This window comes from Notolepis coatsorum (assembly GCF_963971535.1).
Source record: "Notolepis coatsorum genome assembly, chromosome: 6".
Taxonomy (NCBI): domain Eukaryota; kingdom Metazoa; phylum Chordata; class Actinopteri; order Aulopiformes; family Paralepididae; genus Notolepis; species Notolepis coatsorum.
In genome coordinates, this window is record NC_140170.1 from 71,563,379 (window position 1) to 71,707,557 (window position 144,179).

General features: G+C 44.0%; 2 protein-coding genes across 2 annotated transcripts; both read right to left on the reverse strand.

Moving 5' to 3' along the window:
- Nucleotides 1–5,641: 5,641 nt before the first annotated feature.
- LOC311229547 (uncharacterized protein) lies at nt 5,642–6,490 on the reverse strand (the record flags this gene model as incomplete). The annotated part of the gene is made up of 1 exon (XM_084315622.1): nt 5,642–6,490. The coding sequence occupies one exon, from the start codon at nt 6,488–6,490 to the stop codon at nt 5,642–5,644; it is 849 nt and encodes a 282-aa protein (XP_084171748.1).
- Nucleotides 6,491–26,594: 20,104 nt separating this feature from the next.
- ell2 (elongation factor for RNA polymerase II 2) lies at nt 26,595–119,425 on the reverse strand. The gene is made up of 12 exons (XM_084315623.1): nt 119,248–119,425; nt 83,981–84,028; nt 79,252–79,373; nt 72,761–72,918; nt 60,545–60,804; nt 53,429–53,553; nt 47,156–47,228; nt 44,161–45,355; nt 41,619–41,685; nt 39,123–39,294; nt 34,103–34,147; nt 26,595–27,130 (listed from the first exon to the last, which is right to left on the reverse strand). Exons 1-12 carry the CDS (start codon nt 119,419–119,421, stop codon nt 27,014–27,016), a joined length of 2,556 nt encoding a protein of 851 aa, XP_084171749.1. The 5' UTR covers nt 119,422–119,425; the 3' UTR covers nt 26,595–27,013.
- Nucleotides 119,426–144,179: the final 24,754 nt, after the last annotated feature.

Consider the following 144,179-nt stretch of genomic DNA (forward strand, 5'->3'; position numbering starts at 1 on the left):
CGCTGGATTTCTTGCTGCCTTCTGGACTTGGGAGGAGTTGTTGGTGTCATGTCCTTCTTTCCTGTCTCTTTTGTTCCGAACCTTTCTGCTCCATAGAAGTAGATCAGATCGCCCATTTTATCCAGTTTCTTTTCCACTGTTCCTTTGATTCCGTCCAGGATTTTGATCAGGTCTGCATCGATTGTCGCCCACTCTTTCTTGCTGCTGGACTTTGGCCACTTCACATGAGGTCTGTGGCCTTGCATGTTCTTCTCCAAAGAAGGTTGCAAGTGACTTGGTTCCAAGTTCTCTGATGTGCTTGAATTACTTTCAGCCACTGGGGTACTGATGCTCGGTGGACTGTGGGTTAAATCCTGCCGCTGAGCTTCACTCGCCTGACTTGACCTCTCTCTCAGAAGATAATGGTCAATGCGAGGTCCCGGCCTCACTTTCTTCAAGCACTTCATCCGGCCTTGATGTATTCGTAGGCCTCTGATGGATGTTATCTTGGACCAGCCACAGCTACATACTCTGTGCTCCTGTCCTTCAGTTGATGTGCCGATTATCTGGTTCGTCGTCATTTTCATTCCAGGGTCAGTTACCGGGTGGTCAGCCGATGAGTCATCTTCCGCCCCCGCTCTCGCAGACTCTAGGGGTGTTTTTCTCTTTAAACTTTTCGTAGCAATGAGGGGTGGCTTTTGTGCACTTAATTAAGTGACGGAGCCTGCCATCATGGATAGCTAGTCCATGACAGCCCCGTTGGAGTCTTTCCTTCCTGTCAGCTGTCTTTCCAAGCAGTCACATGGTCTTTCCCTTGTTGTCAGCTGCACTTTCACAGCAGTCACTGGATTTCTCCAGCTTATCAGTTGAGCTTATAGGACTAGATATTACAATCCCTTAGATAATCAGCACTTTTTTTGAATGGGGTAGTGGTAAAAGCTTCACTGGGGTCTTCAGGTGGGCACCCTCCTTCATTGGTGTTTCGTTGACAGGCCCACGACACCTCCGAAGGGCTCAACGGCAACACCTGGCGTCCCAGGTGTGCCCCCCTCTGCTTTTACCCCTCGCTGATCATTTTGCAGCCCAGTTGGGGTCCTTTCTCTTAATCCATAGCCATCTGCTGCTTCGTTCGGCAGCCTCTGACAGTGTTTTGACAGCTTGTCGGAATGCCTGTCCTCGCACTCCCATCCCCTTAAGAAGCTTGGTTGTGGACATGGCAACAAATCCTCTAGAACCAACCTCCACCGGAAGCACCTGGGCACGCCAGCCGCGTTGTTCTGCCTCGGCTGCTATGTCGGAGTACTTCAGTCGTTTACGTTCATATGCTTCAACAACTGCAGCCTCCCATGGTACAGTTAGTTCCACAATGAATACAGACTTCTGGGAGGTTGACCACAAGACCAGGTCCGGCCTGAGGTTAGTTGTAATTATCTCAGGCGGAAAGATTAGTTTCTGGTCCAAGTCCACCTGCATTCTCCAGTCCCGGGCAGTGTCCAGGAGGGTTGCCTCCACTCTTGCAGATGGCTTTGCTGGGAGCTGTCCTGCTCTTACAAAAGAAGTGGTGTTTGAGTGTCTAGGCATTGGGGGAGGGAGGGCATTGTTGGTAGTTCTCCTTCCTTCCAGGGTGATTGCCAGTTGTCTTAGGACCTGGTTGTGTCTCCAGGTGTAGCGCCCTTGGGACAAACTGGTTTTGCAGCCGGTGAGGATGTGCCTCAGTGTTGCGGGGGTTTGGCAAAGCGCAGATAATACTACCTCGTATGTACCAGTCAGATGTCCTGAGACAAATGCATGATGGTCCTGTGGGGGGTCACTTTGGAGTGGATCGGACTCTCACCCGTCTGCAGACAAGATACTACTGGTATCGTATGAGAGAAGATGTCACGCTGTGGTGCCGCACATGCGCTAGCTGTGCTGCCAGAGCCAGGCCCTCTAAGACACCCCAGGCCCCCATGGGCACTGTCCGCGTTGGAGCACCTATGGAGCGAGTGGCTCTGGATATAATGGGCCCCCTCAACGAGACTGATCGTCATAGTCGCTATGTGTTAGTAGTTCAAGACTACTTCAGCAAATGGGTGGAAGCCTATCCCCTACCAGATGAGCAGGCTGTAACTGTCGCTGAAGTATTCACCTCTGAATGGGAATGTCGTTTTGGAGCACCTCAGACTTTGCACAGTGACAAGGGCACCAATTTTGAATCACAAGTGTTTCAGAAAATGTGTGAACTACTTGGAATAGAGAAGACGCGCACCACTTCTTTCAGGCCACAGTCTGATGGGCAGGTTGAACGTTTCAATGCCACTCTGCAAAATATCTTAGCCACAACAGCTGAACGCTGCCACTGGGATTGGGATATCATGATTCCCTATGCTGTAATGGCCTATAGGGCAACAAAGCACAGCTCCACTGGGTTTACCCCCAACATGATGTTGTTTGGGCGGGAAGTGACTGAGCCAATTGACCTGGTGGCTGGTCTGCCACCCGGCCATGAAAGTGCCCAGACTCCTCCACAGTATGTCACTCAGCTCCGTGAAAGGCTGGAGCTTGCTCACCAGATCGCCAGAGATGCCCTAGGTCAGTCTGTGGAACGGGCCAAAAAGCAATATGACAAGAACGTTTGCCGCACTCTGTACCACACAGGTGATGCTGTCTGGCACCTAGTAAAAGGCACCAAGAGAGTAAGAGATAAGGTGAGGAAATTCTTGCCATCATACGAGGGGCCATACTTTGTCCTAGGCCAACTGGACGACTTGGTGTACCGCATCAAAAAGGGGCCTAAGGCAAAAGTCAAAGTAGTGCACCATGACAAACTCAAACCATACCACTCCCGTACCCTGTTGGATAATGTCTGGGTCATCGAACAAGCACAAGTCTGGAACCCTGCTGAGGTTCTACCACCCATTCCAGATACCAGCCTCATCGACTCTGATCTGTTCCTGGCTAATCTGTTTCCGGATACGGCGGCGGGGAGTGATAGTGGACAGGAAGCAGAGTCATCTACAGACATTCCCTTGAGCCCTGTTGCTTTCCCCTCTTCGCCACACACAGCCCAAGTCTCCTCGAGTACAGAGGAGGTTCATGCTAGTGGGGGTAGTGCAGTGCAACGTACTCAAAAAGCAACGGTTATGGACTCCACTCAGTGCCAAACATCCAGGGGCAGGTCTAGCAGGACCAGGAGACCTCCAGATAAATATGGAGAGTGGGTGACTTACTAAAAAAAAAAAGGTTATATTACTCCTGTTTAAAGAAAAAAATAGTTGAAAGGAGTTTGTTGTTTGAAAGACTTTGTATTGTTTTGGTTAAAGAAAAACACTTGAGGCACTGTGGCATCATGAGTAAGTTTACTTTGGTGGTGATCTTGTTTACGGTGAGAAAAGTGAGACCATACAATTATTTTGGGGTGAACAGGTGAAGCAGGTGTTTTACTCAGTTAGAAGCTAGAGAGGATACTGGGAGGTTGCCTTTAATATTGAGTTAGAGCTGTGGTTATATTGGGGCTGTATTCGTTGCGTTGTAGGTGTGTTTCATGCTTCTTTTTCAGAGTGTGTTGGAACCTCAGAAGCACTGAAAGGAGGTGGACTGTTTAAATTCCTAACACTGCACTACCTTCCACAATTTCACCCTGTTCTCAAGGGAAACAACTATCTTAAGGATTATAATGGACTGTTTCCTATGGACTGTTTCTTATGGACTGTTACTCCGTCAAGGGGAGATGTTCTTGGGCATTGTGACCCTAAAGGACTCCAGAGACTCAAGGGGTGTTCAAAAAGAAAAAAAGTCTATGTAATCTGTTTAGGATATTTTGTGTGTAGTCATAGGGGTGCTGGAATGTTATTATATTTAATTGTTAATTGCCATCCAGAGTGGGGGTAGTGTTATAAGATTATGGTCTGTTCCTTTAAGAGGGAGGCACCCACGCATACAGGTCAGCTACGCAAGGCGCGAATAATGTGATGAGACAGTGTGTACACAGGAAGAACAACAGAAGCAGGTAGCTTGTTGTGAGATATGTAACGTTAGTCAACAGCATGATATGAAGAATATAATGGAAATAAATGCACAGTCCTGAAGATAACGGTTTCCAGTGGTTTATTGTCACCACCACACATCAAGAGGGAATTACCCCGGAGTCCGGACAGTACGTTAATAATTACGTGACTGTACATGACCACTTCGGCCCTAGAGTGAAGATAACACTCTCCTGTACTCTTACTAAGGTTCGAGTTAACACAGAAAAAGGTAACAATGGAGATCATGGCCTTTATTCACCCCTACACCCAGGGCAAAGGGTATGTATGTCATGTGGTTAAAGAATTACACTTTAAAAAACAGAGCCTAAATGATGATGTTGCCCTACTACAATACATTTTAATTGGACGCTAATTGTGAATGTGAAGCAAAATGGCACTTTGTTTTTGACGTCACATGGGGTGTTATTGTGTCAAATTAAATATCCTCACTGAAAATCAAGTAAAACATTTTTCTATGTTTATAGTGGGGCGACAAACTTGTCTGAGGACAATTTTATGTCTGGCCCTGCGTGCCCCCTTGAGGAAGATGACGATGGGGAAGAGGAGGATGCAGCAGCTGTCCCGGCCACCCCTGCAAAGGTTCGGACACCAGCCCCTCTGACTGGCTGGGGCAAGAGGAAGAAGGCCGGGGAGAATTTGGACAACGCCCTGATGAGCTTCATCACAGCTCCATCGACGCCTGCAGCTCCCCCAACACAGAAGACGGCGATGGAGCTCTTTCTCCTCAGCCAAGTGCCTGTGATGGATGCTCTAACCCCTCCATTGCAGGCAAAGGCACAAAGGGCCATAATCAAAGTTCTGGAGGAACTTCGTGCTCTCCAGGAGCAGGGCAATGTAGCTTCAGCTGGCCCATCAGCCATGAGGCCAACACCACAGCAGTGGGAGCACGGGCAGAGGTACCTTACACCTTTTAATTACTGGGAGCAAAATAGATACATTGCACCTAACCCCTCCATGTACTGTCATGATCCCGCCACCGATCTAGAGGTTTAATGTCTCAGCCAGTCTCTCTCTCCTCTGGTCCTCTGCCCTCCTCTGTTCAGTCACCCATGTTGGCCCAGGTCTTCACCCATGTTGGCCCATGCAAAATATACAATGTTTTTTAAAGTGTAATTATTTAACCACATACTATGCCCTGGGTATAGGGGAGAAGAAAGGCCATGATCTCTTTTTTTGCTCTTCTTTTTCTAACATACGTTGTTCTCAGATTACATTGCATTCATCAACTGCAAACTATAATGTTATGATGATTGGTTAAATGTATGTTAAATGTCTTGTTCTTTTTAAATAAATGTGTTCCAAAGTCTGAAAATCATTTACTATGTGAAAATGTTCATTTCTAGTTTATATACAAACATTTATTTATTTGTATTACTTTTCAAGATTACTAGATCCTGAATATCAGTGCTTTAATCCAACCAATCAAAAAAAAACGAATACAAGGAAGACAATGGACCACAATGCAGTGACATTTTGTGTAATTACTTAAAGGACAAACATAAATACTCCCACTAGGGTAACAACAAAGAAACATTCATTCAAAGGCAGCTTGATCATAAAAAAAAAAAAACTATACAAAATACACACTAATATACAAAACTATAGTAAATGGTCACTTCCTGGCGATGGTCGGCCTACACCATTCTTTCTTGCCATGCCACACTACCCTCTGGTGAGCAGAAATACTCCTGGTACTTCTCTCGCACAGTGTAGGCTTCCCGGGAGCACCTATTTCCACCGATGTTCCTGACTGAGACCATGTTGTCCTCACCGGCTCTTCTCTCATCCAGCCAAACCTGGCTTTCACTGGGCCTCTGCAAGTAGTTGTGCAGGATACAGAGGGTCAACACCAGGGTGCTCACCTTACCGGGAAGCAGATGTATCCTGCTGTAGAGAACCCTCCAGCGGGAGGCAAGAATGCCGAAGGCATTTTCAACTACATTCCTTGCCCTTGAGAGACGGTAGTTGAAAATCCGCTTCTCGTGGGTGAGGTTTTTCCCGGGGTAAGGCCTCATGAGGTAGGTCTTCAGTGGGAATGCTGCATCTCCCACCATCGTAAACGGCACCTTGTCGAGGTGTGCAGCATTTGGGAGTATGTCATCCTCTGGCACGTGGAGGGATTTTTCCTCCATCCCCCTTCCAAGTGCTGAGGTGGCATAAACTCCTCCATCGCTGACCCTTCCAAACTCTCCCACGTGGACAACTCGGAAGCGATAGTCGGCATCTACAAGAGCAAGCAAGACGAGGGAGAAGGTCTTCTTGTAGTTGAAATACAGACTCCCAGACTTCGGGGGTGCCTGCATGACGATGTGTTTGCCGTCTATCGCGCCGAGGCAGTTGGGGAAGTTCCACCTCTGCCCAAACCTTAGAGCAATGGCTCTCCAATCCTCCCCAGTCGGAGGAGGCATCTGGCTCCCCATTAGCCGCCTGTTGATGGCCTCACAGGTGTCCTCCACACAGGCTGCCACAGTCGACTGTCCCATGCGGTAGCAAAATGCCAGACTCACAAAGGAGTCACCTGTTCCAAGGAACCTGTAAAATAAAATGTGTCAGCAGGGAATGTGTTCTTTTTCATATATGATGTGATTCTTGTGTTCTTTTTTTATATATGATGTGATTCTGTTCCTTTTTATATTTTGTGCACAATAAAATATGTGTTTGTTGAACCCCACTATCGCCCAATGAGCCTCTGTATCTGGTACATGTAGTATGACTCACCTCAATGTCTTCTTTTGGATATCGGGTCCAACCACACTCAGGAGAAGATCCATCTGCTCCGCAGACATCCGGAAGTATTTCCGGTGCCGCTCCTCGTCCAATTGTAACTCTGCCACCAAATTGTGGAAATCACCCTGTTGCTGCCTTCTCAGGTTTAAAAAGTGCACCCAGACTCGCCTCCTACGACGTCTCCGACGCAAATATAAAAGAAGGGCTGCAGCCTTCTTTTTATCACCTAAAATTGCATCTGTGGAAAACAAACAATATCATTATTTAACTCAATTTAAGCGAACATTTTAAGTTATAACAATATTTGAATGTTAGTGAATTTAAATGCCCATACCCCAATTAGCAGTTGTGTGTACTGTATTTATTCTGCAATCTTAAATAAATAAATCAAACCTTAGCTAATTTCCCCCCATGATGTGATTGATTGAAAACGTTATTAACAGATTGCAGAATGGGTACAATACAGTACGGCTAAATACTTTTTACTTGTTACCCAAAATCACTGATAGACTGCTTCATCAAGTCCTACAATGCGGATGTTATTTCGCCTGTGGTAGCGTTGGGTTTCGAGTAGCCTCTCCATCGCTTCATCTTTAACCTCTTGTATTTTCCTCCGGCATGCTTCTTCCACCCTTTCTATCTCTTTTGTCACCTCTGTCATGCCAATGCAGATGGTGTTCTCGTTCACTTTGACTGCCTGTGTAATATCTGTCACCGTATTCTCCACTGTCGTGATTCGCTCGGACTGTACAGCGACCGCTTTCTTAACTTCTTCTAATTTAGCATCGATGTGTTCGAGTTTAGCATCGACGTGTGCTTTGAATTCATCTTTGAGTTCCTCGATGTGTAATCTGAAAGCGACCATCTGTTCTTTCATCAGGTTAGTCAATGAGTTGAAATCGGGTGGTGTGATTGTACTGCTTGTGTCAGTTGGTGGTATAGGTGCAGTGACGATGCCGATGGATTTGTCTGCTATTATCTTCTCAAAATCAACTGCTATATCTCTCACGGAGCTTGTTCCTGTCGCTCCTGTTATGTTGACAACTATTGTCTCCCTGTCGGGGACAATAGTCGATGGTCTCGGTGTATTCTCCTCTTTATTCTCCTCGTCGGGGCTTGTCGCCAACGGATCTTTATCCGCGTCGCCTTGAACGTTTCTTCTTGATCGTGTTTCAATCTGCGCCGCTGAAGTTGCCGTTTCTTGTTTCTTTCCCGTCCTTTCCTTATCCTTAACCATGTTGTCTTTTGATATAGTTAGTAGAAGGTCTTATCAATACTTATACAACGGCATGCAAATTTCTCGATTCTGATCACCCTGTTGCTGCCTTCTCAGGTTTAAAAAGTGCACCCAGACTCGCCTCCTACGACGTCTCCGACGCAAATATAAAAGAAGGGCTGCAGCCTTCTTTTTATCACCTAAAATTGCATCTGTGGAAAACAAACAATATCATTATTTAACTCAATTTAAGCGAACATTTTAAGTTATAACAATATTTGAATGTTAGTGAATTTAAATGCCCATACCTAGCTAGTTAAATATCACAACTTCATTGTACATGAGAATAATATAGTCCCCTTCGGATGTATATATATTTTATTATCTCTTTTTCTTACAAAGTACTGTATATCTGTATGTCATAAATGTCATAAACTGCATCCTTAGTACTTGTGTGTATTTAGCCGTACTGTATTGTACCCATTCTGCAATCTGTTAATAACGTTTTCAATCAATCACATCATGGGGGGAAATTAGCTAAGGTTTGATTTATTTATTTAAGATTGCAGAATAAATACAGTACACACAACTGCTAATTGGGGTTGCATAACAGAGAGATAGAAAGTCTTGTTTACATCAGGTCCCATTTTCAATTCATCATGACATACAGATATACAGTACTGTTACATCCAGACATTTACTGTAGTTAGAGTATGGATAAATAGCTAACGTTAAATTAGGCTATCGATATACTAACGTTTAGGTAACGTTAGCTAGCTAGCAAGCTATGATGAACAACCAGTACAGCTAATGTAACTGGTCTAAAGGCCACCCTCTGTGTCGTCGTCGTGTAGTGGAAGTGAAGACTCAGTTGTGGCAATTCAGTGTTTTATTTCCCCTGTTGAAACATCCCACAGGTACATGTCAACACTTGGCCAGCAGATGGCGTCAATAACTTGCATAATGCCCTGTCAGCATTCCAGATAGTCTCTTTGAATGATACATTGAAATATCACAATAATAATAAAATACACAATGAAATAATACAAATTAAATAATAAGACATCTCCAATTACCTGTTGAAACATCCCACAGGTACATGTCAACACTTGGCCAGCAGATGGCGTCAATAACTTGCATAATGCTACAGTGGGGGAGAAATGTCACGCTGTGAGAAACGAGGCCTAACACACATTGCTCAGACCATAACCACAAACTCAGTCAGCATGTGTCGTACAATAGTTCGCCAACACAGCTAAACCACATTACAAAAAGTGCAAAATTTTCCACATTAACACAGTTACCACTATATACAACTCCGGTTCATTGCCCGGCAACTTATTTACAATAGTGCGTTCTTTTAGACCTGATATATTTACAGACACTGAAAGCACGTCTTACCCCTGTCAGCATTCCAGATAGTCTGGCGCGAGAGGGGAAGTGCAAGGGGAAAAACGTCACTTCGGCAGGAAGTGACGACGGCTTCAAAATAAAAGACTATTAGAGTAAAAATAATAATAAACAATTAAAATAAAACGTTAGGGAGGGATCTTTGTGGAATACAACATTAGTATATTTTATATACCTGCTACACTAACACGAACGTGTTTACCTACTCTACTTTCGTTAACGTTAGCTGACGTTATGAAAGCTATGATCTGTAATGTCAACTGGATAACGTTAGCTATTTATTCATCTATGCTAATATTGTCAGCTTATTTACTCACCCATTTTACGTGTGTTTCTCCCGATGATTCAATACAGTGTTGAGAGTAGAATTTGCCACCTCTAGAGTTCTAAACAACAATATCCGACGAGAGATGTTTGAGAAGCCGTGACCACTTCCGGTAAAACGATCGCCTCTGGTGTGGGGGGCCAAGTGATTGTCGTTGAGCGACAGACAATTCCATCGCCAGGCGACGTCGGTCGCCCGCCGTGTGCAGACCACTTTAGAGTTGCAAGCCTTCGTTGTCATGGTGCATTATATTCTAGAAGGTTGTAGAATACACTAGTACTAATAGACTGTTGTTGTGTTCCAGAATGTTCTAAGTGACCCAGGGCAGTCGAGCGATAAACCCAGAATATTCCAGATTGTTCTTATTGCCAATGATATGTTCTTGTCTCCCCGGAGACCAGAGGTCTAAAATTATAATGTATTACGAATCGTATTATACACAATACGCATTGGTGTAGACGGCCTGCATATCATCTGCTACTTTTGATGAACACAATAAAAGTCATTCTAATACTGATATACACAGAGAAAGAGGGAGATGAATCGGCTTATCTGTTTTCAGACAGTGTTTCGTTCTGCCTTGGGGGATCTGCTCCATATCGAATCCAATATTCCTCAGCCTCTTTAGGTGTGTGTAATCCAATCCTACAGCCGTCCCTGCCCACGATCGATAACAGCGCCGGGTATGTTAGCCTTGGTCTGAGCCCAGACTTGAACAATTTTTGCATCACCTCCTTGTATGGTAGACGTCGAGCGATGGCGTCTTTGCTTAGATCTTCGTAGATAAATATTGAATGATCACCATGTTTCAGCTTCCCACGTTGGATGCGAGCAATTTTGATGATGTCATCTCTTATTGATGTCTTCCGCAGAGTAACAATGATGACTCTTGGCCCGTTGTTTCTTTGCTCCCGACAACCGATTCTGTAAGCTTGGTCCACTTTCGGCACTGTGTTTGGAAAGTTGTTACCCAAAATCACTGATAGCACTGTTGGAAAGTTGTCGTCTGCGCAATTGACTGCTTCATCAAGTCCTACAATGCGGATGTTATTTCGCCTGTGGTAGCGTTGGGTTTCGAGTAGCCTCTCCATCGCTTCATCTTTAACCTCTTGTATTTTCCTCCGGCATGCTTCTTCCACCCTTTCTATCTCTTTTATCACCTCTGTCATGCCAATGCAGATGGTGTTCTCGTTCACTTTGACTGCCCGTGTAATATCTGTCACCGTATTCTCCACTGTCGTGATTCGCTCGGACTGTACAGCGACCGCTTTCTTAACTTCTTCTAATTTAGCATCGATGTGTTCGAGTTTAGCATCGACGTGTGCTTTGAATTCATCTTTGAGTTCCTCGATGTGTAATCTGAAAGCGACCATCTGTTCTTTCATCAGGTTAGTCAATGAGTTGAAATCGGGTGGTGTGATTGTACTGCTTGTGTCAGTTGGTGGTATAGGTGTAGTGACGATGCCGATGGATTTGTCTGCTATTATCTTCTCAAAATCAACTGCTATATCTCTCACGGAGCTTGTTCCTGTCGCTCCTGTTATGTTGACAACTATTGTCTCCCTGTCGGGGACAATAGTCGATGGTCTCGGTGTATTCTCCTCTTTATTCTCCTCGTCGGGGCTTGTCGCCAACGGATCTTTATCCGCGTCGCCTTGAACGTTTCTTCTTGATCGTGTTTCAATCTGCGCCGCTGAAGTTGCCGTTTCTTGTTTCTTTCCCGTCCTTTCCTTATCCTTAACCATGTTGTCTTTTGATATAGTTAGTAGAAGGTCTTATCAATACTTATACAACGGCATGCAAATTTCTCGATTCTGATTGGCCATTTACACGTCTTTATTGGCAACAATCCACGGTCCTGGGCTCAGGACCCGCCCACAACCGAATCACATATCACTCCCCGGCTCACTCCGGGAGAAAACAAGATCGCGGACAACAAATGGATATGTTGATAGCACCATAACGACTAAATATGAAGCGATTCTGTCAAGGGGAATGTGTTAGTCCTTTAAACAATGTTGGATGATGTAATTGATGGGTCTTGAGTCAATCTAGAACAAAAGAAAAATCGCGGATTGATTGATTGATTTAAATTTCTACTTCCTTCCCACTGACTGCAGCGTTCACTCTCACACTGTCCGACGCTGGCGTACCCACAAACACACACACACACACACACACACACACACACATACACATAAACACACACACACACACACACATACACACACACACACACACACACACACACACACTGTGACACACACACACACACACACACGCACACACACACACACACACACACTCCTGTCTGCAACAGCGGGGGAGTCAGACTGAGAGAGAAGCAGCGCTGTTTTAAGTGAGCATGGTCTATTGAATTGATTGATTGGTTGATTGCTAATTTTATTACTGTACCCCTGGTTTCCAACTGGTTAAGTTTAGGCTAAAAGAAATAAATAAAAAAATAGGGCGAAGAAAATGTTTTTTTCCTATAGGGCAAAGAAAACGTTTTAATTTGTTTTACCTACTTTATATAGAAGCATCTAAGAATGAAGTTCTATGGAAAGTAGGTCTGCATTCCCTTAACAATTGTGTGTATTGAGCCGTACTGTATTGTACCCATTCTGCATCTGGTAATAAAATTTTCAATCAATCATTCCAATAATACACAGTTGGATGTGTTAGTTGGTTGGATGCACTTCAAGCTGCTTCCACATGAGGCAACTTCTCTCAATCATTCCAATAATACACAGTTGGATGTGTTAGTTTGGTTGGATGCACTTCAAGCTGCTTCCACATGGAGGCAACTTGTCTTTTTTGTAGTTGTGGGAACTACTTTTTCTGGCGGATGGTTTTTTCAATAAATCTTCGATTAATGTGTGTTTATTGTATAGAAATAAGGTTGGATGAATCTGGCAGTTGTATAAAAGCTTTACACCACTTGCAGTCGTGATTTGTGACCAATAAACCATGCCTAGGGGGGTCTAACGACCCTCGGCTGCGCCTCGGGCCTAACGACCACCCCTAGGCATGGTTTATTGGTCACAAACCACTCCTGCGCGTGATGTAATGCTTAAATACGATGTGGTCTAATCTCTTTTGGTATTGTCCAAATAAGGTTTTTAAACAAAATTAACGTTGACGGGAGCGGAGCTATTGCCAAATGCGTGCGCTACATGTTGCAGCTAAACCGGAAGTCTCATGGTTTTATTATAGCCCATTGTTTTTATCAAGTCGCTTCTTTTACTTGTAAAGTATTTATAAAACAGAGCATTCTGAAGATTATACCTTTTAAGAGGTTCTCAAAGGTATCCATCCCCTTATTTGTAATAATCTGACTAAATCTAATACTAACTCTCTACCCTTTTTACTATTATGTACCCTACTACTATGCTACTATACTTATACTACTACATACCATGCTAATATTTCTATACTACTATGCTACTAAGGGATGTCCCGATCACATTTTTTTGCTCCCGATCCGATCCGGATCATGTGATTTTGAGTATCTACCGATACCGATCTTTCCCGATCCGATCAACAAAAAAAAACTTTTAAATACATTTTTTTTATTATTATTATTTTTTTTTTAAATCCCAATTTCTCACATTACATTCACCCTGAATGTTGACGTTATCCAGGTGAAAAGTTAACTTCATTCAAGCGAGGCATTGCAATCCTTGACATAAATCATTTGATGTATAATTAAATCAAAGGAAATGCGTTTGGGTCTGAGAGTGTGGCTGGTCTGCCGTTCTGCAGACCAGTTTTGGCAAAATTCTTCTGCTCTGTGTGACAATAAATAAATGAATGGTGATATGCAATTTAAAACCAAAACGAAGGCCTCAGTATGCGTTTAAGACGTGAACATGGTCATGTTTGTTGAATAAAAAAAAAAAAGTAAAAAAAAAAAGAAAAGAAAAAAAATTCCAGGTTATTATTATTTTTTTTTTTTTGCCGATCCCGATCTTCGGAAAATCACGTGATCGGCCCCGATCCCAATCACGTGATCGGATCGGGACATCATGCTATTATGTCTATACTACTATACTTATACTACTACCTATCATGCTAATATGTCTGTACTTCTATGCTACTATACTTATACTACTACCTATCATAATAACATTATGTCTACTCTATACTACTATGCACTCAGAGTGTAACACTCAAATTCAACACTATTTGACGAACAACGCCACTGACCCTTCGCTGCCAGAGAGGTACCCCTCCTGGCAATCTGGAAGTCGCTTTGGATAAAAGCAACAGCTTAAATCCTTTGTCAGCCCCTATTTTAAATTATCTATCGACTATCGTACGTCACTTAAAATCCCTATCGTTTGCAATTTCTCTCAAGTACACCAAATGCTTTTGAATATGTTTTGTTTGTGTCATTTCTTACCAAGGGTGTTTATCTTACCAGCAGTTATATTTGATTTGATTTGATTTGATTTGATTTGATATTTTTTATTTTCGTGTCTTACATACAGATGTATGCCCAGCCCATATGGGCTTACAAGACACATAACAATAAGTATATAATAATATACTTTACCAATTACTTAACAAATGACATAGACCAAGATGGCCATAAAAAAATACAAGAAAATACAATAAAACGTAATATAACACAAGCTGTACTCAATGTAAATAAACAGAAAAACAAGGTGAATTCAAATACAATTATATAGGATACAGTGTGTTTTGTCTCAGGTGCCATGCCTTCTCCAAAAATCCTGCAAAATATATTAGTTATTTTGGTAAATATAAGGGTGTTCAACGGTTTCTCCATTTGTAGGAATTCCATTTTCCTCCATGTTGCTGTAGAGTTATTGTTCGTCCAACCAATATTTATTTTTATATTTCATTTAACTCAAATGTTTTCTTCACACCTAGTTTTAGTTTTTAGTTTAGTTTTAGTTAACTATAAACACACACACGCACAGCACACACGCACAGCACACACGGAGAAAAGGGGTATTTAACAGGGGAAATTCCTCCGGATCTACAGTAGCAGCTGTCATTGATTATGCAGCAGCAGCCCCCATGATGCCAGGTCAGTTCAGCTGAAGTTAACAGCTCTTATCTGTGTCCAAATCACTTTAGCCCAGATTTGATTATATATTAAACTCTGGCCAGAGGATGGTCACCCTGAGGATAGTCACCCTCGCAGCTGATGGAAATGTCATGTCATAGCAAGGAAGCTTGGTTTAACATACGATCGTGCTAATGTTTTTTTTTTACCTGAGCAGGAACTGACTGAGCTAACTGCTGGAGAACTGGAAGAACTGTTAGAACTGATAGACCTGTAACTACTGAACCCTGTTAGAACTGATAGACCTGTAACTACTGAACCCTGTTAGAACTGATAGACCTGTAACTACTGAACCCTGTTAGAACTGATAGACCTGTAACTACTGAACCCTGTTAGAACTGATAGACCTGTAACTACTGAACCCTGTTAGAACTGATAGACCATTAACTACTGAACCCTGTTAGAACTGATAGACCTGTAACTACTGAACCCTGTTAGAACTGATAGACCTTTAACTACTGAACCCTGTTAGAACTGATAGACCTGTAACTACTGAACCCTGTTAGAACTGATAGACCTGTAACTACTGAACCCTGTTAGAACTGATAGACCTGTAACTACTGAACCCTGTTAGAACTGATAGACCTTTAACTACTGAACCCTGTTAGAACTGATAGACCTGTAACTACTGAACCCTGTTAGAACTGATAGACCTGGGCGGTCAGGTGGCGTAGCGGAGATTGCGTTCGTCACCAACCCCCGGAGACGCTGGATTCGCCTGTTCGAATCCAGCTCACAGCTCCGGCGTTGTCACCAGCTTGGCTGGCCGTTCACACTAATACAATTGGCAGTATTAGAGGGTGGGAGAAGCTGGCGGGGTGGGTCCGGGTTGTTGTAAACAGCGACTCCTACAGTTCGGTCGGGGCGCCTGCTAAGCGTGGATAGGATCTAAGGGGGGTAGTGTGATCCTTCCACACGTTACACGCTCTCAGTGAGAGTCCGCGCTGCCAGGTGAAAAGAAGCGGTTGATTGGCTAGACGTGTGTCGGAGGAAACACGTGGTAGCCTCCACTCTCCCAGACCGACTGTGGGGGGTAAGTGCGCAGCGACCAGGAAGGGGATTGGGAATTGGCATAACGACTAACATTGGGATGGGAGAAAATTGGAGGAAAAAGGAGGGGGAAAAAGATTAAAAAAAAAAATAATAATAATAACTGATAGACCTAGGAGGCTAAGTGGTGTAGTGGGCAAGGCGCTCGCCACCAACGCTGGAGACGCTGGGTTCGAGCCCAGCTCTCGGCGTTGCTACCAGCTTGGCTGGTCGCTCATACTAACACAATTGGCAGTGTTAGGGGTGGGAAAGCTGGTGGGTGGGTCCTGGGCGTTGTGGACAGCGACCCCTACAGTTCGGTCGGGGCGCCTGCTCAGCAAGGGAAGGATCTGGAGGGAGGTAGTGTGACCTTCCACACGTTACACTCTCCCAGTGAGAGTCTGCGCTGCCAGGCTGGCTGCCGGCTGGCTGCCGGCTGGCTGCACATGTGTCGGAGGAAAGCATGTGACAGTCTCCGGCCTCCCGGACCAACAGTAGAGGGGGGGTGCACAACAACCAGGAAGGGGGTTGGGAATTGGCATAACGACTAACAGTGGGATGGGAGAAAAATCGGAATAAGGAGGGGGGAAAAAGATTAAAAAAAATATATATATAACTGATAGACCTGTAACTACTGAACCCTGTTAGAACTGATAGACCTGTAACTACTGAACCCTGCGCCATGTTAGAACTGATAATAATAATAATAATAATAATAATAATAATAATAATAATAATAATAATAATAATAATAATAAATCTATTTTATATATCGCTTTTCCAGGTGCTCAAAGTCAAAACTATGGCAAAACAAAAACAGAACAAAAATAATACATGACAAAATAAAATAAAACCGACAGAATTTGAGGTCAAAAGCAAGATTGAAAAGGTGGGTTTTGAGGGCTAATTTAAAAGATGTCAGGGTGTTTGCATCACGGATATGGCTGGGGAGGGCATTCCAGAGGGAGGGGGCAGCAGCAGCTAGACCTGCACATAATTCATTCACATATTCACATATTCAATCAATTCAAATTTGTATACGAACAGTTTAATCTATTGATTTATACCAGGGTATCTCAGAGTATTGTACATCATACAGAGTAGACGTAGGTTAGCTATATATATTTGTACATGGGGTTGACTTGTAGGATAGAATCAGGGTGGGCTGTACATATGCAAATAGTGATATTATCAATAGAGTAACATATGTCTCACCTATCATAGTGATATTATCAATAGAGTAACATATGTCTCAAATGTTCAGCAGATCTTTTTCATTATCTATTATTCTTTATAGATAGATAGATAGATAGATAGATAGATAGATAGATAGATAGATAGATAGATAGATAGATAGATAGATAGATAGATAGATAGATAGATAGATAGATAGATAGATAGATAGATAGATAGATAGATAGATAGATAGATAGATAGATAGATAGATAGAGTTGACAGGGAGACTCAGGGGAGAAGGATTAAACTCTTGGCCAGCAGGGGGTACTTGTGGTTCCAGAGTTGGTCAATTATATTTATATTTATATATAATATAATATAAAGAATAAATGAATGTATAAAAAACAGAAAGGGAAAATGGCGCAGTGAGTAACTAGACTCCAGTTCCTTATAAAGACACCTGGGTCTCTGCTCCAACCAGCCCCACCGCTGCTCTTTATGACAGAAGCTGCAGGGGACCTGGAGGCCTATAAGCTCCTCCAGCTGTTCAAACACTCACCACCTCCACGTACACACTGTGGACGCAGCGCGCCTGGGAGCAGCCAGGGGGCGTATTTCTGTGGAAGTGAAATGTGGCGGTGAATAGGTGAGGCTACAGGACATGGAGGACATACAGGACACAGAGGATATATAAGGACATGGAGGACATATAGGACATGGAGGACATATAGGACATGGATGACATATAAGGACACGGAGGACATACAGGACATATAGGACATGGAGCCTGGAGGACATATAAGGACATGGAGGACAGTGGGTTCTTTCATCATTGGCACGGCAGCGATGCGGTCAGGAATGAGGCTTAAATGAAAGCATCACTGGTCTCCTGGAATTAGAACATTTAGTTTTCCTATTTCTAATAATGTCCTTGTCGAAACACGATTAATAGCAGTGCAAAGCTTTATGAGGGCTTGCTAACTGCAGACAAAGTAACAGAGCTTGCTAACATTACATTCACATTAACAATACCATCCATCAACGGTTGCTAAGAAACTCTTTCTGAAGGAGTGGAAGTCCTCCTCAGCACCTTCTTTCCAGCTGTGGATGGCGGACATGACCTCTGTTATACGGATGGAGAGACTTAGGTTCCTGAGAACCGATTCACGTAAAAAGTGTTCAACTATCTGGGACCCGTTCTTAGCCTATCTCGATGAGGTGAGAGGTGGCAGCTGATTCGCCTGTCTGATCTCTGACGCCAAACACAATATTTCTCAACCAACCGTGTTGTAATACCGAATGTTCGTTTTTTTTTCTTTTTTTGGAATGTATTTTTACTTTCACTGTATGGGTGTGTTTGTTTGTCACGTTTGTACAATGTTCTGAAAAATGTAAAAAAAAAATATATATATATATATATACATATACTATGATATTACGATATGAATATAATATGTTGCATCTTTGAGTTGACGTTTTCATACCCGGCAATCTGGTGGCTCGCTATAACGATAAACACCACCAGCTTGATGTATTGTGGGTTTTATACTTGACCTTTGACCAAACACCACAGTTCAGAGTGTTCTTATGGTAAGTATGGATAAGCTGGGAAACACTCTTACACACTGAATCTTCTACTGCCTTTTAGGGCTGCACGATTCTTGCTAAAATGTGAATCACGATTTTTCTCTCTAAGAATTGAGATCACGATTCTCTCACACGATTCTTATTTTTTCAATAAAAACATTTATTGCACTATTTTTTTATAATCTTTTTTCCTCCTTCTTTTTCTCCCCTCCCAATGTTAGTCGTTATGCTAATTCCCAATGCCCTTCCTGGTCGTTGCGCACTCTACCCCCTACCGTCGGTCCGGGAGGGCGGAGACTATCTATCACATGCTTCCTCCGACACGTGTACCCAGCCCACCGCTTCTTTTCACCTGGCAGCGCGTAACGGGAGAGTGTAACGTGTGGAAAGTCACACTACCTCTCCTAGATCCTTCCCTTGCTGTGCAGGCGCCCCGACCGAACTGTAGGAGTCACTGTTTACAACGACCAGGACCCACACTCGCCGGGTTTCCCACCCGCTAACACTGTGTTAGTATGGACGGTCGGCCAACCAGGAAGCACCACAGCTGGATTCGATCCCACAGTCTCTGTGGTGGTAGACAGACGCTTAGTCCGCTGCGCTACCCGGCCGCCTATTTGGTCTCTGTCCTTCTACTGCCTCTGGTCTCTCTGTCCTTCTACTGCCTCTGGTCTCTCTGTCCTTCTACTGCCTCTGGTCTCTCTGTCCTTCTCCTGCCTCTGGTCTCTCCGTCCTTCTACTGCCTCTGGTCTCTCTGTCCTTCTACTGCCTCTGGTCTCTCTGTCCTTCTCCTGCCTCTGGTCTCTCTGTCCTTCTACTGCCTCTGGTCTCTCTGTCCTTCTCCTGCCTCTGGTCTCTCCGTCCTTCTACTGCCTCTGGTCTCTCTGTCCTTCTACTGCCTCTGGTCTCTCTGTCCTTCTCCTGCCTCTGGTCTCTCTGTCCTTCTACTGCCTCTGGTCTCTCTGTCCTTCTACTGCCTCTGGTCTCTCTGTCCTTCTCCTGCCTCTGGTCTCTCCGTCCTTCTACTGCCTCTGGTCTCTCTGTGGGGTTAAGGGCTAAGACATGTGTATTTTGCATCACCAAGGTTAATCCTGTAGTACATTCATTGTATTTGACAAATTAAGTATTTCAGTTTTTGATTCCAAATACAAAGACATTGAGGTGCTGTGAAGGCGTTATGGCCAACTACCTCTTATAATACCATATAGCAGGTACCTCTTATAATTCCATATAGCAGGTACCTCTTATACTTTACAGTACCAGGTACCTTTTACAATATATTATACCAGGTACCTCTTATACTCTATAATGGCAGGTACCTCTTATAATACCAGGTACATATTATAATACATTATACCAGGTAGTGCTTACATCTTTACAATACCAGGTACCTTTTACAATATCTTATACGAGGTACCTCGTATAGTACCTTATGTGTGACAGTGACGAGAAAAGATCAAGTATTATGTTCTGGCCCAGGCAGGGTCCAGAAGGAGCAGAACCTGGCCATTGACGATACTTCATCCTTTGGTTTGCTTACTACTTGTCCTCATCCAACCATTCCTTCTGTGGTCCATGAACGTCAGTGTCTGATGACAACAGTTGGCATAGACGCGGCCAGGCGGCCACAGGGAACTAAAACAGGGTAACTCCACAAACATGCTAGCGGTGGTGAGGTTAAGTCTACTAGGAAGGACCCCTTATTTAACCCTCTGTAGTGTGGTAATGAAAGGGTTAACCTTATGCAAGTGTGGTAGTGAAAGGTTAACCCTTTGTAGTGTGATAGCGAAAGGGTTTACCTTCTGTTGTGTGGTAGTGAAGTAAGTGAACGGGTTAACCTTCTGTAGTGTGGTAGTGAAAGTTTGACCTTCTGTAGTGTGGTAGTGAAAGGGTTAACCTTCTGTAGTGTGGTAGTGAAAGGTTAACCTTCTGTAGTGTGGTAGTGAAAGGTTAACCTTCTGTAGTGTGGTAGTGAAAGGTTAACCTTCGTGGTAGTGAAAGGTTAACCTTCTGTAGCGTGGTAGTGAAAGGGTTAACCTTCTGTAGTGTGGTAGTGAAAGGTTAACCTTATGTAGTATGGTAGTGCAAGGGTTAACCTTCTGCAGTGTAAAAGTGAAAGGTTAACCTTCTGTAGTGTGGTAGTGAAAGGGTTAACCGCCTGTAGTGTGGTAGTGAAAGTTAACCCTTTGTAGTGTGGTAGTGAAGGGGTTAACCTTCTGTAGTGTGGTAGTGAAAGGGTTAACCTTATGCAGTATAGTAGTGAAAGGGTCAACCTTCTGTAGTGTGGTAGTGAAAGGGTTAACCTTCTGTAGTGTGGTAGTTAAAGGGTTAACCTTCTGTAATGTGGTAGTGAAGGGTTAACCTTCTGTAGTGCGGTAGTGAAAGGGTTAACCTTCTGCAGTGTGGTAGTGAACAGGTTAACCTTCTGTAGTATGGTAGTGAACGGGTTAACCTTATGTTAAGTGTGGTAGTGAAAGGTTAACCCTTTGTAGTGCGATAGCGAAAGGGTTAACCTTCTGTTGTGTGGTAGTGAAGTAAGTGAACGGGTTAACCTCCTGTAGTGTGGTAGTGAAAGGTTAACCTTTAGTGTGGTAGTGAAAGGGTTAACCTTCTGTAGCGTGGTAGTGAAAGGGTTAACCTTCTGTAGTGTGGTAGTGAAAGGTTAACCTTTTGTAGTGTGGTAGTGAAAGGTTAACCCTTTGTAGTGAGATAGTGAAAGGGTTAACCTTCTGTAGTGTGGTAGTGAAAGGTTAACCCGTTGTAGTGAGAGTGAAAGGTTAACCCTTTGTAGTGCGACAGTGAAAGGGTCAACCTTCTGCAGTGTAGTAGTGAAAGGGTCAACCTTCTGTAGTGTGGTAGTGAAAGGGTTAACCTTATGCAAGTGTGGTAGTGAAAGGTTAACCCTTTGTAGTGCGATAGCGAAAGGGTTTACCTTCTGTTGTGTGGTAGTGAAGTAAGTGAACGGGTTAACCTTCTGTAGTGTGGTAGTGAAAGGTTAACCCTTTGCAGTGCGATAGTGAAAGGTTAACCCTTTGTAGTGCGATAGTGAAAGGGTCAACCTTCTGCAGTGTAGTAGTGAATGGGTCAACCTTCTGTAGTGTGGTAGTGAAAGGGTAAACCTTATGTACTGTGGTAGTGAAAGGGTTAACCTTATGCAGTGTGGTAGTGAAAGGGTTAACCATTTGGGCACCCAGGTAAATAAAGCCTAGGGTAACTGCCCTCTAACAAACCTTGCTGCACACATTAATGCCTGCAGTAGAACAAAAGTAGCAGTATGTTACCATTTTCATTATAGGTAAAATGGCTACATCATCCAAATATATATTTGAGGAACAGATTTGTTACTGTACTTGCACATGCACAGCGACAATAAAGACTCAAGCAGAGTAGTGTTAACAGTCATGTCTGGAACGCATCCATTAAAAACAAAAATAAGCCAACAAATGTCCATGTAGAACCAGGCTGACTTTTATTGAAGTGATTTCTGCATCATCATCATCATCATCATCATCATCAGGTGAGCAGGCTCAGAATTCATTCACAACTCATTCAGTTCTCAGTGGTCTCATCAAAACACACCCAGGGCATCATTACACCCTTTTCTCATTAAGACTCTTTTTCAAATCCCTCAAAACCTCCCCATCCCTCCTCCTGAGATAAACGGCTCATCCCCCTCTCCTGCTTCCTCGTCCGCCCCTGTGCTGGGGCTCTGCGACCAATCAACGTGTAGCCTTGCCATGTTGTTAAGACCCCTCTCCCTTCAAGTAAATCTCCAGTGACGTGTCTGTTGGCCAACACTGCAGAGTTCAGCGCTAGCCAGCCAGCCAGCCCGCGGGGGTCGTGGCGAGGACAGCCATAGAACACTGCACTTCCGCGTTACATGGAGCTCGTGAGGGCGAGGGGGAAGAGAAGGCGCAGGGGGGGGATACAATGAATTAATGTGGATTAGAGCCTTGACGTAAGTGGTGGTAGACGTAAGTAGCTACGGCTACCACCACTTACGTCAAGGCTCTAATCAACATTAATTCATTGTATCCCCACGCACTCACTCCCCCCGCCCGCTCCCATGAGCTCAAAATACCGGAAGTGCTGCAGTGGTCTATACCCTGAGCTGCCGTATGAGGACGATTAACGACTAGCATGTGCTTCATGCATCCCCAGGCGCCGGCAGGGAGAGAGGGGCTTAACGCCGCCTTTTTGCTACATTAGTCTTTGAAAAAAAAGAAAAACAAAAAAAAAAAAGGGCTTTGGGCAGAGGAGGAAAGCATGGAGATGGAGACTGAACCCTGGGAGCTGGCGTGAGAGGCCCTGGTCTCCTGCAGAGATCCCACTCTTTGTCAGCCCTTTGTGACACACACATTCTGGGAAATGACTGTTTCATGGTTAAAGCAGGAAAAAAAATTATTAAAAATAAACACAAGTGACTTTGCGTGTCGATGATTGAGCAAAATCAACAGTTTGGCTGTAATTCTACCGTCCTGGGAGCAGAACGTGTACTGTTGTTAAGACCCCTCCTTCATCCACTGTAGTGGTCACAAGTCCAAATTAACTCGGCTGAAGAGTCAAGGAATAGGTCCTCCAATCATAATAGCAGGGCTTCTCACCGGCTTAAAACAGGGATTTGAGATAAAGAAGAGAACCCTTTTTTCCCCCTGCAGCTGATCCAGTTCTGACCGCCTCCCACCATAAGAACCGGTCCACTGCAGAGACTGGTTCTTTGACAGGAAACATCACAACTGTTATCAACTGGATCTCATTCCTGTCTAGATTAGCGATAAGGACATTCTTTCTTCAGACATACTGAGAAGTTTGCTTTTCCAAGTGAAACAAGGCTGGAGTTGAGCGTGAGAGCAACATGTCCTGAGCCCAGTGGACCACTGCTGCATCTCCTGTCCTCTTCATTAAAACCCAAGAGAAAATAGCTCATTATTATTATTATTTTTTTTTCTTCCAGGGATCACATTTTCCAGTATCCAGGTCTGGTGTCTCACAAGATAGACTAAAACCAGAAATGTTACTTTTGGCAAACATTTTTAACACAGGTTTGTAAACATAATGTTTCCCTTGACAAAATAAAGGACTAGTTTTTTTTCCTCCCTCTCCATAGAACCCATCCATCCAAAACCATAATGGGCATTAATGCTGAATAAAAGAAAAGAAAAAGAAATATAATTCTCCCCACTGCTCTGCCACTCTGACAGATGACAAACTGAGAATCAAAGAACACATTTATCATGGAATACAGATTCTGTCCTGCTGACAAATGCCTGTTTTTCTCTTTTCCCCTTACTTTATTTTATTCATGTTTTTACTGTCATAACAGAAAACAGCCAGATTTGCCACAAGAGGCTGACGTCCTTTTCAGAGATGAGCTACTCTTGGGGGGGAAAAAAAGAAAAAGAAAGACCAACCCCCTGCCAGGCGACGAGGACCCTGTGGTTCAGGCAGGTCGGCCTCCAGCTCTTCAAACAAAACACTATAGCAGCTTTTTTTTACTTTTTAATTTTCTCACTTTTTTTTCCTAATTTTTTTTTTCTATCCACCGGTCACTCATGTCACAATCATGCAAACACACACACACACACACACCACTCAGACAGACACCCCGCCCACCCACCCACCCCATCAAACAAGACAACTATTCTCTTTGTGTCTCGTAAAGCACACGGTCTCCTTCTCACTCGCTCTCGTACGCACGCACGCACGTACACACACACACACACACACACGCACACACACAGCCTGTTGTCGTAGTTCCTGTGTGTAGTTTTCGGGGGACCCTAGGGGTCAGAGTGTAAACTAACACCTTAAGGCACCCATTAATGCACCGTGGACATTAAACACTGATGGTGCTGAGAATACTGCCCCCTATGGGCAGGCGACTGCCCCCTCTGTAGTTGCCACGCCCTGGCCTTACCACCGCGCGACCGTTCCAACTCTATTTTACAATCCATGCGCGCCGTGTCTCAACCAGCCGAGGGGCTTCCTGCCGGTCTGCATTCCTTCCTTCTAATGAGGACCTGGGGCGGGCAGCCGCTAGGAGCACTGTCATCAGTACAGTAACATGTTAGCACAGTGTCATCAGTACAGTAACATGTTAGCACCGTGTCATCAGTACAATAACATGTTAGCACTGTGTCATCAGTACTGTAGCGTGTTAGCACCGTGTCATCAGTACAGTAACATGTTAGCACCGTGTCATCAGTACAGTAGCGTGTTAGCACTGTGTCATCAGTACTGTAACATGTTAGGAGCACCATGTCATCGGTACAGTAACATGTTAGCACTGTGTCATCAGTACAGTAACATGTTAGCACTGTGTCATCAGTACAGTAACATGTTAGCACTGTGTCATCAGTACAGTAACATGTTAGCACTGTGTCATCGGTACAGTAACATGTTAGCACTGTGTCATCAGTACTGTAACATGTTAGCACTGTGTCATCAGTACAGTAACATGTTAGCACAGTGTCATCAGTACAGTAACATGTTAGCAGCACTGTGTCATCAGTACAGTAACATGTTAGCACCGTGTGATCAGTACAGTAACATGTTAGCACCGTGTCATCAGTACAGTAACATGTTAGCACAGTGTCATCAGTACAGTAACATGTTAGCAGCACAGTGTCATCAGTACAGTAACATGTTAGCAGCACCGTGTGATCAGTACAGTAACATGTTAGCAGCACCGTGTGATCAGTACAGTAACATGTTAGCAGCACCGTGTGATCAGTACAGTAACATGTTAGCAGCACCGTGTGATCAGTACAGTAACATGTTAGCAGCACCGTGTGATCAGTACAGTAACATGTTAGCAGCACCGTGTGATCAGTACAGTAACATGTTAGCAGCACCGTGTGATCAGTACAGTAGCATGTTAGCACTGTGTCATCAGTACAGTAACATGTTAGCAGCACAGTGTCATCAGTACAGTAACATGTTAGCACAGTGTGATCAGTACAGTAACATGTTAGCACCGTGTCATCAGTACAGTAACATGTTAGCAGCACCGTGTGATCAGTACAGTAACATGTTAGCAGCACCGTGTGATCAGTACAGTAACATGTTAGCAGCACCGTGTGATCAGTACAGTAACATGTTAGCAGCACCGTGTGATCAGTACAGTAACATGTTAGCAGCACCGTGTCATCAGTACTGTAACATGTTAGCAGCACTGTGTGATCAGTACAGTAGCATGTTAGCACTGTGTCATCAGTACAGTAACATGTTAGCACCGTGTCATCAGTACAGTAACATGTTAGCACCGTGTCATCAGTACAGTAGCATGTTAGCAGCACCGTGTGATCAGTACAGTAGCATGTTAGCAGCACCGTGTGATCAGTACAGTAGCATGTTAGCAGCACTGTGTGATCAGTACAGTAACATGTTAGCAGCACCGTGTGATCAGTACAGTAGCATGTTAGCAGCACCGTGTGATCAGTACAGTAGCATGTTAGCAGCACTGTGTCATCAGTACAGTAGCATGTTAGCAGCACCGTGTCATCAGTACAGTAACATGTTAGCAGCACCGTGTGATCAGTACAGTAACATGTTAGCAGCACCGTGTGATCAGTACAGTAGCGTGGTGAGCAGGGGGGGGGAGGGGAGTCGACGAGGCAGGACGCCATCTCGGGCCGATTGAGACGAGAAATGGATCGCGTGCAAAATGGCTTCCAACACATAAGGCCCACGGTATCTTTTAGTATTTTTTTGCATTGTTTGACAAAAGATAAAACTTTCTTTTAAACAATAAATCATCTGTGGACTCCTCTCTCTTTTCCAGTCCCAAAATAAATAGATGTCCCTCTTATTTTCTCTTAAATACATGTTAATATTTCCTCTGCTGTTCAAAAATACCTTTACATTTTTTTGTTCTTTTTCTGTTTTTTTGTGTCTTGAGATAAAGTCCTTCAAAGGCTAGAAGGGTTACGTATCCCTGTACCCTCCCTGTATCCCTGTACCCACCCCCCCTCCATATTCCTGTACCCCCCCTCCGCCCTTATCCCTGTACCCCTCCCCCTGTACATGCACGTGGCTCCTTCCGCTGGTCTGGTGGAGGACAATCCCAGAGGAGCTTTGGGTCAAACCAATAAGAAAAAAAAAGGAGGGGAGGGGGGGGGGCAGTTAAAGGTTAAAGTGAAAATAAGATTTCTTTCCTTTTCACAATTGCAGGCAACGCAGCCTGTGGAATCAAAAGGTAGGTAGGAAAGAAGGAAGCAAGGAAGGAAAGTAAGCAGTCAAGAAGGAAACAGGAAGGAAGGGAAATGGGGAGGGAAACGTAACGGAGGGACGTGGTCGCGGAGGCAGTGACAGAGGGGTGGGGTGGGGGTGTGAATAAATAAGAGCCAGTTGGATCCCCCCTCCCCCCTCTCTCTCTCTCTCTCTCTGAACACTGATGGTGGAGGTGTAGTGGGCGGCAGGTAGGTGGCGCTGTGCTCTCAGCTCCAGCCCTGGGCCCTGCGCTGGTCAAAGTCAGCTATGAGCCGCTTGATGTGGGCCAGCTTGTTGTGCAGGTACTCGCAGCGCTGCTTCTCCTCCTGAAAGTGTGGGCTGTTCTGTGGACAGAGGGGCAGAGGACACCACTTTAACACTATGGTCGCCAAAAACACCTTACCACGTCATTCCTCGCCATGCTCATTCTGCCAAAGACGCCGTACCACGTCTTTGATATCAATATTTTAAAAATCTGTGATCGCAATCATATTTCTCCCCCGGAGACTTGAGATCTACTGTTGATCCCCTCTCAACTCTCCAACGGTTCAAGAGCGCCATCTGGTGGCCGATCGCCCAGACAGGAAACAGGAAATGGAAGCTGGTGCTCATTCCAATTCGGTCCGATCACTCGCTAATAGTCCCAGGACTCGAGCTAGACGCAATGGATAGCAATCCGTTACCAATAACTCGATAAACAACATGATTTGGACGTATATACTATTATACAACCTGGAGATGGATCGCATATTTCTACATCCCATAATAGGAATATTTCTGCTCCACGCTCATCGCCCAACGGCCCGAGGAGACTGGGGTAAGATTCAGCGTTATTTTTTAACGTGTTCGATATAAACTGCTCTGATGATTATATCACCCACACTAGATGAATCATCTAACGTTGGCCACGGAATTATAAACGACCCCCCCCCCATCCGGTCGACATCAGATGATAAGTAGTAACTTCTAGAAGCACGTCCATTTGAAATTTTTATCTCGCGCCGATTGCTAACAAACTGTATTTGATCATCAATATAATGCATTTGGGGCTATAAATCACGTTCTGGAGAAAGCTGCAGAAAACGATAAAAACATACTTATACTTTAGACCGTATTTTAGTATGAATATGTGAATGAAAAAGTCCTTAGAGGGACAGAGGACACCACTTTAAAGGGGAGATTAAGCATAGCGATATAAACATAGTCATAGCATCAAATTAGTATTTAGATAAACCACAGAAAAAAAAATCAGTTATAAAAATAAGGCGTTTCTAAGAAAAAACGATTTGTTATGTCCATTTATGTAGCATTTATGAACATGTGCGCCGCCATTTTGTTGCTGACGTCGCGGTGTTGGTTTGGTGTATACACTGCTGGTTAGCTGCCTATAGTAAACATGGATTGTCGGGTCAGTCAGTAAATAAAATGTTGCCTACCAAACAACGGGACCGATGTGGTTCTTTTTGTATTGCTCCTGGCTGTTCAAACTAATTTTACCGTGTGAAAGAGAGGAAAGTTGGTTCATTTCCACAAACTACCAGTGAAAAAAAGTGTTGTTGGCACGTTGGCTGGCTGCACTGAGGCGGCGCGATCAGCCTGTTGGACAGGGAATGAAGATCTGCAGCGAACACTTCATTGCCTCGGCAGGGAACAAACTTAACTTTTTGACTTACCAGCCATTTGGCTGGTAGATTTTAAAAACTACCAGCCGGGCAGATTTTTTACCAGCCAAAAATTATAAATAGCTTTTTAGTATATCGCCATGCGTTATTATTACTATAATGCTCTCATATGCTATTTTCAATTAATATCATAAACAACATAAGGAATATTAGCATAATTTTGAGTGGACTGAAGGAATGAGACAGCATTAAGTTTTAAATGCAAATAATTTATTGAAACATAGAAGTGGGGTCGGGACACACACACACTGTGTTTCAACTCACCACCCCCGCATCATATTGTAGTCTGTCTTCAAACTTCCACTCCTCTCGAAACTTTTTTATATTTGAATATCAACATTATCTGTCCATCCTCAGTAATCCTCAGTTTACGATAATATACTCCTGTCCTGAGTCCTGACTAGTGACTTAGTCGTCTTTCCAAACGCACGCACACACACACAGGGAAGGGGAGAGTGCCCCCCCCCCCCCCCCCCCCCCCCATTTCCCTTTCCTCAGTCCACACTGTCTGCTGTTCACTATGGCTCTGCCTTGTCTGATCAGGATTAGCTTGTTAGCTTACGTTAACGTTGTAGTGATTGGTACATAAACGTTAATTTCGGGCGATGAGGGCATAAAGGAATGGCGGCGGTGCAAAGCATGTAGATGCATTGGACTCGTGAGAAGAAAAAAAAACACCACAGACTTATTTTGAGTCTGTAGGCGCACTGCTGTGTTAACGCTGCTGTGTTTAACGTTGCTCTGTTTAACGCTGCTCTGTTTTCAAAGAAACACGGAGTGGGCGGATATCATATGACTCGCGGAGTTGCTACAGGGTTTTTCAAAATAAGAGTATCATATGAACCTGAACGTTGCTAGCTGCCGGAGCCCAGATATTACGACTGGCGCTGCGCTTGGGGCGGAAATGAGACCCGCACAGGATTTTCAAAATAAGAGTATCGATATGAACTACACACCAGATGGCGGGCAGACCTATTATTTTTAGTCGCCAGACGTAAAATCTACAGGCCATTGGCGAATGGCGTGTGCTTATTTTGTTCCCTGCCTCGGATTATATTGTTGTTGTTGTCCAGAAGACCACTAATCAGCTGAAGCCCGATGCGGTTCCCTCGGTCTTCGACAGACAGACAGGCGCAGGCAGTTCAGCGTCGCGGAGCATTTAGCCTGCAGGCTACCTAGCTCCAGTTCAACCAGCGTCGCGGGGCATTTAGCTACCTGGCTACCTAGCTCCAGTTCAACCAGCGTCTCGGGGCATTTAGCTACCTGGCTACCTAGCTCCAGTTCAACCAGCGTCGCGGGGCATTTAGCTACCTGGCTACCTAGCTCCAGTTCAACCAGCGTCGTGGGGCATTTAGCTACCTGGCTACCTAGCTCCAGTTCAACCAGCGTTGTGGGGCATTTAGCTACCTGGCTACCTAGCTCCAGTTCAACCAGCGTCGTGGGGCATTTAGCCTGCTGGCTACCTAGCTACGGTTCAGCTAACTAGCTACATGCAGCATTTAGAATAGAATAGAATAGAAATACTTTTATTATCCCGTGGGAAATTAAGACACTGCAAATCGCTCAACATTTAAACATTTAGACAGGACAGGTCACAAATTAGAATAATAATAATTTAGCAAGCTGGGTTAGCCGGCTAGTTGGCTTTGAATCCCGGCTAGGTAGCCAGGTAGCTAAATGCCCCGCGACGCTGGTTGAACTGGAGTTAGGTAGCCAGGTAGCTAAATGCCCCGCAACGCTGGTTGAACTGGAGCTAGGTAGCCAGCAGGCTAAATGCTCCGCGACGCTGGTTGAACTGGAGCTAGGTAGCCAGGTAGCTAAATGCCCCGCGACGCTGGTTGAACTGGAGTTAGGTAGCCAGGTAGCTAAATGCCCCGCGACGCTGGTTGAACTGGAGCTAGGTAGCCAGCAGGCTAAATGCTCCGCGACGCTGAACTGCCTGCGCCTGTCTGTCTGTCGAAGACCGAGGGAACCGCATCGGGCTTCAGCTGATTAGTGGTCTTCTGGACAACAACAACAACAACAACAACAACAACAACAACAACATAATCCGAGGCAATGAAGTGTTCGCTGCAGATCTTCATTCCCTGTCCAACAGGCTGATCGCGCCGCCTCAGTGCAGCCAGCCAACGTGCCAACAACACTGTTTTTTTCACTGGTAGTTTGTGGAAATGAACCAACTTTCCTCTTTCACACGGTAAAATGAGTTTGAACAGCCAGGAGCAATACAAAAATAACCACTGCGGTCCCGTTGTTTGGTAGGCAACATTCTATTTACTGACTGACCCGACAATCCATGTTTACTATAGGCAGCTAACCAGCAGTGTTATACACCAAACCAACACGTGACGTGAGCAACAAAATGGCGGCGCACATGTTCAACCAGCGTCACGGGGCATTTAGCCTGCTGGCTACCTAGCTACGGTTCAGCTAACTAGCTACATGCAGCATTTAGCAAGCTGGGTTAGCCGGCTAGTTGGCTTTGAATCCCGGCTAGGTAGCCAGGTAGCTAAATGCCCCGCGATGCTGGTTGAACTGGAGCTAGGTAGCTAAATGCCCCGCGACGCTGGTTGAACTGGAGCTAGGTAGCCAGGTAGCTAAATGCCCCGCGACGCTGGTTGAACTGGAGCTAGGTAGCCAGGTAGCTAAATGCCCCGCGACGCTGGTTGAACTGGAGCTAGGTAGCCAGGTAGCTAAATGCCCCGCGACGCTGGTTGAACTGGAGCTAGGTAGCTAAATGCCCCGCGACGCTGGTTAAACTGGAGCTAGGTAGCCAGGTAGCTAAATGCCCCGCGACGCTGGTTGAACTGGAGCTAGGTAGCCAGGTAGCTAAATGCCCCGCGACGCTGGTTGAACTGGAGCTAGGTAGCCAGGTAGCTAAATGCCCCACGACGCTGGTTGAACTGGAGCTAGGTAGCCAGCAGGCTAAATGCTCCGTGACGCTGAACTGCCTGCGCCGGTCTGTCTGTCGAAGACTGAGGGAACCGCATCGGGCTTCAGCTGATTAGTGGTCTTCTGGACAACAACAACAATATAATCCGAGGCAATGAAGTGTTCGCTGCAGATCTTCATTCCCTGTCCAACAGGCTGATCGCGCCGCCTCAGTGCAGCCAGCCAACGTGCCAACAACACTGTTTTTTTCACTGGTAGTTTGTGGAAATGAACCAACTTTCCTCTCTCTTTCACACGGTAAAATTAGTTTGAACAGCCAGGAGCAATACAAAAAGAACCACAGCGGTCCCGTTGTTTGGTAGGCAACATTTTATTTACCGACTGACCCGACAATCCATGTTTACTATAGGCAGCTAACCAGCAGTGTATACACCAAACCAACACCGTGACGTCACCATCTAAAATGGCGCCGCCCATGGCGAAAACAGGGAAATTATTGTTCAATGCTTCATCTCCCCTTTAACATGCTGCACTTTAACAAGCCCTTAGAGGGACAGAGGACACCACTTTAACAAGCCCTTAGAGGGACAGAGGACACCACTTTAACAAGCCCTTAGAGGGACAGAGGACACCACTTTAACAAGCCCTTAGAGGGACAGAGGACACCACTTTAACAAGCCCTTAGAGGGACAGAGGACACCACTTTAACAAGCCCTTAGAGGGACAGAGGACACCACTTTAACATGCTGCACTTTAACAAGCCCTTAGGGACAGAGGACACCACTTTAACAAGCCCTTAGGGACAGAGGACACCACTTTAACAAGCCCTTAGGGACAGAGGACACCACTTTAACAAGCCCTTAGGGACAGAGGACACCACTTTAACAAGCCCTTAGGGACAGAGGACACCACTTTAACAAGCCCTTAGAGGGACAGAGGACACCACTTTAACAAGTCCTTAAGTGCTCAAGTTGGCTGTAGCTCTACATTAGTGCTCAAGTTGGCTGTAGCTCTATATTACGGTGCTCAAGTTGGCTGTAGCTCTATATTACGGTGCTCAAGTTGGCTGTAGCTCTATATTACGGTGCTAAAGTTGGCTGCGGCTCTACATTACGATGCTCAACTTGGCTGTAGCTCTACATTAGTGCTCAAGTTGGCTGCTGCTCTACATTACGATGCTCAACTTGGCTGTAGCTCTACATTAGTGCTCAAGTTGGCTGCTGCTCTACATTACGATGCTCAAGTTGGCTGCTGCTCTACATTACGATGCTCAACTTGGCTGTAGCTCTACATTAGTGCTCAAGTTGGCTGTAGCTCTACATTACGATGCTCACGTTGGCTGCTGCTCTACATTACGGTGCTCAAGTTGGCTGTAGCTCTACATTACGGTGCTCAAGTTGGCTGCTGCTCTACATTACGATGCTCACGTTGGCTGCTGCTCTACATTACGATGCTCACGTTGGCTGCTGCTCTACATTACGATGCTCACGTTGGCTGCTGCTCTACATTACGATGCTCACGTTGGCTGCTGCTCTACATTACGGTGCTCAAGTTGGCTGTAGCTCTATATTACGATGCTCAAGTTGGCTGTAGCTCTATATTACGGTGCTCAAGTTGGCTGTAGCTCTATATTACGGTGCTCAAGTTGGCTGTAGCTCTATATTACGATGCTCAAGTTGGCTGTAGCTCTATATTACGGTGCTCAAGTTGGCTGTAGCTCTATATTACGATGCTCAAGTTGGCTGTAGCTCTATATTACGATGCTCAAGTTGGCTGTAGCTCTATATTACGGTGCTCAAGTTGGTTGTAGCTCTACGTTACGGTGCTCAAGTTGGTTGTAGCTCTACGTTACGGTGCTCAAGTTGGTTGTAGCTCTATGTTACGGTGCTCAAGTTGGCTGCTGCTCTACATTACGGTGCTCAAGTTGGCTGTAGCTCTATATTACGGTGCTCAAGTTGGCTGTAGCTCTACATTAGTGCTCAAGTTGGCTGTAGCTCTATATTACGGTGCTCAAGTTGGCTGTAGCTCTACATTACGGTGCTCAAGTTGGCTGTAGCTCTACATTACGGTGCTCAAGTTGGCTGCGGCTCTGTTACTAGGGGTGGGACGATACATCGATCCAATTATCAATAATCCAATAGGATCGATGCAACGTAAAAATATCGGTTCATATCGATACAAAATCTTAAGTGCAGCTCGATTCGCGCGAGATGTGAAAACAGACCACCTGGCAGCAACAACAGCAGGTGAAACAATATGATATTGATTCATTGCATGGAATTGGTCGAGTGAGGAGACGTTTGAATTGCGGCAAATAGATGTTCAGAATGGTATATTATATGTTGGGCGGAAAATGCAGCCCCGAGCCGGTAGACGCTCGCAAAGTGCCGCGACGTGCGTGCATGGCGGCCCGATTTTGGTGCTTGGTAAGAGGTTTGCACAAACTGAACGGGTGAACCGGAGTTCAGGAGCCTCAGAGCAACAAAGGCATGATGAACCTTGAGGATAGAAGATAGACTATTTTGATCAGATTTGCAAGATAAAAAAATTGCACACAAAAAAACACATACTGTACACAATGTGTCGCCCACAACAACCTGCTGTGTTTCACTAAGTGCCTTCTGGTATCGCATGGAACGAAGACTCCTTCATGGTCTTAACCAAGCCCTTCATGAACTATATAGATGATTTAATGCTTCATAAAGAGTCTACAGATGTCTGCCAGGTGGGATGATTCCTTACTTGTTTCATTTTCTTGTATTCTTTCAGGACTTCTTCATGTACCTCCTGTAAAGATTGAAATGGGGATATATTCAGTAAGACGTAATGGTCTCATCATTATCATCAACAGAGGTCTTGCACAGCATGTTTGTGTAGTTGTTCTTCCAGTATGGCTGCCTGTAACTACTGGTAACCACTTCAAAAGAAAATGCCTAATTTCTGTTAAGATTCTTTTATTGTCACAGCTTTTTTAAATGTACACGCATTCAGAAAAACGTGAAGTGCTTGTTTTTCCCGGCTCCTCAACCGTAGTAGATTTGTAAACATAGTTCTAGTTATATAAACATAACTATAAATATAAACTAAATAAGCTATACACTTAAACTATTAACTAAACTAAACATAGTACACAATGTATATTCTATCTATACAAACTAACTATAAATATAAACTATACACTAAAACTATAAACTAAATACACAACTTATATTCCATCTATACAAACTAACTATAAACTAAATAAGCTATATAAACTATAATTATTATAACTATAAACTAAATAAGCTATGAATAAACTATAGACTAAAACTATAACAAAACTATAAACATAATACACAACGTATATTCTATCTATACAAACTACACAATACAGGGTATATGTTCAATCAATGTGCAGTGGTAGAGCAGATAAAACACTGGAAAAGCATGATATTACTGTTCTACTGTGACTTGTTTACAAGCTCAGTAATAGACACCAAATTATTATATTTTTGTTGAGAATGTATATTTCTCATATACTAACATGTAGCAACTGTTAATAACTATGTTACAGGCAGCCATGTTGGAAGACAGAACTACACAAACATTCCGTGCACAGGCGTCTATTCAGAGACATATCGTTGGAACACGGAATGGCTTACATTTTTCTGTTCAAAAGAGAAGCACGAGTGCGTGAATTGTGGTGAAATTTATCATTTGAAATGTATTGAACTATAAGTAAATTGACCCCAATCCTTTTCAGTGCACTCTATCACAAATAAACCAGCTATAAATACATACTGAATTCTGTTCAGTTCACTCTCATCATAACATACTAGTTATAAAGAAAACAAATTGTTCAGTGCAATCATCATACATATAGCAGTTATAAATAAGTACTATATTCAGCAATATGTACCAAAAGGCGCATGATTTTGGTCTCATCTTCTAGACCACAATTTACATTTTTTATCACGACTAATATATTGCAATTGGCCACCTGGACCCCAACAGATGATTGCTTTGGAAAACGCTGTCTCAGATGTGAGCTAGCATCACATCTGGCTTATATAGAGAGGGAGTTGGCACAGAGTCAACTAGGGTGTTTCGGTGGTTAGAGAGATAGTCTCATAACCAGGGGAGAGTCACAGGTTCCATCACATGTGCCCATCCTTGCTACGGTGTCCTTGAGCAAGGCGTTGAACCCCAGTCTGCATCAGGGATGCTAAAAGGTAGCCGGCCATGCACTGATCTCCCTGATGTAATGTGTAGAAGAGAAGCCTGCAAGTGTGTCTCAGGGGGATATGCAAGAGCATGCATTCCTGATAAGCAATCAATTCCAGTGTGGAGTATGACGATGAGGTTCTGATCAAGCAAGTTATTTACATATTGAGGAGCACGATAATGCAGAGGTTGTAGATGTACATAGTGCTAAATGTATAATGAGTAAGGCTGTCAAAGTTAACGCGGTATTAACGCGTTATCGCCAGATTCTATTAACGCCACTAATTTTTTTAACTCACGATTAACTTTTAAGAAAAAAGGTTTTTTACTAGACTTCACTCAGGTGTATTATTGATTGTTTCTGAAGTGTGTGTGTGTGTGTGTGTGTGTGTGAGATATATATATAGAGAGAGGGGGGTGAGAGAGATGAGGAAGGGGCAAGAGAGAAAGAGAGCTAGAGAGTGTGTGTGAGAGAGAGAGGGGGGGTGTGTGCAATTACTCAGCCCTTCACCATGCTCCCCTACGGCAGGCGGCTACGGCTGCCCAAGACACTAAAGTCCCGCCACAGACTGAGTTTCTTCCCCTCAGCAGCTCGCCTGGTAAACGAGTCAGGTGTCCCCCTGCTCCCCCGCCCCCTCTATGGCGAGCTGCTAGGGCTGGACTTCTGGACTTCAACTTTGTGTTGCACTGTATCCATGTCCCCAACCACCGCACTTTCACAGTCTTATTGTTGTCTCACTGTTCTGTCCTGTCTTGCACTTTACTTAAAATTATTTATTTACTGTTGTATTGTTCTTAATTGTGAAAAAAGTATGCACTGTAATGTCAAAACACGTTCCATTTTGTACCTGTATGAAATGGCGAATAAAGTAATCTGAATCTGAATGTAACAAGTTCCTAACGTTTTCTTTCCCCTATTATTACATGCACACTTTATTCATTGTTTTAAATTATTATTTTCTTTTAAGTTATTTTGTGCATCACTCTGTTTTGAATTTGATGCAAATTTGCAATGCATGAGGGTCATCCTTTTGTGTTAAATGGCTGCATAAAGCAAGCATTTGTTGACTCATGTTGATAAGAGTATTAAAACTTGTAACTTGAAAAAGATCTGTTTAAGGTAGATTAAAAAAATTCTATTAATTTGCGATTAATCTCGAGTTTACTATGGACAATCATGCGATTAATCGCGATTAAATATTTTAATCGATTGACAGCACTAATAATAAGTTATTATTCTCATTTGCTCACATCCCCCAATTTATGTCGTTATGCCAATTCCCTTCCTGGTCGTTGCGCTGCCCTACTGTTGGTTGTTGAGTGTGTAGACTACCACATGCTGCCCTGCTGTTGGTTGTTGAGTGTGTAGACTACCACATGCTGCCCTACTGTTGGTTGTGAGTGTGTAGACTACCACATGCTGCCCTACTGTTGGTTGTGAGTGTGTAGACTACCACATGCTGCCCTACTGTTGGTTCTTCTCGCGTGTCCCTGAATTCCACAACGTCACTTTGATTGAGCTGAAGAACGTGCCAGTAGTAGCAGTAACAACAACATGTGGCGCGATGGAAGATCATTTGCAAAGACAGTGATTTGCACTCTGAGCAATCTAAAAGCCCAGTTTGGAAATACATTGGATTTTGATCAACTTGTGGAACCTCGAGACAAAGTTGTATGCAACTAGGGCTGGCCTACCTTCTTTTTTTATGCCAACGCTATTTAGGGAGTTCTAGCGTCAACAATGTAAGTATACTACTTCTCCATTTTTAGCACTTGATTGTAAATCATCCCTCAGGGTAAAACTTGTAGATATTGAATAATGAATAGAGACGGAAGCGTCATGCAGATCCTAATGGTTTGATTACCATTTCCCAAGCAAAAAGATATCTCTTCATGTTTATCACACCTTGTTCGGAGGCACGTTGTTGTGTATGAATGTCCGTTCTATATACCTCGCTCAGAGAGACAGCCCCTTCTCAATCTAGCACCAATTCCTCCTCACGCACAGAGAGAGAGAGAGAGAGAGAGAGAACCATGAGGCTATGCTAAATTACAGGTAATCTCTCAGTGGTGTGTGTGGGCTGAACGAGGCCCTTTGCGCCAGTTATATTTTTTGGGGGGGGACTTGGAGTTTTAAATTAAGTTCCGCTCACACGTTAGTGGTTAAAGTAACGTTGTATTCGTCCGGTACACTGAACCGAAGGTCCCGTACTGAAACGGTTCGGTGTGAATACGTGTACCGTTACACCGCTAGTGCCTTGTGGATAGAAACACTGCAATCTCCAGACATCTCAAGGGATAATCTCAACTGAACGACATCAGGAAATGAAACCCCTCTACTGCCTGTAACTCTGGTTCACGACCCCTCTACTGCCTGTAACTGGTTCATAACCCCTCTACTGCCTGTAACTCTGGTTCACGACCCCTCTACTGCCTGTAACTCTGGTTCACGACCGCTCTACTGCCTGTAACTGGTTCATAACCCCTCTACTGCCTGTAACTCTGGTTCACGACCCCTCTACTGCCTGTAACTCTGGTTCACGACCCCTCTACTGCCTGTAACTGGTTCACAACCCCTCTACTGCCTGTAACTCTGGTTCACGACCCCTCTACTGCCTGTAACTCTGGTTCACGACCCCTCTACTGCCTGTAACTCTGGTTCACGACCCCTCTACTGCCTGTAACTCTGGTTCACGACCCCTCTACTGCCTGTAACTCTGGTTCACGACCCCTCTACTGCCTGTAACTCTGGTTCACGACCCCTCTACTGCCTGTAACTCTGGTCCATGACCCCTCTACTGCCTGTAACTCTGGTTCACGACCCCTCTACTGCCTGTAACTCTGGTTCACGACCCCTCTACTGCCTGTAACTCTGGTTCACGACCCCTCTACTGCCTGTAACTCTGGTTCACGACCCCTCTACTGCCTGTAACTCTGGTTCACGACCCCTCTACTGCCTGTAACTCTGGTTCACGACCCCTCTACTGCCTGTAACTCTGGTTCACGACCCCTCTACTGCCTGTAACTCTGGTTCACGACCCCTCTACTGCCTGTAACTGGTTCATGACCCCTCTACTGCCTGTAACTGGTTCATGACCCCTCTACTGCCTGTAACTGTAACAGGACTATACCCTGCAGGGCCGGGACTATACCCTATAGGGCCGGGACTATACCCTGCAGGGCCGGGACTATACCCTGCAGGGTCGGGACTATACCCTGCAGGGCCGGGACTATACCCTGCAGGGCCGGGACTATACCCTGCAGGGCCGGGACTATACCCTGCAGGGCCGGGACTATACCCTGCAGGGCCGGGACTATACCCTGCAGGGCCGGGACTTGCAGGGCCGGGACTATACCCTGCAGGGCCGGGACTATACCCTGTAGGGCCGGGACTATACCCTGCAGGGCCGGGACTATACCCTGCCATGGTTTTTGCCATGGTATCGTTTTAGAATCGGTATCGAAGTCAAAACCGTGGTATCGTGACAACACTAATGCACCGGGATAATATAGGAGTTTTTTCCCCCTCTAGTAAGACCTCCCTCTCCTGCGGCCTGACCTGGTATTCTTTGGTGCCTGGAGCCAGCTTCTTGCACTGGGAGTCCAGCTGGGTGAAGCGGCGGGTGATGCTCTCCACGCGGCCGTGCAGGACGCGGTACTCATCGTACTCTAAGTTGAAGTCGTCCTTGTAGCTCTGCCTCTGATCCATGGAGGACAATGCCGTGTACTTCCTGTGAACACAGATCAGAGAGCTCGATCTAAAAAACAATCATATATATATATTTATCCAAAGCGCTTTATAATATTTGTTCCTCACATTTTACCCATTCACTCACACATTCACACACTGATGGCAGAGGCAACCATGCAAGGTGCCAACATGGACATTGGGAGCAATTAGGGGTTAAGTGTCTTGCTCAAGGACACATCGACACTCTGCCTGGGAGGAGCGGGAATCGAACCGGGAACCTTCAGACTATCAGACGACCGCTCTACCTCCCGAGCCTCTGTCGCCCCTAAAACCGATTAGTAGATTAGCTAGCCTCTACGCATCCACTTCCATTCATTGTGCCAAGCTAGGCTAGCCTGCAGCCGGATAACTTTCTACTGAACGCACAGAGAGGAAACTGGTATCCATCTTCTTGTCCGACTCTGGACGCTAAGCAAATTTGCAAATGTTGGCGTTCCTTTAAACATACTTGATGAACACCAGTCTGTGTGGAAATCTATGGGCAGATATAACCATGGCATTTCATATGTCCTGAGGAGGTTCTGAGGGTGGAGGGTGAGGGGGTTCCGAGGGTAGATGCTGAGGGGGTTCTGAGGGTGGGTTCTAATGGGGTTCTGAGGGTAGATGCTGAAGGGGTTCTGAGGGTAGATGCTGAGGGGGTTCTGAGGGTGGGTTCTGAGGGTAGATGCTGAGGGTTCTGAGGGTGGGTTCTGAGGGTAGATGCTGAGGGGGTTCTGAGGGTGGGTTCTAATGGGGTTCTGAGTGTAGATGCTGAGGGGGTTCTGAGGGTGGGTTCTAATGGGGTTCTGAGTGTAGATGCTGAGGGGGTTCTGAGTGTAGATGCTGAGGGGGTTCTGAGTGTAGATGCTGAGGGGGTTCGGAGGGTAGAGGCTGAGGGTTCTGAGGGGGTTCTGAGGGTAGAGGCTGAGGGTTCTGAGGGGGTTCTGAGGGTAGATGCTGAGGGGGTTCTGAGTGTAGAGGCTGAGGGGGTTCTGAGTGTAGATGCTGAGGGGGTTCTGAGGGGGTTCTGAGGGTAGATGCTGAGGGGGTTCTGAGGGTAGAGGCTGAGGGTTCTGAGGGGGTTCTGAGGGTAGAGGCTGAGGGGGTTCTGAGGGTAGAGGCTGAGGGTTCTGAGGGGGTTCTGAGGATAGAGGCTGAGGGGGTTCTGAGGGTAGAGGCTGAGGGTTCTGAGGGGGTTCTGAGGGTAGAGGCTGAGGGGGTTCTGAGGGTAGAGGCTGAGGGTTCTGATGGGGTTCTGAGGGTAGAGGCTGAGGGGGTTCTGAGGGTGGGTTCTGAGGGTAGATGCTGAGGGGGTTCTGAGGGTAGAGGCTGAGGGGGTTCTGAGGGTGGGTTCTGAGGGTAGATGCTGAGGGGGTTCTGAGGGTAGAGGCTGAGGGGGTTGTGAGGGTGGGTTCTGAGGGTAGAGGCTGAGGGTTCGGAGGGTGGGTTCTGAGGGTGGGTTCTGAGGGTGGGTTCTGAGGGTAGAGGCTGAGGGTTCTGAGGGTGGGTTCTGAGGGTAGAGGCTGAGGGTTCTGAGGGTGGGTTCTGAGGGTAGAGGCTGAGGGTTCTGAGGGGGTTCTGAGGGTAGAGGCTGAGGGTTCTGAGGGTGGGTTCTGAGGGTAGAGGCTGAGGGTTCTGAGGGGGTTCTGAGGGTAGAGGCTGAGGGTTCTGAGGGTAGAGGCTGAGGGTTCTGAGGGTAGAGGCTGAGGGGGTTCTGAGGGTGGGTTCTGAGGGGGTTCTGAGGGTAGAGGCTGAGGGGGTTCTGAGGGTGGGTTCTGAGGGTAGAGGGTGAGGGGGTTCTGAGGGTGGGTTCTGAGGGTGGGGGTTCTGAGGGTAGAGGCTGAGGGGGTTCTGAGGGTAGAGGGGTTCTGAGGGTAGAGGGGTTCTGAGGGTGGAGGGTGAGGGGGTTCTGAGGGTAGATGCTGAGGGGGTTCTGAGGGTGGGTTCTGAGGGTAGAGGCTGAGGGGGTTGTGAGGGTGGAGGGGTTCTGAGGGTAGAGGGTGAGGGGGTTCTGAGGGTGGGTTCTGAGGGTAGATGCTGAGGGGGTTCTGAGGGTGGGTTCTGAGGGTAGAGGCTGAGGGGGTTGTGAGGGTAGAGGGGTTCTGAGGGTGGAGGCTGAGGGGGTTCTGAGGGTGGAGGCTGAGGGGGTTCTGAGGGTGGAGGCTGAGGGGGTTCTGAGGGTGGAGGCTGAGGGGGTTCTGAGGGTGGAGGGGTTCTGAGGGTAGAGGGTGAGGGGGTTCTGAGGGTAGATGCTGAGGGGGTTCTGAGGGTGGGTTCTGAGGGTGGAGGGCTCGGCTGGTCATTACTGCCGTCAGGGTTACTCACGCTACATAGTCCGGGGTCACAGTGGTAGATGAGAAGTCTGTGGAGTGGACTGGCTTCTCTTTGGAGTCTGAGGATAAGAGACAGACAGACACAGATGTGTTAAGATTCCTGTTGTTGTAGTAGTATTAGTAGAATATATATATATATATACATAGTGTATATATATATGGACAGCAAATCAACATGAATACATAGTTGTTCAATTCTACCACCAGCACACCTGATTCAACTTAATGAGGTACAGTATAGCATGCCAGTTAGGATACCTTGTGTATACGGTTTACTTTTACTCTTACTCATAGTATATATATATATATATATATATTCAGATTCAAATTCTTTATTGCAACGTATTATATAACAGACCCTCACCTGCACCTTTGTTTACACAGTTTATTTTTCTCATGTTTATAAATCAGATCAAATTCTATTGCCTATATTTATGTCTTTCTACCATTAACCTAGGTTAGGACTAAACAGAGCCACCTCAAACTCCTGGCAGGAGATTTAAACCACCCAATCAACACTGGGGGGGTTAACGGGTAAAAAAGAAAAAAGAAGATGGTCAAAGCAGGGAGAGGCTGAACATGGACATGTTCAGGCACCGTACAGCTCACAACGCTCACCCCGATGGGGCGGAGAGAGACTGGATGTGGGTGAAAGAGGACAGCAGGGGTCAGACTGCATGTGGTCGTAGACACCGATGACACACACGGATACAGAGAAACATGCCGAGTTGGATTCCAAAGTCTGCCAGATAATTTGACTGGAACGCCGTATAGTAAAGTGTGTCTGACATGTCAATATACTTAGAGCGCTTGGATTAAGCTGAAGCAGAGGAACTATAAACATGGCATGCACACACGCATGTTAAACCAATGTTGCAAATGGCCCCGAGCCATCTTCTTGCATCTCATCCTGTAAACCAGCGCTTGTAGTCATATGCCTCTTTGTTCTTAGTTCTATTTATTACTTAAATGTTTTATCGATTATATTGCTACTATGTATGCTTATTACATGTATTTATTGCTCCTATGTCTGCCCATTGCGAACACGGGATGATGCTCTCTAACCCCCGTCCCCGTCTCTCTGGTCCCGCCCCGTTGGGCCCGTCAAGGTGGTGCGACGGTCAAGGTGGTATGATCTTCCCTGCACCGTCCTTGGATGTGGCCAACAGCGTCGACAGCAGCGGCTATTCTTCCTCAAACCGGTTCCGACTACCACAGGCACGATGGAACCACTTTACATCTCCCTCAGCTTGCCTATGCCTTTTTTTGTTGTTGTTCTTAGCTCTATTTATTTAAACCTTTTAAAATGTTGTTATGTACCTTAGATACTACTGCTACCATGTATGTATATATATATATATACACGCTGTGGCTCAGGAGGTAGAGCAGTCGTCTGGTAGTCGGAAGGTTCCCGGTTCGATTCCCGCTCCTCCTCCATCCATCATCAATCGCAACACTATTATCACCGACATCCTGTTGGGGGATCCTGTTGGGGGATCCCCTTTGAACAGCCCATCTGAGGTTTCTCTCCTCCACGCCGCCTGTGGTGCTTTCCCCCCTATTGCTAGGCTTTAGTGGCATAACCTTCATGAACATCTAAATCGTCCATGCATTTCATACAGTCTAACGTTACTCTTATTGGGGGGCGACAGTGGCTCAGGAGGTAGAGAAGTCGTCTGGTAATCCGGAGGTTCCCGGTTCGATTCCCGCTCCTCCCAGGCAGCTTGTCGAAGTGTCCTTGAGCAAGACACTTAACCCCCAATTGCTCCCGGTGAGCAGGTTGGCACCTTGCATGGTCGACTCTGCCATCGGTGTGTGAATGCGTGAGTGAATGGGTATAATGTGAGGAACAAATTGTAAAGCGCTTGGGATAAAAGCGCTATATAAATGCAGCCATTTACCATTTATTGCTGCGTTAAGTTTTCTCAGACTTCAATTCATTCTCTTCCCGTCTTTGCTCGTTAGTTTGTCACCTAGATCCCTGATTCATACATCCCCAGATGGGGTATCATTGGAAAGCTACACTCATTGGCTACAACCCTCCACAATGATTTTCGAGATCGCCAAATGATTGACGGAACTAGAGCCCCAAGAGTCAGGAGTGGTATTTTGCACAATACCGTGTACTTTGCACAAGCCTCAAATACCGGCATGTAACTCAAGAACCGCTGAATGGATTTTGTCGGATTCGCTATCGACAGGCAACAAATAAGCCTTCAATTTGATATATATATATATTGTATTAAAAAATATGCACACCCGAGCCACTAGAGGTCGCTAAAGTGCAGGTGGGCAAATCGTCCTCAAAAGGGCCCACATGCCCACTTTCATCTCAGTCTCTGCTACAACAAACATTACAAATACAGTATGAGAAGTAATGTTTATATCTCCATAGAATCTGTTACAATGTGTATCGTCACTGAACAGCAGAGCCTTTCTAGAAATTTCAGTGCAATTCCGAACCTTTTCGAAACCTAGACATGTGCCGGACATTGCCGCGCTGCATGGGAGCAGCGCTGCAGGCGAAGCCTCACCTTGGTGGCTAGAGGGGCTCTGGACGACGTCCTCCGCAGCACGGTGCTTCTTCTTGGGCCTGGGCTCGTCCTCGGTCCTCACCGCCTTCCGCTTCTCCTTCTCCTTCTCCTCCTCCTCGGTCCTCACCGCCCTCCGCTTCTCCTTCTCCTCCTCCTCGGTCCTCACCACTCTCCGCTTCTCCTTCTCCTCCTCCTCGGTCCTCACCACCCTCCGCTTCTCCTCCTCCTCGGTCCTGGCCACCCTCCGCTTCTCCTCCTCCTCCTCCTTTGCCGCCCTCCGCTTCTCCTCCTCCTCGGTCCTGGCCACCCTCCGCTTCTCCTCCTCCTCCTTTGCTGCCCTCCGTTTATCCTCCTCCTCGGCCCTCGCCACCCTCCGCTTCTCCTCCTCCTCAGTCCTTGCCGCCCTCCGCTTCTCCTCCTCGGCCCTCGCCACCCTCCGCTTCTCCTCCTCCTCCTCGGCCCTCGCCACCCTCCGCTTCTCCTTCTCCTCCTCCTCAGTCCTCACCGCCCTCCGCTTCTCCTCCTCCTCGGTCCTGGCCACCCTTCGCTTCTCCTCCTCCTCCTTTGCCACCCTTCGCTTCTCCTCCTCCTCCTCCTCGGCCCTCGCCGCCCTCCGCTTCTCCTCCTCCTCGGCCCTTGCCGCCCTCCGCTTCTCCTTCTCCTTGTCCTTCTCTTTGTGCTTCTTGGATTTCTTCTTGGGCTTCTTGCTAGTGCCGCTGGGCGAGGGAGGGTCGGCGACGGTGGAGGAAACCGTCAGGGAGGTCTGCGGGGCGGGGGGCCCAGGGGCGGGGGGAGGGCGGTGGCGGTCCCGAGGCGTCCTGCCGGAGGAGACGGGGCTGCGGGAGGGGCCGGGCGACGGGTCCCTGCAGGAGGAGCTCTGGTCCAGGGGCAGGTCCTGGGTGCCGCGGCCCTCCGGGGTGCTGGGGGAGTTGGAGTTGGAGCCCGGACCGGGCTGCTGGCGGTGGGAGGGGGCAGGCGGGTGGGAGGAGACGGGCAGGTGGGAGGAGACGGGGAGGTGCGAGGGCGGGGCGGAGGCGACGCCGGTGGGGATGGAGGAGCGCTTGGAGCCGGGGCTGCAGTCGTCAGAGGCGGACGAGGCCAGGGCGGGCCCTCGGTTGCTGAGGTGGGCGATGCGGGGCTTCTTGGGCGCCAGGGGGTCGATGAAGTCGAACTCTTCAGGCAGATTCACATTCTTCTGGAACAGAGCGAGGACGATAATTACTCAACTCACTGCTTTTGGTGTTGGGGTGTTGCGTGGCTGTTGTGTTGGTGTGTGTGTGTCGGGGTGTGTTGGGGTGTGTTGGTGTTGGTGTGTGTCGGGGTGTGTTGGTGTGTGTGTGTGTCGGGGTGTGTTGGTGTGTCAGGGTGTGTTGGTGTGTCGGGGTGTGTTGGTGTTGGTGTGTCGGGGTGTGTGTGTGTTGGTGTGTGTTGGGCAGCGTTTCCGTTAGCCGGTAATTACCGGTATTTGACCGGCAAAATCTGTTGAAGTCCGACATATTTAATCTCTCCGGTCATAGTGTCCGGTGAAAATAGTTCCCTCTGGGCACAGTTTGATTATTTGAATTGTATTTGGATGGGCTGGAGTTGGGTGGCCTATGCGATGAACGAAACAATCATTGCGTTTGTTGTCGTTGCTTCGCTCAGCGAGAGCTTGCTGCTGGATTTGCGGAAGGCATGCAGCTGCAGACCCACAGAACCCACCAGCTTTGCTGGCACAGTGCGGTCCCCAGACCTGGAAAGCTGCTCTGCGGGTCTGCAGCTGGATGCTTCTTGCAAACTAACTGCGGCCGGCTCGCGCTGATAACAGCTTTCATTGTTGGACCGGCTGCTTGGTGGAGCAACGATGAAACGAATGTAATGAATCGTTCGTCGCATGGGCTATTTAATTTTGGCCTGTTTTGGTACGGTTCGGGTGGTCAAGTTGTGCTTGGAGGGAGTTGTTTTCACCGGACATTATGACCAGCACCAAGTCGTTGGGAGGTGGAGATATACATCACGCAAACCCACGATAATGTTGCCGTCTCTCTCTGCAACATTTCTCAGTTCTTCGCTTGATATAATTAATACAAATGTCCAATATAACGGAATTCGTTAGCTCATAAAAATGTGATTATAACAGACTGCTGTTTAGTGTCGGACCGACTGCCCACATACGCGGTCTATTTTATTTCAAGTCAGCAGCAGCACGGAGTATCGAGGGACTTATTTTATTTGGAATATATTAATGACTGTATACGCAAAAGTAGCCTATAGTTTTAAGTAATAATATTATAAATCTACATGCCTTGAGGATGACATTCTTTATTCAATTGTTTTAAAGCTCAATAAACTATGACCGGAATTAATCTCATTTGTCCGGTAGATTGAAATCTTGCAGGTCACGGAGACCGGCAACAATTTTTTCTAACGGAAACCCTGGTGTTGGGGTGTGTGTGTTGGGGTGTGTGTGTGTGTGTTGGTATGTGTTGGTGTTGTGGGTGTGTGTTGGTGTTGGGGTGTGTCTGTGTGTGTTGGTGTTGGGGTGCGTGTGTTGGTGTTGGGGTGTGTGTGTGTGTTGGTGTTGTGGGTGTGTGTTGGTGTTGTGGGTGTGTGTTGGGGTGTGTCTGTGTGTTGGGGTGTGTTGGTGTTGGGGTGCGTGTGTTGGTGTTGGGGTGTGTGTGTGTGTTGGTGTTGTGGGTGTGTGTTGGTGTTGGGGTGTGTGTTGGTGTTGGGGTGTGTGTGTGTGTTTGTGTCGGGTGTGTTGGTGTGTGTTGGGGTCTTGGTGTGTTGCTGTTGGTGTATTAGTGTTGGGGTGTCGGTGGGTGTTGGTGTGTGTTGGTGTTGGGGTGTGTGTGTTGGGGTGTGTGTGTGTGTGTTGGGGTGTGTGTGTGTGTTGGGGTGTTGTGTGTGCGTGTGTTGGGGTGTGTGTGCGTGTGTTGGGGTGTTGTGTGTGCGTGTGTTGGGGTGTGTGTGTGTGTGTTGGGGTGTGTGTTGGTGTTGGGGTGTGAGTCTCTACCTGTGGGGATGCAGGGACGCTCTCTTTAGGAGAACCGCTTGATGAAAGCGTCTCAGCGGGAAGACCACACTTCCTGTAATTGCAAAGAAAGGAGGACGATGAGGGAGAGAGAACCTACTGCTTTTCTATCAAAACACCTGTACAAAAAAAATAGTAGTCTTTGGAAACAACTCAAATTAGTCCATGAGGGTGAACTGATCACCTTCAACACAGACTAAACTCCGAATAGCCCAATGACAATCACATACTAGCAAGCATAACTCGCCAGGGGATCACAGAAAATATATCTTTCCATATTCTCCACAGGGACCTCGTGCAAAGAGACTGGTATTTCCTAAATATCTTTACCGTATGGCAGCTAGAAAATTCAACACAGTAATCCAGTGTGTGCGTGTGTGTGCGGTACTTGCACAATTTAAAAGTCATTATCCAGAGAGGTCGGAGAGGGGGGGGGGTATACATTTCTATACTTTTCCTAGGTGAAATGAGGACAACAGAAGGCTGTGGATAACAAACCCGTCCAGCAGCCGAGCTGAACCTATAATGCTGAACCAGTGCCACACTAACAGTGTTGGAGAAGATCTCTCCGTCACTATCACCATGACAACGACAACGCACATTCGCATGACCTGACCTTTAGAAAGTCTCTCTGTCCAACAACAATAATAACGACAACAACGACACATGACCCGACATGATAGCAGGCTGCAAGGAGCTCTCCGTGGTCCTGATTGCAGAGAAAATACTCCAGTTTAAAAAAATATCCATATACATGTGGACATGTTAATGTTTTCCAAAAGCTCTGTTTTAGCTCAATTTCACTCGTCCACACCTTTAGGAGGCAAATCTGAGTTCTGAAAAATCTCCACCCTGTAAAGCGTTTTCGAAAAGCTCCGTTTACCCAATCATCTGTAGTTTTCAAAAATATCTGTATACATGTGGACAATGAGTTGCTAATAGACCGCGGAAGTAATATTCCACTAGTGATTCAAAATACCTTCAATCTAACATTGCGCCTCACAGAATATAGTTCTACAGTAACCGTTTAATATGTTGGAAACAAAGACTACTGCTGCCGATAAGTATAATGATATTAATTTAAGGCTGAAATGAGAAGTTCTACATTCACACACGGCAGACGACGACCATGCAAGGAGCCAACATGCTCATTGGGAGCAGTTATGGGTTAAGTGTCTTTGCTCAAGGACACGCTGCCGGAATCGAACCAATAACCTTCAAATTACCAGACGACTCTACCTCTGAGCCACTGTCACACACCCCCCCCCCCCCCCCCCCAACCGATAAATTTCAGCAACACAGCTACGTTCCCAGTTCCCACCTCGCTGGGAAAAACAACTGTTTTCCTTAGGTCACATGCCAAAGTGTAAAGTTTGCCGTTACAGGGCCACCATATGGCACCACATTCGCACTCCCTTGGGTCCTCTGCGATACACCCGCCAAGTGCGAAGTCGATCGGATTAACGGTACTGGAGATAATGTGTAAAGTTTGCAGTAATATCGCCACCATCTGGCCACAAGGAGGCACCAGAGACACGGGCTGCGCTGCCCTGGGACCCGAGCAGCACGCCTGCCAAGTGTGAAGTGGATCAGGTGAGCGGTTCTGGAGATACGCGAGCCAGATTCCTTCCTCAAAGGAACACGCCAACATTTGGGGAAATTAGCTTACAGTCTTCTCCAGAGAGAGACAAGAAGATAGATACCAGTTTTTCCTCTCTGTGCGTTCAGTAGAAAGCCATCTGGCTGCATGTTAGCCTAGCTTTGCACAATGAATGGAAGCGGACATGGCCGGTTAGCCTAGGCATTGTCCAACTAACACTCTCCCGACGGCTAAACGGTCATGTCCGCTTGCATTCATTGTGCTAAGCTAGGCTAACATACAGCCAGATAGCCTTCTACTGAACGTAGAGAGGAAACTGGCATCCATCTTCTTGTCTCTCTCTCTCTCTAGAGAAGACGATAAGCTAATTTCGCAAAATGTTGGCGTGTTCCTTTAATACTGTAGTTACATTAAAGCCAAACCACAAAAAGCTCTAAGAACAAAGTGAACAATATATTGTTTTCCTATAACTTCCTTGTACTTTGATCTGGAGCAGCTGGCCGGCAGTCTACTTTCCGCCTAATTACTTCAAGAACTCTGCAGGAAATCTTGTGGAGTCTCTCTCTCCCTCTCAAATTAATTTATAGAGCACATTTAAACATGACATGTCAACCAAAGTGCTGGACAGAGGGTAGATACACATAGATACATCTAGACAACATAATATAGACAACAATCGCATCTCAGTTATACAGGAGGACACACAAGCAAACAGGGCATGAGTCAGTGTACATCGGGAAATGCTACAGAGTAGAAGTGGGTTTTGAGTCTAGACTTGAAGGCATCTGTCGAGGGGGCAAGCCTAATGGAGGTGGGGATGCTGTTCCACAGGTCAGGGGCTGCGACAGCAAAGGCACGGCCCCCCCTGAGCTTAAAGTCCCACTTGCAGGTTAAACCTTACTCTTCAATTATGGGTAGTTTCATTATTCTTTTTTCTTCCATTTGACGCGGGAAATTCCACTCAGAAAGGGTTAAAAAGGTCCACGCACGAATAACATGTATGGAGCCAATGAAAAAGCTTAGCAGACGCCATCAGTGCTGTGACGTCACTTCAGGTAACTTTTCCCTACTTCTGATCCACTACAATGGAGTTTGACGAGTGCAGAAAGCTATTTCCTTGATCCAAATGGACGCCTTACAAGACGCAAATGGGTTTAATCGTCGGAGAGATTTCGATGGACCAGCTACAATTGGTTGAAACAAGGTAGTTATAAGGTTTTTAATGTCTTAAAAAAAAGAACTACATGTACCACTAGGCAGCCTGTTGTTCAGTACAGCAGCGCTACTGGTCTGTGGGCTGTCGCGGGTCATAGTACCAAGCTGGCTATATGGCTCTGGCTAACGTTACCCCGCTAACGTTAGCATTATGTCTACTGTCGTGAACCATTTTTAATCGGGGCATGTAAAAGAATTTGGGGAACGAGTCAAATGTGCAGGTCCTCTTCTCAGACCTGTGGGGCAAAGCACTGCACACGCATCATGCCGGCTAGCAAGCTACACGTCACGGCATGTTGATACGATAGTAGCCCCCTAGTAGCCCCACTCTGTGCATCACAGTCACGAAAGGGGCTACCACGATAGCTAACTAACGTTAACGTTACAAGCTCACCTTACAGGGCTGTACGCTAAGCTTTTTCACTAGGGGCACACTTGCCCCTAAATTAGAAATTTAGGGGCAAAAAATATGTTTTAGGGGCAAATTTTTTAATAACAATTTTACCATTATAGTGCAAAAAAATATGTTCCTCCTGCCTCATTACTGTGGTCCTTTTAACATTTAAGTGCTTTTGTTGTCAGGTTTGTATCTTTTATAATGAACCAACTAGGGCTGGGCTATATGGCCTAAATATGATATCACGATATTTTCTGACCTTTCGGCGATACACGATACACATCACAATGTTTTTCTTTTTTACCCCAAACAATTCATTATGAGGCTTACCAAGACAGTATGAGTTTGCAAGCTAACATTAAAGACAAAATAAAATACCCATGCATTTAGCATTTTTATATTATATATTAGATTTAGATTATTGGATTATTAGATTATATATTGCATATATTTAGCAATGAGATATTATATGATTTAGATATGAAATATGATGAATTGAAAATGGGGGACCCTGATGTAAACAAGACAAAAGTCTTTCTCTGGTCTGCATCCCCTTAACAATTGTATGTATTGAGCTGTACTGTACCCATTCTGCAATATGTTAATAAAGTTTTAAATCAATCAATCAATAGCATTTTAGCATTTTTATGAAACTACTGTATATTTGTATGTCTCTAAATGTTTTGATGAATTGAAAATGGAGGACCCTTATGTAAAAAAGCCAAAAGTCTTTCTCTGGTCTTCATCCTCCTGTACTGTATTGTACCCATTATGCAATCTGTTAATAAAGTTCTCATTCATTCATTCTGACGGAAAACAGAATAATTTTGATTGACAGTAGAGTCTGCCAATTACGTCACAACGCTTGCACCCGCCCTGCTGTTCTTAGCACCAATCGGCAAGCGCATTAGTTTTTGACTTCCTGAATGCCCTGTGTGTTGACAACAACAAAGCTACTAACATTAGCTCCCCGCGGCCCACGAGTAGGAGACCAGTGCTCTGCAGGATGACTAAATGAGGCATAATGATTTTACCTCAACGAATGTTATAATAAAAGCCTTTCCATACATCTGTCTGATTGAAAACTTTATTAACAGACCGCGGAATGGGCATATCTCAGCACGGGCTGAGATATGAACGAGTAACGTGTGGACCAGATTGACGCGACACAAGGTTTACACAACAGCCCCCACCCCTCTCTCTGTGAGCTTGATTAGCTCACGTTAGCTAGCGTTAGCTCCGCGGCTAACCCTGAACTAAATCAATGACTAGGTTCTAAAGCATCGAGTAGTTTTCACTGCACATAGAAGCAGCCAAACAGCGGGAGAATTTCGGGAGCATATGGCCAAAACCCAGTTAGGAACCATCGATTCCCATCCCTACTACTAACTTTACTTTTCTTCATAGCTAAATCAGACAGTCAGCCAGTCTATCAGAGTGAGTGATCAGTTGATTTTCCCCGCTGATCATACCTGAGTGCTCAGCGTCATCACACGCCTTGGATCATTTAGGAGTGAAATGCGAATGCAAGGCTTGAAATCCCTACTCGCAAGCCCGCCGCCAAATATTATTTACCAATCGCAACGGCCAATTAAAGGGGCAATTTGCGACGAGATCATCGCAGCGTACAGCCCTGCCTTATACTACTGTCGTGTCCATAAGTTCCCTGGCAGAATACTTTGTTTGTGAGGACAAAGGTATACAAAGAGGAGAGAACCATTTTAAATCGGGGCATGTTAGGAGTTTCGAGAATGCTATGCTGGCTAGCAAGCTAGCTAACTTAGCTACTAACGTTATATACACAATATGTACAACGACACAATGATTTACATGAGTATTTACAAATATGGTAACGTGGTTGTGGCTTTTACAAATAGTGGTTAGCTTTAGAGATAAATGGCTATGATCACGGAGCAATAGTGTTAGGTGAAACAGAGACTAGCTCCTCGGCTAGTAGTAACAAGAAGGCTCTCTGCTTCCTGCCACTACCTGCCTGTGACTCTCAGAACCCCTGCTGCCCTGTACCTGGTGTGACGTCATCATTAAGATGACACGCGCACGTTATGAACCATGGATTAAAATATCCACGTGCGTGGTGTTTGTGGTTGGGCAGACAAAATGTTTGATAAAAACGCTAAAACTGGGTCAATTCCGATAATTTTTTTCCCCTCTTCATGAAAGTCACTGTTGGCCTAGTCACATTATTTATTGAACAAAAATACAACATGCAAGTGGGCCTTTAAGGTTAGACCTCCGGACTGTCAGGAGCCTCTGATCGGCTGACCTGAAGGACCTGGTGTTGGAATAGGAGGATAGGAGGTCTGAGATGTAGGAGATGTAGGAGGCTGACCATTAAGGGCTTTAAAAACGAAAAGGAGAACCTTAAAATGTATTCTGTAGCGTACTGGAAGCCAATGAAGGGAGGCAAGGACTCTGCCGCTAAGAGCCAATGTTACGAGGTGGCACGGCTGAAAGTGTGGCCCGGGCTGTCGCTCCAGGACTGTGTGAGTTAGGGGTGGGGGAAAAAAATCGATGCGTAGTAGTATCGCGATACTTTGCGTGGCGATACTGTATCGATACAGGGACGCCAAGTATCGATATTTAATTATTCATAAAAAAAATTGTATAAGGAAGTTGCATTGTTCATTTCAATACCTGTAATAGTACAGTAGTCCACACACATGTGCATTCAGTTAAGTTGGAATATGACTGTAATACAAACAGTTCAGTTTGTCAGGTACATGCAACACAGATTACAGTGTTTACATCTGTCTGCTTGAGAAAATATTGCAATAAAAATTATTGAAGTGAGGTGAACAGACTGAACTTTATTTTATTAGATAAAACATGTTGACAAAGTTTTACTTTGCAGTTGAAAAAAGGTAATAAATTAAATTTGATGTAAAGAAAAATATAAAAAAAAATATTTTTTTCCCGCAATACTCAGCATATCGCAATATATTTAGTATCACGATACTATCGTATCGTGCTCGTGAGGTCTCTGGCGATTCCCACCCCTAGTGTGAGTGAGCGGTTAGTTTACCGGATCACGCTCCGGTCCACCTGGACCTTCTCGTCGTCAGAGTAGCCGGGCCAGTCCCTCTGCAGCTCGCGGTAGATGAAGTCCTTCAGAGTGAATGCGTTGTCTTTGGGGTTCAGATTGGCCACCTGGAGCATGAGCGGACAACACACAAAGATCACACAAGAGGATCACATCAACTGCTGGGAGTATACAGAATTTATGTTCAACAATTATATTATAGTGTTATAGTTAAAAAAGAAAGGAGCTGTAAGTGGTATTTCTTTTGTTAAAATACAGTACCAGTCAAAGGTTTGGACAGACGTTCTCATTCAGTTCAATGAGAAAGTATGTCCAAACCTTTGACTCCAAGTGTTAAATAGTTCTACATTCCAACATTCATCACTGATGCGTTTGGTCAGTAACATGGATCAATCACTGTGTTTGGTCAGTAACATGGATCTCCCAGTCCCTGCAGTAAACACAAAATAAATGTTCTGGTATCCCCTCCTACTTTATCCAATCATGAGAGAGAATACTATATACATTTTCTTTTTAAACTTATTTCAAGAAATCTTGTGGGTACGGGATACCAGAAAAAGTATTTTGTGTTTACTGCAGAGCAGGAGGGACTGTTACTGGCCAGACAATCTGTATCAGTGATGGCTGTTGGAGTGTAGAGCTATTATTCTAACATGTAGAGCTATTTTAACAAGAAGAAAAAAACGTAGATTTACAAATCCATCCTCCTAGGTCTGCTTCCCACTTACTTATCTACTTCGCAAACAGACCAGATATAGCTTACGTATTCAGAATATCATCACTTATTCCATCCCCTCAGTCCGTACCGAGCGTGGTAAAAAGGCGTTCTCCTACTCTGGCCCCTCCACCTGGAACACGCTACAGCAGAGTCTGAAGCTGTCCAGCTTGTTCCCCCTAGCGAGCTTTAAATGAAGTATCTTGGAGAGCTTCTATGCTCTGCTCTTGTTTTTAAGGCTGCATCTTTTCTCCACCCGCTCTTTAGCACTTTATATTTTATGTTGTTGTAATTTATTATGTATTGACCCATGGGTGTACTGTTGCCGTTTACATGTTGTATGAGCTGCTGTCTGAACAGGTCACACTTGTAAATGAGACCTCTGCCTCAATGTGATTTTACCTGTAGGCTAAATTAAAAAAAATTAAAGAATGTAGATGGCATGCAAACTTTTCCGTTTTCTTTTCAGTCAAATCTCAGCAAGACCTTTCAACGTGACCAGAACCACGTCTCAGCAGCAGGTTGCATGTTTAGAGCAGCAGGTTGCATGTTTAGAGCAGCAGGTTGCAGCACACCCTGTGTCACTTCATCCAGTGTACCACATTATGCATGTGTGTGGAAACACAGGTTTCAAGACTCTGTCTTGTCTCACATAGGCACACAGTCATAGTGAATGGGGGCCTTTGTGTGAAGCGAGGAACCCGTCTTTCTCAGAGCGATTTGCATTTCTGTGCTCTAATGCTCAGAGAAGAGCCAGTGAGGGTCTTTCGGGCCCTAGGAGGACTAGGGTTGGGTACCGTTCTCGATACCGGTACCAGTACCAGTTCCTGTAATTCTGTATCGGTACCTTTTTTTCTGTACTTAACTCCCTCTGTAATAACAAAAACTGGAAATCCAGTTGTTTGACATTTGTTATTTATGGTTGTAACCATACCACACAAAATAAATCGCATGATCATGTTTTGCGTTTTTTAATGTTTAAATAACATTATCTGGCCATCCTCAGTAAACGTCATCAAACTCCTCTAACCTCGTCTGGTCTTTCCAAAGACCCAGGTAAAGCTAATGAAATGGTAAATGGATGGTAAATGGACTGCATATATAGCAGCGACAACCATGCAATGTGCCAACCTGCTCTATCGGGAGGAATTAGGCGGTTAAGTGCCTTGCTCAAGGATACTTCCGACACACTGCTGGGATGAGTGGGAATCGAACCGGGAACCTTCCGACTACCAGACGACCGCTCTACTTCCTAAGCCACCGTTGCCCTCAGTGAAATTTGGTACCAATTGATCTAGCGTGAATCGGTCCTCTGCATGTAGCTGCCGGTGACACCAGCCCAAGGTGCATGTCTGCCTCAGAGAGAACCGTTATATAATTCATTATATTTATATAGCGCTTTTCTAGACACTCAAAGCGCACCCCACAATGTAGGGTGGAAATTGCCTCCTTCACCACCACTGGTAGCACCCAACCTTGGGCTATGCAGGCTCAATGGCTGCCATACACTGGCACCAGGCACACATCACACTACACAAAGGCTGAACGGTTCAGGAGACAGGGATTGATACCAGCCAATTAACACTTCCTGCGCCAAAAACGTCATACAACGGGTTTCAAGTTCATGCGAATTCTTCCAGATCACGGCGTACAACGTTATTTTGATCATATTTCATATTTTCGCCATGGTATTCATATTTCCCTCACGGAGCCTTGTCTGATGCTGTGGGACTCGGCACAACTCTGCAACGCTTCAATACTGCCACCTGGTGGATGATCTGCGAGTTGCCAAACCGGAAGTGGCCGGTTGGATATCGGTGCGTCTCCTAAATCCGTCCGGCCACTCGCATATCGTCGCGGGACTCAAGACACACACCGTGGATATGGATCGCTGCCATAACTCAATAATCAACATGATTTGGGCGTGTATTAGTATTATACAAACTGGAAATGGATCTACTCGATCCCCATCAAATAACTGGGATCTTTTTGCCCCAGTGTCATCGCCCAACGGTAAGAGGAGGCTGACATTATTTTCAGCGTGAGTGTTTATTATTATCCATACAAACTGCTCTGATCTATATATCACCCATACTACATGAAGCATTTAACGACGATCACGGAATTATAAACGACCCCCCCCCCCCGTTCACCCACGCATGATCAGTTATAACGTTTAGGGCCATGTACAGTTGACATTTTTAATATAGCGTGGATCGGAACCAAACGGCATTTGATAATCTATGTATGCATTTATGCCTATATCTCACGTTCTAGGAATTACTGCAGAAAACGATAAAAACATTTATACTCTAGACGGTATTTTCGTATGAATGGGTGAATGAAAAAGTAAAACGTTGCTACGTCCTGAACGATAGATAATCGATGTTGAATGGGCCATAGTAATGTCAATTTAGCAATACAATTTTAAAAGTTATAGCCCTGCAAAGAAGGTGAACATCTCCATAGACTTAGTGCTGGCAGAGAATGGTATAAGATGATCAAACTCCGTGGCAGTTAATGTGTTAAGGGGAAGGGATCAGGGGAGGAAACTAACTTTTTGGCTTACCAGCCAACTGGCGAGTATCTGATTTTTTTTACCAGCCAAACAGATTTTTTACCAGACAAAAAAAATCGCTAATTGTGATAATTACTTCTTTGTATGTCAAGCCGTGTCAATGTTGTGTATGCATCTGGGTAGGCACACTGTGCCTTTAAGACAGCACGGTGGTCTTACGACAGTGCTGTGAAGTACCGTCAAGTGTTGTGGTAACGTCAGTTGGGTTGGTGTGCTGTTGTGCACAGTGCACTGGTTGAGCTAGCCCCTTTCGTGACTGCGATGTGCAAGCCAGGGGCTTTTGAGCATGAAATAAAATGTCTAACCTTACGTCGTAGTCCGGTGCTTTTTTGGAAACATTATAGTCATAACAGATACACCTAGCTGGCTGCTTTGAGCACACGGGGCTAACGTTAGCTAGCAAGCAGCTATAGCTAAAACGCTAACTAGAAGCTAACCACTGTATACAGTTCCAGTAGACTAACATTACACCTCTGTGATTTAAATGTGTCCTTAGTAACTTATACTCGAGGGTTGTACTAGGGTTGGATGCAGTTCCCCGTTGGTCAGTCTGTCTGTTTTCCATCTTCTGCTGTGTTTAACGTTATCTGTTTGCGAGTGCTCCTGATGGCTAGCCTAGTACCGCGGGACTTTTATTATTATATGTCCGCGGGTTGGCCAGTACTGCGCAAACGTTTATTAAACATTATATGTCCGCGGGTGGTCTTGTGCAGTGCTCTCGTGGCACTGTCAACTAAAGCGAACACTCAGAAGACGCGCACCGTTTGCCAGTGCAGTGATTGCAGAATGTTTTATTTTTTTGTATACTCGCCAGCAGGGGAGGAAACTAACTTTTTGGCTTACCAGCCAACTGGCGGGTATCTGATTTTTTTTACCAGCCAAACGTAAAAAATACCAGCATTTGGCCAGTAAAGTGGCCTAATTTCCTCCCCTGGAAGGGATGATTAGGTGACCTTGGATGTCAGATTGGGAATTTGGCCAGGAACGTCAGGTAACCCCCTACTCTTTGCGATAGGCGTCCTGGGTTCTTTAACAACCGAGATTCAGTCAGGACCTCGGATTATAGTCTCATCTGAATGACGGCTTGATCATCATATCTCCTTTGATGATTTACTTCATCCACCACCATGTCCCGCCTCCTCCTGTCTTATTGATGAAACCAATGTCATTGCCAGCAGCCTGGGTAACCTGTCTCCCCTAGTCAAGCCCTTTGTTAAAAACCTGGGCGTGCTCTTTGACCCCGAGTTTTCCTTCAATAGGCAGGTAAACTCGGTGGTGAAGGGGTGCTTTTTCCAGCTCCGGTCCATAGCCAAGATCAAGGCCATTCTCTCCCCCTCAGACCTGGAAAGAGTAATTCACGCCTTCATATCCTCACGCTTAAGACTACTGTAACTCCCTGTACCTGGGGCTAAATAAATCCACCATAGCCCGTCTACAACTCCCCCAAAACGCTGCCGCTAGACTGCTCACAGGTACCCGGAAGAGAGCTCACATCACCCCTGTACTTGCCTCCCTCCACTGGCTCCCGGTGCGCTTTAGAATAGACTTCAAGGTCCTCTTAATGGTTTATAAAGCCCTAAATGGTAAAGCCCCTGCTTACCTAGCAGACCTCCTCACCCCCTATACCAACGCCAGGGCCCTCAGATCGGCTGATAAGGGTCTCCTAACAACTCGTAGGTCTAACTTCAAGTCTAGGGGGGGACGTGCTTTTGCGGTCGCAGCCCCTGACCTCTGGAACAGCATCCCCATGTCCATCAAATCTGCCCCCTCCATCGAGTCTTTTAAATCAAAACTCAAAACCCACCTATATCGCCTGGCCTTCCCTGGCTCACTTTGACTCTTGCCGTACTTGTTGACGTGTTGTTCCGTTTTTCCTTTGTCTATCCGTTGATTTTATTTAATTTTTCTGTTTATTTTATACTTTTCTTTGTACTTAGCTTAGCTATGTGAAGCACTTTGGTTGACAAGAGTCATGTTTAAACGTGCTACACAAATACATTTGATTGATTGATTGATGTCTCAATATGAACAGAAACAGACGCAGTCATTTACCTTATGTATACCGCACCCGTGTATACTGTATACCAGTGGTTCTCAAACTGTGGTACGCGTACCACTAGTGGTACTTGGTGGTACTGCTGGTGGTACTTGAAAACATTTACAAAAAAGCAAACATTTTTTATTTTATTTTATTTTTTGCAGTCAGGCCACTGAACTTAGAAGCAGGCCAGGCCAGTGTTTCTGGTTGCGGCGGCGCGATAGTTAGATAACCTAAGTGGGGAACAACCAGGAGATCACTGTGACAGAGTAATTCAGTCTAAACAGTCATAAATCTTTAATTCAACTTCAGCCCTGATCATAACCTTTATTTTTATAAAAAAAAAATGTAATGTCAGATAAAAAATAAAATACTCCCACTTTTCTGAAAAGAGTTGGTGTTAAATCTGACATTACAAAAAATGCATCAAAATCTGTGTTGCTGCTAATCATTGACACATGCCTAGCCTGTAATAATCCCCCCCAGAAAAATGTACTTTGCATTTGATATATTGAAAATATTTTACTTTGTGTTTTTTTTAACAATAATTTGTGATGACATCACACAAACTGGCATTTAAAGGGTAAACATTCAAAAATGTATTGAATATGTGTTTTCTTTTCTTTTTTACAATAATCTGTGATGCCCATCACAAACACTGGCATTTAAAGGGTAAAAATTCAAAGATTCCTGCACCAGAATGCAGGAAATTAAGTTTTTGTAACAAAATAATTGTGTGTGTGTGTGTGTGTGTGAGTGAGAGAGAATGACGGACAATTGCTTGCTGTGTGAGAGAGAGAGAGAGAGAGAGAGAGAGAGAGAATTAAGTACATTAGCTGAAATACAGTTGTTCTTAATTTTCTCACTTAATGTTAGTTATTATGTTCTCAATGCCCCTTGCATTGTATGAGTTGTGTGGAAGCGTTTGCTAGTTCTAGTGCTATCCCTTTGTACATTGTGGCTGTGTCTGACAAAAGTTAACAATAAATAATGGTATTAGGAATACATTTGCCTCCTGCGTGAACTGTGCATAGCTGAATAGACTGTATTTTAACGCCGGTCATATGGTGGTACTTGGAGAGCCAGCTACATTCTCAGGTGGTACTTGGTGTAAAAAGTTTGGGAACCACTGCTGTATACTTTACTTACTCATAATATATATTCAGATTCTAGTGTTTATTGTAACCAGAATTCTTGTAATGGATTATATAACCGATAGGCATACAGACCCTCATCTGCACCTTTGATCACACTGCCTACTTGCTCATAAGCGTATATTCAGAGTTAATTATATTGTTTACATTGCCCATTTTTACCTTTCTATTGTACTATAATTGTATTGCCTGTATTTATGTCTTCTACTCAGAGTTCACTTTTAAATGCCGTTTTTTATTGAAAAGAAAATCGGATCCAATATTTATGGCTTAAAACCAATTTCCGACAATTAGTTACTTTAGATTAAAATATAATATTTCTTGATTCAGAACATTTATCATGGATTAACAAAACTTTCAATGCGAATGGTTGATTTGAAATTCAATAATTTTGTAAGCACCTTGTTAAAAAAAATGGGCAGTTTAAAAATTCCAGGCCTACTTTTTTTTTTGACAAAAATCAAGCACTTTAAGCACTTCAAGGACCTTGTGCAAACCCTGTCTACTATTACCCTGCCCATACCTGTACCCATCCCTCCCCCCCATGCTGCCTGAATTTCCCTAAGGGGATCAATAAAGGAACATCTCATCTGAACAGGATAAGCCGCCCCACCTGCTGCAGGGTGGTGCCCAGCGAGCTGCGGTCCTTCTGGCTGACTCCGTCGCGCTGCAGCCTGGCAAGCAGCTCCAGCTTCTTGTAGGGCCGGAGCGCCAGCAGGTGGATGATGCGGTCCCGGTACGGCCGCTGGGACACAGGGTTGTTGGCGAGGCACTTGCGGATGGTGTTGGCTGGGTTGATGGGGGTGGTGCGCTTGCGTTCCGAGGCGACCTCCGGGACGCACGGCGCTGGCTTTCGGATGTGGACCTGCTTTCCTGAAAGACAAGAGGGTTTTTTAGACGACGTTAGCCTGTGAGGGAAATAAAGAGGAAAAAGACCCTACTACTAGTAGTAGTACTAGGCTACTAATATTAATAGGCTACTGTTACTACAACTAGGCTACTGTTACTACAACTAGGCTACTACTACTAGGCTACAGCTACTACTATTGCTGCTACAACTAGGCTACTACAGCTACTACTATTGCTGCTACAGCTATTACTTCTACTACAACTAGGCTACTACTGCTATAGCTATTACTTCTAATACAACTACAACTAGGCTACTACTGCTACAGCTACTACTATTGCTGCTACAACTACTACTTCTACTACAACTAGGCTACTACTGCTACAGCTATTACTTCTAATACAACTACAACTAGGCTACTACTGCTACAGCTACTACTATTGCTGCTACAACTAGAGCTGCCGCGGTATTGATTATTTCCTTACCGCACAAATTTGCAAAATATTTCCTACCGCCGCGGTTATTACCGCATGCACACAAAATTAAAAAAAGTTTGAATGCATTTTTTTTTTTAGTAGTAGTCTACTCTTTATAGCCTCTAGTCTAAATGTCTATTTTTAGAGGATGACTTTGCAGCATGAATATTGTTTGGGATTCGGCAAGCACGCATTAGTTATTGAAAGTGAAACACGGATTCGAAGTTTCCCATCTGGTCGTGCGCCGTTCACTCGGTGTCGCGAGCAGGGGTGGTTACCCCTAACCCCCCTGACCCTTTCTTATTATTATTACTATAAAGTTACTACTTTATAATAAAGGCATTCGTTTTGTGGCATTAACATTATATAGTTATACGTTCAATAACATCAGCGTATTTACCGGACAATAGCAAGGCAAGCAATACTCTATTCATATCTCAGTTCCTTTCTTTGCTCAGAGCGTGCTGAGTTGTCCCATTCTGCGGTCTGTTAATAAAGTTTTCAATCAGACAAGTGTATAGAACGAAGGGCTTTTATTATAACATTCGTTGCAGACAGTAAAATCATTATGTCTCGTTTAGTACTCCTTAGGAGCGATCGTAGTCCACTCCGGCGGAGAGTTAAAGCTAACGTTATTAGCCGTGTTGTGATGATCTGACATTCAGGAAGTAAAAACCTAATACGCGCTTGCCGATTGGTGGTAACACACTGCATGACGCTACAACGTGTGACGCGTCTCTCTTCTGACCAATCAGTGGTCTGCAATGTTTCACGTGACTTTTCTGGTACCCAATAGGGTCGCTTGGAACCTCGATAGATGAGTAGGGTATATCTGCAGAGCCGCAAGCCCAACGAGAGGAGGGTAATTTATTATTATTATTATAAAAAACAGCGGTGACGCGGTATTCAGCCTACTCTGCGGTGGCCGTGATGTAACAGCGATACCGCGGTAATGCGGTAATCGCGGCAGCTCTAGCTACAACTACTACTTCTACTACAACTAGGCTACTACAACTAGGCTACTACTGCTACTAGTATTGCTGCTACAGCTATTACTTCTACTACAACTACAATTAGGCTCCTACTACAGCTGCTACTACTGTTACTACCGTCTACTACCATTACTACTACTACAAGGCTACTACTACTGTTACTACTACTAAATGGTAAATGGTGCATTTATATAGCAGCTTTTATCCAAAGCGCTTTACAATTTGTTCCTCACATTTGACCCATTCACTCACCGATGGCGGCGACCATGCAAGGTGCCAACTTGCTCATCGGGAGCAGTTAGTGGTCAAGTGTCTTGCTCAAGGACACTTCGACACGCTGCCCGGGAGGAGCGGGAATACAACCGGGAAAGTCCGGATTACCAGACGACCACTCTACCTCCTGATCCACTGTCGAAGACATTAGCTTGTAAAAAAGATTTAAATACGTTTTTTTTTTTTTTTAACAAAAAATACCCGATCTCCCCGAGAACCAGCAGAAAGCATTTCTGAAAAACAAGATGGCAGCCAACCGTGTTTCAATTCAACTAAATAATTTCCTACATTACATTTCTTCTCTGCATAGCAAGTACACCACCACGCTAGTTTGTTTGACTGTTGATTTGTGCTAGCTGATTGACAGCTGTAGTGCCAACAGTGCCGCAGCCATCTGTGGCGCGTATAGCAACACTAGCCTGTGATTGGCTGCTAACTCGAGCAGTGGTTAACCCCCCCCACCCCCTGTCCTGACGAGGAGGAAGCGAGGAGACTGTGGTGAACACGGTCAGTGTTTCTCTGGTCAATGAATGGAGTTCCAGTAGTCGTTCCCCCAGGTAGCTCAACAGTGTAAACACACCGTTAGCGCCACTATGTTTTCAGCGTCCGATGCACAACCACAAATAATGGCTTTCACGTGACGGGGGCAATCGTTAAAAGATTGGTGTATGGAAACACTTTTGGAAAACGGATTTGGACAGGCCCTTCGTAATACTCTAGAATGCACCGTCGTCATCATCATCATCATCATCCAGGACTGCATCGAAAGACGGAGGAGTCGATGTGATTAAGGGGCGCTGCGCTGCATGCTAAGCCGCATGCTTAAGTCAGGACGCCTGGCCGTTTCCTCATTCTGTTCTCCAGTCGTTATGAAATTCTAAAGCTTGTTAAGAGATTATAGTTAAAAAGAAGAAAAACCTTACCATCCCTCCATCAGGATGAATACTGATGGGAGGTATCAAGAGTGTGTCCTGACACACACATACACCCAAATTAACACCACACACCTGCCGGCTACTTATACTTTTGGCTGTGGCTAGCAGAGCAGGTTTGTCAACTAACAGACACTGTGGGAGGTCTCTGTGACCGAGCGTGGCTGGTGGATATCAGAATCACTGTGTCTGTCAGGCTGTGAGGTGGATATCAGAATCACTCTGTCTGTCAGGCTGTGAGGTGGATATCAGAATCACTGTCTGTCAGGCTGTGGGGTGGATATCAGAATCACTGTCTGTCAGGCTGTGAGGTGGATATCAGAATCACTGTGTCTGTCAGGCTGTGAGGTGGATATCAGAATCACTGTCTGTCAGGCTGTGAGGTGGATATCAGAATCACTGTGTCGGTCAGGCTGTGAGGTGGATATCAGAATCTCTGTCTGTCAGGCTGTGAGGTGGATATCAGAATATCTGTATGTCAGGCTGTGAGGTGGATATCAGAATCACTGTCTGTCAGGCTGTGAGGTGGATATCAGAATCTCTGTCTGTCAGGCTGTGAGGTGGATATCAGAATCACTGTCTGTCAGGCTGTGAGGTGGATATCAGAATCACTGTCTGTGAGGCTGTGAGGTGGATATCAGAATCACTGTGTCTGTCAGGCTGTGAGGTGGATATCAGAATGACTGTCTGTCAGGCTGTGAGGTGGATATCAGAATCACTGTCGGTCAGGCTGTGAGGTGGATATCAGAATATCTGTCTGTCAGGCTGTGAGGTGGATATCAGAATTGCTGTCTGTCAGGCTGTGAGGTGGATATCAGAATCACTGTGTCTTGTCAGGCTGTGAGGTGGATATCAGAATCTCTGTCTGTCAGGCTGTGAGGTGGATATCAGAATCTCTGTCTGTCAGGCTGTGAGGTGGATATCAGAATCACTGTCTGTCAGGCTGTGAGGTGGATATCAGAATCTCTGTGTCTGTCAGGCTGTGAGGTGGATATCAGAATCACTGTCTGTCAGGCTGTGAGGTGGATATCAGAATCTCTGTCAGGCTGTGAGGTGGATATCAGAATCACGTCAGGCAGGTGAACAGCCTCCACCAGGAGCTTCACCACGAGGCTCTCGTCAACAAGACATGACAACTTAATGCACTTAAATCTCACGACAGGCATTGAGTCATTGTTCAGCGCTGTATAGAATTACCCCGTTAAATCCGACGACATTAGAAATGAGTCTGCTGTTCATATTAGCAAAAGGATAGAGAACAGGTTCCCACGATGAAAAGAAAGAGAGTTACAACCGTCACCAGAGACTTAAACAGCCTCTGGAAACCGGGGGAGTTTAACCCTTTCACTACCACACTACCAAAGGGTTAACCCTTTCACCGCGACAATACAGGTTAACCCTTTCACAGGGATTAAAGCAAAAAAAATAAAAAAATCTCCTGACTGAACTTGTTTTCAGGCCAAGTCATATTCTTATTTTAACCTCCACTGTATTATTTTTTTAATAGCGTTAGCGTTTTAAGGGTGCCTACTTGTTTCGGTTTCGTCGATAATCCAATGTACAGTTAGCGAGCGCGCGCGCGCGCCCGCCCCCCCCCCCCGTCAGACTCCAAATCAAATGGACGGAACTCCGAATCAAATGGACGGAATTCCGTCTCAAGACTGAACGCTTTAATGCCTGCTTTCACTGCAACATGACAAAAGGGTTAACCCTTTCACAACCACACTACGGAAGGTTAACCTTTTCACTACCACACTACAGACGGTTAACCCTTTCAGGTTAACCGTCTGTAGTGTGGTAGTGAAAGGTTAACCGTCTGTAGTGTGGTAGTGAAGGGTTCCAGTTTTTTTTTTGCATTCATAAATAGGCTGCTCGCTCTGGAGCCAGCTGTTACATGCCCCAGTCCCGCCCCAGTCCCGCCCCTTTCCTCCGTCGCCACGCTCGTTTCCATCTGGCCCGACGTATGCAAATCCATCCCTGAGGGCCAGAGAAGAACAGACCCCAGGAAGCTCAAACTGACTTTTCAAGTTTGTGGAGCGAGACTGCAGAGTTCTGAGCACAAAAAAAAAGGCACGACATTTAAAAAAGAAAAAAAGAAAAGATTCTAGCTCCAAGAACAGATGGCGGCTCCTCTTCCGAGGAGAGGAGGAGGGAAGATGAGAGCGACCGTCGGTTGTGTGATAGTAAAGGGTTAACCTTCTGTCGTGTGGCAGTGAAAGGGTTAACCGGCTGTTGTGTGGCAGTGAAAGGGTTAACCTTCCGTGTATTGTCGCAGTGAAAGGGTTAACCGTTTGGTAGTGCGGCAGTGAAAGGGTTAATAATCCCCGGCGTGCAGGTGAAGCTGGGTTCTGGTACAGCAGAGAGACATCGATAATGTAACACCTGGCAATAATATATCATGCAAATAGCTAAGAATTAGACTTTTATTTGACTCACTTATTACTCGTTGTTAACAGATGTTGCTAGACCTCACCTGTCTGAATACCACTCCCACTGTTGGAACGCTTGTAAAAAAAATTATAAGAAAGGTGGTGTAAGTGGTATTTTTTCCTTGTTAAAATAAGTGTTAAGTTACATACCATCACTGATAGTGTTTGGTCAGTAACACAGGTCTCTCAGTGCGCTGTGGTCAAATACATTTTCTGGTATCCCTTCCCACTTTATCCAAGCTGGAGCGAGAACCCTAGATATTTTTATGTTCTTATATATTTCATATTAACCGCAGCGAGGAGTTCTCTCTCCTGATTGGAGGAAGTGGGAACGGGATACCAGAAAAGGCACAAATGAATAAAAGCCGATAATGGACCACTAGCCTAGCGTTTTTTGGACAACAGCTAGGCTAGTAGGGATGGGTACCGAATTCGGTACTTTTAAGGTACCGAACGGAAACACGTCCGTACTACCGAGTATCGATTCAAGTGAGATACCCAAAAAAAAAAAAAAAAAAAAAAAAAGTTTAACCTTTTTCTTTTCATGTCAACGTTCACACGCACAATATATGCTTACCTAGGATTTGACTCGATTCAACAACAAAGCAGTCGGAGCAATGGCAAGCCGAAAACGGTCGAAATTGTAGTCGTTTGAAGTTTGGATTTTTTTTTACGACTGAGTAAATAAAAAGTTTTGAGACTAAAGTACAGAAAAAAAGGTACCGTTGGGTACCGGTATCGATTCACAGGTACCGGTACCGTATCGGTTCAAATGTGAAAGGTAAGTGCATTTCTCATAATGTCGGCGTGTTCCTTTAGAAGACTGGGACACTCTCTGGTAATGGCGAGAAGTCAAAATGACACCAGTACGGTCCTTTAAAACCCTGTGTCCTGCTCCACCAGTACGGTCCTTTAGAACCCTGTGTCCTGCTCCACCAGTACGGTCCTTTAAAACCCTGGGCCTAACAAAAATAATAGTTGGTTTCAGGTTGGTTGTCAGTTTGGCCATGGGTAGGTAGGGAATTTATTTTATTTTATTTTTTTATTTTATTCTTTCCCACGGCGACTATGGATAGGGAATTTCTTTATTTAATTAAAATGTTCACAACAACATGGATGCATGTACTCTGCCAGCATGTTTAATATCCATAATACTAAATGTTTGACTAAGATTTCTATGAAACTTTATTCTAAAAAAAGAAAAAAAAAAAAAAAAAAAAAATCGGATTTTTTTTATATATAATTTTTTTTTAAAACTCATAAAATATATTGGGTCGCACCTAAATCGGCAGGGTCGGTCGGCAACCTGAAACCAACCATTATTTTTGTTAGGCCCTGTGTCCTGCTCCACCAGTACGGTCCTTTAAAACCCTGTGTACTGCTCCACCAGTACGGTCCTTTAGAACCCTGTGTACTGCTCCACCAGTACGGTCCTTTAAAACCCTGTGTACTGCTCCACCAGTACGGTCCTTTAAAACCCTGTGTCCTGCTCCACCAGTACGGTCCTTTAGAACCCTGTGTCCTGCTCCACCAGTACGGTCCTTTAAAACCCTGTGTACTGCTCCACCAGTACGGTCCTTTAAAACCCTGTGTACTGCTCCACCAGTACGGTCCTTTAAAACCCTGTGTACTGCTCCACCAGTACGGTCCTTTAAAACCCTGTGTCCTGCTCCACCAGTACGGTCCTTTAGAACCCTGTGTCCTGCTCCACCAGTACGGTCCTTTAGAACCCTGTGTACTGCTCCACCAGTACGGTCCTTTAAAACACTGTCCTGCTCCACCAGTACGGTCCTTTAGAACCCTGTGTCCTGCTCCACCAGTACGGTCCTTTAAAACCCTGTGTACTGCTCCACCAGTACAGTCCTTTAAAACCCTGTGTACTGCTCCACCAGTACGGTCCTTTAAAACACTGTGTCATGCTCCACCAGTACGGTCCTTTAGAACCCTGTGTTCTGCTCCACCAGTACGGTCCTTTAGAACCCTGTGTCCTGCTCCACCAGTACGGTCCTTTAAAACACTGTGTCCTGCTCCACCAGTACGGTCCTTTAAAACCCTGTGTCCTGCTCCACCAGTACGGTCCTTTAGAACCCTGTGTCCTGCTCCACCAGTACGGTCCTTTAGAACCCCGTGTCCTGCTCCACCAGTACGGTCCTTTAGAACCCTGTGTCCTGCTCCACCAGTACGGTCCTTTAGAACCCTGTGTCCTGCTCCACCAGTACGGTCCTTTAGAACCCTGTGTCCTGCTCCACCAGTACGGTCCTTTAGAACCCTGTGTCCTGCTCCACCAGTACGGTCCTTTAAAACCCTGTGTCCTGCTTAGGGCTGGGCGATATGACCAAAAACGTTATCGCGATAAAATTATAAAATTATTTTCATATAATTCGATATCGATAATTATCGTCGATATAATGTCCCTCAAGTTTAATTAACTTCTTATGCTGCTGCGAATATCTCAAGTCGAGTTGATGTCGTCATCAGTCTGCGCACGTTAGCCGACAAGCGGAGTATCTCATGACAATAAATATGACACTAAAATACTCTTCCGCCACAATATATTGAAACGACGTCCACTGTATATCCCACACTACCATAAACGTGGCCTCAGAATTCAAAACGCACACATACTCGGCACGTAAATATATAAAACAGTGCCGTGCAAGCTAGTTATCCTAGCCAGCCTGTTGGTTCTAAGCGGAGTATTCCATGACAATGTGCTAAATATGACACTAAAATACTCTCTTCCGCCACAATATATTGAAACGGCGTCCACTGTATATCCCACACTACCATAAACGTGGCCTCAGAATTCAAAACACACACATACTCGGCACGTAAATATATAAAACAATGCCGTGCAAGCTAATTAGCCTAGCAAGCCTTGTTGTTGAGTGAGTCCTACCTCCTTCCGGGTCTCGGCCATCTCCTTCACTGATTGGTTGTTAGCTGTTGTGCGTAAGTACGTCATCACGTAACGCTGGTTGTTGTTAGTGAGTGTGTTGAGCCGAGGCTGAACGGAGCCAAGCTTGGAAAATCGATATATCGAAACTTTGCGACCACGTTTCATGTTTATTTCGAGGAAATAATTTATCGCGATAGTTATAGTTATCGTTTTATCGCCCAGCCCTAGTCCTGCTCCACCAGTACGGTCCTTTAGAACCCTGTGTCCTGCTCCACCAGTACGGTCCTTTAAAACCCTGTGTCCTGCTCCACCAGTACGGTCCTTTAAAACCCTGTGTACTGCTCCACCAGTACGGTCCTTTAGAACCCTGTGTCCTGCTCCACCAGTACGGTCCTTTAAAACCCTGTGTACTGCTCCACCAGTACGGTCCTTTAGAACCCTGTGTCCTGCTCCACCAGTACGGTCCTTTAAAACCCTGTGTCCTGCTCCACCAGTACGGTCCTTTAAAACACTGTGTCCTGCTCCACCAGTACGGTCCTTTAGAACCCTGTGTCCTGCTCCACCAGTACGGTCCTTTAAAACCCTGTGTCCTGCTCCACCAGTACGGTCCTTTAGAACCCTGTGTCCTGCTCCACCAGTACGGTCCTTTAAAACCCTGTGTCCTGCTCCACCAGTACAGTCCTTTAGAACCCCGTGTCCTGCTCCACCAGTACGGTCCTTTAGAACCCTGTGTTAGAGCCATATGAAATCGGCGATCACGGAATCGTGGACGGAATCACGGAATTGAGCAATAAAAATGGAATAAACTGTAAATTAAAAAAATATATATATATACTTTTTTTTTTTTTTTTTATGTTGTGGGACTTGTACAGCACTTTGTTCAACTTTGTCAGTGCTGTAAAGTTTAAACCTTTTTAAATCTTAGACAAACAAAACACTTTGCTTTCATGAAATATTGTAAGCCGTCATTTGAGGCTTTATAAAAGCAGCACAATGAACACAAATCTGTCAGTGCCGAGTCCGACCTCATCTTAAATAACAAACAGCATTGCTTGTTGTAATTAACAAAGGGAGGCAGAGTTGATTTAGCAAAAAAATATATATATATCATTTATATTTTTTAATAAACAAATGTTATTTTCATATTCGAATCCCATGCCCATCGAACGAAGCTTCGAAGTATTTAAGACAGCCCTATTAAATGGACTGTTATATCTTATTAAATTGTGGACATTTATTCATTCCCACTTATTAGACACTATTTCTGATGGTAAAATGAGCGTACAAAGCAAAATACAGAATTCTGAAATATTAAAACGGAAAAAAACGGAATTTGGAAAAAAATTTAACGGATTTCATATGGCTCTACCCTGTGTCCTGCTCCACCAGTACGGTCCTTTAAAACCCTGTGTCCTACTCCACCAGTACGGTCCTTTAAAACCCTGTGTCCTGCTCCACCAGTACGGTCCTTTAGAACCCTGTGTCCTGCTCCACCAGTACGGTCCTTTAGAACCCAGTGTCCTGCTCCACCAGTACGGCCCTTTAGAACCCAGTGTCCTGCTCCACCAGTACGGTCCTTTAGAACCCAGTGTCCTGCTCCATAAAGACTCGCATGACTGTTGCTGCCAAGACTGTTTGATAGTGCGTCAGTGTTATTGGTCGTCTAACAAACCAGAACGACAAACATGACCACTTGTTGACGGGTTGAGGAGACAATTATGTGCAGCGACATTACAGTGAGGCTCTTTCCAGGGAGGCTATATAATAAATAACAAGACAGTGGTTTGAAAATAACACCTGAGCCGGCGAGCCTTACGTTACAAGCACCTAATGGGACATTAGGGTGACATCAGACCTGCTGATCAGCTGACGTCAGACCTCCTGATCAGCTGACGTCAGACCTCCTGATCAGCTGACGTCAGACCTCCTGATCAGCTGACGTCAGACCTCCTGATCAGCTGCCGTCAGACCTCCTGATCAGCTGCCGTCAGACCTCCTGATCAGCTGCCGTCAGACCTCCTGATCAGCTGACGTCAGACCTCCTGATCAGCTGACGTCAGACCTCCTGATCAGCTGACGTCAGACCTCCTGATCAGCTGACGTCAGACCTCCTGATCAGCTGACGTCAGACCTCCTGATCAGCTGACGTCAGACCTCCGGATCAGCTGACGTCAGACCTCCTGATCAGCTGACGTCAGACCTCCTGATCAGCTGACGTCAGACCTCCGGATCAGGTGACGTCAGACCTCCTGATCAGCTGACGTCAGACCTCCTGATCAGGTGACGCCAGACCTCCTGATCAGCTGACGCCAGACCTCCTGATCAGCTGACGCCAGACCTCCTGATCAGGTGACGTCAGACCTCCTGATCAGCTGACGCCAGACCTCCTGATGTCACACAGGGGCCTGTAAAAGCAAGACCTTGTACAGTGCCGTTGTCCCACTGTGGGAGAGTCAGCCTCGCGGCTCAAGACAGGTGTTAAACTTGGCACAGAGCGTTACATCATCAACAGGTTACGTTACGCGTAAGGTTACGTCCGTTCACAGACCACCCACCCCCCTGCCAGACAGGACACACAGAGAGGAGGGGCAGCGGTGGCCAGGATTAGATTAGACGAGATTAACTTTTACTTTCCCACTTGTCTGACCTCAATCCACGAGAACAAGACAGACGACTGGGCCTCCGGTGTTTGTGTATATTAAGCATGGGAGAGGAGAGAGAGGGGGGAGGGACAGAGAGAAATAAATAGAAGAGAGGGGGAGAGAGACAGAAAGAAAGAGGGGAAGAGAGAGAAAGAGAGGGAGAGAGAAAGAGGGGGGGAGAAAGAGGGGGGGTAGAGAGCAGGAGAGAGAAAGCGAGAGAGAGAGAGAGAGAGAGAGAGAGAGAGGGGGGGGGAGAAAGAGGGGGGGTAGAGAGCGGGAGAGAGAGCAAGAGAGGGAGCGGGAGAGCGAGAAGGGGGGAGGGAGAGAAAGAGAGAAAAAGGGGGGATAGAGAGCGGGAGAGAGAAAGAGAGAGGGAGCGGGAGAGAGAAAGAGAGGGAGCGGGAGAGAGAAAGAGAGAAGGGGGAGGGAGAGAGAGAAAGAGAGAAGGGGGGAGGGAGAGAAAGAGGGGAGGGAGAGAAAGAGATAGGGGGGGGTAGAGAGATAGGGGGGGATAGAGAGAGAGAAGCGCTAACCCAGACAGTAAGACTTTAGCCCTTTCCGTGGCATGTTGGCATGTGTCAACAATACAAAAATAGCTTCCTTCACCTCACTCAGTCCTTATCAGTGACAGTGCTAATCTGGAAAGACTGAGACAGCAAAATGGCTTTAGTCAGGCCACAACAATGGATTTGAATGGAGCCGGGCTGCCAGCTTTCACCTATTCAGTCCTTTAAAAGAGAGAGAGAGAGAGAGAGAGAGAGAAGGGGTGGGGTGGTTGACGGGACACAAAGCCACAGTGGTGTGTTGGGCTGCAGCCTGGGACCAGGGCATGGGAGGTGTGGCGACGGGCGGATCAGAGGAGAACCTCTGGGACCAGAGCATGGGAGCTGTGCTGACAAACTAATCAGAGGGGAACCACGGAGACCAGAGCATAGGAGGTGTGCTGACAGACTGATCAGAGGGGAACCACGGAGACCCGAGCATGGGAGGTGTGCTGACAGACTGATCAGAGGGGAACCACGGAGACCCGAGCATGGGAGGTGTGGCGACGGGCGGATCAGAGGAGAACCTCTGGGACCAGAGCATGGGAGCTGTGCTGACAAACTAATCAGAGGGGAACCACGGAGACCAGAGCATAGGAGGTGTGCTGACAGACTGATCAGAGGGGAACCACGGAGACCCGAGCATGGGAGGTGTGCTCACAGACCCGAGCATGGGAGCTGTGCTGACAGACTGATCAGAGGGGAACCACGGAGACCAGAGCATGGGAGGTGTGTGTGTGTGGGAGGTGTGTTAACAGGCAGAAGGGTGGATTGGAGGGGAATCTCTTGAGCCTTACCTCTGAACTGGCCCCCAGGCTTTATGACTTTGGTCCCCCGTTCGCGTGTGTCCTCTGCGGCCTGGGTCATGCGCTCCCTGGTCACCTGGTAGGAGTCGTTGGTGGCACACACCGTGATCTTGTCCTGCACTGTGCCCAACGACGCCAGGGGGCACGAGCTGAGGAGAGACCAGGAGAGTGAACCATGGGAAACACAAGAGTAGCACTAGACCGGCACAGAACAACAGCATGTTACCACTCATTCCAGGGTTCCCACAGACGGTGCAAAATGAAATTCAATGGCTTTCAAGTACTTTTCCAAGCACTATTTTAGATTTTTTTTAAAGGGCATTTAAAAGGATACAATTCACTTTTAAATGCAGTTTTTTTATAGAAAAAAAATTCGATCCAATATTTATGGCTTAAAACCAATTTCGGACAATTAGTTACACTATATATATATTTCTTGATTCAGACAATTTTATCATGGATGAACAAAACTTTCAATGCGAATGGTTGATTTGAATTTCAAGGACTTTTTAAGCACCTTGTTAAAAAATGGGCAGTTTAAGAAATTCCAGGCCTTGACTTTTTTTGGTAAAAAAAAATCAAGCACTTCAAGGACCTTGTGTGAACCCTGTCATTCAAACCAATGCTTTCTTAACATGCAGCTAACTGCATCTACTGGTTTCAAAAAAATTCAAAGAGCTTTTTAGGGTAGGTGAAAGAGATATGGAAGGTTTCTACATAACCTGGCCAGTGCCTGGCAAAAGAAATACTACACTAAAGATCAAAACCGTGGGGCATATCCAACAGGTTCTGACACAGACCAGTAGATTCTATCGCTCACTATAACAAACAGGGTTTCCAGTGTATTACAAGCTTGGCACACTGCCAGGCCAGACTTGACCCCCTGCTGGGCCTAAGCATAGAGGGGAAACATATATTAAAAACCCAGGGGTGCGTTGCTCATGGGACAGGGTTGCACGCCGAGCAACCAGCTCTGTGAGCAGAAGCATGCGTGTGCACACAGGAATGCGCTGCACTCGACTGATGCGCCAACTCGCCAAGTACCCACCTGGTAGTGGCTACTTTGCATAACAATAGCTCAGGTCATCAGGTGTGTTCAAATACGTTCTCAGATACATTCACACAAAACGTGTGAATGAAATGAGTTACATCCCATTCCTAGAGGCAATTAGGCATCGTCTTTAGTCTGTACGCACATGAGGGTACATTTATGCGCATGTGCGGGAGCGCGCGCACGGGCCCGGGAGAGCGCGTGCACGTGGCGTCATTAAAACACAGTGCAACCAGCTTTGAAATCACCAACGCACCCCTGTAAAAACCTCTACATAAACACTACCCTAGCTAACATTAGTCAGTGGTTTTATCTAGTAGCCTACATAACCTCTACATAAACACGAATCTAGCTACTGTTAGTCAGCGGTTTTATAGGCTATATAACCTCTACATGAACATTAACCTAGCTAATGTTAGTCAGCTGTTTTATTTAGTAGGCTAAATAACCTTTACATAAACACTGACCTAGCTACCGTTAGTCAGCTGTTTTATTTAGTAGGCTACATAACCGGCATTAGATGGAAACTAAATACGGGAGATTAGCCGTTTAGAAAAAAAATCAGGTAATGTCTTTTGAGTATGTTAACTACCACAAGCCTAGCTAACCGAAGGGTAAATTCCTTTTCATTTTCTTTAGTTAAACTATGCTGCAGCTGCTGTCCCACTTCTCTTTCCGTCTCGCTTGTTACCTACTCCTGTCACACACAGGCTACACCCCCTCCCCCAGGTTTGACATTCTTATCATGTATACTTCTGTATCACCTCCTACAAATTCAACCTGGCAATTAAAAAATGTTTTGTGACAAGCTATCTGAACGAGATTAAACTTCACTTAAACATGAAACAACTTTTCACCTATTCTCTCTTATATGCTTAGACTCGAGTTGAATAGTACTGTGATTACTTAAGGAATTAGATCCTTAAGTTCAAACTTGTAGGTCAAACAGGCCAAAGTATCGCATAACATTCACTGGTCATTTCAAGAATGAATGTAAGGCCCAATGGACTGGGCCTTACCTTTTTCAAAGCTCAATTCCAGTATTTCATCATCACAGAAACTCTAGGATCCTACATCAGTCTGCTGCCGGTTTTGTTAACACCTCCCCTCCCCTCTTTCCTCACCTGGTCATTACTCCCCCCCAGGGGAGGAAATTAGGCCACTTTACTCGCCAATTGCGAGTATTTTTTACGTTTGGCGAGTAATTCATGAAGAGCACTCGCCAGTCTGGCGAGTATTAGTAATTACAAAACAAAACAAAAAAATCATTCTTCAATCTGCTGATTCGCTCACTGGCACAAACCGAACTCTGACTCCCCCCTTGATTCCTCCCATTTGCGCCACATAATAATCAGACCATAACCAATGAACATCATCGTTGTACAGATGCGCTCTAAGCTCCTCCAATGAACACTAATTTTCTAGAAGATGCCGCCCATCTAGGGGAAGTGGACAGATCACTGCGCGCAGACCTACAAACTCCTGCCACCGGCAGCCGGCTTGACAACGTAGACAAACTTACAAAAACACATCAGTGGATGAAAATAATTGCATGTAGAGTCGTCGCTTTCGGATATCAGTGCGGTCTGACATGGGGGCGAACAACAGCACGCGACGCGTCTCCTTCGAGTCGGATGAGAATGACAAGTCAACCAGCATTAGCCGGCTAGCTACCTAGCATGTAACAAGCTACCATAACGCGCATTCAACATAGTGGACGACTATACTGAGCGGCTTTGCTTAAATGCAGCCGAGTGACATTTTATTATTACCGGGGTTCCCCCCATATCACCACTCGCCCATATGCCCTTCACAACGGTGATGTTGTCATACTTGGCATTCAGAATACACCTGCTGAACCCCTAGCGTTGTCAACTTGTCATGAGATTCGGTTCCAATGTATTGTCATCTTACAGCACAAGTACAGTACAACCAGAATACATTTGGCATACAACCAGAGTGCAAATGTAACAAGTCAAGTTCAAGTTGTTTTATTTAGCTATTACATTACAGTGAAATGCTTGGTTCTTTCACTGCCCAACTCAGCCCAACCTAAACCAGCCCAACACAGTATTGATTGATTGATTGATTGAAAACTTTATTAACAGATTGCAGAATGGGTACAATACAGTACAGCTCAATACACACAATTGTTAAGGGGATGCAGACCAGAGAAGGACTTTCGTCTTGTTTACATCAGGGTCCCCCATTTCAGTCCTGTTTGCTTAATGCCTTGTCCACTTCCTCCACACTCCAATATGCCCTTCAACCCTGCTCCTGTCAAACCTGCTCTTTCCATTCCCTCCATCATGTCCCCCCTTTCTGATGAATATTTCCTGCACTTAAGAGTCAGACACACATTCCTAGTAGTTGAGCTGTGATGAATGAATGAATGAAAACTTTATTTAACAGATTGCAGAATGGGTACAGTACAGTACGGCTCAATACATGCAATTGTTAAGGGGATGCAGACCAGAGAAAGACTTTCGTCTTGTTTACATCAGGGTCCCCCATTTTCAATTCATTTTCAATTCATCATTCAGTATAACCTAGACCAGCCCAACCCAGCATCTTTCACTGCCCAGTTCAGCCCAACCCAGTCCAGAATAGTTCCCTCTTTCATGTTAATATGTGATTTAATGATGTAATATTTTGAAGAGTAGAGACAGTGTGATTAATTTACTATGATTGAAAATCAATTTAGACGAAGACATACAAAGAAGTAATTATCACAATTAGCGATTTTTTTTGTCTGGTAAAAAATCTGTTTGGCTGGTAAAAAAAATCAGATACTCGCCAGTTGGCTGGTAAGCCAAAAAGTTAGTTTCCTCCCCTGCTCCCCCCTGTATCCTCCTTTCCTCTCCCCTCACCTGGTCATCCCTCCCCCTGTATCGTCCTTTCCTCATCCCCTCCCCCTGTATCCTCCTTTCCTCACCCCCTCACCTGGTCATCCCCTCCCCCCTGTATCCTCCTTTCCTCGCCCCCTCACCTGGTCATGCCTCCCCCCCCTGTATCCTCCTTTCCTCACCTGGTCATCCCTCCCCCTGTATCCTCCTTTCCTCACCCCTCACCTGGTCATCCCTCCCCCTGTATGGTCCTTTCCTCACCTGGTCATCCCTTCCCCCTGTATCCTCCTTTCCTCTCCTGGTCATCCCTCCCCCCTGTATCCTCCTTTCCTCTCCCCTCACCTGGTCATCCCTCCACCTGTATCCTCCTTTCCTCTCCTGGTCATCCCTCCCCCCTGTATCCTCCTTTCCTCTCCCCTCACCTGGTCATCCCTCCCCCTGTATCCTCCTTTCCTCTCCCCTCACCTGGTCATCCCTCCCCCTGTATCCTCCTTTCCTCGCCCCTCACCTGGTCATCCCTCCCCCTGTATCCTCCTTTCCTCTCCCATCACCTGGTCATCCCTCCCCCTGTATCCTCCTTTCCTCACCCCTCACCTGATCATCCCTCCCCCTGTATCCTCCTTTCCTCTCCCCTCACCTGGTCATCCCTCCCCCTGTATCCTCCTTTCCTCACCCCTCACCTGATCATCCCTCCCCCTGTATCCTCCTTTCCTCACCTGGTCATCCCTCCCCCTGTATCCTCCTTTCCTCGCCTGGTCATCCCTCGCCCCTGTATCCTCCTTTCCTCTCCTATCCTCTCACCTGGTCATCCCTCTCCCTGTACCGTCCTTTTCTCACCCTTCACCTGGTCATTCCATTTTTTATTTGTATGATTACGTCATAAAATATGACAGACATTCGAAGCTTCATTCGAAAACTTCAATAGAAGCTTCGAATGTAAAAAAATAATAATAATAATGACATTCGGTACAGCCCTATCCCTTACCAGGGCTGTACACTGCGATGATCTCGTCGCAAATTGCCCCTTAATTTGGCCGTTGCGAGTTGGAAAATATTATTTGGGAGCAACGTTGCGAGTTGTGATTTCAACCCTTCATTCGCATTTCACTCCTAAATTAATCCATACAAATTGGATAAATTTTTTTTAAAACATTAGCCTACAACCAAGGCTGTACAGTGCGACACAATGTCGTGGTGCTATGAAAGAATCTGTCGGCAATGAATGAACTTACTGCGATCACCGATAGCCTGAGTGAAAAAAAAGATTTGCGTGTGGAGTGAATCTGGGTCACGCTATATACTTGGTACTTGTAGTCTATCGTGCGATTAAAGACCATGTGCCTATCTGCGTAGTCTATACATCCAACACCAAATCCCATAATTCCTAGCAAAACGAAACTGATCTGCAGGTATGATCAGCGGGAACAATCGACTGAGCACTCACTCTGATAGACTGGCTGACTGTCTGATTTAGCTATGAAGAAAAGTAAAGTTAGTATTGCTTCATATTTTCGACGCGTTCGACCTCCTATAGTGAGCCGAACTGAACTGAACTCAGACACACCAAGAGCTGCGGCGTCTGCCGCTCCTCCAGCCCTCCCGCACCCGTGGCTGTTGTAAACACTAGTCTCTAGTGGGCCACTGGGACCTCGGTGAGCCTGCCAGCAGGCTAGCTACTGATAGTCTAGTAGTGCATGATAGCTCGCGCTAGCTCACTGTTCAAAACGAAACGTCCCATTAAACTAAATAGTTCACTGAGGAGTTGTCTTATATAGCAGTAGCTACAGATAGCTCCTGATATCAATGTCTTATGAGTCGATGCGTATTCGAGCTGAGGGCACGCTGAATATAGTCAATAGGGTCCAGCTGCAGCGCCGGATAATCCTGGCCGTAGCTGGAGGCTACAGTATAGGGGTCCAGCTGCAGCTCCGGAGAATCCTGGCCGTAGCTGGAGGCTACTCGAGTACACACAGACAGTGGAGCTGGTTGCATATAGCGAGCATTTTGACTTGTTGCGTGGTGGCGATGTCTCGCAGATAATACAACTACAAGTATGATTATATAATATATATATTATATTAAAAAAAATATATAAAATTCTTTTTTTTCTTAAATCAAAAACAATCGATATAAATAAAAAAAAATATTTTTTGCCCCTAAATCTCTCATTTAGGGGCAAGTGTGCCCCTAGTGAAAAAGCTTAGCGTACAGCCCTGCTTACCTAGTAACATACTGTTGGATGCACTCAAAGCTTCCCCGAGGGATGTCCTTACCTAGTAACATACTGTTGGATGCACTCAAAGCTTCCCTGAGGGTGGTCCTTACCTAGTAACATACTGTTGGATGCACTCAAAGCTTCCCTGAGGGTGGTCCTTACCTAGTAACATACTGTTGGATGCACTCAAAGCTTCCCTGAGGGTGGTCCTTACCTAGTAACATACTGTTGGATGCACTCAAAGCTTCCCTGAGGGTGGTCCTTACCTAGTAACATACTGTTGGATGCACTCCAAGCTTCCCTGAGGGTGGTCCTTACCTAGTAACATACTGTTGGATGCACTCAAAGCTTCCCTGAGGGTGGTCCTTACCTAGTAACATACTGTTGGATGCACTCAAAGCTTCCCTGAGGGCAGTCCTTGCCAACGTTGGACAAGTAGAAGTCGAAATTCTGGAAGTCTGTAGAGGAGTCAGTCTTGGGAATTTTGATGCGCTGTGAAGTTCACACAAACATGGAGAATACGTCGGTGAATGGAAGCAATTCATCAGGTGATATGGCGTTTGTCCAATAGTGCCGTCAGAGAGGCTGGCCTGGACTCAGGCCGCTCCACATGGCATCTGCACAATTCTCAACTTTACATGTAATGCCTTGTTAATACCTATACAAGGAAAAAATTATAACATTTTGAAAAGAATAAAAACTACAATACAGCAACAATGTTGTTGCATTTCATTACGGTTTATTGTCCAATAAAGAAACAGATGTTTAGGCATGCCTACTTGTTTATATAGAAATAGACCTGTCCGAGTTATATGTACTTCGGAATAGGGACAAGGCTCAGCAAATTATTGTCTGATCCTTTGCATCCCTTTCATGGAGTTTGACAAGCTTCCACCTGGAAGGCGCTATAGAATTCCTCTAGCCCCAAGAAACATATTTAAGAAGTCTTTCATTCCCCGTTGCCATTGCGCTGATGAATTCTTAGATTTTAATATTAACCGTGGTACTGCTTAAGTACCTGAAGCTCTGTGTTGTTTCTCTCTCGTCTATGTATTGGGCTGTTTTGATTGGGCCAATGTCTTTTGTGCCTGTGTGGCGTTTGTACCGTGTTGTCTTGTTGATTGCCAACATGGTGGAGCCAAAGACAAATTTCCACGAAAGTGGACAAATAAAAATATCTACCTATCCATCCATCTATATACCGATAGTTACTGTATACTCCCAATACTGATAATTTACAACAGCCATTTGGTCCATCATAGCACAATCAAACCATGAGTGCTACACCTCAACCAGTTCAGAAGAATTAGGCCTTTCCATTCAAACTAATCTCACAAGAAAGCAGAGATTTCTGAAAGCACAACAGCTGAAATAGGAAATAACTGAGTTTTGCCAAATTGGGAAACTTTAGGGGAAAATGTCACATTGCGTTTCAATGAACATGCATTTAGGTGTTATTCTAATGTGTTCAGGCATGCCTGCCTTCAGGAATAATGAATATATACATATTGTAATGACTCTTAGGTGTACAGGTGCAGGGCCAACTTGTAATGCAAGCTCTGGTATCTCTGCCAGAGGGCTAGTGCACTGGTGTCCGTTAGGCTTGGGCGGTATAATTTTTTTCATACCATCATACCTTGCTGACATAATACCCCGGTATACGGTATATGATGGTATGACTTTCATTTTCATCAAGGGGGGGGGGGGGGGGGGGGGGGGGGGGGGGAGCTAACAATATACTCGTCGTTATCACCATACATAACGATTATATTGAAACACGTTGAACCTAAATTCCTTAGCATTTAGCAACCCGTGTTACCAAGTAAACAAATCACGGAACGGTAGCTAGTTAGCACGCACCATCCAGGTACTACTATAACGTTAGCTCCCAGTCCCAGAACGGTAGCTAGTTAGCACGCACCATCCAGGTACTACTATAACGTTAGCTCCCAGTCCCAGAACGGTAGCTAGTTAGCCCGCACCATCCAGGTACTACTATAACGTTAGATCCCAGTCCCAGAACGGTAGCTAGTTAGCACGCACCATTCAGGTACTACTATAACGTTAGCTCCCAGTCCCAGAACGGTAGCTAGTTAGCACGCACCATCCAGGTACTACTATAACGTTAGCTCCCAGTCACAGAATGGTAGCTAGTTAGCACGCACCATCCAGGTACTACTATAACGTTAGCTCCCAGTCCCAGAACGGTAGCTAGTTAGCACGCACCATCCAGGTACTACTATAACATTAGCTCCCAGTCCCAGAACGGTAGCTAGTTAGGACGCACCATCCAGGTACTACTATAACGTTAGCTCCCAGTCCCAGAAAGGTAGCTAGTTAGCACGCACCATCCAGGTACTACTAACGTTAGCTCCCAGTCCCAGAACGGTAGCCACTAGGGGTGAGAAGGTACGCAACCGAACCGTGTACGGTTCGGCACGACCTCCGCGGTTCGGGGCGTCTGTGTATTGTACGGTTCCGGGGATGCGCAAATTTAAAAAAAGAAATCATTTGGCACGGAGCCGGGAGAGGTGAGCGCTGGCTGCAGGCAGCAGCAGCAGCACTGCAGCCAGGTGCTAGTCAGTTTGTGTAAAAATGGCAAGCACAATATGAATCAATCTTCATTACGACTTTAAAAACATAGCCATTAACATTACATAGGCCTACACACATCTTGCCATAGCATTAGCAGTTTGTACAACACAACACACGTTTTAACTATGGTAGCCCCGCTAGCCCCAGCTAATAGTCAACGAAATGTTACCGTAGCTAGTACTAGCTAGCAGAGGAGGAAATGAGTCTGAGAGGCGGGGTGTTTAAAGATAATGATAGCCTTCTTGGATGTTGAATAAACGCCTAACATACGACTGTGTTTTACTAACTCCAACAGGGACTATTGCTGCTTTCGTGCTGCTTGTTGATGTTATGAACTCCTCCTAAGCTGATGGTCCCACACGCTAAAATGTCCGTGGGGACCCGCGCCAACCCATAGATAGTTCCAACTCACCGAATTATGTAATCCACCACAGTTGCACTCAATATTTAAATAATGTTAGTCTAAATAAATGTAGACAGATAATGTACGTATTTTAAAAATAGAATGAACAGAGCAGTGTTGTTTTTAAACAGTACAGTGCGTGTGTGTTAGTTTGATATATGCTGTCAGTTCGGTCTTTGTGTGCCAAACATTATTTAAGGCTGTAATGCCTGATGTCAAACTGCCTCATTCTTTCAGTTTTTGCATGACTACGTCCTTGAGAATAACTGAAAAATTTGATTATTTTTAGGCTATATATATTTTATGCTGATTCTGGTATTTTTGGAGTAAACATTTTTTTTATATAAAAAACAATATATCGAACCGAACCGAAAACCGTGACCACAAAACCGAGGTACGTACCGAACCGTGGGTTTTGTGAACCGTCCCACCCCTAGTAGCCACGTAACCCCGCACCATCCAGGTACTACTAACGATAGCCCCCAATCCCAGAACGGTAGCCACGTAACCCCGCACCATCCAGGTACTACTACCAACGTTAGCTCCCAGTACCAGAACGGTAGCCACGTAACCCTCTGCTGGCGCGTGCTGTGCAGTGCACTACAATCAACTCCGTGTCAGTTTAATAGCAGTCTGTGACGTCACGGTATTGAGAATCATACCGGCGGGATCTCGAAATACCCTGGTATACCGTAATACCGTCATACCGCCCAAGCCTAGTGTCAGTCTCTGGCTTTCTCTAGTTGTTGGATAGCAGACAACACTGGTGTTTGTCTCTGGCTTCCTCTAGTTGTTGGATAGCAGACAACACTGGTGTTCGTCTCTGGCTTCCTCTAGTTGTTGGATAGCAGACAACACTGGTGTTCGTCTCTGGCTTCCTCTAGTTGTTGGATAGCAGACATCACAACATTTGTCACATAGAATTATATAGATTTAGTTTGTCCCCAGTCTTATTGGCAATGTTACAATATCTATCCTCTTTGAATTACAAAAAAATATTCTAAACTTTTTTAAGGATCCTGGGAGATGTAGTTCAGCTCTGAATACAAAGTCATAAACCTGTAATTCAAAGGAATCTCACAACACCGTCTCAGCCCTCAATAATCGTCTTTACTTCATTACATTCAAAATGGACCAGGTTTGGAGGCCTCGCAGGCCCTTCAGGTGGAGGAAGCCTGCGTGACGGAGGGCCGGAGGACCAGGTAGAGGAAGACAAATATTGGGAGCTGCCACTGTGTTGAGAGACCTTCTGAATTACATGGAGGAACTTTTTCAACGAGCACCTGGAAAAGAGATGTGCGTGTGTGGACACACCACATACCACCATCTGTGAAAACACCTCATCAGGCCTCTTTTCTCTTGGTCCAGTTAGATGATCCAATTACAACTCAGTGAGTGTCTGCGTGTGTTGGCAGCACCTGCATTAGAGCTATGGATTTTGATGTGAACAGCATGTGAACTGGCATGACACAGGTGAGACATGAGGTCTGAGCAGGTGCCTGTGTGTGTAAGCTGGTCTCTATATCATGAAGTCAGAACTGATCTCAGAGCAGTATTTATAGACGCGGGGGAATGTGACTCTTCCCAGTGGGTGAAGAGTTAAGCAGACGCTTTGATACAGGGCTGCATGGGGAAGACCGCTTAACCTCAAACTACTAGGTCCCTTCGCCAGCGATAACCGTCATCAATCATCACCGAGATCAACAGGGTGACTGAGGCCACGGTCATCAGCAGCGTTTTACTGCTACTCTTAATGACACCTGTTTAGAAAATATATTTCAGAGGCAGCCAACAGGCGGGGGTAAGTTCTCAATTAAGAAATGCGGTTTGACAAGTTTATGTAGACTGGAGAGAGAGAAAGAGAGGAGAGAGAGAGAAAGAGAGAGGGAGCACGAAAAACGCACACACACAAGTTGGAACATGGAATATCTGTCATTTCTGCATGCAAGATTGAAGGAGGTATGATCATAGGCCATTTTTATCTCTACTGAAAAGCGTCCGCTTTCTTCTACGGAATTAGGCTTAATGCATCCAGAGAATTGTCATAATTTAGGATATAATCCCCGCCCTGCCCCTGCACAAAAGGTAAAGAAATACTTACGCCTTGGAGTCCCTTGAATTGTATTGTTGGCCGCGAAGACGGTACATTCTGGAAGGACAAGAGGGGAAACCAATTTAACGCTGGATCAAGTGCATGGAAAATGACAAGCAAGTGAGGCGGCGGGTTTGCACAGAAAAGGCTACGTTAAATACCATCCTATAAACCCCAGTTAGTAGTCACAACCATTTAAACCCCATGACAAGTTAGGCTCAGTTAGTAGTCACAACCATTTAAACCCCATGACAAGTTAGGCTCAGTTAGTAGTCACAACCATTTAAACCCCATGACAAGTTAGGCTCAGTTAGTAGTCACAACCATTTAAACCTTATGACAAGTTAGGCTCAGTTAGTAGTAGGGGTGGGAATCGCCAGAGACTTCATGATACAATACTATCGCAATACTTGCGTCACAATACTAAATATATCGCAATACGCTGAAAATATTGCAATCTTTTTATTTAAAAATGTTCCCCTCAAATTAAATTTATTACCCATTTTCAACTGCAAAGTAAAACTGTCAACATGTTTTATCTAATAAAATAGAACAGCAATATTAATATCGGTATCGGCCACAATTTTCACATCGGTGCAGCACTAATTTAAACCCAAACGTAGCAGCAGAAACTACAGAACCGAACAGTTTAAACATCAAAAGAGTACGAGTCAACGACTGCACCCGTCTCCCATCTGAAGTGGTTTTAGTGACACTAAAGCCTTCACTTTAAAAACATCTGAACGTAAACGCTGGGATTTACACAACAGCGGAAAACGGTGGCTTTTGCTTTGTTATTTTGTTGTTTTTTTTAAGCTTCAGTTTGTTTTGCGTGGTATTTGCAGGCTTGTGCCGGTGGGCTACTTGAAACCGTAGCACGGTAGCTAGATTAGGACAGGTAGGCACAGGACGCCTTGTGCCTTTGGTGAGCTGTAGAGCCACTGGCCAGATCCGAAGCCTGGTCTCAACTTCTGGAATGTGGGATTCTATTAAAAGAAATCCCATAATTGGTAGGATGTTTCACTCCTGCCAATTCATAGCACACAAAAAGAACACCACAATTTATAGGCCATGTGGTCAGTGTTGAAGGTTGTTGATACAGATTACATTAAGGATGTTTGACCTATGCTTAGGTAATAGGACAGTATTATCGTTTAGATATCGTGCACATGGCTAAGATTATGGCCCTCACATTACCCCGATAACAGAACGATATATTCAACGCCCGTTATGACTCTTGTGTAGAGCCATATGAAATCCGCGTTCACGGAATCACGGACGGAAATCGCGGAATTAACCAATAAAAATGGAATCAACTGCAAAACGTGGAATATTGCAGAATTTGGCCTAATCTGGACTGAAATTCAGTTTTTGGGTGGAACGTTTGGTGCACACGCGACCGGGGAGGCGGGGACGCTATAGCGTGTTACACACAACACAGCGGTGCTCAAGCGTCTGGCTGCTTCAGTGTTAACATCGTCAAGAAGCTAAGAAATTCTGCAATAAGCCCTCAATTCAGAGCAGAACAGTATCCTAATGACTTTTATGCCTCCGGTTAGGGCTGGGCGATAAAACGATAACGATAACTATCGCGATAAATTATTTCCTCGAAATAAACATGAAACGTGGTCGCAAAGTTTCGATATATCGATTTTCCAAGCTTGGCTCCGTTCAGCCTCGGCTCAGCTCACTCACTAACAACAACCAACGTTACGTGATGACGTGCTTACGCACAACAGCTAACAACCAATCAGTGAAGGAGATGGCCGAGACCCGGAAGGAGGTAGGACTCACTCAACAACAAGGCTTGCTAGGCTAATTAGCTTGCACGGCATCGTTTTATATATTTACGTGCCGAGTATGTGTGTGTTTTGAATTCTGAGGCCACGTTTATGGTAGTGTGGGATATACAGTGGACGTCGTTTCAATATATTGTGGCGGAAGAGAGTATTTTAGTGTCATATTTAGCACATTGTCATGGAATGCACCGCTTAGAACCAACAGGCTGGCTAGGATAACTAGCTTGCACGGCACTGTTTTATATATTTACGTGCCGAGTATGTGTGTGTTTTGAATTCTGAGGCCACGTTTATGGTAGTGTGGGATATACAGTGGACGTCGTTTCAATATATTGTGGCGGAAGAGAGTATTTTAGTGTCATATTTATTGTCATGAGATACTCCGCTTGTCGGCTAACGTGCGCAGACTGATGACGACATCAACTCGACTTGAGACATTCGCAGCAGCATAAGAAGTTAATTAAACTTGACAGACATATCGACGATAATTATCGATATCGAATTATATGAAAATAATTTTATAATTTTATCGCGATAACGTTTTTGGTCATATCGCCCAGCCCTACCTCCGGTGATAAGGTGTTTTGCTAATTCTATCAACGTTCCCTGGACTGGACCCACAAAAACACTTGCGACACTATTGTGATTAAATAGCTATAACGTTAGGACATGATAGCTTCTAGCTAAATCTAGTGCACCCATCCATTTGTTTAATGCAAACGATTGTCATTATACACTGCCCTTTATAATCTAAATAAACTTAAATAGCTATGAAACGTTACAGTACATAGGACTATAGATGGAAATGAAAGCTTCTTGCTAAATCTGGTGCACTCATCCATTTGTTTAATGCAAACGATTGTCATTATACACTGCCCTTTATAATCTAAATAAACTTAAATAGCTATGAAACGTTACAGTACTTAGGACTATAGATGGAAATGATAGCTTCTTGCTAAATCTAGTGCACCCATCCATTTGTTTAATGCAAACGATTGTCATTATACACTGTCCTTTATAAACGAAATAATCTAAATGTGCCTAAATTATGCATTACTATATTTCATCACAATATAATAGACATAGCTAGGCTAACATTGTCATTGTGATAATGTCAGTAGTAGCTAGCTGTATCTATTGCTTACACTTGAAATGTGTATTTTTATTTTGTCACAATATTAATTGAAAAATATTGTGTAAAATTGAACTGTATTTCTGAGTTGCAGCACTTAAACACATTAAATGGACTGTTATATCTTATTCAATTGTAGACATTTATTCATTCCCACTTATTAGACACTATTTCTGATGGTAAAATGAGCATAAAAAGCAAAATACAGAATTCTGAAATATTAAAACAGAAAAAACGGAATTTGGGAAAAAATAAAATGGAATTTGGAAAATAATAAAACGGATTTCATATGGCTCTACTCTTGTGCTATACAACCAGGATAGAACCTCCAGAGAACTATTCAAAAAGACCCTCTCAACCAAGATATAACCTCCAGAGGACTATTCAAAGAGAGACTCTCCCAACCAGGACAGAACCTCCAGAGGACTATTCAAAAAGACTCACTCTCCCAACCAGGATGGTGAGGAGGTAGGACACCAATGATGGTTTGATGGTGCTGGATGACCTTGTGGTGCTGGTTGACCTTGTGGTGCTGGAGGACCATGTGGTGCTGAGGGACCTTGCTGCAACACTATGCTAGTTCTGGCTAGCCATTTTTCTTTTGGCGAGGTAGTGGGGCATAAGCAACACCACCCAGGACTAGGGCTGTGCGATATGGACCTTCCATCTATGTGGGATAAGATCTTCCATCACGATATGGGAAATTTAATATATTCTTCATAAAGATATCTACGATGTATGTTTTCTGTAAATATGATGACAAATTTACTTTACTAAATAACCACATGCCTCTTTTTGACTACTTTGATAATCCTATGAACTAATACAAATGAAAGGCACTTTCTCTTTTCACCTTATATCTGGTGTTTGTTATTCGAAAATCAGGGTCTGAATGATGTGAAACACTGCTGTAAAGCAGGGTCTGAATGATGTAAACAGTAAACACTGCTGTAAAGCAGGGTCTGAATGATGTAAAACACTGCTGTAAAGCAGGATCTGAATGATGTAAAACACTGCTGTAAAGCAGGGTCTGAATGATGTAAACACTGCTGTAAAGCAGGGTCTGAATGATGCAAAACACTGCTGTAAAGCAGGGTCTGAATGATGTAAACACTAGGGGTGCACGATATTGATTTTTTGACCCCGATACCGATAACTTTATGCTCCTCAAGCCAGATACCGATAACCGATGATATTTATTGTATTATAATTCTTTTTTAATGTATATTCCTGTAGTTTTGACCTAACCAGATTCATCATGACATGAGCGTTACTACTATGAACAAAACAAAGCCAAGACAACAGTTTTGACTGATAAAGTGACTATATTTATTTTTCCAAATAAATATAATTTGAATCAGAAAATTCACAATCCGTCAATAACTTATAATACATCCAACCTAACAAGTCACCTGTAACATCACCACCGCTACGATGGTGTGTTAAAAGCCTACAACGACACGCAAGCAGCTAAAGCTGCTGTGAATCCAAAGCCAGCTACAAAGGAACCCGCTGCGCTTGTACCTATTGATGAGGCGTTTGCTAAATTAAAGAAGTTTGACAGAAATGACCCAAGGGCTCAAGCCGCTAGCTTTTAACACTTTCAGTGCCACCAGGGGGCGCACGACTTAGTGCCTGAATGCCACCATCGGCGCTAATGTTAACGTTAATATCGCCTAATCTATGTTTTAAATTATGGCTATGTGTCTAATCTGCCCGTCGCTTATCAAAGAATCATTTTCCAGTCTGTGCTGTCAAGGCAGATTGGTTTTTTATCGCTTCATTTCCGTTTGAGAGCATTTTGAAAAGCACTCGTTTTGAGGTAAAAAAACAGCCCATTCTGTGATAATCGTCTTTTACTGGAATATTCCAGAACGTTGATATTTGTCGGCCAATTTATGAATCGTTTTCAAATAAACGCTAGATGATCAATAGTATACGTACACGCACATTCAAGGCGCGCGCTGATAGCCGTTTTCATTTCCTCATGGATTTTACAGTGAAACCGCTGGAGCACATATTAGAAAAAAGCTTATATCTTCATCAAAACGAGTCCGATTATACTAACACTGATAACATAGATTCCTTACCCGACATCAGATGGTATCCAACTGGTATATTCAAATTCCTGATCACCATTCGAAAAAATCGATAAGTGTATAGATCTAACGTGTATACAGTAGAACTCATGCTTGCCGCGGCTCAGAGTCTCCAGAATGAACTCTGGTAACCCCGGCTGCATCAGTGGACTGGAAAATGTGGACTGGAATATATTTTTTTCCCCATCCATTTTCATTGAGTCCATTCCAAAATCCCTGATGTCATCTGGGAGACGATAGGGGGCGCTTTTTTCACATCTGATCGCCGGCGGCCTTTGGGTAGGCTGGGGTAGGCTCGCGTGATGCAATATGATTTCAGATCGCTTATTTATATAAAAAAAAAGAAAAAAATCAGAGAAATCTCGTGAGTGGCTTTCAACGTAACTATTGTAAATCCGAGAAAAGCCGTGAGTGGCAGTCAAAGTGTTAAGCAGTGCTTGGTGGTGCAAATTAACCTGGCTACTACAGAGCAATAAGTGACTGCGTATTCAACCAAGGGTTGCATCACAGTCATGAAAGGGGCTAGCTTTAGCTGCTTGCGCGTCTTCGTAGGCTTTTAACACAATAACACACCATCGTAGCGGTGGTGATGTTGCAGGTGACTTGTTAGGTTGGATGTATTATAAGTTGTTGCCCTTTTCCCTCCTCGTGGAACTTCTGCATTGCATTTGTTACAAATAGCAAGCAAACTTTTTTCCTCTGAAACTATTCCACACTAACGACGCCATCTTTGTTTACATCCGCGCTGCTTCAGAAACATACGTGGCTACGTCACAGCCAAGAAATGGAGCGCTGGATTTGTGTAAAACGCCCTCTTCCTAAACCACACGCTATCAGTCGTACCACAGTACTGGCAAAACGGGAGGAGCCTACAATAAAAACAAACGCCCTTCATCCCAATTCACCCACACAAATTTTTTTTTACCAAAAGATATATTATATTATCGGTAGGGATGGGTACCTTTCACATTTGAACCGATACGGTACCGGTACCTGTGAATCGATACCGGTACCCAACGGTACCTTTTTTCTGTACTTTAGTATCAAAATATTTATTTATTTATCTCAGTCATGAAAAAAATTATCTAAACTTCAAATAACTACAATTTCGACCGTTTTCGGCTTGCCATTGCTCCGACTGCTTTGTTGTTGAATCAAGTCAAATCCTAGGTAAGCATATTGTGCGTGTGAACGTTGACATGAAGTATAAAAAAAAAAAAAAAAAGAGAGTAAAAAAAATTATCTCACTTGAATCGATACTCTGTAGTACCGACGTGTTTCGGTTCGGTACCTCAAAAGTACCGAATTCGGTAGCCATCCCTAATTATCGGAGCTATTAATAACGGTATCGGGTTTATCGGGATGACGTCATAATTGCTAATTATCGTGCATCCCTAGTAAACACTGCTGTAAAGCAGGGTCTGAATGATGTAAAACACTGCTGTAAAGCAGGGTCAGAATGATGTAAAACACTGCTGTAAAGCAGGGTCTGAAATCTGAATGATGTAAAACACTGCTGTAAAGCAGGGTCTGAATGATGTAAACACTGCTGTAAAGTAGGGATGCACGATATTGATTTTTTGACACCGATACCTTTATGCTCCTCAAGCCGATATCGATATTTATTGTATTATATATATTTTTTTAAATGTATATATATATATTTTTTATAATTTTTTTTTTTTTTAGTATTTATAAGCTCCGACGTCATCGGTACTGCTATCGGTACTTGAGAAATTATGGAGTTTTTTTTGAGGAATTTAAACGTCGCAAACTAATCTTGTTGGCCGTTTTCTATATCTCTCCTGCCTCGGTGTCTCTGCCTGCGCGAGGAGCGGGCTGTGCTCACACACACACACAAACACGGGTGCTGCCGAGTACAGACGGCTCTGCTCTCATCATGGAGGACAGAACGAAACGTTCAAAAGTCTGGGTCTATTTTACTAAAGTCGATGCTGACAACGCTCGTTGCCACAAGTGCAACAAGACATTTGCCAGTAATGTATAAGCACTGGTACTTGTCAATGTGTGGCTGGCGGGGAGCTAACGTTATTAGCCTGAGCTCCGAGTAGAATAATGGCCGACAATCTGGAGGTAAATAAACGAACGAGAGCTTCTGATTGGTGGTAAGAAGAAGAGGTGGGTGCAAGCGGTGGGACGTAATTGGCAGATCGACTGTCTGCCTCCGAATGTAACGTGACTACGCCACAGCAAAGAAAGGGAGCGCTGGATTTGTGAAAAACTCCCTGTTCCTAAACCACACGCTGTCAGTCGTACCACAGTACTGGCAAAACGGGAGGAGGCTATAATAAAAACAAGCGCCCTTCATCCAAATCCACCCACACCGGATTTCTTTTAACCAAAAAATTTATTATATATTATCGGAGCTATCAATAACGTTATCGGGTTTATCGGGATGACGTCATAATTGCTGATATTGGCCCGATAATTATCGTGCATCCCTACTGTAAAGCAGGGTCTGAATGATGTAAAACACTGCTGTAAAGCAGGGTCTGAATGATGTAAACACTGCTGTAAAGCAGGGTCTGAATGATGTAAACACTGCTGTAAAGCAGGGTCTGAATGATGTAAAACACTGCTGTAAAGCAGGGTCTGAATGATGTAAAACACTGCTGTAAAGCAGGGTCTGAATGATGTAAAACATGTAAAACACTGCTGTAAAGCAGAGTCTGAATGATGTAAACACTGCTGTAAAGCAGTGGCTGAATGATGTAAAACACTGCTGTAAAGCAGGGTCTGAATGATGTAAAACACTGCTGTAAAGCAGGGTCTGAATGATGTAAACACTGCTGTAAAGAGTCTAAAAGCGAGTAGCCTCCAGCTGCAACCGCGGAGCGAGCCTCTCACTAGACGCTAGGGGTGGGACGATACATCGATCCAGATCGATACATCGATGTAATTATCAACGATCGAATCGGATCGATGCAATGTAATAAGATCGATTCATATCGATACTCTTATTTTGAAAATCCTGTGGCGAGTCTCATATCCGCCCAAGAACAACAGCAGTAGCTCCGTGTGTGTAGACGTTACAGCATAGCATTCTCCCTTTCTGTGTGTGTGTGTGCGCGAGTCTTTGGAAAGACCAGATGAGGTCAGAGGAGTTTGATGTTTAAATGTTATTTAAACATAAACAATATAATACATAATAAATGTAGGCCTATACATGATCATGCAACATCAACAAATTGTTGTAGGAACGGTTTGGGAGAGGAAGGTAGGGAGGGGTTTTAGGTTGAGTTTTGAGTTCCAAAAAATGGAGCTTAAAGTTTAAAGCTCAATATATCAAAACGTGGCACTTTACAGTGAACAGGAGGTCTATTTGTATTAAAAACAATAGATTGATTTTCCTTTAAATGTCTGGAAGAGCTCAAAAATACAAATGTCAAATGATATTTTCGTTACCTTTTTTTTAGTTGATCTAAATGTTACCGATGGGCATATGATATCATCTCATATCGATTGCAGGCACCTGAATCTAATCTAATCGTATTGTATCGTGAGAGACTTTGTGATATCGGCAAATATCGTATCGTTGTCCAAAGAATAGATATCGTATCGTATCATGATGAAACTGGTGATTCCCACCCCTACTAGACGCTGTGGCAGGCGCGCGCTGATTGGCGGAGAGTACGGAAGTTAGCGCTAGCGTCACTCCACATTGGGCCTAGCCTCCCCCTTGACCAAGCTCGGTTGAGACGTGCGGTTGGAGAGAGGGTCGCGGCCAGGAATTGATTGATTGAAAACTTTATTAACAGATTGCAGAATGGGTACAATACAGTAAAATACTTCCCCAACCCTAACCTAGGGGTGCACGTTATAAACTGTATAAATTTGCGCTACGGTATGGATTTTGACTATACCTTGTGACCGGTAGACTAGAGCAGCTAGTCACAGCAGTAGCAATGACGTTAACGTTACTTGACGATTCACTCAACGTTTGCAGTGGTCGTTGCATAGTGTTTAATTGTACTTTTTTTTTTCTCCACATGTTCACGGACCTTGCCATAATAGTTTTGGCATTTCAATTTGGCTAAGGAGGCTGAGAGACTTGCTTTAGCACAGCAACGGGGCTAACGTTAGCCGCTAAGCTAACTCACGTTAGCCACTAAGCTAACGTTCTAACGTGACTCTGCGGCACAGTTCGATTAGTGAGGAAAGATGGGGGGGTTATATTGATGAGTCTTGACAACAGAGGTTCAACGATAACTTCATTTATTTCGCTATTCATTTCTTTATATCGCTTTATCCATCGGGGCTGCTCCCGTTTCTGTGTTGACAATCTTGGTGTGACATCATCACCTACGGCATCTTAGGAAACTCAAACCTCAAACTCAAACCTATTACATCACACTCTCGCTCTCTCTACGTTGTCAAACATGTACACTAAAGTTAAGTTATGTTGGAGTTGTATTGTGTTTGAGTTGTTTGAGGGAAAGAAACCTCCTGTCCTGCTGTAGTTTTTATTTTCACTTTGTGCCGCTTGATTTGATTGCATTTAATGAAAAAAGTGTTTTTCAGAGATGGAAGTAACTTGAGAAAAGGTTTTGCATTTTTCTATTGCAGTTTTGCACAATAAATGGTCTTAACACTTTGAGCGCCACTGACGGCTAATCTCGGGTTTACGATTGTGACGTTGAAAGCCACGTCACGGCTTTTCTCTGATTTTTGAAATCATATTGCATGACGCTAGCCTACCGTTGGAGATCCAGGGGCGGCCGGCGATCAGATGTGAAAAAAGCGCCCCCCATCGTCTCCCAGATGGTAAATCACCCTTTTGGAATGGACTCAATGAAAATGGATGGAGAAAAAAAAAATATTCCAGTACACATTTTCCAGTCCACTGATGCAGCCGGAGTTACCAGAGTTCATTCTGGAGCCTCTGAGCCGCGGCGAGCATGGGTTATACTGTACACACGTTGGATCAATATACTTATCGATTTTTTCGAATGGTGATCAGGAATTGGAATATACCATTTGGATACCATCTGATGTCAGGTAAGGAATCTATGTTATCAGTGTTAGGATAATCGGACTTGTTTTCATGGAGATATAAGGGTTTCCATTCTATGTGATATGGCTGTTTCACTGTAAAAGCCATGAGGAAATAATAGCAGCGATTATCAGCGCACGGCACGAGCGTGCATGCGCACACATATACTATCGACCATCTAGCGTTTATTTGAAAACGATTCATAAATAGACCGACAAATGATCCGAAACAGAGTGGTTTTCAAAATGCTATAAAAAAGAAATGAAGCGATAAAAACACAATCTGCTTTGCCAATGTTGACTGGAAAATGATTCTTTGATAAGCGATGGGCAGATTAGACACATAGCATAATTTAAAACATAGATTAGGCAATATTAACGTTACATGGGCCGTGGACCATGGCATCAACAGGGTAAAAAGGAAAACACGGCCTGGCACTGAAAGTGTTAATATACCTCTGTACTATGTGAAATATGTCCTAGTAATACAAGAGTACAGTAATAGCTGCCAGTGTTTTACCCCTTCAGAAGCATTATATAGACATTTTAAGATAAATGAATATACCGTGATATATACCGTTACAGTCTATGCTTCAAATTATACCGTGATATAAATTTTAGACCATACCGTCAGCCCTACCCTAACCTCTATGGTTGAGGGCCTATGTTGCTTTGTTACAGGAAGGATTACCAGCCCTGACTGTCACTCTAACCTTAACCTCTCTTAGATGAGGGCCTAAACCTAACCAGTGTTGCGTTGCTGATATCAAAAACTGGTTGCACGCACGCTAATGGCGCCACGTGCAAGCGCGCTCCCGTTACCTAACCCTTAAGAGAAACTCCACTCTCTGTGGCTGCCACAGCGTCTAGTGCAGCGTTTCCGTTAGCCGGTAATTACCGGTATTTGACCGGCAAAATCTGTTGAAGTCCGACATATTTAATCTTAATCTTAATGTCCGGTGAAAATAATTCCCTGAGTCTAAGCACAATTTGATTATTTGAATTGTATTAAAATAGGCTAAAATTAAATAGCCTATGCGATGAACGAAACGATCATTACATTTGTTTCCTCGTTGCTTCTAATAATGACAACGACGTTGTCAGCGAGAGCTTAGTGCTGGGTGTGCGAACTTTTGTGAAGCTGCAGAGCCAGAGCAACAGCAGCACAATGCAGTATTCCAGCAGTACTCCAATTCAGCCATTTTCAGCCAATGTTGGGTGGGGGGCGCTGCTGTGCGGTTCCCAGAAAAGAGCCAATAACAGCTAAATCAGCTGCTCTGCAGCGCCATACTCTTTGCAAATAAGTCGTTGCGAGGTGGAGAGAGTCGTCACGCAAACCACGATAATGTTGCCGTCTCTCTGCTTTCTCAGTTCTTCGCTTGATATAATTAATACAAATGTCCAATATAACGGAATTCGTTAGCTCATAAAAATGTGATTATAACAGACTGCGGTTTAGTGTCGGACCGACTGCCCACATACGCGGTCTATTTTATTTCAAGTCAGCAGCAGCACGGAGTATCGAGGGACTTATTTTATTTGGAATATATTAATGACTGTATACGCAAAAGTAGCCTAGTTTTAAGTAATAATATTATAAATCTACATGCCTTGAGGATGACATTCTTTATAGCCTGCCTATCAATTGTTTTAAAGCTCAATAAACTATGACCGGAATTAATCTCATTTGTCCGGTAGATTGAAATCTTGCAGGTCACGGAGACCGGCAACAATTTTTTCTAACGGAAACCCTGGTCTAGTGAGGGGCTCGCTCCGCGGTTGCAGCTGGAGGCTATTGCTAAAAGCAGTCCTCTGGACCAGTTAAACTGACCCGGGAGCAGTGAGCCTCATAGTGGAGCAGTCCTCTGGACCAGTTAAACTGACCCTGGAGCAGCTCATAGCGGAGCAGTCCTCTGGACCAGTTAAACTGACACTGGAGCAGCACATAGCCGAGCAGTCCTCTGGACCAGTTAAAACAGTTAAACTGACCCTGGAGCAGTCCTCTGGACCAGTTAAAGCAGTTAAACTGACCCTGGAGCAGCTCATAGCCGAACAGTCCTCTTCTGGACCAGTTAAAGCAGTTAAACTGACCCTGGAGCAGCTCATAGCAGAGTAGTCCTCTGGGCTTTACTTCATTTTTGCTGAGATAGTTGGTTTGCACTCCAGCTCCAACAGTGAGGAATGGGAGCCAGAGATCCTCTCTCTCTCTCTCTCTTTTTCTCTCTCCCCATCTGTACACTCAATGATTTTAAGTAGCCAAATGTGACACTATAAAAACTAACCGTTTGATAGTTGATGATAAATATGCGAAACACTGAATCTCTATTGATATACATCGTCGCACTATATATGACCATATGGCCCAGCCCTACCCAGGACCGCCGTGACCTCCATGTAACCCCACCCGGAAGATTCACAGTCACCTCACTGAATGAGCAGGTCTGCCCTTTTACTTTACTGTGGTTTATATATAATGATATCAGGGCTGAATTCTTAATACAACTTGTTTTATTCACCTCGATGAAATTAATAAAGTGGGAAGTTTTAGCTGGTAAAAATAATATAAATCCGTCTAGTCATCCATCGTAGGTTGTGTTAGCCACTCTGCTCCTAGTGGCAGCTCAAAGGCAGTTTGACACGTTTTCACAAATGACAGTTTATGTAAAAGAGCAGCAGTTGTTTGGTTCCTGTTGGTTGTCCGTTAAGGCCATGGGTAGGTAGGGAATTTATTTTATTACATTTTTTCCCACGGCGACTATGGATAGGGAATTTCTTTATTTAATTAAAATGTTCACAACAACATGGATGCATGTACTCTGCCAGCATGTTTAATATCCATAATACTAAAGGTTAAAATACAAAGACACTATACTACAAAAGTACAATGTACAAAGATAGTATTAAAAATGCCACCCTAAACACTACTCACTAAATAGCCTGACGTCAGAGAGGCTATGAAATACTTGCTTTTTATATATTCTCATTATTGACATGACTGCACTTTTATTTTTAAATCCCCCCCCCCCCCCCCCTCATAAAATAAATTGGGTCGCACCTAAATCGGCAGGGTCGGTCAGCAACCGGAACCAAACCATTTTTTTTAGGCCCAAGCTAGGAGAAACAGTTTTGAAATACAAGCTCAATAAAACAAAGCCTGGACGCATCTATGGCTACAGTGGCTGTGTCGACCCGTGAGAAGAACCTCGAGTCACATCGAAGTCTTCCTGACAGACAGCACTTTGCCAGCCCTCTCAAATTCAGAGTTTGGAAAGACAAACCTCTCTTCTTAGCTACTCAAGTTAGAGGATCCAACCACAAGCCTCTTACCATCCCATCCCCCACCCTACACTTACACACTAACCAGTCCACACACACACACTTCTGATCACATTTCACGTCACCACAGAATGACAACGCCGGGCAGCTCTACACTCCCAGTGACTGGTTCATCCCCCACATTGAGAGGGGAGGGGAACAAAAAAGCAGGCCGTTTTTGGCTGCTCAGTCAGCAAGAGATGGCAGGCTGCTGTTCAATGCAGCGTACGGGCCAACATTAGCACATCCAATAAGGTCGTAGCACACGTTGTCACAAAGGAATTCCTTCACCTTAGACTGATGGCTGCTCGCTATCGCAATGTGCTGGTCAGATAGACTGCTCTTCAGATAAAGACTGTGCTCATCAGATAGTGACCTCATCAGATAGTGACTGTGCTCATCATCAGATAGTGACTGTGCTCATCATCAGATAGTGACTCAGACAGTGACTGACTGTGCTCATCAGATAGTGACTGTGCTCATCAGATAGTGACTGTGCTCCTCAGATAGTGACCTCATCAGATAGTGACTGTGCTCCTCAGATAGTGACTGTGCTCATCAGATAGTGACTGTGCTCATCAGCAGGGCTCTATGCTAACCTTTTCCACTAAATGAACAAATTTAGGAGCACAAAAAGAAATTTAGGAGCACACAAAAATATTTAGGAGCACAGTGAAAATATTTCAAGTAACAGAGTTCCCCCCCCCCCAAAAAAATAAATGTATATTTGTACTGTGCGTGCAGGGGGCGAAATTTAAGCCCGCCGCCCGCCATTGGCGCTCAGTTTTTACGTTTGGCGCTTGCCACCGAGAGGTCTGCCCGCCATGTGGCGTGTAGTTCATAACGATACTCTTATTTTGAAAATCTGTGCGGGTCTCATTTCCGCTCCAAACGCAGTTCCAGTCATAATATCGATGGCTCCGGCAGTTAGCAACATTCGGTTCGTATGATACTCTTATTTTGAAACAAACTGTGGCAACGAGTCATATCCGCCCAGCCCTGCAGCGGGATACTATTGGCTAAGGGCTTCTGCTCGTATCAACACAGAGGCAGTCTGCTCTAGTCTAGAAGAGCGGACCTCCATGAGCTACCGTTACTGTTTAAACAATGACTAGGGATGCACCGAATGGGAAATTCTTGGCCGAAACCGATACCGAAAATAGAAAACAGTTGGCCGAAAACCGAAAGCCCGAAAATGATTCATAGAATAGATATTTTTTTTACCAATGTTGTGGAACATTACGATTATGGAAAAATATATGATTATGGCTAAACTTAACTTAAATAATAAATAATCACTATTATGGGTCCATAAAACATTTATTCAGCACTTCTGAATGCATACAGTACATTAATTCCATCTTTTCTCTGGCTGCCGCAGCGGACATCTGTGCTCTACTGAGCGCACCTTTCTAGTCCCCAGCTGAATGTGCGTCAATGTGAGAAACACAATCCCCCCCCCCCTCTCGCTCTGAATAATATGCATATTAGATCACTCAGTGATTAACCGCGACGGGCATATGGTGAATGTAAAGGCATATTGAAGACGCATTTGTTGGACGCGTTGCGTGCAGAGTTTACATAGGGGCAGCGCGACATCATCACATTAGATCACTCCTACCGCGACGGGCATAATAGTGAATGAGGATATGGAAGCATGTTGGGGACGCATTTGTTGGACGCGTTGCGCGCAGAGTTTACATAGGGGCAGCGCGACTCCCGACAGCTCGACATCCAGCGTTTCCGTTAGCCGGTAATTACCGGTATTTGACTGGCAAAATCTGTTGAAGTCCGACATATTTAATCTCTCCGGTCATAATGTCCGGTGAAAATAATTCCCTCTAAACACAATTAGATTATTTGAATTGTATTAAAATAGGCTAAAATTATATAGCCTATGCGATGAACGAAACAATCTCACCAAGCAGCCGGTCTAATAATGACATCCTGCTGTCAGCGCGAGCTGGCTGCTGATATATTTACGTGAAGCATGGCTTGGCAGGGTGCAGTACTCCAATTCAGCCATTGGCAATTCAGCTGTTGGGTGGGGGCGCTGCTGACACCACTGCTCTGCTCTGCCTGCTCCAAGTGCTCCATGCTTCACGTAAATATATCAGCAGCCAGCTCGCGCTGACACAGCGGTGCCAAATTTCTCAGTTCTTCGCTTGATATAATTAATACAAATGTCCAATATAACGGAATTAGTTAGCTCATAAAAATGTGATTATAACAGACTGCTGTTTATTAAGGTCGGGCAGACTGCCCACCGACACCTCAAGTCGGCAGCAGCAGCACGAAGTCTCGAGGGACTTATTTTATTTGGAATATATTAATGACTGATACGCAAAAGTAGCCTAGTTTTAAGTTAAAATATTATAAATGCCTTGATGATGTCATTCTTTATATAGGTCTATCAATTGTTTTTAAGCTCAATAAACTCTGACCGGAATTTATCCCATTTGTCCGGTAGATTGAAATCTACCGGACACTCAGACCTGCAAAAAAAAATTCTAACGGAAACCCTGGCGACATCATCACAACAACACGCGAATGATATGCATATTAGATCACTCCTACCGCGACGGGCATAATAGTGAATGAGGATATGGAAGCATGTTGGGGACGCATTTGTTGGACGCGTTGCACGCAGAGTTTACATAGGGGCAGCGCGACTCCCGACAGCGCGACATCATCACAACAACACGCAAGGTTGTTTCTGTGAAAAAACTCTTTCGGCCGAAAGCCGAAAGGCCATTTATTGCCATTTTCGGCCGTCGAAATTTCGGTGCATCCCTAACAATGACCCAGTCAACTATTCACTTTTAGTTTAATACATGACGAGGCATTGTCTAACGGTATCTAGCTGGCTAGCTACTGATAGCTGCTGATATCAACAAATGCTCCAGCAATAGTCGACTCGAGTGCATAATACCTCCGTTCCCTCGTTAGCTAGCTCACGTTAGCTCTATATGTCCCAGTAAACTAAATTGTCTTAACGTTATCTAGCGGGCTAGCAGACAGTGGAGCTGTTTGCAGATAGCGAGCATTTTGACTTATTGCGTGGTGGCGATGTCTCGCAGATAATACAACTACAAGTATGATTATAATATATATTTTATTTAAAAAAATATATATAAAATATATATATATATATTTTTTTTAATCAAAAGAAATTTGGCAGGTAAGAAATATGCTTGGCGGGTAGATTCTTCCCATCTACCCGCCCCTGGCCGGTGAGTCAAAAAGTTTATTTCGCTCCCTGTGTGCGGTATCGCTGTTACATCACGCCCACCGCAGAGTTAGGCTGAATACCGCATCACCGCTGTTTTGTATAATAATAAAGTACCCTGCTCTCGTTGGGCTTGCGGCTCTGCAGATATACCCTACTCCTCTGTCAAGGTTCCAAGCGACCCTATTGGGTACCGATTGGTCAGAAGAGAGACGCGTCACGTGTTGGAGCGTCCTGCAGTGTGTTACCACCAATCGGCAAGCGCGTATTAGGTTTTTACTTCCTGAATGTCAGCCATTGATCAGAGCTCACAACACGGCTAATACGTTAGCTCCCGCCGGAGACCGGAGTGGATTACCGTCGCTCCTCAGGGGGAACGAGGCATGATTTTACTGCAACGAATGTTATAATAAAAGCCCTTCGTTCTATACACTTGTCTGATTGAAAACTTTATTAACAGACCGCAGAATGGGTACAACTCGGCACGCTCTGAGCAAAGAAAGGAACTGAGATATGAATTGAGTAACGCTTGCCTTGCTATGGTCCGGTAAATACGCTGATGTTATTGAACGTGTAACTATACAACGTTAATGCCACAAAACGAATGCCTTTGTAATCATAAGTAGTAACGTTATAATAAGAAGAAGAAGAAAGGGTCGGGGGGGTAACCGCCGGGCGCGCTGCTACCACCCCTGCCCGCGACACAGAGTGAACGGCGCACAACCAGAGGGGTGACTTCGAATCAGTGTTTCACTTTTAATAACGAATCCCAAACAATATTCATGCTGCCAAGTCATCCTCTAAAGATAGACATTTAGACTAGAGGCAGGCTATATGCTATAATGAGTAGACTACAAAAAAAAATGCATTAAAACTTAAATTCTTTTGTGTGTGTGTGTGTGTGTGTGTGCGGTAATAACCACAGCGGTAGGAAATATTTCGCAAATTTGTGCGGTAAGGAAAACATCAATACCACGCAGCTCTACACACATCTGTGCAATAGCACATACCACCAAAGTCACTGGCCCACTGTGTGCATGTGTGTATCTGCGTGTGCAAACGGGAATGGGACACAGACATTTGAACTATTAAGTGATTAATCCTACTGTGGCAAAGTTGTAGCCAACAACTAGGCCTAATAAAAAAGGCAGTGACATTGAACTACAAGTTCAAGTTTCTTTATTAGTTGTCATACAGAAAAGTACAGAACACTTTTATATAAAATGCTTCTTTGTTTTGCTCCAGAGATTGTGCTAGATAAAAATAGATAAGTATAAAATAAGTATAGTAAGTATAAAATAGAAGTCAAGTACGTAGACAAAAGTGTTCAGTATATACATAATATACAATGCAGAGTAGAAGTAACTGAGTTACAATACAATATACTATACAGTACAAAGCAGAAATGGGATGAGGTACAATTTAGGTACAATTTACAGTAAGGTGTAATGAGGTATGGGTTGTAGTGCAAATTCTTTACCAATAAATATTAGGGATGCCCCGATCACGTTTTTTTGCCACTGATCGTCTTGAGCCATATCGGCCGATACCGATCCGATCGTTTTTGATTAAAAAAATGTTTTTAAATTATTTTATACACAATTAATTTTGTATAAAATATATATATTATATAATTAGACTTGTACTTGTATTATCTGCGAGACATCGCCACCACGCAACAAGTCAAAATGCTCGCTATCTGCAAACAGCTCCACTGTCTGTGTGTACTCGAGTAGCCTCCAGATACGTCCAGGATTCTCCGGCGCTGCAGCTGGACCCTAGTATTGGTATAAATCACATTCAGCAAGCCCTCAGCTCGAATACGCATCGAATCAATGTTATAAGACATTGATATCAGGAGCTATCTGTAGCTACTGCTAGCCGGCTAGATAACGTTAAGACTAGGGATGGGTATCGTTAGGATTTTATCGATACTACTACTCCTATCGATACTGCTTAACGGTTCGGTACTTTGTCGATACTCTTATCGGTTCTTTTTGATAATTTTTATATGATTTTTATATTTGCAGTTGAGAGCATTGGTCATCTCCCTACAGTAAAGATTAGAAATGATTGAATTATTGTAAATTTGTGTGGAGTGGTGGGAATAGCTGCTTCAATAATAACTTATAACAACAACAGACAAGTTAGACAACTATGTATACAAAAAAAACGATATACACTGAATGATTAGTTGTTACCTAAAGTCCTTGGACTCCACTGTAGAGAACGGGTGCAGGCCTTTGACAACAAACTTTGTCACAGCCCTGTGACACTCGTTCACCCTATCCTCTGTCATCTTTCCTCTAGCTGCTAGGGAGAAAGGACTTTGGGTGGTGGAGGGAGGATGTGTGGTGGGCTCACTGGGACACATTGGTGGCTGACCTCAGCTTGACGATCTATAAAAAGTTTTTAGATTGTAGTATTTGTAGCTAAACAATTATTTTGTTTATTAGCCTATTTGTAATAATTCGTTATTAGCCTAGGAAACTCCGTATCTTGGCTTACCGGCTGCAGTGGACCACTGCGCGCAAGGCAGTCGAATACGGCGCATTTCTGCAAACTAATATAGTGTTTTGCCAACAAATGTTTTGATAGATTGCTCGTATTGCCACCCTTACTGGCAAATGTTTTGTTGCACTTGTGAACGCTTCGCTCTATCCGCCATCATCACGACTCAGTCCATGCAGAGCTGTCTGTGTCTGTGTGCAGCGCGCGTCAGCACGGAGACAGCGCTGAGATGCTTCCAGCTGCAGCACATCAGGTGTGCGGGGCTTGTATGTGCGGGGCTTGTAAGCGCTGCGGTCTGACGTGCTGCAGCTGCATACTATTGACAGCGCTTTCATTAAGGAGTACCCGTATGTATGTGTAGCGCGACTCGCGAGGAGTGTGTGTAATAATGACTCGCTGCGACTCGCTTCTCGTGCAGAGACAGAGAGAGGAGAGATCGTTCGCAACTTTTAAATAATAATAATAATAATAATAATAATTTCTCTAGAGTATCGATAGCAGTACCGAGGACGTCGGAGCTTATAAATACTCCGGTATTTTCTAATATAGTACCGGTTCCCGTTTAAAACCGGGGTCCGGGGGGCATCCCTAGTTAAGACAACGCCTCAGTGAACTATTTAGTTTAGAGCTAACGTGAGCTACAGAGTCAACGGAGGTAACTTATCATGCACTTGACTATTGCTGGAGCATTTGTTGATATCAGCAGCTATCAGTAGCTAGCCAGCTAGATAACGTTAGACAATGCCTCATGTAGTCACTGGGTCATTTAGTTTAAACAGTAACGTTAGCTCGGTAGGTACTGGTAGCCAACGTTAGCTCACGTCGCATCATGCACCAGACTATAGCAGACTGCGAGGCTCTTGTTTACATGAGTGCGGGAGGGGCTGGGGAGGAGGCGCCGTACGCTGCTTAGCTCTGTGTGTCTGAGAGAGAAGTCAGCAGTGACAGATCTCCGCTAAGAATTGGATCATGTTTTTCGATCGGTTTTGACGATCAGCGAAAATAAAGCATCATCAACGATCGCAGATTTATACTGATTATCGGCCGATAACGATCGGTGGCCGATCGATCGGGGCATCCCTAATATAAAGTGTATAAAAGTGTATAAAAGTAACAGTCACTTAACTTTAGCTTTTGCCCCTTTTATGCATACAATGCCTATGTTTTGGCTAGTGTTGCTCTTCTAGAAAGATAATCCTTTCAGGGTTGCCTATTGAAATACTGTACACCTCCAGTACAGAAACATTGTTTGAGTTTGCGTGTCAGGTAGACCATTGATTGACAGTCGATTCTGCCAATTACGTCACACCGCTTGCACCCACCTCTGCTGTTGATAACGCTAGCCAAGTTAGCACACACATACACACACGCACAGTGGGCCAGTGACTTGTGTAACAATGCATCGCAATGCATCAATCCTAAGGGGAAAATTCAACTGGATCGATTTGAAAATGTTAGAATCGATTATCGCAATTTTAATGTGTACAGTGTTATGTTATTCTCATGTCCGTTACAGCCAACACAACGACATACGCTACTGCATCAACATTATGATTAAAAAAGCAAGACATTCGTTTAGTTGCATTAACGTTATATTACTATTGCTATCGATAAATCTAGGTGTTCTAAAAATCTATTGCTATTGGTAAGACTAGAATAAGTTACATTAACTTAATGTTACCGTCTCGGAAAAGTCTCGCATAGCGCAATGGCGGACTTTCCGGAAGTAAAAAAGCAAATGAGAGCTTTCGAAATGGTCGCACTGTAGAGCCCTGATCAGATAGTGACAGTGCTCATCAGATAGTGACAGTGCTCATCAGATAGTGACTGTGCTCATCAGATAGTGACAGTGCTCATCAGATAGTGACAGTGCTCATCAGATAGTGACTAATCAGATAGTGACTGTGCTCATCAGATAGTGACTGTGCTCATCAGATAGTGACAGTGCTCATCAGATAGTGACTGTGCTCATCAGATAGTGACTGTGCTCATCAGATAGTGACAGTGCTCATCAGATAGTGACTGTGCTCATCAGATAGTAGGGGTGTAAGTTGTAACGGTACACAAAAACCACGGTACGGTAGGCTACGTACCTCGGTTTTGAAGTCACGGTTCAGTACGGGTTTTCGGTACAGTGGGGGAAAGTTTGGCTTTCCATGTTCCACTCAGGGGTGATGTAGTGTGCAGTAACTAATTGTACTTGTAGGGCTGTCAACGAATATTCTATATTGAAATTAATAATCGACAGGGGCGGCTAGGTGGCGCAGTGGGCAAGGCGCTCGCCACCAACGCAGGAGATGCTGGGTTCGAGCCCAGCTCTCTGCGTTGCTACCAGCTTGGCTGGTCGTTCATACTAATACAATTGGCAGTATTAGAGGGCGGGAAGCTGGTGGGTGGGGATCGGACGTTGTGGACAGCGACTCCTACAGGTCAGTTGGTGCGCCTGCGCAGTAGAATCAGGAAGCGACGAGGGCGGCGTGTCCCTCCCACGCAGAACCTCGCCGCAGAGAGATCGCGCTGTGCAGGTGAACAGATGCGACAGCTGCCTCCTCGAGTACATGGCAGCCGGCTTGTGGGAGGCATGGCCAACAGCGTTCGAGACAGGGGAGAGTAGAATTGGACAATACGAAATTGGGGAAGGGAGCAAAATTTAAAATGGGGAGAAAAAGTAGATAAAAAAAAGAAATTAATAATCGACGTAAAAAATTCTAATAATAATAATCATATTAGATTGCGGAAAAAAAACAGCCCCCGGTGGGCGGTCGTTAGTGGTTAACATACCGTTGTATTCGTTCGGTACACAGCCGTTCGGTACGGTACACACTGAAACGGTTCGGTACGTGTACCTTTACACCCCTATCAGATAGTGACTGTGCTCATCAGATAGTGACTGTTAGGGCTGTCTTAAATACCTCGAAGCTTCGTTCGATGGGCAATTGGGCATGGGATTCGAATGGGGGAATTTTTTATTTTTTTTGCTAAATCAACTCTGCCTCTCTTTGTTAACTACAACAAGCAATGCCGTTTGTTATTTAAGATGAGGTCGGACTCGGCACTGACAGATTTGTGTTCATTGTACTGCTTTTATAAAGCCTCAAATGACGGCTTACAATATTTCATGAAAGCAGTGTTTAAAAAGGCTTAAACTTTACAGCACTGACAAAGTTGAACAAAGTGCTGTACAAGTCCCACAACATAAAAAAAAAACGTTATTTTTTTTTTAGTTTTTATTATATTAAAAAGAAAATCGAATGTGGACTGGCACGACTATTAGAAAATATGAATATTCTAACTCATCCCTAATACTAGTGACTGTGCTCATCAGATAGGGACTGTGCTCGTCTTTTCACATATGTCTAGTAGCTTCAGTTCACACATGTACAGAGAGAGAGAGAGAGAAACACCATATGTCATAGCGAGCTGTCACAGAGACCTGCTCTGTGAACATTCTGCTTCCATGTGAGGCCACGTCGCCCTGCTGCCAGGCCGCCAAGGATGAGCATCATGGGTTATGTAACCGTGTTGACGAGGCGTTGCCTCACTTGGCTCGGCCCCAGGGCGGCCTCTTCCATCTCCAGCTATGGAGGTCCCACAGATTACCTGTGTTGGGCCTCACCACCACCGGTAAAACCATTTATGCAGCTCAGGATTAGAGTGTTATATTTGATCTCCGCCGGTATGCTCTCGTTAGCATTATTAGTAGGGATGTCCGATATTGGCATTCAAATGTAATATCGGAAATGATCGGTATCGGTTTTCAAAACAAATTTATTTAACCTTTATTTACCCAGGCAAGCAAGTAAGAACAAATTCTTATTTTATTTATTGTGAAAAGTATGCATAATGTTGCGTTAATTCCACGACAAGAGATATGTTATGTTAATTACCTGAAATTATTCCATTTTTGGGGGGGGGGGGGGGAACCCTGCATATATCGGTATCGGTATCGACAATATCGGTATATCGGATATCGGTAAAAAAAGGAAATGACTGGCGGCAGACTTGGACCTTAAAATCAACAGTTCACTTTTCTTAAAAGAGCCAACGTGATTTGTCAAACTGGAGTCATTTAAAATCAATCCTAATATCACTAGCACCTGTGTTTTGCTTTTTGAAATGGTGGAAAACTAAATAGTTGCCATTTGTTAGCAATGGTAGTGTAAGTCAATGGGGTCGGTTAGCAATAGCATGTCTCAGAAAAAAGCGGATGTAGCAGCTTCCTAACCATTTGATAACATAATTAACTTTATAGTAGGGCTGGGCGATATGGCCAAAAACGCTATCGGGATAAAATTATTTTCATATAACTCGATATCGATAATTATCGTCAATATATGTCTGTCAAGTATAATTAACTTCTTATGCCCAGCGCCGATGGACGGGCTATTAATAGACTTGTTTTGCTGCTGCGAATGTCTCGAGTTGATGTCGTGATCAGTCCGTGCACTTTAGCAGTTAGCTAGAGCAAGCGGTGTATCCCATGACAATGTACTAAAATATGACCATAAAATACTCTGTTCCGCCCCAATACATTGCAACGACGTCCACCGTATACCCCACACTACTATAACCGTTACCCTCAGAATTCAAAACACACACCAACTCGGCAGGTAAACTATAAAATAGCGCCGTGCAAGCTAATTATTCTAGCCAGCCTCGTTTCCAAGCGGTGTATCCCATGACAATGTACTAAAATATGACCATAAAATACTCTGTTCCGCCCCAATACATTGCAACGACGTCCACCGTATACACCACACTACTATAACCGTTACCCTCAGAATTCAAAACACACACCAACTCGGCAGGTAAACTATAAAATAGCGCCGTGCAAGCTAATTATCCTAGCCAGCCTTGTTTACTACTTGAGTCATACCTCTCTACGTCTCCTTCAGGGGGCGAAATTAAAGCCCGCCGCCCGCCAGGGGCGCTCAGTTTTTACCTTTGGCGCTTGCCACAGAGCCCTGCCCGCCGTGTGGCGTGTGGACGTGTAGTTCATAATGATACTCTTATTTTGAAAATCTGTGCGGGTCTCATTTCCGGCCCAAGCGCAGCTAGAGTCATAATATCGATGGCTCCGGCAGTTAGCAGCATTCGGTTCGTATGATATTCTTATTTTGAAAAAAAAACGTGGCAACGAGTCATATCCGCACAGCCCTGCAGCGGGATACTATTGGCTTCTGCTCGTATCAACACAGAGCGGCCCGCAGCTCTAGTGCCACTGCTAACGTTAAGCTCTCAGAATGGTAGCAGCTCGCCTGCAGCATCTAGTGCTAACGTTAAGCTCTCAGAATGGTAGCAGCTCGCCCGCAGCTCTAGTGCTAACGTTAAGCTCTCAGAATGGTAGCAGTCTGCTCTAGTCTAGATCGGACCTCCATGAGCTGCATAATACCTCCGTTCCCTTGTTAGCTAGCTCGCGTTAGCTAGCTCACTTAGATCGATCTGTCCCAGTAAACTAAATTGTCTTAACGTTATCTACCGGGCTAGCAGTAGCTACAGATAGCTCCTGATATCAATGTCTTATAACATTGATTGAATGCGTATTCTAGCTGAGGGCATGTTGAATGTGATTTGACAAAATAACCGTAACGTTAAAATTGGGTCCAGCTGCATTGCCGGAGAATCCTTGCATGCTGAATGTAGGGTCTAGCTGAATATAGGGTCTAGCTGCAGGGCCGGAGAATCCTTGCTGGAGCTGGAGGCTACTCAAGTATACACACAGACAGTGGAGCTGTTTGCAGATAGCAAGCATTTTGACTTATTGCGTGGTGGCGATGTCTCGCAGATAATACAACTACAAGTATGATTATATAATATATATTTTATTTAAAAAAATTTTTTTATATAAAATAATTATATATATATTTTTTTTTTAATCAAAAAAATGTTGGCAGGTAAGAAATATGCTTGGCGGGTAGACTCTTCCCATCTACCCGCCACTGGCCGGTGAGTCAAAAAGTTAATTTCGCTCCCTGGTCTCCTTCATCTGATAGGTTGTTAGTGCGTTTGCTCATATCCAAGCTTGGAAAATCGATATATCGAAACTTTGCGACCACGTTTCATGTTTATTTTCGAGGAAATAATTTATCGCAATAGTTATCGTTTTATCGCCCAGCCCTACTTTATAGGACTAAAAAAAGACATGCTAACTGACCCCATTGACTTCCACTAGCATTGCTAACCAATGCTACCAATATTTACTTCAAAGATCGCAAAGATCTAAACAGTGATGTCAGTGGTTTTGGAACAAATCAGATATTTTTAAGAACTTGTTTTGAGAGTCGGGACTGAAGTTGTTTGCAAAAAGCTGAAGAAAGAATGAATGACATAAAAGGCCCCATGAAATCAAAGTAGATTAGTCATTCCCTGGAAAACTAATTTTGCGTCCAATGAAATGCTTTCTAGAATGCCATTTACAGAACATTGTAACTGAGCTAGCACTCTGCCTCTAACTAAATTGAACAAATGTTCAATGTTAGCTTGCTAGCTAACATTGAGACTCATAACATAGGTTAGCTTGCTATGATGCAGTGATGCATTCAGCACCATTGGCTACTATAAATGCCAATCAATATCCACGACAGGTCCCTCCCTAGCTTCCTGTTTTTACAGGAAACGCATGAATATGTGGAATCAAATAGCATTCCGTTTCATGGGGACTTCACGCTCTGCACACCTCATGAATAACATGGATAACTCTGTAGGCACTCGTTCAATGAGGTCGACCCTCAGAGCTGACCTCTTGACCTCTGAAGTTAACATCATCTCTGAGTCTCCTGCATGAAGGTTAACCCCTGTGTGGTGTTGGCATTTCTGTTACTCTGGTCTGGTGGACACACTGCATTATTGGGATTTTAACCCTTTCACTACCACACTAGAGAAGGTTAACCTTTCACTACCACACTAGAGAAGGTTAACCTTTCACTACCACACTAGAGAAGGTTAACCTTTCACTACCACACTAGAGAAGGTTAACCTTTCACTACCACACTACACAAGGTTAACCTTTCACTATCACACTACACAAGGTTAACCTTTCACTACCACACTACACAAGGTTAACCTTTCACTAGAGAAGGTTAACCTTTCACTACCACACTAGAGAAGGTTAACCTTTCACTACCACACTACAGAAGGTTAAACCTTTCACTACAGAAGGTTAACAATGTGTAGGCATAACAATTCATGCTTAATATTTACCTCTGCTAGATCACATATACATCACGTATGTAATATAAATGTGGAGAGGGGGGGTGCACAGTGTGCACTCAATGAAAACGTGTTCTTCACATAAAACGAGCCGCGGCCACAAGGAGTCTCAGGTTAGAAACAATTATAAATTGTAGCCTAGATACTTTCTTGAAAGTGAGACTTCCTGGATAAATAAAAAGGTTGAATAAAATAATCTCTTTTTTAGTAAACATTGAAAGCGGTCCCACAGCCCTGAGCACCATACAGGGGTTGAGAGGTCAGGCTACTGACGCATGGTAGACCAGTGGTGTCTTGAGGGTTTTCCTAAGTCATGACAGAGGCTTATTTTCTGTTGCCCACAAGTAAGGCCTCCTTTAAGATGACTCTACTCTGTGGCTACTGGCAAATCAAATACTGGGGCGTACGATGGGAACCAGTTAAGTGGCTAGAAGTATTGTTGAGAAAGTTACTTGCAGGCCCTTTTCTCGCCAACGTCGACTTGTAGACAGACCTCTGCCGCCGCCTCACCACGCAGGCATGGTTTGGGGAGAGAGACGGGTAACGTTCTGGATGAAAGTACTCGACGAGGCGAAGGTAACCCAATGCTAAACAGGCCGTCGGTTGTTTCGTGGTTTGATCCAGATTCTCCGTGGATCAGTTATTATTAGATAATAACTATATATAAAGTAAACATAAATCGTTGTTTACAAAAGTCTATATAGTGGACTAATGTTGGTTTAAAGATAATAGTATGTCCTTGCTGAATTATAAGATAAGATAAGACATTCCTTTATTGATCCCCTTGGGGAAATGTGGGCGTCATAGCAGCATGGGGGAGGGGAGGTACAGGTGCAGGCATGGCAAGACATAAATATAGGAAATAAAACTATAGTAAAGATAAAAATAAGCAATCAAATCTACTTATGCTAAGTCGATTTCTGAACCAACAGGAGGTTTCGGCTTTCGGGAATGAAAAGTGAAACTGTGTAAATTAGCCTAAAAAGCAAAAAGAACTAACTTTAAACTCACTTCTCCCATTCATTCTGTCCAGGTGCCTGAAGCGCAGGTGAGAAAAGGCTTTGTGTATGCTGGCTGTGGACACCTCTTCTAATACACTGAAGTTGCTCAATTAATGCGTCCTGGAAAATGCCACGGTAATGCTTTACGGACTGGAATGATAACAATAATAACAAACAAACATGGAGGAGCCTGACACACAACGAGAGGCCGTCTAGCCTTCCAACAAGCGGGAGGAAGGACTGTGACACGAGGAAACTCACTCCAACACCCCGCGGAGCAGGGTATCCCCCTCAGAGATCGTTTGGCCCGATGGCAGGTGTCTTTGGACATGAGGCCAGGTGCGGACCTGGCAGTATTAACGTAGGGCCTAGAGATGTTCCGATACCATTTTTTCCTTCCCGATCCGATACCTAAGCTTTGGGTATCGGCCGATACCAGTGCATTATATTATATAAGAAAATCAATAATTTTTTTTACATAGCAGATACTGTTTTATATATACCGTTTTTAAGTAATAACTAGAATGTAATGGTATTTATTCAACAACAGATGATTAGTATTAGTATCATTAATTGACAACTATGCTCAATGAGTTGACCCACGGACTGGTTGTTGGTACATTGGTTCCGCACCGACGTTCTACGTTGTTGCACTTCCTATCCAGGCTGCTCCTTTTTTGTTAGCTCCTAGCAGAGGCTCTGGCTAGTAGTAATGTGTATGTTGTGATTTTTAATGGGCAATAAATATTCAACATTCTCTTTTGAGACTCCGCCTCAGACTCTTATCATTTGGCACTAAAAGCTAAACATTGTCACGGTATGGCTGTCCGCATTTGCATTATGTCATTAATTGTCGATCAGTGACGACACAGGTTAGCCACGTTAACGTGAGCTAGGTTAGCTAGCGTGAGCTACCGGTAGATTGAAAGAATGTAACATTACTGGTGAAAAGGTGATTTACCTTGGAATACTCCTTTGCCAACTTGCTGTACATTGCTTGCCGGTCTGCAGCCATTATTGCTGGATTATGAATAGTCCCAACTTTAGCCAAGGTAACGTTAAGCTAAAACTAGCTCTTCAGCTAGCTCTTCAGCTAATGCTAAATAACACCAGCAAGCTCCCCGTCACACCGCTCTGTCGAGACGATGGCATTTAAGAAAGTATCTGCTGTTAAAATGACAAACAGCATTGACACTTTAATTCACGGTCGATTAAAAACACGTTTGTTTTATAACGCTCACTCTCAGCAAGAGGATACCGCACGTGTTGTTGATCAATTACTCATATGGTATCAGAGCAAAGAATTAGAAGGTACTTGCCGATACCGATACCAGCATTTTAGGCAGTATCGGAGGCATTTCCGATACTGGTATCGGTACAACTCTAGTAGGCCCTATAGTTTTTGTGATGACAAAAATAGCGTCTTTGAGCACTATATAAATCCGATGTATTATTATTATTATGACACAATCGCAAGACGGGAGTCATGAAAAAGGGTAAACTTTCTCTGTCAGTCGTTTATATTAACGACAATAATACAAATATTACAGTAGTTACCGTGTCACTCTAAACTATAGAATAGAGTAGAAATGGAGGATTCTGATTGCATCAAAGGTAGAATTACTTCAAAATCCTCTTTAACTTTGGATTTGTTGGAAGTTGGAACTTGAGATTGTAAAAAAGTGAGCCGCAGTAACCTAAGTCACCGTGTTTCAGTCACCAACTTTAGTGAAAATATGACAAGAATAAATTAATCGCGGTTTTGGTAATCACTGGGAACTATTCTACTAGTATTTAAGGTCGCTTTCACATATAGTTTGAGGACTCGGTGCGGTTCTGGGGGTGAAGTTGCAACATTGTTGCATTCTTCATTTGGTTCGTCTGCGTTCACATAGAGAAATCTGTCAGCGGACCGAGACCTTCTGAACAATGTCACGCGGTCGAAAAGGGCGCTTGTCTATTGGACAGTGGAAATGTGTGTGTGGCTGCAAGCCTGTGTGTGCGCGCGTGTGTGTCTGTGTGTGCTGTCTGCGAGTCCTCCAGATCAGCGGAGCGAGTTTTGACATGGCATTGATCCATTGTTCTATTGAAGCACATTACCACCATCCTCTCGCTAAACAACTTGTAGACCAATAATAATAATATAATAATAATAGTATTGACGTGGCATTGATCCATTATTAATGCCGTGCGCCTCGGTAATAATAATAAGCCGCGTGTTTCTTCCTTCTTCCCAAGATGCACAGTTAGATAGATAGATAGATAGATAGAGAGAGAGATTAGATGCAGTGTGCTTTCTGCTTGTTTTGCAGTGAGTGCTGCGAGCAGTGGTAATAATAATCACTTCCTATATTTGGTTCGCGTTTGGTCCGCTGAAGCCGAACCGAGACCTACGTTTTCAGGCGGACTAGAGTTCGCCTGTTTGGTCCGCGGACCGAGTTCGACGCGCATTCACACAGACCCGAAAAACCGGACTATCGAACTCTGGTCCGAAAGTCCGGACCAAACAGCCCCTGTGTGAAAGCGACCTAAAGCCCCCCCCCCCCCCCCCCCCTGCTGCTTTGACACCCGAATTTCCCCTAGGGGATCAATAAATTATTATCTTATCTTATCTCAATACACTACACATGGGTGCTGGTAAAAACAAGGGGAAATATTAAGACAAAACGAGTCATTTTTTATAATTTAATGACTTAATATAACGTTATATATTTCTGCCCTGGCGGCGTGCCATGCTTGTAATACACTTGGGGACATCCTGCTTCCATACACAACAGGACTCAATAGCCCAACCACAACAAGATAAGGAAACTCGCACTTAAAAGAAAGGGGTACTTCTGTTCGCTCGTGGTTTGGATACAGGAAATCCGACACGACCAGAAAACTGTACTTTGCTGTAAGTACGCTGTAGACTTCCCATGTCAGACTCCAACGCAACAAACCTCTTCTTCCACCTACCCTTATACTCATATACCCAAATATGCAGTATATATACCCATATACCGCATATTTAATTTCTATCTTTATATTTACCGCATATATATACCCATATTTGTCTGAAATATACCTGCATACAACCCCTCTATATACTTGCTTGGACACCTGCACATAACCCATAGCTCTGTATTATAGCTGTACAATAATGCTGTATACCAAATATATATTCTCACCGCATATATACCTATTCTCACCTGTCTGTACTTACCAGTAAGTGTAGGATAAATATATATATATATATATATATATATATATATACACACATATATCCTACACTTACTGGTTACTTACTGACTAGTTAGTACTAGTCAATCATACCGTCTTTATTTAATATACTACAACTCTGTACAGTACATAGATCCGATTAGCACTACACTTAGTAGTACTAATTTGTATATTTTGTACCCAGTTTAACCACTTGTCCTGTACATTGTATATTGCAGTTGCACTTTACTGCTACATTTGCACTCTGGTTGGAATGGATGCCACACTTCTTTTCGTTGTAGTGTACTTGTGCTGAATAATGTCAATAGAGCTGCCGCGATTACCGCATTACCGCGGTATCGCTGTTACATCACGGCCACCGCAGAGTAGGCTGAATACCGCGTCACCGCTGTTTTTTATAATAATAATAATAAATTACCCTCCTCTCGTTGGGCTTGCGGCTCTGCAGATATACCCTACTCCTCTATCGAGGTTCCAAGCGACCCTATTGGGTACCAGAAAAGTCACGTGAAACATTGCAGACCACTGATTGGTCAGAAGAGAGACGCGTCACACGTTGTAGCGTCATGCAGTGTGTTACCACCAATCGGCAAGCGCGTATTAGGTTTTTACTAGAGTTGTTCCGATACCGATACTGGTATCGGAAAAGCCGCCGATACTGGCTAAAATGCTGGTATCGGTATCGGCGAGTACCCTCTAATGCTGCGCTCCGATACCATATGACGTAATTTATCAACAACACTGTGGTCTGTTGAGTAAGCATTATAAAACAAACGTGTGCTTAATCGATTAAAGTGTCAATGCCATTTGTCATTTTAACAGCAGATACTTTCTTAAATGTCATCGTCCCGACAGAGCGGTGTTGACGGCGAGCTCATGGGTTCGCTTGGTGGCTGGTGTTATTAGCATTGAACGGCTAACCGAAAGCTAGCTTTAACATTACCTTGGCTAAAGTTGGGGCTATTCATATAATCCAGCAATAATGGCTGCAGACCTGCAAGCAAAGTACAGCAAGTTGGCAAAGGAGTATTCCAAGTTAAATCACAATGTCACCAGTAACGTTACAGTCTTCTATGGTCTTCCCATATACCGGTAGCTCATGCTAGCTAACGGTAACGTTGTCATTGCACAATTGCACGTCGCGTACACAATTAATGACATGTTGCGGACAGCCATATCGGCGACAATGTTTAGCTTTTAGTGCCAAATGATAAGAGTCTGAGGCGGAGTCTCAAAAGAGAATGTTGAATATTTATTGTGCAAAAATCAAAACAGATCCGACTGCTACTGAACGGAGCCTTGTAGACAGACTGAGTAGGGTATATCTGCAGAGCCAGTGGGTAGCGAGTGCAGCAACGTATAATGTCCGTGTGGATCATTGGAGTAGGGTATATCTGCAGTGCTGAAGCCCCATACTCATTGATTAATGATACTAATACAAATCTATACAATCACCTGTTGTTGAATAAATACCATTACTTTCTAGTTATGACTAAAAAACAGTATATATAAAACAGTATTTGTTAAAAAAAAAATATATATATATATTTATAAAAAATTTATATAATATCGTTTTTTTTTTTTTTTATGTATGCACTGGTATCGGATAAGTATCGGTATCGGCCGATACCCAAAGCTTAGGTATCGGAATCGGATCGGAAAGGAAAAAATGGTATCGGAACATCTCTAGTTTTTACTTCCTGAATGTCAGCTCATCACAACACGGCTAATAACGTTAGCTTTAACTCTCCGCCGGAGTGGACTACCATCGCTCCTAAGGAGTACTAAACGAGACATAATGATTTTACTGTCTGCAACGAATGTTATAATAAAAGCCCTTCGTTCTATACACTTGTCTGATTGAAAACTTTATTAACAGACCGCAGAATGGGACAACTCAGCACGCTCTGAGCAAAGAAAGGAACTGAGATATGAATAGAGCCTTGCTATGGTCCGGTAAATACGCTGATGTTATTGAACGTATAACTATATAATGTTAATGCCACAAAACGAATGCCTTTATTATAAAGTAGTAACTTTATAGTAATAATAATAAGAAAGGGTCGGGGGGGTTAGGGGTAACCACCCCTGCCCGCGACACCGAGTGAACTGCGCACGACCAGAGGGGAAACTTCGAATCCGTGTTTCACTTTCAATAACTAATGCGTGCTTGCCGAATCCCAAACAATATTCATGCTGCAAAGTCATCCTCTAAAGATAGACATTTAGACTAGAGGCAGGCTATATGCTATAAAGAGTAGACTACTACTAAAAAAAAAATGCATTCAAACTTTTTTTTGTGTGTGCGTGCGGTAATAACCGCGGCGGTAGGAAATATTTTGCAAATTTGTGCGGTAAGGAAAACATCAATACTGCGGCAGCTCTAAATGTCAATACATTTTAATCTAATCTAGGGAAATACATGAGGCAGGACAGGGAGAGCCTGATGATGCTACATGATGATGCTACATGAGGCAGGACAGGGAGAGCCTGATGATGCTACATGATGATGTTACATGATGATGCTACATGAGGCAGGACAGGGAGAGCCTGATGAGTGTTCCTGTTTGCCTGCCAAGTGTCATCTTATGTGTAACGAGTAATTAACTAGCCACCAGTGAGTGTCTTAAGTGTCTCGAAAAATACATTTCAATGTTCAATATAATACATATAAATATAATAACAACTTGTGAGTGAGTAATACCTTTCAAAATCAAAATGACCCATATTGTGGTAGGAGATTGTGTCCATATGGCACAGCCCTGCTTCCAGCCACGGTAGATAATAGATATTCAACAGTGACAACTGTAGGTTGAACTAGCTACAAGCTAGCACTGTAGCGAGTTCCATGTAGTAGAGTAGAAGACCATACATGAGGGATGTGTTCTTGTAGTCAATTTACTGTAGTTCCTATGAGCACATGCCCAACATGTGTTTTCAAGCACTTTGAACTGGACGAGTGCTACAGAGGAAAACGTCTTCATTACCGTCTGAACCGAGCATGTCAGAAGTGGAAAACAGCTGAGTGAGTGACACCAAGCTATGATGCAACATTGATTCTGTCGGTAAAGCTAAGACCAATATAATGTACAATTGCAACATGTAGGCTGTATAGCCTAAAGGCTAAACTATGAGAAGAAGAAAAAACACACTATTCACGGAGCCAGTAAAATTCCTATTAGTGGCTCCCTGCCTGGCTGCCTGCTCTGATTCTTTATACTCTTACTAGTTACGCAGCTGGCCAGTATCACTACTACCATAGTGTATTTATACCTGTATCACTGTATTAATACTACAACTCTGTACATACATCTGATTAGCACTATACTCAGTAGTACTCATGTATTATATGATACCGTTTAATATCCTGTACATTGTATATTGCACTTTACTGTATTGTCTTCTACTATTACCATGTACCCCCCCCTGTACTTACCTGTACTTCTTTTCATTTTACTGTACTTGTGCTGTATGATGCCAATACATTTGAACGTAATCTAAATGATTCTTTATTTATTTTGATTTATTTTGGGATATTTACAGCTACAACATGATACATTGACCAGGCATACTCACTGGGGCACAGAAGATAAATCCTCATGTAATGTTAGGCATATTTGTCATTCCACTGGAGTCTGTATCCTTCAGTCATGAAGTATATTCTACTGATGTCTGATAAGAAAGAAACTGGCTGAATTCAGAGGCAAATATAACTAAGCGACGTTGGGACAATGTCCCCGTCTTTATCTGAGAAAGTTGCTTTTTAGATTAGATTAAAATGTAATTGTCATCATATACAACACAAGTACAGTACAACCAAAAGAAGTTTGACATCCAACCAGAATGCAAATGTAACTAATAATGTGCAACAGTAATATACAATGGAGATTAAACTGGATATAAAATATATAGATATAGTACTACTGAGTGATAGTGCTAATAAGATGTACAGAGTTGTAGTATTAATATGTACAGTGATACAGGTATGAAGACAGTATGGTAGTAGCCATACTGGCCAGCAGTGTAATTGGTAAGAGTAGGTAAGGGATATGTTATGTATATATATATAGGATCTACAGATCTAGGATCTACAGATGTACAGATATAGTATACTACAGATTTCAAGCAACAGACACCATTATTCGTGTAGCTTCGAGGCTACTTGTTAGCAGTTTGATAGAAACGTAGAAGAAAGTTTAGTCTTATGGTTTTAACGTCGAAGTAAAGTCATTCAACGTGGCTACTTTTATCCCATTAACTTACTTCAACATAACATCACGACGGCTTGTGAGCTTCTATAACGAGGTCCGTGTGAGTTAACTCGTATATCTGGTTGATTTGGGAGCAACTGTTGACCTTGTTTGGTCAGAATAGTTAGTAGTAAAAAATAAAATAAAAAGCTGCCTTGGCCGCACAGCAGGGAGGAGATGAGCTAATGAGGCTAACTGTCGTCTCTAAGTTCAAACCAGCCGCTTTTCGAGACTATATCGAGCCTGACAATTCGTGACAACGAGCTGGAGTTCGAGGTGAAAGTAACCCCCTCGTGTTCTGCTAATTTATTTCCAAATAAAACGCCGATTTGGTTTTTAAAAGCCAGCTCGTCAGCAGAAACGTCCCGTTGCCAACAAGCTCACGTTAGCCGTGTAGCTACGTTAGCCGGCTAGCTGTGCGTGGCAGTTTGCTGAGCACAGTTCAGAGTCTGAACAGAGTCCCATTCTGAGCCCGATGGACGGCTCGTCAACTCACCTTGCTGTGCTGGTGGCCCTCTATGGCTCTCAGCGCGGTCTCTGTCAGTTTAACGTGTAAAACGGTCACTCTGTCTGCGTCCCTTCGACCACAATTCAGTCCATAGCTCCCATCCTGGGAGAGCGCCGCCATCTTTACCAGCCCTCCACCATCGTCCCTCTGACGTCCGAGCATTTAGCAGAGACTACTAGCTCCCTACCCTGCTCCCTACCCTGCCTACTGGGGAGGGACTACCACTGACTACTAGCTCCCTACCCTGCCTACTGGGGAGGGACTACCACTGACTACTAGCTCCCTACCCTGCCTACTAGGGAGGGACTACCACTGACTACTAGCTCCCTACCCTGCCTACTAGGGAGGGACTACCACTGCCTACTAGGGAGGGACTACCACTGACTACTAGGTCCCTACCCTGCCTACTAGGGATGGACTACCACTGACTACTAGCGCCCTACCCTGCCTACTAGTACTAATTTATATATGTATATAGTCTAATCACCTGTACATTGTATATTACTATTGCACTTTACTGTTACATTGGCACTCTGGTTGGATACCAAATTTATTTTCATTGTACTGTACTTATGTATGATGACAATGAATTTGTATCTAATCTAATCTAGGGCCTAGTGAGGTACTACCACTGACTACTAGCTCCCTACTCTGCCTAGGGCCTAGGGTAGGGAGGGACTACCACTGCATGTAATTGGTCTCACTGGTGAGCACGGTACCTTTACCATGTTACTTTCAGCTCCACTGTGGGCTATTGAAGTACAGCTTTGAGCTACTTAACCTGTAGCCTACTCAGTGGCGAATCCTCCTGGAAGCCAAGGGAAGCCAGGCTTCCCCATTAAAATATGAATATGAAATATGAAAGAAAATTGTTTTTATTTTTAATTTTTTATATAGTTTACAATCATAATCAAAAATCATTATTTTTCATCTCTGTGTTATAATTTTTTTTTGAATTGTCTCATTCTACACTGTCAGACTCACTGAGGCAGGCTGGCAGTCACTTGATTGATTGATTGATTGAACATTTTATTAACAGAGCAGGCACGTTAGAATGCTCTATTCTATTATCAAACATTTAGCACTTTATTAGCCACTTATTTTTCGCCGGCGGGACATTTACTGAGGACCAGCACACTGTGGATATTATGATTTAACAAATCTATCTGTCCAGAAGGAGCAAGGAGGACCAGTTTATTGGCCAGGTAAGAAGGAGTTTCTAGCTTGGATGCTAAGTTACTAACGTTATGGCTAGCTTGGATGCTAACTAACGTGATTGATTGATTGATTGAAAACTTTATTAACAGATTGCAGAATGGGTACAATACAGTACAGCTCAATACACACAATTGTTAAGGGGATGCAGACCAGAGAAAGACTTTCGTCTTGTTTACATCAGGGTCCCCCATTTTCAATTCATCAGGAGAATGGTCATGGTTTATTACTGCAACCCATCATGGGTTGGATGCTAAGTTACTAACGTTATGGCTAGCTTGGATGCTAACTAACATGATTGATTGATTGATTGATTTATTGATTGAAAATTGTATTAACAGATTGCAGAATGGGTACAATACAGTACAGCTCAATACACACAATTGTTAAGGGGATGCAGACCAGAGAAAGACGTTTGTCTTGTTTACATCAGGGTCCCCCATTTTAAATTCATATTGACATTTATGACATACACAATATACATGACATTTATGGCATAGGGACATATAGGTATTTAGTACTGATACATTTGTGACATATGCGGTATCCAAATATACAGTACTGTTACTCATAGATCCTGACAGAGTATACATATGATATGATGGGGAGGGGACTGTACATTAGGAGGGGGTGGGTGGGTGGGAGAGAAATATACATCCGGTGGTGAGGAGACTGTACATTTGGGGCCAGGGGCTCGAATACGCAGTCACTTATTCCTCCATAGTAGCCAGGTTAATTTGGACATGTACCTGTGATGTTTGTTTGGTTTATTTAATTCTTTTTGAGGCGTGCTGTCTTATAAATGCCAAGTAATAGTTGTTTCATGGACCAAGACCACAACAGTCTCCTCTCCTATAGCGTCAAATGTTTTATCTGCTGACAAAGCACAATACCTGTTGGTTTTTAGTTCACTCATTGTTCAGGGAAACACATTGTTAATGACATTGACGGATTGTGAATTTTGTGATTGACTCAAATTATATTTATTTGGAAAAATAAATATAGTCACTTTATTTGAAGAGTCAAAACTGTTCTCTTGGCTTTGTTTTGTTCATAGTAGTAACGCCGCCGAGTCATACTGTACATGGTGACTGCTTGGTTTGACTGGCAGTGGCCGCCGAGCCATACTGTACATGGTGACTGCTTGGTTTGACTGGCAGTGGCCGCCGAGCCATACTGTACATGGTGACTGCTTGGTTTGACTGGCAGTGGCCACCGAGCCATACTGTACATGGTGACTGCTTGGATTAAGTATAAAAAAATATATATATATTAATAACTTTTTTTTGGCATCCCCTATTATTTTACCCACACGACGCCACTGAGCCTACTTAAATCAAATCAAATCAAATTTATTTATAAGGCCCGACAACACACGTTAATGTCCCCATGTACATGTCTTCTTTAAACAAGTCAAGAAGAAAACATAACAATAAGTCAAGAACAGAACAAGAACACCATAAGGTCCAACAAATTTAAAATAAATGCACATTTATTTATTTCACTTTATTTCCCTTTATTGCTGAGCCTAAGGCACTTTTGGTCACTTTTGGTAACTTAACACTTTATTCCACCTCATCAATATGTTTATTTCTTTATTTAGATTAATTGAAATAATCAGAGCTACTGGACCATTAACTACTTTTTTTTTTTTTTTTTTTACTTTGACCAGTCAGCTGGTTCTTTTAGCGTTTATCGCTTTTTCATCGCATTCATACTTGGTCAAGTTCGACCGACAGAAGCAGGCTGAAAGGGTTCAGATGGGGGGGAAGACACTCTGGGAAAGGCACGGCTGCCGTCCGGGATTCGAACGCGCTCAGCCCCAGATCCGTGACGAGCACGGTTGTCCACGGCGCTGAAATAGCACTCGCGGTACGTGGTGAGCTACTGGAGCTCCCCCATTAACTACTTTCACATAACCATTGGTAACCATCGGTAGCCATTGGTAATAACCATTGGTAACTATTAGTAACCATTGGTTTGGTAACCATTGGTAATACACATTGGTAATAACTAGGGCTCAGTTTTTCGCGTTAATTAGATTAATTAATTACACAGCAAATTATCACGTTATGAAAATTAACTAAACATTTATTACAAAAAAAAAATTGTATCTCATTCATTCCATAAGAACGTAGAATACACATTTACAAACTTTTTTTATATGGTCCATTTGCATGTTCTTGGTATCTGATTCTAGGGACATCTAATGGATCTCAGGGAATGTATTCCCAGTGTCAGAAATACTGTGTCTGTTACTAGGCTTGAGTAAATTGTAATGAACCAAATGAGAATATCAATACATTTTTTTTTATCTTTGACTGTGAATAACACCATGCTCAAATTGACCAGACCTGAAAAATCTAAGCAAATTAATCAATGGAAGATGATTAAACAGAAGGTTTTGTAGATACAGTACTATGAGGGCCGATGTTCCACTCTACTGGTTAAAATTACTTACTTGTGAGTAGTACGTTCGTTGATAAAGAAAAATAATGTCCACAGCCGCTCCAGTGTAAAACAAAGATATCCAAATGGTTTATTTCGCTTCCACAGCGAAGTCTTTCTTTACAGTAGTGGTCCTAAATCTATTTACCTAAATATTCACGTGACTACTACAAGGTAAGAAAACTGTATTTTCCCAGTCTCCAAAATCACCGCCGACTCGACACATGAAAATTCCTCCACACTGGAAAGCCGAAAATCGATGTTGTTTAGTCTATCTGTTCAGTACCGCTCAGCACGGTTTCAAGATGCACACTGACCTGGCTGAGAGAATTGCTGAATATATAGATACACAAATGTTCTAGAAGGTTCGGTCATGACATCACCACAAATGTTCTAGAATGTTCGATGTTCTAGAATGTTCGGCTATGACATCACCACAAATGTTCTAGAATGTTCGATGTTCTAGAATGTTCGGCTATGACATCATCACAACTGTTCTAGAATGTTCGACCATGACATCATACTGTGACATCACAAATGTTCTATTATGACAATTATATAATACAATAACCTAAATAAAGCTTTGGCTCCTACAAGTACTGAATTCTGCCATCTGGACGCTTCTATACTTTAAGCAAGTGGCTTGCTTGTCCTTCCGCGTTCCCGTTTTGCGCTCTGATTGGCCACGCACGTTTCTGGTCATGTGACATGTGCGCCAATCGTGGGACGGCAAGTTTTTGGACGGTTAAGCTTAGGCGCTCTTTCGAAGTTGGTTAAGGTTAGAGTTTGTCTTCGAGCATGGCGATAGAACGCCTGCCCTGATTCCAAACTCTAACCTTAACCAACTACGAAAGAGTCGCCTAAGCTTAACCAGTGATAAACTAGGCGTTAGGTAGTTTGCAGGCTGTTAGACCCGGAAATAGGCGCAGAACTTGCCGTCCCACGATTGGCGCACATGTCACATGCCCAGAAACGTGCGTGGCCAATCAGAGCGTAAAACGGGAACGCGGAAGGACAAGCCACTTGCTTAAAGCTTAGACGCCATCCGGACACATGCAATTTGAAATATGATTATGGAATATAGAATATCAGGCATAAAATGGTTATGCGATTAAAATGCGATTAATTAGATTAATTAATTACAAATCCTGTAATTAATTAGATATGTTTTTTGAATCGCCTGACAGCACTAGTAATAACCATTGGTAACCATTGGTAATAACCATTGGTAACCATTAGTAATAACCATTGGTAATAACCATTGGTAACCATTAGTAATAACCATTGGTAACCATTAGTAATAACCATTGGTAATAACCATTGGTAACCATTAGTAATAACCATTGGTAACCATTAGTAATAACCATTGGAAATAACCATTGGTAACCATTAGTAATAACCATTGGTAACCATTACTAATAACCATTGGTAACCATTAGTAATAACTATTGGAAATAACCATTGGTAACCATTAGTAATAACCATTGGTAACCATTAGTAATAACCATTAGTAATAACCATTGGTAACCATTAGTAATAACCATTGGTAATAGCCATTGGGAACCATTAGTAATAATAACCATTGGCAACCATTAGTAATAACCATTGGTAATAACCATTGGTAACCATTAGTAATAACCATTAGTAATAATCATTGGTAACCATTAGTAATAACCATTGGTAATAACCATTGGTAACCATTAGTAATAATAACCATTGGTAACCATTAGTAATAACCATTGGTAATAACCATTGGTAACCATTAGTAATAACCATTGGTAACCATTAGTAATAACCATTACTAATAACCATTGGTAACCATTAGTAATAACCATTGGTAATAGCCATTGGGAACCATTAGTAATAATAACCATTGGCAACCATTAGTAATAACCATTGGTAATAACCATTGGTAACCATTAGTAATAACCATTAGTAATAATCATTGGTAACCATTAGTAATAACCATTGGTAATAACCATTGGTAACCATTAGTAATAATAACCATTGGTAACCATTAGTAATAACCATTGGTAATAACCATTGGTAACCATTAGTAATAACCATTGGTAACCATTAGTAATAACCATTAGTAATAACCATTGGTAACCATTAGTAATAACCATTGGTAATAACCATTGGTAACCATTAGTAATAACCATTGGTAAATGCAGTGGTTCTCAACCTGCAGGTCACAAACTGGGGTCACCTTTGTGTCATGCAATGAAATTCTAAAGAATTGATTTCAAAATAATTATATATTTTTAAACTCATACTACTTCCCTTAGTCACTATACAATACTGACGGACACATGTGCCCTACCACGCTCACACACACACACACAAACACAACCGCCTATAATTACTAATGATCAACTACTAGACCATTTTACTGACATCGCAGAACTTCTATTCTACCTCACTTTAAGTGGGTAAAATGTTAAGCATTGCAACAATATAGTGTATCAACCGTACTTATTTTGACTTTAGTCTAAACAGTCTAGTACTAATTAACTAAACTACTTATTCTGACCTTTCTTATACAGGCCTATTGTCAGTCATTTGGTTTAACTTGAAATTATATGATGCAATCAGACATGAACACAGTGGACATGGGTCTTTCCCCCCTCCACTATCTCCCAGTGTCAGTCTCCTTGCCTGTGTGATTAGGCAGCGTGTTTTGGTGTGGCTTGCCCTCCTGTAGGGCGGGGGGAGAAGCCAGTGTGAATCCAGCAGATTACTGGAGCTGTTTCACCACACCCATCCTGACAATTTAGTCACTCTCTCACACACACACACACACACACACACACACACACACACACACACACACACACACACACACACACACACACACACACACACACACACACACACACACACACGCACACACACACACGCACACACACACACACGCACGCATTCACGCACGCACGCACGCATTCACGCACGCACGCACACACACACACACACACACACACACACACACACACACACACACACACACACACACACACACACACACACACACATACACACACACACACACACACACACACACACACACACACACACACACACACACACACACACACACACACACACACACACACCACTATGTGGTCATCCCCGAGACAAAAGCATGAAGTCATAATATGACATATTATGTTTAAGAATTCCTACATGTTTACAGATTGGGATATTGTTTCTTTCTCCCTTTCTGTAGGCACACACACACACGCTCACATACACACACACACACACACACACACACACACACACACACACACACACACACACACACACACACACACACACACACACACACACACACACACACACACACACATTATACATGTAGCGGCCCCTCCCCCCAATGCTCAATGCTGACATTAAAACCCTTTCAGGTGTACCGTGCACTGTAAAAAAACAAACAAAAAAATTGTGTAAATGCCATAAACATACAGTAAATTACCTTTTATCGAAATATTAACCATTAAATAAAGGTTGTAATCTGTAAATGCATTTGATTTGACTGTAATTTGACAGTAAGTATTTGGCAACCGTTGCTGCCTAACATTTACAGTTGAATTTTTTTTAGTAAAAAGTAGCCATTGTGACATCATCATGAGAATGTTCCGATTCTCAACATTCTCATCTCCTGTGTGGTGCTATATCACCCTCATCAGAATGTTCCGCTCTCAACATCCTAACCTCCCGCGTGAGGTCATATCACCCTCATCAGAATGTTCAGCTCTCAACATCCTAACCTCCCGCGTGAGGTCATATCACCCTCATCAGAATGTTCAGCTCTCAACATCCTGATCTCCCGCGTGAGGTCATATCACCCTCATCAGAATGTTCAGTTCTCAACATCCTGATCTTCCGTGAGGTCATATCACCTTCATCAGAATGTTCAGCTCTCAACATCCTAACCTCCCGCATGAGGTCATATCACCTTCATCAGAATGTTCAGCTCTCAACATCCTAACCTCCCGTGTGAGGTCATATCACCCTCATCAGAATGTTCAGCTCTCAACATCCTGATCTCCCGCGTGAGGTCATATCACCCTCATCAGAATGTTCAGCTCTCAACATCCTAACCTCCCGCATGAGGTCATATCACCTTCATCAGAATGTTCAGCTCTCAACATCCTAACCTCCCGTGTGAGGTCATATCACCCTCATCAGAATGTTCAGCTCTCAACATCCTGATCTCCCGCGTGAGGTCATATCACCCTCATCAGAATGTTCAGCTCTCAACATCCTAACCTCCCGCGTGAGGTCGTATCACCCTCATCAGAATGTTCAGCTCTCAACATCCTGATCTCCCACGTGAGGTCGTATCACCCTCATCAGAATGTTCAGCTCTCAACATCCTAACCTCCCGCGTGAGGTCGTATCACCCTCATCAGAATGTTCAGCTCTCAACATCCTAACCTCCCGCGTGAGGTCGTATGTCAGAAGCCGCTCGCTGACGTATAGCCTAACAGAGCGCGGAGAGCGGCACGTAGTCTACCGTCTTGTTGTCGGTTGTGCCGGCCATGTGCGCTGCATATGAGATGCGGTATTCCTTGCAACATGTCCATACACCGCTGTTACCAAAGATAACATTCATTTTATTTAGCAAAATAAAACGTGTTTCTGATTCTGATCGGACCCATAACCTTCCCACCACGTGTCTGTGTTTCCTCTCGTCTTGTCCCCCCGTGTTGCAGTTGGCTCTTTTTGTTTAACACAAGTGCTTGTTGCAGGCCGTGTGAATGTCTTTCATTAGGAGTCCTGGGGGCTGTATGGTTTTTCTACAGGTATCCTGCTGTGAACGCAATTAGCTCTGGATTGGCCGCGGCCTGTTTGTTTCGCTGGCTTTGTGTTGTTTACAGAAGACATGAAGGTGACACCTCAGGGCCGCTGAGACAACAGTAAAACCCAGGCACCCAATGTTTTGATATTTGCAAAGACTTTAGGCAAAGCGTTAGCGGCGGCTTACTCGTAAACGTTTAGGTCGGAGTGTGTTTCCAATTTTCCATCAAAAGAGACACTGTTGTTGAAGTCGGTCATTGTTATATAAAAAGAAAATGGAAGAATTAGTCATTGCTTCCACAGGAGCGTTCACAAACGTTGGCTCTTTAAAAACCCGCTGGAAAGGCAGCGATGTCAGCGACCGTGTTTCCTTGCTTTCTAGAAACATTTCTGCTACTACTACATAACTTCATTCCCCCCAACTCTCAAGTTTCAAGTTTGTTTATTAGTTGTCACAATAAAATACATGTACTTTACGGTGAAATGCTTGGTTCTGTATGAGCCCCTGAGAGTGTGCTTCATACAGTAAAAAAGAAGTTATTAAAAAAGTAAGTAAAAGACAAACATACAATATACAATCTAAAGTACAGCCTAAGTACAATCTAAGTAGTGAGTCAACAGGAGTAAACAGTGAGGTACAAATGCAGACAATGAGGTACAAAACTTTAAGGTAAGGTGCGAATGCAAATGAGGTATGATCCCTGTCAATACTCTGGTTCTCCTCCTGCCTTTCAGACTATTTTGAACGGCAATAGCGGTTAATCATTAAAAAGGCGTGCTGGCCAGCAGGCTCCCAGTGTGGTGCTAATCAGCAGCACTTGCTCGGCGGGCCGACCCTGGAGCCTGTGATCAGATAAAGATGCCTCGTCTCTCTGCTGCTACATCTGCTCCGTCTCAACTCCCAGGGATTGGGGTTCATTCAGAGAGGGATCTGTTTCATCTCAGCTGTGACCCTGAGCATGAGATTAGCTTCACTTACATTTTGGAATAAGATATCTCATGTTTTTGTTGTTGTTTGTTTCTGTAGCTTGTTACTACACTCTCTAAGAAGGAAAGGAGCATGACAGTATGCAATTGAGTTTATTTGGATCATCATCATGACATAGCGGAACCACTTTTGGTGTGATTTAGACCTGTACCTCGTGTGGTGCTTTCACCATACACACCATCACAGTGGTGGTTCTAAATCACCATACACACCCTTACAGACAGTGGTGGTTACGTATATATCACCATACCCCCCATACCCCCCCTACCCCCCCTACCTGACTGATCTCCTTCTTCCCTACCGCCCCACCCGTTCCCTCCGGTCCTCCTCCACTGCCTCCCTCACTGTCCCGACATCCAAACTCAAAAACGTTGGTGATCGGGCCTTCTCTCGCACTGCACCTCGACTCTGGAACTCCCTCCCTCAGTCCATCAGAGACTCCCCTCCACCTTCAAAGCTCGCCTCAAAACCCACCTGTTCTCCCTTGCCTTCAAACCCCCCCACCCATAACCCCCCCCCCCTTCAACCTGATTGATGTCTGTCTCCTGTCTTTTTGTGCTATCATGCTGTCATCCCTGTTCCCCCCATGGTCTCATGTTCCTTTTGTTTTTGTTTCTTTGTTGTTTCTTTGTTTTTGTTTCTTTGTTTTTACTTTGCTCCCGACTATTGTCAGCGACTTCGGGTCATTGAGAAGCGCTATATAAATTAAATGAATTATTATTATTATTATTATTATTATTATTATTATTATTATTATTATTATTATTATTATTATACACAGATTAGCTTCACTTACATTTTGGAATAAGATATCTCATGTTTTTGTTGTTGTTTGTTTCTGTAGCTTGTTACTACACTCTCTAAGAAGGAAAGGAGCATGACAGTATGCAATTGAGTTTATTTGGATCATCATCATGACATAGCGGAACCACTTTTGGTGTGATTTAGACCTGTACCTCGTGTGGTGCTTTCACCATACACACCATCACAGTGGTGGTTCTAAATCACCATACACACCCTCACAGACTAGTGGTGGTTATATATCCCTATACATACCATCACGGTGGTGGGTATATATCACCATATACACACACCACCCCGATATCCTTCCATTTGGCATCACGATTCAGGATGAGTTGAGATATGACTAGAATCAGCCTTTATGAGTTGATTATGAGTTGATCCCATGTCACAACAACAACAACCCCCCTTAAATCAAAGACCGTTGACAGTCGGGAGTGATTGTGCTTGTTGTATTGTGTGTGATGATGACTGACTGAAACCACCCAGCATCCCTTTCTCCTCCCTCCCTGGGCTGGATGCAAACAAGTGAGTTCGGTCTGTTTACATTTTCTCCTACAGGTCGACACCCTGCTATGGTGAGGTCAGGTGAAGTTGGTTGACCCGCCCGCCGTCTTCACGGCGCGGGGCCTAATTGTCGTGTTTTGTGTTAGTTGTCGCGTTTGCCTTAGTTGTCGTGTTTATCTTAGTTGTCTTAGTTGTTGTTTTGGTTTTAGTTGTTGTGTTTGTGTTAGCCGGTTGCCCCCTGGCTGCTGTGTGCTTGCTACGTTGTTTGCTAGCTGCACTGTCGTTAAAATGGTTCCAGACTAAAAACATGCTGTCTGTGTACACTAGATAATTAGGCCCAGTAAGCTGTACAACGAATTTGTAATAGGATTAAACATATGATATTTTCTATAACACCTTGCAGACCAGACTTGCTGTCACTCGAACCAGACTTGATGTCACTCTAACCAGACTTGCTGTCACTCAGACCAGACTTGCTGTCACTCAGACCAGACCTGCTGTCACTCGAACCAGACTTGCTGTCATTCAGACCAGACTTGCTGTCACTCAGACCAGACCTGCTGTCACTCGAACCAGACTTGCTGTCACTCAGACTAGACCTGCTGTCACTCAAACCAGACTTGCTGTCACTCAGACCAGACTTGCTGTCACTCAGACCAGACTTGCTGTCACTCGAACCAGACTTGCTGTCACTCGGACCAGACCCGCTGTCACTCAGACCAGACCTGCTGTCACTCAGACCAGACCCGCTGTCACTCAGACCAGACCCGCTGTCACTCAGACCAGACCTGCTGTCACTCAGACCAGACCTGCTGTCACTCAGACCAGACCTACTGTCACTCAGACCAGACCTACTGTCACTCAGACCAGACCTGCTGTCACTCAGACCAGACCTACTGTCACTCAGACCAGACCTGCTGTCACTCAGACCAGACCTACTGTCACTCAGACCAGACCTGCTGTCACTCAGACCAGACCTACTGTCACTCAGACCAGACCTACAGTCACTCAGACCAGACCTACTGTCACAGGCTCAGGCCTGCATCCCACAGTAGTTCGCCTCATACAAAATGGTTAGAGGCCCTTCCACCAAATCCACATACGAGGAAAGGTGGGGGTTATTTTGTGAATGGTGTAACGTGACTCTTATGCCTACTGTTACTTCCTACTGGTTGTGCTCTCCTCCCCTTACATGAAGTGACAGGAGAGATGAGGTCGGCAGTGGGAGGCTGGTCTGGAGAGTTTAGCTGCTGTTTGTTCTGTCTCTCTCAGCTCAGTCTGTTCTGTCTCTCAGTCTGTTCTGTCTCTCTCAGCTCAGTCTGTTCTGTCTCTCAGTCTGTTCTGTCTCTCAGCTCAGTCTGTTCTGTCTCTCAGTCTGTTCTGTCTCTCAGCTCAGTCTGTTCTGTCTCTCAGTCTGTTCTGTCTCTCAGCTCAGTCTGTTCTGTCTCTCAGTCTGTTCTTTCTCTCAGTCTGTTCTGTCTCTCAGTGTGTTCTGTCTCTCAGTCTGTTCTTTCTCTCAGTCTGTTCTGTCTCTCAGTGTGTTCTGTCTCTCAGTCTGTTCTGTCTCTCAGTCTGTTCTGTCTCTCAGCTCAGTCTGTTCTGTCTCTCAGTCTGTTCTGTCTCTCAGCTCAGTCTGTTCTGTCTCTCAGTCTGTTCTTTCTCTCAGTCTGTTCTGTCTCTCAGTGTGTTCTGTCTCTCAGTCTGTTCTTTCTCTCAGTGTGTTCTGTCTCTCAGTCTGTTCTTTCTCTCAGTGTGTTCTGTCTCTCAGTCTGTTCTGTCTCTCAGTCTGTTCTGTCTCTCAGTCTGTTCTGTCTCTCAGTCTGATCTTTCTCTCAGTCTGTTCTGTCTCTCAGTCTGATCTTTCTCTCAGTCTGTTCTGTCTCTCAGCTCAGTTCAGTCTGTTCTGTCTCTCAGTGTGTTCTGTCTCTCAGTCTGATCCAGTGGTGCAGTCGCAATATGGGCCAAGGCCAAACGCCACATGCACGCACGCTCCCGCGCACGCGCATACATGTCTCTCTCCTCTTTCATGAGTCGGAGCTGGGGACGAGACGGGCGGTCTTTTGGCACATAACACACGCCCAACACTCCACACACACGCACACACACACACACGCACACACACACACACACACACACACACACACACACACACACACACACACACACACACACACACACACACACACACACACACACACACACACACACACACACACACACACACACACACACACACACACACACACACAGTCTAGGTGATAAGTGCCGGCACCCCCACGCGACGAGTCATTTTTGTGTCGTCGCGCAGGCTGTTGTACGGCCGGCACTTATCACCTAGACTTTGCATAATAATAGGATGCGCGCACTTCTGCCTTAGTGACGTAGCCTAAACGTCGTTTGACCGCGTATGCCCACCACTGCATCGCTGGTCTGATCTTTCTCTCAGTCTGTTCTGTCTCTCAGTCTGTTCTGTCTCTCAGTCTGTTCTGTTTCTCAGCTCAGTCTGTTCTGTCTCTCAGTCTGTTCTCAGCTTCACATGTGCTCACCACTCATGCACTTTCTTACATAATTGATTCTTCATTTTGTTACATTCTTCTTATTATCTTTGTACATAGTTGCTTCAATAAACAGTCTTATTTAGTTAAGTATTTTTTATTATTTATTTTTCTGTCATTCTCCCTCCTATTACTGTTGCTAATAATAAGGAGCTCAGCTGCAGGCCCAGATGGGATAACAGGGTGAATACTCAAGTCCTGTGCTAACCAGCTAGCCCCAGTGTTCACCACTATATTCAACCTTTCCCTGACCAAGTCTGTGGTCCCTGCCTGCTTCAAGGTGTCCACTATAATCCCTGTACCAAAAAACTCCTCCCCAGCAGGCCTAAATGACTACAGACCGGTGGCACTCACCTCTGTGGTCATGAAATGCTTTGAGAGGCTGGTCAAGGATTACATCTGTTCCTCCCTCCCTAGTACCATGGACTCACTGCAGTTTGCTTACAGGACAAACAGGTCCACGACGACGCTGTCTCCCAGGTACTGCACAACACCCTCTCTCACCTTAACAGTCAGAAGGGAGGCTATGTGAGATTGTTGTTCATTGACTATAGTTCAGCTTTCAAGACCATAGTCCCCACCAGACTGGCTGACAAGTTGATAGATCTGGGTCTGATGGACTTTCTGACCAACAGGCCCCAGGCGGTCAGGGTGGGTGGACAATCCATACCTCCAACTCAATCACCCTGAGCATCGGGTCCCCCCAGGGCTGTGTTCTCAGCCCCCTGCTGTATTCGCTGTATACACATGACTGTGTGGCCAGGTTCAGCTCCAACTCCATAGTGAAGTTTGCGGACGACAAGGTGGTGGTGGGTCTGATCTCTGACAACGACGAGAAGGCCTGCCGGGAGTAGGCTGATGTCCTGGTACGCTGGTGCCTGGATAACAGCCTACTCCTGAACATTGGTAAGACCAAGGAGCTGACCCTCAACACTTTTGTCTACGTACTTGACTTCTATTTTATACTTGCTATACTTATTTTATACTTATCTATTTTTGTCTAGCACAGTCTCTGGAGCGTAACAGAAAGAAGCATTTTGTATAAAAGTATTCTGTACTTCTGTATGACAACTAATAAAGAAACTTGAACTTGATATGGTTTTTTATTATTTATTTTTCTGACATTCTCCCTCCTATTACTGTCTGTAGGACACTATTACTGTCTGAACCATGAGCCTGTTGATGACAGTAAGGAGGACACTATTACTGTCTGAACCATGAACCTGTTGATGACAGTAAGGAGGACACTATTACTGTCTGAACCATGAGCCTGTTGATGACAGTAAGGAGAACACTATTACTGTCTGAACCATGAGCCTGTTGACGACAGTAAGGAGAACACTATTACTGTCTGAACCATGAGCCTGTTGACGACAGTAAGGAGAACACTATTACTGTCTGAACCATGAGCCTGTTCATGACAGTAAGGAGGACACTATTACTGTCTGAACCATGAGCCTGTTGACGACAGTAAGGAGAACACTATTACTGTCTGAACCATGAGCCTGTTGATGACAGCAAGGAGGACACTATTACTGTCTGAACCATGAGCCTGTTGATGACAGTAAGGAGAACACTATTACTGTCTGAACCATGAGCCTGTTGACGACAGTAAGGAGGACACTATTACTGTCTGAACCATGAGCCTGTTGATGACAGTAAGGAGGACACTATTACTGTCTGAACCATGAGCCTGTTGATGACAGTAAGGAGAACACTATTACTGTCTGAACCATGAGCCTGTTGACGACAGTAAGGAGGACACTATTACTGTCTGAACCATGAGCCTGTTGATGACAGCAAGGAGAACACTATTACTGTCTGAACCATGAGCCTGTTCATGACAGTAAGGAGGACACTATTACTGTCTGTACCATGAGCCTGTTGATGACAGTAAGGAGAACACTATTACTGTCTGTACCATGAGCCTGTTGATGACAGCAAGGAGGACACTATTACTGTCTGAACCATGAGCCTGTTGATGACAGTAAGGAGAACACTATTACTGTCTGAACCATGAGCCTGTTGACGACAGTAAGGAGAACACTATTACTGTCTGTACCATGAGCCTGTTGATGACAGTAAGGAGGACACTATTACTGTCTGAACCATGAGCCTGTTGATGACAGTAAGGAGGACACTATTACTGTCTGAACCATGAGCCTGTTGATGACAGTAAGGAGAACACTATTACTGTCTGAACCATGAGCCTGTTGATTACAGTAAGGAGAACACTATTACTGTCTTGTCATCCACTCAGTTCTTCTCTTGCTGATGTGAGGCGCTGACCACATTGCATCCACAATACAAGTATATATCAATACCGCCTACCTCCGGTCAATGGTCTCTAACTACACACCCTCAAGACCCCTACGCTCTGCATCTTCTCAGACCCACTCCTATCCGAGCTCCGGGAGGGTCATCAAGGAGAAGCCGCCTATTCTCAGTCCTTGCCCCACAATGGTGGAACAAACTGCCCAGTGCCCACCACAGTTAAGACAGCCGAAACCCATCCAATCTTTCGCCGTCGACTAAAGACGCACTTCTTCAAACATTATCTGAAATGAAAAAAAATTAAAAATATCTAACCCTAACTAACCTTATTGTCATGCACTTGTCCTAATATACTAACCTACACTGTAGCACTCAACACTTTGATGAACATTGTTACTCAGCTGATAGATATGTGCCCTTCCTGATGACTTGTCATACAGAACTTGTAAGTCGCTTTGGATAAAAGCGTCAGCTAAATGACTAAATGTAAATGTAAATGTATATGCAGCTGCTACTGTATATCAGCTCATCTTGATGGGGGATCACGTCCTGTTGATGACCACCCTCTCTAACAACGCTTCTCAGGGGAGACAGCTGGCTGTACCCCCCCCCAGTTCCCAGTTGGGACTCAGATGTGGTGCTAAGAGCCTATTCAAAGCCTCCCTTTGAACCCTTGGAATCTATACACCTGAGACATCTTTCTGTTAAAGAGTGTTTCTTGGAGGCATGGCTTTGAGTATACAGATTGTTATTGATGGTTAACTCCTCTTGGAGGCATGGCTTTGACTATACAGATTGTTATTGATGGTTAACTCCTCTTGGAGGCATGGCTTTGACTATACAGATTGTTAATGATGGTTAACTCCTCTTGGAGGCATGACTTTTGACTATACAGATTGTTATTGATGGTTAACTCCTCTTGGAGGCATGACTGACTATACAGATTGTTATTGATGGTTAACTCCTCTTGGAGGCATGACTTTGACTATACAGATTGTTATTGATGGTTAACTCCTCTTGGAGGCATGACTTTGACTATACAGATTGTTATTGATGGTTAACTCCTCTTGGAGGCATGGCTTTGACTATACAGATTGTTATTGATGGTTAACTCCTCTTGGAGGCATGACTTTGACTATACAGATGGTTATTTGCGCAGAACTTGTCACCAGGGCACCTTTTTCACATTCTTCCCCTGGAGAGGGAGAGCTTCTCTGCACTTGTTTGCATGTGTGATGTCACTAATAGGCCCTCTCACTGTGAAATATGTGGTAACTTGACACCTTTATCTTCAGCTACACAAAAAGCCGAATAGATATTGACATGTCTTGAAAGAATATAAGCTGCTGATGTGGAATTCCTGGTAAACATCAATGAGTTACTGTTGCTCATTTGAATCATAGATCCTTGCATTCTCAATGAGGGTAAAGGTTTAGAGCTGCTGCTGAGACATTTCCTGTAGTTTATTGAACGATTCTGTGTAAAATGTATATATTTCAAATTTTCTTTTTACTGACAAATGTATATATTTATGTAGATTGTTATTCAATATAGAACATTTTCTGGGGGTTTCTGGAAGAGAAGACAGTATTTCTCAGCCAGGAGTCAGATCACTGTGTGTGAGTGTTGACTGCTGCGGCCGCAGCCCAGATAAGAGGAGTGTAACTCCTCTCACGCCTAATCCCTCACTCCTGGCCAAGGTCTCACCCACTGGTCATGTAAACACAGAGCTGACAGCTCATCACACCCCCCCCCCCCTCCCCCTCCCCCTCAGACGTGAGCTCGGACTACGGTGTCCTGTGAGGTTCCCCGGTGTGGCATTATAACTGTCCCAACTGCACAAACTCAATTCACATTCACATTTGTGTAAAAACAATGTAATACATATGACCACATAGCTTGTAAAAACGTGATTTAGTTATATATGTCCAAACGAGTTTATAAGCTGATTAAACATAGACATTGTTGTTCATATGTTAAAATGGCATAATTTAATAGGCTATACCCACTACTGAATGCATATTTATATTGCAAAGATAGTTTCCTAACTGTCGTCAAGAACAAGAAGGTGGTTCCTCCGCTCCAAGCATGTGTGGGCAGATAGTGTTTCCCACTCATGTCATTTGTTTCCACCAAAGATGACTAGAATATTAGCATGAAGACCATGACGACCTCTGGGATCCGCTTAGCAGGGCTGGCATCAGGGGGGATAACCAGGTACGCTATAATAATAATAATAATAATAATAATAATAATAATAATAATAATAATAATAATAATAATAATAATAATAATAATAATAATAATAATAATAATAATAATAATAATAATAATAATAATAATAATAATAATAATAATAATAATAATAATAATAATAATAATAATAATAATAATAATAATAATAATAATATATTTGATTTGTAGGGCGCTTTATAATTGTGGAGCAAATCTCAAAGCGCTACAGTGTAAAATAACATAAAAGCTAGCAAGAGAGTAAAAAAAATAATAATAATAATATAAAATAAGCAAGAACTAGTAAGGAGTAAAAAGAACACTAAAACTAGTAAAAGAGTAAAGAACATAAAATGAGAAGGGCTAAAACTAGTAAAAGAACATCACATGTGTGGACGCTGTACCTCTGATGGTCCTCGGATGGTCCTTGTGGGTGGAGATGGTGAGGGGGGGGGGGGGGGGGGGGTGGCCCAGGGTGATCGTTCTGTCCCAGCAACAGCATCAGCTGCTAGTTTGGCTTTGATTGATTGATTGAAAATTGTATTAACAGATTGCAGAATGGGTACAATACAGTACAGCTCAATACACACAATTGTTAAGGGGATGCAGACCAGAGAAAGACTTTCGTCTTGTTTACATCAGGGTCCCCCATTTTCCCCCATTTTCATTGGGTAGGCGGGGGGGCTTGGGTAGGCGGGTGGGGCGGAACTGTACATTGGAGGGGGTTGGGTTTGGACATTTACAGGGGCCAGTTTCGAATTGCAGTCTCTCGTAGGTGCTCTTTGAGAGTGGTTTTGAAAGTGGGTAGTGATTTGCATTCCTTTACAGCTGTAGGACGTTCCACATTGATGTGGCATAATTGCGAAATGCGATTAGTCCCTTGTTTGAGCCGAATCTGGGTTTGACATGATTTGTGGAGCTCCCTCTGGTGTTGTGGTCGTGGTATTCACTGACCTTTGAGGTGCAAGCATAGTCGTAGTACCCTTGAATGAGTGCTCCTGTTAGAGTCTTCAGGGTATTCTTGTTTACCAGAGGAGATCCGGTACAAGAATCTTGTTCGTTGGCTGACCTTTTTTTATTACATTGGTTGCCATTTTGTGCCTATCAGACATCCATGCTGCTGCCAGTTGGACGTCACCAGACACCTTTATCTGAATAAGTTCTTAAGGTGATATCTCATAGTCTAATCTACAGTCACATAATATCACCAGGCACCTTTATCTGATCTAAAATGTGTTTACTGTGAGCGATTTGTAGTGCCAAATTTCCCTCGGGATGATTAAAGTATTTATATTCTATTCTATTCTATGTGTGTCAAATGTATGTATGAATATTAATGTATTATGTATGAATTATTGTATATTTAAATGTTTTGTAAAACATTTCTTTTAAATGTTTTTTAATGGAATGAGCTAAAAGAGATTAAAAAAAAAAGTCACATAATATCACCAGGCACCTTTATCTGCAGAAGAAGTTCTTAAGGTGATATATCATAGTCTAATCTACAGTCACATAATATCACCAGGCACCTTTATCTGAATAAGTTCTTAAGGTGATATCTCATAGTCTAATCTACAGTCACATAATTTATCTGAAGAAGTTCTTAAGGTCATATATCATAGTCTAATCTACAGTCACATAATATCACCAGGCACCTTTATCTGAAGAAGTTCGGGTGATATCTCATAGTCTAATCTACAGTCACATATATATCACCAGGCACTTTTATCTAAAGAAACTCTTAAGGACATATAATATAACCATAGTCTAATCTACAGTCACATTCATTACTGCTGTGCAGTGTGGGGTAATGTGACTAAGAGAGATATGGGGAGACTGTAAATCACACAAGGGGGGGACGGGGGACTGCATGCTGTGGATATGTGGGATAACGTTCTCTTGGACTGATTTCAGGAATTCAGAAGTTTGGACAGCCGGTTTGTATTAAGATGAACATCAAGTTCAAGATTGAGGACATCAATATGTTTTTACCAAGAATAAAAACTGAAATGGGGAGAAGTTTGACTTTCATCTTCAGAACTGTTAAGTTATGGAACTCATTACAATAACCTTTATTGAGGTTTATGATGATGATGAAGACTTTATTTCAGACTCAAGGTCCATATTACACATATACAAAACAACAACAATAATACAATAACAAAATAAACAAGGCCAACAACATAGATTAAAATACATTAAAATACATAAAGGCATCAGTTTCAATGTTTCCACAAATCAGAGGAGTACCTTGTATCACTTCGTTTTACATCACTAATGGCACCTATTATCTTGTTTTTTGACTCTAATAAACGACACATACATTTAAACATCAGGTTCCTCAGCAGAGCATGGAAGGTGGGGACATTTGTAGTCACAAACAAATGGCTTGCACTAGTCCGTCTTGGGATCTTAAATTATGTTCTCAGGTTGGAGGTTTATGTATGATATATAGATCTCTGTATTTTTTTTACTGTATATTTATATTAGAATGTACATACATTATATAGGAAATGTGAATCCCGGACCGTATTTTATTTTATTTTATTATTATTATTTTATTCTTAGGCTTATTTGATTCTTTATTCTTAGGCAATTTTTTGTTATTCTTATTCGTGATTTGTTTTGTCTACCTAAATGTTTACCGTGAGCGATTTGTAGTGCCAAATTTCCCTCGGGATGATTAAAGTATTTCTATTCTATTCTATTCTATTCTATTCTATTCTATTCTATTCTATTCTATTCTATTCTATTCTATGTGTGTCAAATGTATGTACGAATATTAATGTATTATGTATGAATGATTGTATATTTAAATGTTTTGTAAAACATATTTTTTTAATGTTTTTTAATGGAATGAGCTAAAATAGATTAAAAAAAAAGAGTCACATAATATCACCAGGCACCTTTATCTGAAGAAGTTCTTAAGGTGATATATCATAGTCTAATCTACAGTCACATAATATCACCAGGCACCTTTATCTAAAGAAACTCTTAAGGTCATATATCAGTCTTGATTGATTGATTGATTGATTGATTGATTGAAAACTTTATTAACAGATTGCAGAATGGGTACAGTACAATACAGCTTAATACATACAATTGTTAAGGGGATGCAGACCAGAGAACAGTGGCGTCGCGTGGGTAAAATAACAGGGGAAGCCAAAAAAAAATTATTAAAAAAAAAATTATTAAATATTTTTATTAATATATATATATATATATATTTTTTTTTTAAGTCAAGCAGTCACCATGTACACTACAGTATGGCTCGGCGGCCAGTCAAACTTTATTTTTATTTATTTAACAGATTGCAGAATGGGTACAATACAGTACGGCTCAATACACACAATTGTATAAGGGATGCAGACCAGAGAAAGACGTTTGTCTTGTTTACATCAGGGTCATTAATACTGCTGGAGCATTGGTTCATTTTTGGTCCGATCTTTCCTTGCACGATTTTGCGCGCCGCGTGGGAGCAAATACGAGACACATATTCGGTTGCAAAAAGGTGTCCCACGGGCTCCTCTATGGCCGTGAATATTTTCACGCGGATCGGAATCACGGCGCGCCCGTGGGACACTTTTCCGTTTCGGCGAGTTTATTCCACGCTTTCTGTTTTCCTTTTCTAAGCATTTTCGGGGCTACATGTGAATGAGTAAAAGATGTGGGACGCCCAGATGTTTCCACTATAGAAAGCTCGCGTGGATCCCATAATAGGCTCACTTAATACAGCGTTTTTAAAATCACGCGACATTTTCAGGGTCGCGAGCCGACCTTTTCCCCTCGTTTTCGATGATGGAAGTGATTTAGGAAAAGCTTCGGCACGCCGAGAGGTCCCCGTGGATTTAATCTAGCGAGGATCGGGGCAATATTCGGCCCGTGGGAACAGTTACGGGTTAATACAATGTTCAGAGTGCAGAGGGGAAAATATGCTGAGTGTTTTCCTCTCAGCCCCGTTTTAAACTTTTAGGGTGTGGCAGTCAGCTCGAATCTGATTGGCCAGGATCGGATTTGGACTCTATAATGCTGGAAGCCTGGAGAAAGAGACCTACCCCCTGCCTCTCTCCTATACTAGCTCCAGTGAGCACAGTGAGTCTGACAGTGTGTTAGAGGGAGTGAGAAGGAGAAGAGGGAGACATTTAAAAAATAAAATAAAAAAATTATAACACAGATGCACAGATGAAAGAGAATGTAAACTTTTTTTTTTTTTTTTTTTCATATTTCATATTTGATATTAATTCATATTTTAATATTAGGGAGGCATGGCTTCCGTTGGCTTCCATAAGGATTCGCCACTGCCAGAGAAAGACTTTCGTCTTGTTTACATCAGGGTCCCCCATTTTCAATTCATCATAACATATATGACATACACGACATACAGATAGACAGTACTGCTACATCTATACATTTATGACATATCAGATTTGCAAATACAGTACTGTTTGTGATACCAAAAGAGTCCAGAAAAGAGAGTATATACATTTGACGTAGAAACTGTACATTGGAGGGTAGGTGGGGGGGGGGACTGTACATTTGAGGAGGTTGGGTGGGTGGGTGGGGTGGGACACTGTACATTGGAATATTGACAAAACCATACTTGGTCATTTACTGTACATTGGGTTGGGTTAGGACATTTACAGGGGCCAGTTTCGAATTGCAGTCTCCCATAGGTGTTCTTTGAGAGTGTTTTTGAAAGTGGGTAGTGATTCACATTCCTTTACAGCTTTGGGTAGGGCGTTCCACATTGATGTGGCATAATTGCGAAACGTGTTTAGTCCCTTGTTTGAGCCGAATCTGGGTTTAACATGATTTGTGGAGCTTCCTCTGGTGTTGTGATCGTGGTATTCACTGACCTTTCGGAAGTATTTTGACATGTACATGGGTACCTTGGTCATGTAGTGTATCTTGTAGACCAGGCCCATTGCAAGTTGCTGTACTCTGTCGTCTACTCTAAGCCATCCTAGTTTGTCAAAGTGGGCAGGGGTGAGGTGGGTTCTAGGAGTAAGGTCAAGCAGTAGTCTGACCAGTTTGTTTTGAGATGTTTGTAATTTTGTTTTTAGCGCCTTTGAGGTGCTTTGGTACCATGAGGTGCAAGCATAGCCGTAGTACCCTTGAATGAGTGCTCCTGCCAGAGTCTTCAGGGTATTCTTGTTTATCAGTGAGGAGATCCGGTACAAGAATCGAGTTTGTTGGTTGACTTTTTTTTATTACATTGGATGCCATTTTGTCACAGGAAAGATTTGCCTCTAGGATGGAGCCCAGGTAGGTAATTTCTTCTTTCCTTGTGACAATATTGTCACCCACTGTAACTGAGAAGCCGTCGGTCTTGCTGAGTTTGTTATTTGAACCGAAGAGAATGGACTCTGTTTTGCCCATGTGTAATGATAGTTTGTTATCAGCGAGCCATATGCAGATTTTGCCTAGTTCCAAGCTGAGGGTTTTTTCAACCTGTAACTTGTTCTTGTCAGAGACCAGCAGGGCTGAGTTGTCCGCAAACAGGAACAAGTTGCAGTCACAAGCTGACGACATGTAATTTGCATAAATTAGGAACAGTAGCGGACCTAGTATGCTTCCTTGTGGAACACCACAGCTCACTGTGAGGGGGGGGGATAGGGTACCGTTTACCTCCACCATCTGTTCTCTCCCCTCCAGGTAGGATTGCATCCAGCTCACTGATTGGCTATCAAAACCAATTGCTTTTAGCTTGTCAAACAGAATGGTGTGATTGACAGTGTCGAAGGCCTTTTGTAGGTCCAGCATGACCATGCCGCAGTATTTGCCCGCGTCCACCTCTTGTTTGATGTGGTAGTTTAAATAGAGAAGGCATGTGTCAGTGGAGTGGGATGTTCTGAAGCCAGATTGGAATTCGTAGATTCGATTTTTTTTCGCGAGGTACTTTTCGACCTGTTCGTATAACATTTTTTCCATGACTTTCGAGATGGAGGTAAGGATAGAAACAGGGCGGTAGTTGACTGCATGCGTCTAATTTACTGCCCTTTTTGTGCAGGGGTGTTACTCTCGCAATTTTGAAGTCCTTGGGGACGTGTCCCTGTTTTATGGAGAGGTTTATTATGTGTGTGATGACTGGGGTGATGGCGGCTGCTGAGTCTCTGAGGAATTTGGAGGGGATGTTGTCATGGCCAGTGGCCTTGTTCGGTTGGAGGGCGCTCAGTTTTTTGAGTACCTCATCTGTTGTTACCATTTCCAGTTTGAAGTCATCTTTGTGGACCCCTAGGTTCTTGTAGTATGCTACTATGTGTTCTACCCCATAATGCCCTGAGTGGGAGGGTAGTTTGTTTACCAGTGTTGTGGCTATGTTTGTGAAGAAAATGTTTAAGTAATTGGCTACATTGAGCGTGTTGTCCGTCTTTATGTTTATGTTTGAGAATCTGGTTTTAAGTTTTTTACTGCAGCCTAGTTGATTATTGAGTCATTTCCAAAGTTCACGTGGTTTGTTTTTGTTTTCCTCAGTTTTGTCATTGATGAAATATTTTTTTGCTGTTTTGATCATGGAGTTTACGTAATTTCTTAGTCTGTTTCTTTCCAGTTTGAGTTCAGTCACGTGGGCTTGGAGTTCACTGCTCTTGCTTTTGGTAAACTTTGACTGACTTTTACGAAACTCTAATCTAATCTAATCTACAGTCACATAATATCACCAGGCACCTTTATCTGAAGAAGTTCTTAAGGACTCATATATCATAGTCTAATCTACAGTCACATAATATCACCAGGCACTTTTATCTAAAGAAACTTTTAAGGACATATATCATCTACAGTCACATAATATCACCAGGCACTTTTATCTAAAGAAATTCTTAAGGACATATAATCATAGTCTAATCTACAGTCACATAATATCATCAGGCACCTGTATCTAAAGAAACTCTTAAGGACATATATCATAGTCTAATATCTACAGTCACATAATATCACCAGGCACCTGTATCTAAAGAAACTCTTAAGGACATATATCATAGTCTAATCTACAGTCACATAATATCACCAGGCACCTTTATCTGAAGAAGTTCTTAAGGTCATATATCATAGTCTAATCTACAGTCACATAATATCACCAGGCACTTTTATCTAAAGAA

What these genes read in the sequence shown, in the direction of transcription:
- ell2 (XM_084315623.1), bottom strand. Translation starts at nt 119,421, where the DNA reads ATGCTCGGACGTCAGAGGGACGATGGTGGAGGGCTGGTAAAGATGGCG. An exon ending in TGGGCACCACCCTGCAGCAG is followed by an intron (nt 53,554 to 60,544) that starts GTGGGGCGGCTT and finishes CTCATGCTCCAG; the next exon opens with GTGGCCAATCTGAACCCCAA. An exon ending in GTGACCCCGGACTATGTAGC is followed by an intron (nt 39,295 to 41,618) that starts GTGAGTAACCCT and finishes CTGTGTTCACAG; the next exon opens with GAAGTACACGGCATTGTCCT.